At 34.2% G+C, this 144,179-nt stretch overlaps 10 protein-coding genes across 24 annotated transcripts; 4 read left to right on the top strand and 6 right to left on the bottom strand.

Annotated features, from left to right (window-relative positions):
* Positions 1-3,240: 3,240 nt before the first annotated feature.
* On the top strand, positions 3,241-4,213 carry LOC110613077 (calmodulin-like protein 3). The gene has a single exon (XM_021754007.2). The coding sequence runs from the start codon at positions 3,445-3,447 to the stop codon at positions 3,901-3,903; it is 459 nt and encodes a 152-aa protein (XP_021609699.1). The 5' UTR covers positions 3,241-3,444; the 3' UTR covers positions 3,904-4,213.
* Positions 4,214-5,244: 1,031 nt separating this feature from the next.
* LOC110613070 (protein FAR1-RELATED SEQUENCE 5) lies at positions 5,245-8,850 on the bottom strand. 2 transcript variants are annotated; one of them, XM_021753993.2, is made up of 3 exons: positions 8,674-8,850; positions 6,481-7,165; positions 5,245-5,545 (listed from the first exon to the last, which is right to left on the bottom strand). In XM_021753993.2, exons 2-3 carry the CDS (start codon positions 7,096-7,098, stop codon positions 5,360-5,362), a joined length of 804 nt encoding a protein of 267 aa, XP_021609685.1. In that variant the 5' UTR covers positions 7,099-7,165; positions 8,674-8,850; the 3' UTR covers positions 5,245-5,359. The 2 variants fall into 2 exon arrangements, with proteins under 2 accessions (XP_021609685.1, XP_021609684.1); XM_021753992.2 differs by having other exon boundaries at positions 6,481-7,169; positions 8,674-8,849.
* Positions 8,851-13,045: 4,195 nt separating this feature from the next.
* On the bottom strand, positions 13,046-31,704 carry LOC110613568 (protein FAR1-RELATED SEQUENCE 3). 4 transcript variants are annotated; one of them, XM_043955883.1, is made up of 3 exons: positions 31,426-31,703; positions 14,422-14,976; positions 13,046-13,636 (listed from the first exon to the last, which is right to left on the bottom strand). In XM_043955883.1, the coding sequence occupies exons 2-3, from the start codon at positions 14,968-14,970 to the stop codon at positions 13,421-13,423; spliced, it is 765 nt and encodes a 254-aa protein (XP_043811818.1). In that variant the 5' UTR covers positions 14,971-14,976; positions 31,426-31,703; the 3' UTR covers positions 13,046-13,420. The 4 variants fall into 4 exon arrangements, with proteins under 4 accessions (XP_043811818.1, XP_021610461.1, XP_021610462.1 ...); XM_021754769.2 differs by lacking the exon at positions 31,426-31,703 and adding an exon at positions 23,254-23,478 and having other exon boundaries at positions 14,422-15,040; XM_021754770.2 differs by lacking the exon at positions 31,426-31,703 and adding an exon at positions 23,254-23,476.
* A 6,508-nt stretch (positions 31,705-38,212) lies between these two features.
* Positions 38,213-42,374, bottom strand: LOC110613028 (protein FAR1-RELATED SEQUENCE 2). The gene is made up of 3 exons (XM_021753931.2): positions 42,269-42,374; positions 41,184-41,629; positions 38,213-38,636 (listed from the first exon to the last, which is right to left on the bottom strand). Coding segments are annotated over exons 1-3 (651 nt in total). The 5' UTR covers positions 42,270-42,374; the 3' UTR covers positions 38,213-38,432.
* Positions 42,375-56,289: 13,915 nt separating this feature from the next.
* Positions 56,290-60,240, bottom strand: LOC110613148 (probable tRNA N6-adenosine threonylcarbamoyltransferase). Its single transcript, XM_021754129.2, has 5 exons — positions 60,008-60,240; positions 59,000-59,574; positions 57,981-58,136; positions 57,445-57,813; positions 56,290-56,517 (listed from the first exon to the last, which is right to left on the bottom strand). Exons 2-4 carry the CDS (start codon positions 59,552-59,554, stop codon positions 57,475-57,477), a joined length of 1,050 nt encoding a protein of 349 aa, XP_021609821.1. The 5' UTR covers positions 59,555-59,574; positions 60,008-60,240; the 3' UTR covers positions 56,290-56,517; positions 57,445-57,474.
* A 125-nt stretch (positions 60,241-60,365) lies between these two features.
* LOC110613147 (CRM-domain containing factor CFM9, mitochondrial) lies at positions 60,366-72,404 on the top strand. Of its 7 annotated transcripts, XM_021754124.2 has the most exons (6): positions 60,366-60,814; positions 62,960-63,290; positions 63,436-63,766; positions 65,607-66,008; positions 69,759-69,881; positions 71,880-72,404. In XM_021754124.2, the coding sequence occupies exons 2-6, from the start codon at positions 63,217-63,219 to the stop codon at positions 72,351-72,353; spliced, it is 1,404 nt and encodes a 467-aa protein (XP_021609816.1). In that variant the 5' UTR covers positions 60,366-60,814; positions 62,960-63,216; the 3' UTR covers positions 72,354-72,404. The 7 variants fall into 7 exon arrangements, with proteins under 7 accessions (XP_021609816.1, XP_043811770.1, XP_021609817.1 ...); XM_043955835.1 differs by lacking the exon at positions 62,960-63,290 and having other exon boundaries at positions 60,388-60,814; positions 63,478-63,766; XM_021754125.2 differs by lacking the exon at positions 60,366-60,814 and having other exon boundaries at positions 62,714-63,290; positions 63,478-63,766.
* Positions 72,405-86,803: 14,399 nt separating this feature from the next.
* LOC110613770 (probable fructokinase-4) lies at positions 86,804-90,199 on the top strand. Of its 2 annotated transcripts, none has more exons than XM_021755066.2 (4): positions 86,804-87,325; positions 88,134-88,466; positions 89,617-89,733; positions 89,828-90,199. In XM_021755066.2, the coding sequence occupies exons 1-4, from the start codon at positions 86,912-86,914 to the stop codon at positions 89,957-89,959; spliced, it is 996 nt and encodes a 331-aa protein (XP_021610758.1). In that variant the 5' UTR covers positions 86,804-86,911; the 3' UTR covers positions 89,960-90,199. The 2 variants fall into 2 exon arrangements, with proteins under 2 accessions (XP_021610758.1, XP_043811602.1); XM_043955667.1 differs by lacking the exon at positions 86,804-87,325 and adding an exon at positions 87,375-87,475.
* Positions 90,200-90,986: 787 nt separating this feature from the next.
* On the bottom strand, positions 90,987-113,913 carry LOC110613980. 4 transcript variants are annotated; one of them, XM_043955665.1, is made up of 8 exons: positions 113,747-113,913; positions 112,937-113,046; positions 99,747-99,908; positions 99,404-99,645; positions 98,123-98,233; positions 95,130-95,207; positions 94,760-94,804; positions 90,987-91,475 (listed from the first exon to the last, which is right to left on the bottom strand). In XM_043955665.1, exons 1-8 carry the CDS (start codon positions 113,847-113,849, stop codon positions 91,316-91,318), a joined length of 1,011 nt encoding a protein of 336 aa, XP_043811600.1. In that variant the 5' UTR covers positions 113,850-113,913; the 3' UTR covers positions 90,987-91,315. The 4 variants fall into 4 exon arrangements, with proteins under 4 accessions (XP_043811600.1, XP_043811601.1, XP_021611115.1 ...); XM_043955666.1 differs by having other exon boundaries at positions 99,747-99,896; XM_021755423.2 differs by lacking the exon at positions 95,130-95,207.
* Positions 113,914-114,400: 487 nt separating this feature from the next.
* LOC110612884 (protein YIF1B) lies at positions 114,401-118,307 on the top strand. Its single transcript, XM_021753722.2, has 5 exons — positions 114,401-114,560; positions 116,258-116,430; positions 116,797-116,895; positions 116,981-117,132; positions 117,721-118,307. Exons 2-5 carry the CDS (start codon positions 116,260-116,262, stop codon positions 118,106-118,108), a joined length of 810 nt encoding a protein of 269 aa, XP_021609414.1. The 5' UTR covers positions 114,401-114,560; positions 116,258-116,259; the 3' UTR covers positions 118,109-118,307.
* Positions 118,308-120,920: 2,613 nt separating this feature from the next.
* Positions 120,921-122,991, bottom strand: LOC110614198 (B-box zinc finger protein 24). Its single transcript, XM_021755707.2, has 3 exons — positions 122,444-122,991; positions 121,560-121,862; positions 120,921-121,476 (listed from the first exon to the last, which is right to left on the bottom strand). The coding sequence occupies exons 1-3, from the start codon at positions 122,624-122,626 to the stop codon at positions 121,258-121,260; spliced, it is 705 nt and encodes a 234-aa protein (XP_021611399.1). The 5' UTR covers positions 122,627-122,991; the 3' UTR covers positions 120,921-121,257.
* Positions 122,992-144,179: the final 21,188 nt, after the last annotated feature.

Genomic DNA, 144,179 nt, shown 5'->3' with positions numbered 1-144,179 from the left:
AGGAGAAACAAATAATTATTATGTCCGATCAAGAATAACTAATCAGATTATCTTAATTAAAGGAGCATTCAATTAGTTTGGTTTAAAATTAAAATAAACTGAATAAATTAAAGACTGATATTTAAGTATTTATAAAAATTAAATCAAATCGACTTAAAAAAAATCAATTTAAATCGAACTGATATGATTTAATTTAATTTAATAGGTCAATTGAATTTTTTATTCTTTATATATTATTTTCGCATTTGAAATTTAATTAAAATATTTTAATTTTAATTAAAATTTAATTTTCTTATATTATCAAACTATAATATTTATTATAATTAATTGATTTGGTTTTAATAAAATTTTTTTATTAAAACTGAACAAAATAATTAAAATATTTAAAATTTAAAATGAAATTAAATAAAATAAATATAAAAAATAAATTAAAATTTTATTTCGATTTAAATCTAAACACTACCCTCTCTTGATTTTACTTGAAAAGTCGAAATATTTTTCTCTAAATTGTATTGAAGATATTCAGATTCAACTCCTTTAGACTACGACAACAACAAAAGACAATCAAGAGGTAGTGGTGATTTTCTTGTATAATCCAATGATGAGGAAGAAAAAATAATTTATTTAAAATAAAAAATTATTATGTTGATAAAGGGAAATTATTTAACATTTTTTACTGTTACTGTTAATGACTGCTATTAGCATCATCGGTTAGTGGATTCAGTTTTAAATTAAATTAAAATTTTAAATAATTAAATTATATATTTTTAATAATTTAAATAAATCAGTTTAATTTAAATATAATTGATCGGTTCTTTTAAATATATAAATTTTATTCATGCTGCCATTATTACGTGTATGTAATTGATTATGCCATTATTACGTGTATGTAATTGATTATGCCATTAATGGCATAAATGTACACGAATTAAACTGAAATGACGGATTATCTGATTGAATTAAATTTAATATTTTAATTTAATTTAATTTAATTTATTTAATATTTTAATTTAAATCGATTTAATTTAAAATTAAATTCAATAGACTTATAATTAAATCTAATTGTGGCCGGAGTTTATTTCATAACTTAATTATCACTTAAATCTTTTTTTTTTTTGTCAAAATTCACAATAGAAGAGATAATGTATAATACTTGAATCGAGCTTAAGAGGTGTGCTCTTCTACTAATTCAAGCACTTATCCAGGAAAATTGCTTGACTTGCATATAATATAAAATTTACCTAATTTAAATAATAAAAAAAATAAAATCATGATAAATTTATATATTAATTTAAAAAATTTATTTATTTATTTAATTAAAATTAAATTAATTAAATATATCAACTTGGAATTAAATATGTAAATTATTAAATTAAATTGTTCTCAATTTGTAAATTATTTCCAATTGAAGTCATTCAAGAATGAATGTAAATACAAACAATCCATAGGTGATGTCCCAGCGGAAATGGATCCAAACAAAAGGAAAGTTTGGCCACCATAACGCCGAAGGACAAAACAAAACCGGCTCTGTCCTTTAAAGTTTGCCACGTGTCAGCTTCCCATTCATTACGCAGTAAAATAAGAGCCGTTGACACAGTATCTAACGGTCGCTATCATTTCTGCCGTTCTTCTTGGCGCGTTACAATGCCCAACGTCACCTCACTCAGAGATCCGTTATCAACGGTCACATTTCTTAACGACTTTTTGAATTAAATAAAAAAGTGGTCCTTCTTCAATAAATTAATTCAACGATTATTTAATATCTTATTTAAAAATAAAACCTACCATTTATCTTATTTAGTTTTAATAAGTGAAATATTGTATTTATTATAATACAAAAATTTTGTAATACTCTAAATTTTAAAATGACATATGTCATGTCTGAAATTAAAATATATCAAATTTTATTTTTAGGTATAAGAGGATAAAGCTTCCATCTACTTATTTTGAGATATTTAATTTTACAGTAGAAATAGAAGCAATCAGGGAGAATATTTCGTCAATTTATTTAAAATTGAATCGAATTAAATAAATTAAAAATTAAAAATTTTAATATTTATATAATTTGAACCGAATTAATTTTAATTAAAATTGAAAAAATTAACTCGAACCGATTAGTGATAATAGTATATTATTTTTAATAATATAAAGAGATGAGATTATATTAAGATTAAAATATTTTAATTAAATTTTAAAATATTAAAAATAAAAAATAAAAAATAAAAAATTATTAAAAATTTAAATCGATTAAATCGAATCAAATCGAATTAAATCAATTTGAATTAATTTAATTCAGTCAATTTTTTTTATTTGAACCGAATACTGCTCACTCTTAAAGGTAACGGCCTCCATTATGAAGCCTATTAATTATACTTAGGTTTTTTATTAAAAAAAAATTAAAAAATTACTATTTAATCATGTAATATAATAAAATTTATTAATTAATTCTTTAATTTTAAAAAATATATTAAAATATATCATAATTTTTAAAATTTTTATTAATTTTAATTAAAAAAAATCTAAAATGTAATAATATATGATAAACTAATTAGTAAATTTTTTTATAAAACTCAAAATTAACTAATAAATTTTTATATATGAAATTAAACAATAAAATATTTAATGATTAGAAGGTTAAAATTAATGAAATGATTAATTAATAAATTTTTTAAATATTTTAATTAAAAAATCAATTAATACTATAAGAATTAAAAAAAATCATGATTTTCAATTATAATAAAATGGATGTGTGGCATCTTACAATGTGATTAATACGACAAACAATATTTCCTCCTAAGGGCAGAAAATAAATAATATTTGGAGGCGAGATTAAAAATTATAAAAAAATAATTAAAAAATTGAAAAAAATAATTTAAAAATTAAAAAAAAAAAAACTTGGAAGCTCTAATAAAATACTAGTGAGTTGCTCACACAACCAAACAACAATAATGGCAACGCGTTTTTGACAAAACGCAAAGCTTTTTTTTATTAAATGAAAGACTTAGTAAGCAATTAATTAACTATCACACATTACGCGTCAAACAAAAACACTAAGCCCAGCCAAGTAACCAAAAGCATAAAGCAAAAGCCGAAGCCAACGCCAGCTCTAAAGAGTAAAGACACGCAAGCGTTGGCTAAAATTGCCACATAGACACTAATAAAGGTGTTACTGGTTGCACCGAATAATTCCCCATATGGAATCGGTTTGCCTTGCGTTTCCCATCCTTCTCTTTATATATATCCAATGCGTAGAAACGCTCAGATCAATTAGTCTCCAAAATCTTCTCAACGAACAAATCTCTCCACACTGATCCATTCCTTTGAGTCTCAAGTATTTTGCTAACGCAAGAAGCTCAGGATCTCTCTTCTTCCTTCTTCTTAGAACTCCCACAAACCCAGTTCCGTCTTTTAATTCCAAACACCTCCGCCGTCATCAGAACAAGAATGGATTCAATGGAGCTCACTCGCGTCTTCCAGATGTTTGATAGAAATGGTGATGGGCGAATAAGCAAGAAAGAGTTGAATGACTCGTTGGAGAATCTGGGTATCTTTATCCCTGATCCAGAGTTAACCCAGATGATTCAAAATATAGATGTTAATGGAGATGGGTGTGTTGATATCGATGAGTTTGGTGCTTTGTATCGATCGATTATGGATGAGCGAGACGAGGAAGAAGAGGAGGACATGAAGGAAGCCTTCAAGGTGTTTGATCAAAATGGTGATGGGTTTATTACTGTTGATGAATTGAGATCTGTGCTTGCTGCTCTTGGGCTTAAGCAAGGGAGGACTTTAGAGGATTGCAAGACAATGATCATGAAGGTTGATGTTGATGGCGATGGAATGGTGAATTTTAAGGAGTTTAAGCAAATGATGAAAGGATGTGGTTTCAGTGCTTTGGGTTAATTCATTACTGATCGATCCTTCAGATCTTTGATTCAAGGTTTGTAGATATTTTTGAATTTGATCATCAAATTTGAGAGAGAAAAGGAAGAATTGGTGATTTGATGTTGTTGAACATTTGGATGTGCTACAGATACTGGGTTGTTGACACGTGTTGAATTGATGTAATGCCAAATCATCACCAGACTGAAACAATATTTTTTGTCACCAAAAAGGACTATTGATGAAAATTTCGAGGGGTGTGTTTTAGTTTTCATACCTTTGTAGGATTGGCTTGTTTCTAATTATAATTATTCTCAGTATTATTTTTTTTCTATTTTTTCATTTTTCCAATTATTCTTCTTAATTACTCAATTACATAATTATTTTATTTTGTAAAATTAAATTTTTAATCTTTTAATTAAATCTACATATTTAACCTTAGTAAAAGCTAATAGCATAAATAGTTAAAGAAACTAAATAATATACATAAATAAAATTATATGAATTAAATAGTATAATATTTAAGATTAAAATAAATTGATAATTTTCTCTAATAAAAAATAAGAAAATTTAATTTAACAAAATAAAAGATATTTAAATAAAGTGATTAAAAAATATAGACTAAATAATTAATTTTATAAAGTATCTCTTTTTTAATTTAAATTAATTAATTTTTAAATTTATTCTAGTAAAAAAATACTCTGATTTTTTAAAATGTTATAAAAAAAATTAATTAAATAATTTTTTTTAATTGAAATAAGGCTTTAATGATAATTCACCTAAAACTCAAAACTCTCACTAGAAGAAGAAAAAAAAACAAAGAAGAAGAAAACAATGTTAGTGAAAGTCAAAAAGAACATTGCTGGAGTACTGCTGTCTGTGTCTTGTCCTCAACTCTGCGACAGATTGAGATTCCATCATGCTTCATGCAAGTCCATGTTGGCAATTGGCAATTTTTCTCTGACAAAAACAAAAAAGAAGAAAGGCAATTTTTTCCACTATTATGCTTGACTCTTTATTATTTTTATAGGAATTGTTTTCTTATTCTAGCTTTCAGATAATCAAAGAAAACTACCTACAAGTTTAAGTTTAATAATTTTTTATATTTTAAAAATTAAAATTATTTATAATGATAATAAAAAATAATGGATAAAACAAAAAAAAAAACCAAATAATTGGTCTTGCCAAAAGAATTTGAGAGAAACAAAGAATACAGTTGACTCCCTTTTCTAACAAAGTCTGCTCAGCAATTGGTTTGAAGAAGAGATCACTGTTAAGTTTCAGGTGTGAACATTCAGTACTAATATTTTTCTGCACTCAGATTATGTTAAAAGTGGAAACATTCCAGAGAGCTTCACAGGCTAATGAGATAGTGCTCAGACTCTAATAAATCAAGTAAGAGTGAGTTTTGCCATTCTCTAGTTTGGCTTTCATTGATCTATCTAACTAGAATTATATTCTTATCTGTGGTTCACAACTACAGATTGCCAAGTTCAATTTCTTTCAAGTTGTTAATAATGTCTTCAACTCTTATAGACATAAACTCAGCATGTTCTTCAATATCTTTAAGAATCCTGTGTAGCTGATGTTGAATTGTTGCTGATCTTTCTCTTTCACGCTGCAGCTCATCATATAGATCCTGGATTTTCTTATCCTTCTCTTCCTGCAATCATGTCGTTGAAGAATGTTAGTAAACCCAAATGTGGAAGTATGATCATAAACATGGAGAGAATAAAAAGGATTAAGAGAACTGGGAGAATGAATCATGCTGTATTACTATTTTGCCAGCATCATGACAAACAAAGAACTTTAAGATCTTCAGATATATTAAAAGAAAAAAAAAAGAGAGGAATCTTAAGGACGCACATACAAGTGCAAACTAATGGTCTTACACATGTATTGATAGAGAATGGATTTTTTAGACTTTGCCTTTTTGTTAATATGCGTGTAGCAGCCTAGCTCAAATTGAGCGAAATAACTTGTGGACTCATTTTTCACTTGGCTCAAAATAATTAATCCAAGTTATTCATTAGTTTTTGCCATTTATATTATATACAAACTCAAATTTCGGTACATTAGATGTGGGACAAGTTCCCACATCATGAACATGCATTCCTGGTAGCTATGCAAGCTTTTGACAGTACTAATATAAACGGATGAGAGTGTCTAGAACAAGTATCATATGGATTATAGTAACCATAAAAACAGCAACAGACACAGCACTGAAGTTTATATAATATATACTTGTCAAGCATGGATAGCTTGCTGATAAAAACTGCTGGTTAACTCCATATACAATGTTGTGAACAATGTTTCTGTTTTTCATATCTACATATATACATTGAAGACATTACTCAGTTTCAAAATGTTGAATCAGTTCATGAATTGTAGCAGCAGAAGATATGGGTTTTGGACGAGATGGGGTGTACTAGCCAGGTGAAAAACAATGAGTGAGGTTCAAGAACATTGATTCAGTGGCTGTTAGTGTGAAGTTCAAACTCCGAGACCTAAAAAATCCATTCTGTGACTCAATATGCACTATTGCAGCCTAATTATGAATAAAAAAAACAGTTTGACCTAATGCTATCTAAGACATACCTCGCTGAGTATATTTATGGTTGGCAATTCTCCGGGAAAATTACAGTGGTTCATGAGTTTGTGGTTGTGCTCTCGCACAAATTTGGTAACTACCCATACTCCACCATCTCTTGCAGCCAACCTTATCATGGCTTTGCATCCTTCTCTAGTAATAGGCCGAGGAGGAAGAATTCTATCTTTTCTCAGTGCATGCTTTGCAGCACGAAAACCTTCTCTAGAACAAACAAAGTCTCGTCCTATGACTGCCATGTTCTTTAGCGAATGTCTAATCCGATTTGTTCGAATAGTGAAACCTGTCCGCTTGGCATATTCATAATAGAAATCTCTTGCATCATCTAATGACGAGAAAGTCATCCCATTATATGGTTCTACATTGTTAGCACTTATATATTCTATTGATGATTCTGGTGAAGTTTTTGCACCATGTTGCAAATTGCAGTTCAGTAACAGCCCATCTTCCGTGTCTTCATGCTCACAAGTTTCAAGGGTTTCATCATCTAAGCCTCCATCACTATCTAGAAATTCATGTCTGTCAGGAATGCTAGTCATTACGTCCCCTATAAAGGGAACTCTGTCCAATAGGCCTAACAGAATTGATACAATTGCACTCCTAACCATAAGCAATGGTTACAGAAGCCATACACGTAAACACCTTCATCACTGTAGCTAAGAGAACACATGTATTCTGGCTGGTAAACAGGAATAAAAGAATAAGAACATTGAATTGCAGATTTGCAAGAAGGAAATTCAAGAAAACACAGTTTTATACGATACACTTTCTGCCAAATACATATTTAGACCCCTACACTGTTAAAGATTAACCCACTAAAGTAGTAACCTTTCAAACACCTGAACTTATAAAAATTATAATAATTAAATACAAATTAACCATTACCATCAATGAATTTGTTAAAAGAATAAAAAAATACTTTCATTAATTACTAAGACACTATAAATTTTTATAAAATGATAAAATTATTCTCGTCTAACTTTGTTAATTTACAAAAATTTGGAGCAAATTCAGCAAAATCTACAGTGCAGCAAGCAATATGTATGATCAACCTTCATTTCTTTCAATAAATCACTGACAATATGACTAATTTGTGTCTAATTGTTATGATTTTTATAAGTTCAGATGTTCAACAGGTTACAATTTTAGCTCAAGTGTCCAAAGGGTTAATCATAGCTAGCATAGGGGTGTAAGTATATATTCAGCCATAAACTTTCTGTCTTTCTCAGCGAAAATTCAATTCAATGCCATCTCGAATTCTTATATCTTAATACATCAAAGAATGGTCAACTAATCATGAAAGAACTACATTTGGATACTGTTGTTGATTTATTCCCAAGGTATTCAAACTAAGAAAGCAAAAAACATCAAAACTAAAGCCAGAAAAAGATTCCAGCTCTTACAAACAAGAGTATGAATATATTACCTTCACTATCAACATCTCCCACCCCTACTCCTCCACCCAAAGAAAAAGTGGAAAATATTTTCAACCATCCTTTTCAATTACATTCCATTGGATACTAAGTATATGAAGGAAAAGCAAACAAAATAGAACCTGACACTCTCATTTCAAAGTGACAAACAACAAAATCCACAGTTAATGCATTATTCACTTTCCTCAATCCCCATCTATGAATTAATAGGGTGTTTTTATCATTTATTTGCTTCCAGGTAATATAAATACTGCATTTAAAACGAACAACCATGAAAAATTTTGCCTTTAAAAGAGGATTTTTAAAAGTTACTTGTAGATTCACCTAAAGGCATGTGTCTTTTACAGAAGCATATTAGCTACAAATTACAAAACCCTTGTTTGATTTCCCAGATTAAAAATATATGAATCACAAGCATTTAATGTAACTGAAACAACTAATTAACTCGATCAAAGTTTCTCATTTTCTTTAAACCCAAAAAGTCCAAGTCTCAGAGCACCATACAACAAATAAACACACATGTCCATTCAAGCTCTTACTTTCTCAGCAATCAAACAGAGAAAATGAAAGCAAACAAATTGCATCATTTACTCACATTCTCATCAATCCATCAAAAACCCATCCATCAAATCACTCAAATATCCTCTCCCCATGTATTCAGCTTCAAAAAACTACATACCCTTCAAAGATTAACCAAACACACCCTCAAAAACAGAAAAACAAAAAAGTGAAGAGGGAAACTAAGCTTACTTCTCTAGTTGAAGCGAGTTTTGATGGCAGTTTTTTGAGATATTTTTCGCCGCTCAGCAGTTTCAAGTGATCCAGTGTGGTTCGGGTGTGTGCTCCACAGTAGAGGGAGTACGGAAAGATTGTTTATTGAAATGGAGATGAAGAGAGGAATTCGGATATGAGATCTGGATGCAGATATTTAATCTAGCGGCCAATATTTAGCATGTACCAACGACACAGAAGCATCGTCAGATTTAAATTTTCACGAAACCTTCAATTATTATTATTATTATTATTATTATTATTTAAAGCAGATCAAAAAGCTTCAACTCTAATCTTGCTTTATATTTAATTAATAAAAATTTATTATTTTTTTAAAATAGAAATTAAGGATTGGAATTGTAAATTTAAAATTTTTTAAATTTATTAAAATGTACTTTAAAAATTTATTATTTAAAATTAACAGAATATATTTTAAAATTATTTTACAATAACTAAGGATTGAAAATTAATAAAAAAATTAATTAATAAATTTTTTAAAATATTAAAAATATTTTAATTTATTTTTTAACATAAAAATATTAATCAATATATTTTCTTATAATTAATAATATTTTTTCTTTATTTAATTTCAAATGAAAAAACAATTGTAAATTATAATATAGGAGTTAAAAGCTTTATTTTATATTTAAAATAAATATTTTTTTATTTTATAACTTTTGTCAATTTTTTAATTTTCTCAAAATTATTATTTATTTTTTTTTAAACTATAATGTTTCTTATTTCTTATAATTTTTATCCATTTTTTCTTTTTAATTATTTTAAAATTATTGTTCAAATTCTTTTTTAACTATATTTATATATAAATTTACTATTATAATTCTATTTTATTTTATTTTATTTTTAAAAAATTTCTCAAAATATCTCTTGATATTTAATAAAATTTAATACATTTAAGATGAGTATAATTGAAAAATTAATAAAATAAATTATATTTATTAATAAATATGAAAAATAAAATAAATAAAAATTATTCAACAAAACAAATAATACATAAATTGAGTATTATAATTTTATTTTTAAAAAATCTTCTAAAATATCTTTAATATTTAAAAATTTAATATATTTAGAAGGAATATATTTAAAAAATTAACAAAAAATTATATTTTTAATATATATAAAAAAGTAAAATGAATAATTAATTATGGAGGAATAATTATTTTCTATAAAAATACTTTTTTAAAAATTCCTGTAAAAAACTCTTGTAATAATGGATATGGTAGAATAAATATTGATAACTCTAAATCTTCTTGGGTTTCATATCCGATAGATCTGGTTCTTTCTCGTCCCCTGTTATATATATGTATCTGATTCTTTTTTGGGCTCTTTGATGGGTCTGTCAAATGGGTTTCTCCACGTTCTCTTTGAGGAAAGGACCTGCAAAATAAGGGAAAAGGGGTCAGGGGTCCACCGGGATCCTCGGCGGAGACCCTTCGACGCTCAAGTCAGATTAGAGTAGTGTGGATAAGTAAGAGAAAATAAAAATGTAGTTAATGAAGAAGGAGCAGGAGAGAGAGTCCATCTCTTGAAGGAGAAGACCCTCCAGTATATAGTGTTTTCCTGTCCTTTTCACTCAGTCCCGTACGTATGGTTGTGTCAGGCCCCTGCTCCATGCGTAACGGCCATTTAATGCTCTCCAGAGCTCATGCGGGTAGGGCTGGTGAGTGATTGGGCCTACTCCCTTATGGGGCTTGTGCTCATATCTGATCCGGATCACCCTGGGTTGCCGGCCCAGACTCGTGAAGTCGAGCCGCTTCTCGAGCATATGATCTGATGGGCTTTAAACCTGTGACTTTCTTTTGAACTCAACCTTATTCCTGGGGCTAGGAAAGATCTGGAGGTTATCAAATATATTTTATATTTATTATATAATTCTAAAGCATAATATATTATTTCATGTTTTATGTCAAATTCTTTATATTTAAATGCGAGAAAAGAAGCCTACTATTTCTGTTAAGATGTTTGGAAAATATTAAAATTGCTACAGAATTTAATTATATTTATTTTAAGATATAAAATTTAAATTTAAAAATATCAATTGTATTATAATTTACTCTTTGTACAAAAAGTCTTACTTTATTATTTAATATTTAATTTTTTTATATAAATATTTATTAATGCAAATCTTTGAATTTCTTTTATTTAATGGGACCTTTAAAAAAATCTATTTTTTAAGAATTATTTAAGAAAAACTATATTAAATAAAATGAAAAAAAAATCTTTAGCTTTTTTAAATGGGTAAAATTTGCTCCCGGAAAGATCATATTTGATCCATTTTAAAACTTTAAAAGAGTTATTTGACTTATTTTAATTATTAAAGGGTTTGTTTGTAAAAAAAAAATACTAAAATCTTATATTAAGAATTAAAACAGATATTTTTTTTTAATATTATAGTCTCTAAACTTTAATTTATAATATAAAATTAATAAAAAATCGTTTTTAGTCTTTTGTGAAATTTTAAATAATCATTTAAGTTTTAATCAATTATTTTTTGTGGTTTAAACTCTTTTTATTTTAAAAATGTTAAATAAGCTCGAATTTTTTTTTAAAACGATACGTAAAATGAAACTAGACGTATCTTAAAAATTAAGGGAGCACAAATGTTAATTTTCAACTCTCTCTCCTATTCCTTCTCTACCAACTCTAGCTCTCTTTAAAATCTCATTTTCCATTATTTGCAACCACTTCATCATCATTTTCAAATAATTTAATTGAAATAGCAAGATTGTTTAGGATGATAATAAGATATGGACAAGAAAATATAACAAACTGAACATGACTTGATACAATCTAGAAATAAATACAAGTCTTGATCGACCTCTTTAAAATTTGAAATGAACGAATAAATCTCTTCAAAATTTATACTATAATAAAATATTGAATGCAAGTGCGGTCGATTTCAGTGATAAAAAGGAACTCACCTTGTATAGATCGGGTAAGCGAAACATGATATGATATAATCAGGATAGGATAGGGTGCTGACCTCCAACACGACAGTCCTCTCTAACCCTTTTAAAATCTTTAATGTACATACTATATATCCGGTTGATATGACATAAAATGAATGGAGATATCTCCACCCAATCTGACGGGAAGTGAGAGAATATCAAAAAGATAATATAAATATTCCTGAACCAACCATACCATCGGAGACTGGACTTGAATAACTCTTTGGCCCGAATTCTCTCTCTCCCCACTCATGAGGATAGCGCTCTCTCTCACACTCACATGAGAACTCTTGAACTCTTCCTCTTACGGTCACTCTCACAATGCCCTTTATTATCTTTTTCTCTCTATTTTATTTTTTTTACACCATTGAAAAGTCTTATCTCATTAGCTATAAAATGTGAGAAATAATATAATTAAATTTATAGTATGTCTTTTTAATTATATTTTTATTATTATTAACTAATACATAAATAAATAAATATATATGATTTGATTTTAAAATAAATTGACGAGAGATTGAAAAGTGATACAATTAATTTTAAATATTTATGATATATTATATAAATATATTTATAATTTTTAATATATTTATAATTTTATTTCTATATAAAATAATAATTAATATATATAATAAATATGATTTATTATTTTTTAATTATTATTAATGTATAACCTTTTAATTTTTTTTATTATTTTTTAATATAATAAATATTATTTTTATTGTATTAATTGTATTTATTATAATAAATACAATTTATTACAAAAGAGTAACTTGCTTAATATAATTGATATACTAAATTTTACCATTTAAAAAATTAACATATTTGAACGATATTCACTACCACCCACTACCGTTTAATAAATTTTAAAAAATATAATTTTTTGAATAAAATTTATTATTACACATTAATAATATACGATAATAAATATTAAAATTTTTAATTTTTTTTATATATTAATAATATACGATAATAAATATTAAAATCAAAATAAATTTATAAAAAAATATTATTTTATAAAATAATATCATATACCATAGCAATACAAAAAATTTTAATATCCGCACACCGTACGTAATTAAATCCTTCACTTGTTTCATTAAGATACAGCATCACAAATAACATACTATGGTTGGATATCCTCCTAAATGACTAGATTCATCAATAACTAATGTAAACAAATGAGGAGTCAAAAGCAAATTTCAGATGTATAACCAAAATTGAAAACTATACAAATTAAAACTGAGAGACAATGATGGTTCCACTTGGGTAATTAAACCTCCACTCTCCACTTCATAGAAGGTTCCCTCCTCTCAAACAACCAACAAGACAACAGAAGAATGAAAACATCTGTATGCTAGTGCTCATAAAATACATTCCAAACAGAAAAACAAATTCTGTTCTATTATATTTTACAGTGAAACACAATTGAATCTTAAATGGTTCAAACACAATTGTACAAGCTAAAAGAAAGAGCAGTGAACATATGAAAACATCATGCCAAATTTCATGAATAACTTGTGTTACTTTCAGCAAAGATATGTCATTGATTCCATGAAGATTTCTCAATCCAAGACATAATAGAGAGACCATTGATTTTCTCAGGAAAATGTACTTCAGGGATCACAGAGTTGTCCAAATTGACAATCTTACCAAATCAAACTCTTTGTTTATGTGAAAAGTAGATGCCTGGCTAGGATCAATAGCTCATCTTTCACAACAGAGGAAATGAGAGGACATGCGCTGTTTCTATATTGATTTCATCCATCGTCAGAGTCATCAGTTTGTTCCTCCTCAATTTCTCTGATGCTCTGTACAACATCAGCAACTTTCTTAGAAACGTGTTCTGTGTGTTGTTCCAGATCTTTTAGAATCATATTTAACTGTTCTTCATAAGCAGCACAACGTCGTTTACACTTTTGTCTCTCATTGTACAACTCTAGGGATAGTTCACGGATTCTCTTATCCTTCTCATCCTGCAAAAGAGGTGAACATTTTGACTATTAGAAGGACATTGTAATAATGGATATACTATTGTGAAAAAAGGAAAAGAAAACTGAAAGCAAGACCATTTTAACCAGTTAGCAAAATTGCCAATGTGGGAACCCTTCATTTTCACTCCATGATACAGCTTGTCCGGATCACTAAGGCAGAGAAGGAGGGATGTACTTGAGGATACACCCCCATTCCCAATCCTCGCCCACAAGCCTGAGGTTGAATACCCCAATAGACCAGACTATGGCAAATGCCAATTCCAAAGAAAGGACTGTAATGGATCACACATCCTTTGTTTAAGTTTGGATATTTCTTGTTTGAGAGCTTAATTGAAAAAGTATGGTGTGATGTAGTTGAGGAATTTTGGAGGAAAGATGGTGTAGTCATTTGCCTGGGATTTGGATCTGATACCATGTAGAGAATATGTAAAGGGCTTTCCTATATATTTGATATAGGCATGCAACCACATATTTATACATGGAAGTGTATCAAGAAGATCATGATGGTTACAACAACCTATCTAAAAGAGCTAAAGATTACAAATATTCAAAACTTAAACAAATTATTGCTTATCCATTACAAGGACAACTCAGTAAAACCTTTCACGTTTAGGCAGCTGAAAAAGCTAACTCACAGCAGGATCAGGCTTGGAAACCTAGTATCCTGCAATGATTCCTCATAGTGAGAAGGATCAGCTTGTTTGATCCAGTAATCTTTGAAGAATAGTTTTCATATAATATTGTTGGTGAAAAAAAATCAAACATACCTCACTAATTAAGTGCTTTCCGGAACCCCTCCATGGAACTTTATTGGGACTCATTAGTTTATGAGTATGCTCTTTAACAAATTTGGTAACCACCCACTTAACCCCATCCCTCAAAGCAAGCCTTATCATTGCTTGACAGCCCTCCCTGGTGACTGGCGGTGGGGGAAGAACTCTGTCTTTTCTGTATACATACTTCTTGGCACGGAAACCTTCCTTTGAACAAACAAAATCTTGACCAATAACTTGATTGTTAACTCGAGAACGACGATTATGGTGTATACGTACAGTGAAACCAGTACGTCTGCCATAGGAAATATAAAATTCTCTGGCTTCATCCCTTGATTTGAACTCCATGCCTACATATGGCTCTAAACCTTCAGAATTTATAGGTAATCCAACAGATTGTTCCGATATGCTGTCATCTTCGCTTGTGCAGAAATCCAAGTTATTTGGGAGCTCATCGTCTATACTCCCACACTCATAGGCTTCAGCTTGCATATCTAGATCACTTTCATCTGAGCCAAAGCCATGACCAGATTGACTATCCATTTTACTCTACACACAATTGATAAATTAGTTGGTGCATCATTTTTACCCGCCAGCAAGAAAGGAAATGCAACTGGAATTGATTCAAAACAACCCAATTCATCAAAAACTCAGTATATCAAAAGGAAAAGAGGAAGAAAAATTCTATTGTAAATAATTTCTGGATCACAAAATTCTGAGTGTTAAAAAAATTGAACTCATTTATAAGTTTCGTTGCTGCGCTTAAAATGTCTCAAAGCATAGCTCGTTGAGAATTGAGATAAATGCATGGTCAAAAGCTAAATAAAGCAGTGCCTGATGCTTAGGCTACACATTTTCTCATTGCAAAGTGGTTGAAAATGCCACTAAATAGTAACTATATAATTAGGATACAGTAACGGTAACATAAGCATGAAAAGAACTAAATGTAAAGGGAAGGAATCAGCACAAAAAAACAGAGCTTCCTGGCTCATGTTCAAATTAGCAGACATCAGAAACAGTGCATCATTAATCGGTCCATCAGCAAATTGATAAATTAGTTGGTGCATCATTTTTACTCGCCAGCAAGAAAGGAAATGCAACTGGAGCTGATTCAAAACAACCCAATTCATCTAAGTATATCAAAAGGAAAAGAAGAAGAAAAAGTAGACAAGTGACTTTTTACAGTAAATCATTTATTGATCAATATTATAGCGTGAACACAATCTGTACATAATTAAAATAAATTGCAAAATCATAGGGCTAATTGATACTAATCGATGTATAAAGGATTTTTAGAAGAAAGATTTGTTATCTTAATAAGGTCTTGTAATCTGTATATCAACACCATTGTTACATGATATCAGAGCCTTCAATTTTTTTAGGTTTATTTTTTGGGTATCCGTAAGATGTCCAAAGGCTGCGCATGGCTTTTTTGTTGCCTCTACCTTGCAGTTCCAACTCTGTGTGCTGTTTTTTTTTTGCACCTCTTTCTTGGTGGTGCTTTGCAATGTTGTATTCTGTGGAAATTTTTTACTTTGCTGGATTGGGTCTCGTTCCAATTTGATTTTCGGTATATGAGAAATTTAAAAATGGCCATCAATAGTAAGTCAATGATTGCCATAGGAGGATGGAAAATAATAATCAAAGTGGAAATACTGCTGCTTAGTATCAAGACCTACTCAAAAGGTCCACTTTAGTCACAACTATTGTTGAAACAGGTAAAACATGCCTCATTTCCTTATCAAATAAATGGATCATTAATTCTGGTGCCACGAATCATATGATAAGTAATTCCCATACATTCTCTCATTTTCAATTACATAAGGTACCTTCTTCTGTAACCATAGCTAATGGATCGCAATATAATATTGAGGGTTCTGGAACTGTCAAACCTACTCCTTCCATCTCCTTCCATCACTTTATCATCTATGTAAAGTTTACCCAACCTTACCTTTAATTTAATCTCTATGAGTAAACTTATCAAAGACCTAAATTGTTGTGTCTCTTTCTTGATCATTGTCTTTTTCAGGATCTTATGACTAGTGTTATTAAAGCGAGAGATAACATTATAGCGATAGAGCCCTATCACTCTAGGCGAGGGGCTAGATGAGAGGCGACGCCTTTTTAAAAAAGGTAACAAAGTCAAAGAATGTTTATATATATTTTAAATATACATGTATATATGCATAAAATGTATCACTAACTATAGTTTATATATTTTAATCTAACTAAATATTAATTTCATTAGGTATATTAAAATATCTAAAATATAGTATGGTGATAAATTATATCTATATAATATATATAAATAAATTGAATATATATATATATAAAACTATAATTATAAATAAAATATTTATAATTAAATAATAATAAAATTAAATAATTAATTAAATAATAATATTAACTAATAATAAAATAATGTATAAATTTCTAAATTATACAAATTATACATACTATACAATATAATAATTTATATAATAAATAAATTATTGTATTTGATGGTCTCTAAATTTTAGATGCATAGATGCCTCAGTCAATTGCTTGTTCTATTGTAATCTCTCTATTTGAAGCACATAGCCGGTTGGGACATCCTTCTCTACCACTTTTGAAAAAATTATAGCCCCAGTTTCATGGCGTACCTTCACTGGAATGTGAGTCTTGACGTTCTGTAAAATACCATCATATCTCACTTAGTCCCAAATTCAATAAACGGGCTGAATTTGCTTTTGAACTAGTTCATTCAAACATTTGGGGACCCTGTCCTGTTGGGTCTATAACTAGATTAAGGTATTCTGATACTTTTGTAGATGATTTTTCTCGGATGACCTGTATTTACTTTATGAAGAATTGCTCTGAGGTGCTTTCTCACTTTTTTCCTTTTGTGTTGAAGTTAAGAATCAGTTTAATGTTTTTGTGCATATATTGAGGAGTGATAATGACAAAGAATACATGTAAGGATCATTTCAGACTTTTATGACCCAACATGATATCCTTCCCAATCGTCATGTGTTGATACACCTGTTTAAAGGATAAGCATCTCCTTGAGACTGCTCGAGTTCCATTATTTCAAATGCAAGTTCTTAAACAATTCTGGGCTGACGATATCTCTATCACATGTTTTTTCATTAATCGCATGTCGTACTTAATGGTGATACTCCATATAGTATTCTCTTTCCTAATAAGTCATTGTTTCCTTTGGAACCATAGATTTTTTGTAGTACTTGCTATGTTCGGGATATTAGACCTTATGTGATTAAACTTGATCCTAAAACTTTAAAGTGTATCTTCTTGGGATATTCTCGTCTTCAGAAGGGGTATCGGTGCCTTATATGGGCCATGGGCAATAGCTCAAGGGGCCTAGCCCAGATTTAACATAGTATCAGAGCCTCCCATCGATGTTGGGCCTCCCATAAATATGTTACGCTCCAGTGTTATCCTGACGTAAGGGGGGTGTGATGAATTCCACATCAGTTTGAAAAAGAGGGAATATGCTCCTTATATGGGCCATGGGTAATCTTTCCTCTTGAACTAGCTTTTAAGGTGAGTTAGGCTTGGCCTAGATTTAACATGTGTTATCCTCTAGAACTTCACAGGTATTTCGTCTCAATTGATATAGTATTTTTTGAGAAAATTTCATTTTTTCCTGCAACACAGACCTCTACTGCTGAGGGAAAGGAAGATGAGTGGCTCATCTATAAGGTCACATTAGATAGCGAGTCTAATGTGATTTCCTCTAGTGTGTCTTCTCTGGCACAACCTGTTGAAGGTCTTCCTCCTAGTATTTAATCGTCAGCCAAACCACCAGTAGTTCAAGTTTATTCTAGAAGACAAGTAACTAATGATACATGTCCTACACCGAAATTTTCTTTGCCATCAAATCCACCACTGAGTGACCTTGATATCCCCATTAATCTTCATAAAAATAAACGACAGTATAAGTCTATTTATTTTGTTGCTAACTTTTTTTCTTATGATCGCTTGTCTCCCTCTTCTAGCTCCTTAATTGCCTCTCTAGATTCCATTTCCTTACCTAGGACAGTTAAAGAGACTACATCTCATTTTGGGTGGCGTAGTGCAATGCTTGAAGAGATCAAGACTCTAGATGATAATCATACTTAAAAACTAGTTGATTTACCCCAAGACAAGAAGATTGTGGACTGTAAATGGATTTTTACCGTCAAAGTCAATCCAGATGCTTCTGTGGCGAGGTTTAAGGCTCATCTTGTTACTAAAGGATATACACAAACCTATGGAATAGATTATTCTGACATTTTTTCTCCTGTGGCCAAAATGATCTCGGTTCGCTTATTCATTTCCTCAGTTGCTTTTCAGCATTAGCCTTTACACCAGCTAGATATAAAAAATGTCTTTCTGTATATGATCTCCAAGAAGAAGTGTATATGGAGTAACCACCTAGGTTCGTTGCTCAAAGAGAATATGAGAAAATCTGTCGTTTGAAGAAATTTTTTTATGGTTTGAAGTAGAGTCCCGTGCTTGGTTTGGCAAGTTCAGTGATGTTGTTCAAGAGTATGGGTTAAAAAAGAGCAAGTGTGACCACTCGGTCTTCTATAGGCATTCAGATACTGGTATTATTCTCCTTGTTGTGTATGTTGATGATATTGTCATTACAGAGAATGATTATGTAGGGATCTCTTCTTTCAAATTCTTCTTGCATGCGAGTTTTCATACCAAAGATTTGTGTTAGCTTAAGTATTTCCTAGGAGAAGTTTTGAGAAATAAAAAAGAGAATTTTCTTGTCTCAAATGAAATATGTCCTTGACTTGCAGAAACTGAGAAGTTGGGAGCCAAACCTTGCAGCACACTAATGATTCCTAGTGCATGTCTCGTGAAGGATGATGGAAACCCTTATGATGATCCGTTGGTTGGAAAGTTAAACTACCTTACGGTGATGACTCAGCTAGATATTGCTTTTTCATTAAGTGTTGTAAGCCAGTTCATGTCTGTACCTACAATGAAACATTAAGCCGCTCTAGAACAAATTCTATGTTATCTAAAAAGGACCTGTGGATTCAGTATACTCTAATCATGAGCATACTACAATTGAGTGCTTTTGAGATGTCGATTAGGCGGGATTTAAAAGTGATAGAAGATCCACAATAGACTACTCTGTATTTGTTGGAGGAAATCTAGTGTCTTGGAAAAGTAAGAAGTAGAATGCAGTATCCAGATCTAGTGTCGAATCAGAATATAGGGCTACGGGTCAATCCACTTGTGAGATTATGTAGATAAATCATCTATTGAAAGAAGTTATTGTGGATATTGCGTCACCCGTGAAACTTTGGTGTGATAATCAGGCTGCTCTTCACATTACTCTTCACATTGCCTCTAATTTAATATACCATAAACGGACTAAACATATTGAAGTTGATTATCATTTTATTCGAAAGAAAATTCAAGAAAATTTAATTTTCACCAGTTATGTAAAAATATGAGAGCAACTTGGTGATTTATTCACCAAGACATTAAATGGGCCTAAAATAGAATATTTTTGTAACAAGTCGGGTATGATGAACATCTATAGTCCAACTTGAGAAGAGTGTTATATTGTGAACATAATTTGTACATAATTAAAATAGATTGCAAAATCATAGGACTAATTGATATTAATTGATAGATAAAGGAATTTTAAGAAAATGGTTTGTTATCTTCACAAGGGCTTATAAACACCTTGTTCAATAGAGAAAACAACTATTTTCTACAAATCTAGTTTGTTACAATCACCAAATTCGGAGTGTTGAAAAAATTGACCTCATTTATAAGCATTTCATTATTGTGCTTAACATGTCTCAAAGATAGCATAGCTCACCAAGAACTAAGATAAAGGCATGGTCCAAAGCTAAATAAAGCAGTGCCTGATGCTTACGCTACACATTTTCCCATTGCAAAGTGGTTGAAAACACAGCTAAAAGATAACTATATAATTAGGACATAGTGACGGTTACGTAAGCATGAAACGAAAAGGACTAAATGTAACCTTAAATAGGGAAGGATTCCGCACAAAAAAAGGTTTCTTGGCTCATGTTCAAATTAGCAAACATCAGTAACAGTGCAAAATATGCAATGTTTTTGTTCTCAATGAATTAAAAGATAACTGAAGATATTCTATGTCATTAACCTACGTGAACAAGTGAATTTCATAAATTCTAAGGAATTCTTTTGCAATTCCGTAGTGTTATATTTGGAATAGATTTCTCTATTTCAATTGTACTATTCCAATTCCATACAATTCAACTAAACCAAAACAAACTGTTTCACAATAGGTAGAATTTCACATAAATTCCAAAAGACTAAAAAAAATCAAGATATAACCAAAAATTTTCAAGACATACCGATTGCTTTACCTTCCTTTTCCCTTCACAAGAACAAGGAGTAAAATATACTCTCTCTCCCTCTCTCTCTCCCAAAGTGCAATTTCAGAAAGTGTGATTATTATCCCAACAAAAGTAAAAGAGAATATAATTGAATTTTTATATTAATATATGGTATGGCAAACAAGGAAATTAATTCACAAATTAATTCCATATAGAATTGAATACAGAATTCATTTAGAAGTAAAAGGCTTGCTAAACTAGAATTGGTTTTAGATAGTGTGAAGTTTGGAAATTGGACCCAGTATAGGTTTAGAACAGCTTGTGGTTCCCAATAACATAAAGATTTGGGGAACACTGAATCTGAACCACCAGTATTTATGATTTCAAGGCTATTCACAGAACTTCTAACTGTAATTCCCCTCTCCAACCATCAAAATCAATTGTGTACATGCACAGCATATTACTGCCTCAGCAATAAAATAATAAATACCAGTAAATAAATTATTAATCAAGTGAATAACAGATGAAAGGGACTTTACAAATGAAAGGCAATACTAGCATCTGTATTATTTTGACATGTCCATAAAAGTAGAACATTTAAACAGGCAGTTGATGATATAACAACACAAGCAGTGAGCTATTGTTCTCTGAATCTAATCTCTCTTACTCTCTGGCTTGCCCTCTTCCCTGTATAGCAAATTCCTCTCTTGTATAAAATTCCGTGTTCACACTTACTCTTAGTATCAAGGATCAAATATACTTATTTCAAACTTGATGTTTGTGTGACCTAGCTTCAGAAGAGAATCTCAACTTTTGAGTGACTGAACAATTTTTTTTTTTATTTAAAAAATAACGATCTTGAACAAGAATATTCATCACTGTCCTACAAATTAAGAACCCAAGACTGAACCTTCAGTTCTGATATCATTTTCAACAGATTTAAATAATGCTGAGGGGTAATATGAAGAAAGTCAGAAACAAACACATCAACAATAGAAGTACATCATGTAGATCACCGTTTTGAGAATTAACAAGGATTACAAGATAAGAACAATCCAATATAGAGGTAAAGAAAAAAAAAAAAGAGGTTCACATCTGAAGTAAATCCAAACCCATATCATCTCAACCATTAAACTTAATCTTCCCCACGATTAAATACCTTGTTGCATGATCTATACATGCTGAGGACTAAAGACAGGAAAAGTTCATGAAATAACTTTGGGGAGCTCTGACATAAACATTTTTCACGGACAGGATTCACCCATTGAGTATGAAATAACTACTAAGAGTACCAAGCATAAGGGATTGAAAAATAAATTAAAGCTTGACTTTGTCTAGGAAATGAAGCCACAAATAAATATTTAAGTGAAAGAATTTGATCTTAGAATCTAGGTCACTTCCCGTTTAATCTATATTAATAAGCAACAATTCTATTTTCCATAAACTTATACCAATTTATTTTCCCAGTAAGCATACTTAAAAGAGATTATTTCTGAATTACTAAAACTAATCCATTTTGGAGTGTTGCCTAATTCATGGTTCAACATGGCATGCAATATGGGCAAGGATACGAGATATACAATTTTTTATAATTCATGAGATGAGGGTACACTCAATTGGTACGCTATATAGGGTCACCATACACTAAAAAATATTGCTCAACTCGCCTTATATATATATATATATATATATGAAAATCATGCAATACAAAGCAGCTATTTTATAAAATTTGAGGTGAATGTGTACATAAATTCAAGTAATTTGGATGAGGGTCAAATTTATTTTTATGGACAAAATTAAATTATTATATTTACCTATCTCTTCTCACCACTTGAAACATTTTTAATATTTGGAAATTCTTCCATTGATTGCATGCATAAAGGCCTCCCAATCAAGGCTGATATAGACAAATCAAGGTCAATAATATGTCCAAGGACATTAAGGTGACTATACATAAAAATGCCAGGTTTCACATGCCTTGATGGCAAGAATGATATCCAGCTATATCAACAGGAGTATCAAATGTCTTAACTAAAGGCCCCAAGGAGAACTCAAGAAATCATGTCTCCGATGCAAATGAATTTGCCCAAACTAATTCAGGTTATAATTTCCACAATTCAGGTTCTAGCTTTGAAGTGTCAGTCCCCATGAAAACCATTGCCCTTGCTCGTAGCTATGAAATATCAGGAAATCTGATAATTTTGCAGGCAAAAGAAAATTCAGAACACATGTAAGTGAAGAAGGTGAATTCTAAGAATAAGCAAATGGGTTCAGCTCTTAGCTATGAAATTTCAAGCTTTGAAAGCAATCACCAATCTTGGGATGTTTGAGCAAACAGAAAACAAGATCAAAATTCACAGATGAGAGTGTAATTAATTGCCTTCTTCTACCATGACTAACAGAAGTAAAGTGAGAGACTATAAAATAACGAAGAAGATGCTAAGAAAACGTAATTTTCCAGTAGAAAAGAGGGAGAGAAAGATGAACGCACCAGTGAAAGCAACGAATTACATGAAAGAAGAATGTGTTGGCGTTGGAATCGCAGGAAGAAACCCTTTGCAGATTCTTGGGAAAGCAAATGCAGAGTTGGGATCTTAGAGTTGTAGAACTGATTGAGATTTTACAAGGATAAAGTACACGCCTGAATGAAGATGTCATTATACGTGTAGTCACCGGTGACAAGGTAAAGCCCAATGTCAGGGATTGATTTTAGGAGAATATTCACCTGAGAAAACACACCACTTAATTTTTTAATTTTAAAAAATATATTAAAACCTTTTTAAGGTTAAAAATTTTACTACTTAATTTTTTCATAATTTTAATAATTAAGTATTATAAAAAAATTAAAATATTTTTTTATAAATAAATTAATTAATAAATTTTTAAAAATTATAAAAATTAAATAATAAAATATTTAACAATTAAAATTAATAGAAAAATTCATTAATAAATTTTTTAAAATATCAATAATATTTTAATATATTTTTTAAAATTAAAAAATTAATTAATAAGTTTTTCAATATTATAAAAATTAAATAATAATTTTTTTTAATTTTATAATATTTAGACAAAATTACTACTAATTTTTTAATTTTTTAAAAGATTTATTAATTTATCTATTTTTGAAAGTTATATCGGTTCAAAATAACTAAAAAGAAAAATTTTTAATTTTGAATGAAAAAATATATAATTTTCAAATTTTGTTATAATTATAATAATTTTTTAAATTAATTTAATCATATTAAATTAATTTATACATAGCACATCATGTATTATTATCGAAAGTGAATTTGCTTTTTCCACTTCCGAGTGGTTTGTGCATGAATAAGTTCTTCATTTGTACTTTTTGCTAGTAGATTAAGGTTTCATGAGGACCTTCTTTTAGATCTACCTTTTGTTAGGTTTTTTTTTTTGTTTGATTTTTCTTTGCATGCAGAGATTCATCAGATTGGGCTTGAAGGAAATAATTTTAGTTATACTGATGATCAAATCTCCTAGCATGGCTTCAGTACCTTGAATTTTCTTTTGAGAATTGCAAAGAGTTCTTAGGCATTTGTCGATAGATATCTCTGGGGCCTTCATCCACCGTAATTGCAGACTTTTCTTTTCTCCCTCGTATTTTATGGCTAATCCACACCGCATGAATGTCGGTGAACTTTATCCATCGAAACTTTCTGTCTCTCATCCTTCGGAAGTCCATGCTTGTTGACGGAGATGCTGGATTTTTTTGCTGAGATCTTTGCTGTCTTCTTCTCTCCTCAGCATTGGAGCTCTATGTGCCCAATAGATGGATTTCTCCGTGCGATGTTGTCTTCTCTATTTGGTGTGATCTCTTGGCTTGACAATGGCGGTGAATAGTTTTTCATTAAACTTGAAGAGGACCGGCATTTTTTAGAGGATGAACATCGCCCTTTTGAGTTCTTGTGCTTCTCCGCGTCGGGTTTGGAAATCCAGTTAGAACTAGGGTCTTCCTTTTCCTTTGACCCAATGTCTGGTTATGGGTTAGATTGGGGCGAGCTACTATAAAAAATAATTTTAAAATCATGCGTGTCAACCCAGAGTAGCGTGTTCGGCAGTTATACTGCGAATATGTTAGAACCATAGTGTCGAACTTTTGGTGAAGTCAGTTTGTTCGGTACTTATAGTGCCGAACAAGCCGATCCGTGCCACGGGAGCAGTGTCATCTGCTCCCGTGACTGTCAGAGAATGCCGAACACGCACAAAATTCAAGGTTTCGTCAAGAATCTCTGACGAAACCTAGACCAAAAAAAGAGTTTGGTACTATTAGTGTCGAACTTTTTCTTTCCTTATTTCGCATGCAGGTCCGCGAGGCTCTGTATATGCAAAGCCACGCGGACCTACATATACAAATTCGGGGAGACTTTGGCTTTTAAAGCCAAGTCATTCACCATCTCTTTCTTTTTTCCAATTTTCATTCTTCCTCTCCAGCTCTTCATTCTTCCTCCGGTTCTTCTTCTCCTTCTCCAGCTCTTCACTTCTCCCTCTCCGGCTCTACACTTCACTCTCTCCACACTTTGCTCTCCGGTTCTTCTTCTCCTTCTCAAGCTCTTCACTTCTCCCTCTCCAGCTCTTCACTTCACTCTCTCCGCACTTTGCCATAGGCCATCACCTGTACACCTTCACTTTCATCACGCTAAAATACTCTTCTTCATCAAGTATTTCTAATTTTTTTTTTATTATGAAATATATATATAATTTTTTTAAGTTATATATAAAAATGAAATAATAAATTAAAATATTAAATCTTAATTAAAAAAATATAAGATATTTCATATTAAATGATATTATTAATATAATTTTTATGTAATTTTTATAAATTTAGAAATATTATTAAATGAAGTTTAAAATTTATAAAGTAATGTCTGAAGAAACATTTTAAATCATATTTGAAAAATATTTTTTTAAAAGAATAGAATATTTTAAATTCAAATATTATAATAATATATAAATTGATTAGTATTAATTATATTATATATTTAAGTTTTTGTAATTATTTTTTTTATTATAATAAAATTAATTTTTTGAAATTATTTTTTGTATTATAATAAAATTAATACGATTAATAAAATATTTAATTTTTGTATTATAATAAAATTAATAAAATTATAATAAAATATTTAAAATGAATTTTTGTATTATACTGAAATTAATTTTTTGAAAATAATAAAATTATTTTTTTGAAATTATTTTTTGTATGACAATAAAGTTAATAAAATTAATAAAATATTTAATAAAATCTTTAAAATTAATTTTTGTATTATACTGAAATTAATTTTTTGAAAATAATACAATTAATTTTTTGAAATTATTTTTTGTATTACAATAAAATTAATAAAATTATAATAAAATATTTAAAATTAATTTTTTTATTATACTAAAATTAAATTTTTGAAAATAATAAAATTAATTTTTTGAGATTATTTTTTGTATTATAATAAAATTAATACAATTAATACAATATTTAATTTTTGTATTATAATAAAATTAATAAAATTATAATAAAATATTGAAAATTAATTTTTGTATTATACTAATATTAATTATTTGAAAATAATAAAATTAAGTTTTTGAAATTATTTTTTTTGTATTACAATAAAATTACTAAAATTAATAAAATATTTAATATTTGTATTATAAAAAAATAAATAAAATTATAATAATATATTTAAAATTAATTTTTATATTATTGGATAGAATATTTGTTGTGATAGAATATTTGTTGTGATTTTTAATAGAATATTTGGTTGAATTATTGAATAGAATATTTTTGAATTAGTAGTATTTATTGTGATTTATGGATATAATCTTTTTGTAATATGTATGTTATTGTAATGTTAAATTATGTACTGTTATTTAGTAAATAAATGATGTTTGAATATTGTTAGTGATTATGAATATAATAAAGTTTGTGAATATGTATTTGTATAATATATGATATTGTATATTATTTTGTATAATTAGATATGGAGGGAAGACGCAACCGTCGTGATCGCCGTGATTACATTTTATCAGATCTCATTGATCCATCGTTGCTGTATAAACAAGCCGAATATCGATCTGAGGTTATATGACAACAAACTATAAAAAGTAGGGTGATAGGTTGCAGAAGAACAGGTACAATTTTACATTTGGACGATATTACAGATCAATTAATACCTCACCTGCATCGTACAGGTTTCTATGGTGTAATACGGCTTGGTTTTTTTGCTCTGAATTGGTATTTAATTACGGCTCTTGTTGAGCGGTGGCAACCAGAGACGCATATATTTATGTTTCCTGAAGAGTAAATGACCATAACCCTTCAGGATGTAGAGCTAATAACCAGGTTGTCTGTCAATGGTGCAGTTGTTACTGGCCGATCACGCCACCATTGGCCATCAGTTTGTGAGACATTGTTAGGTGTCGTTCCACCTAACAATGCCATAAGAGGGTGTTATCTGAAAATGATCTGGCTAGCTGAGGAATTTAATCAACTTCCAAATGATGCTATCAGGAAGTTGTAGAGCGGTTCGCACAAGCATACATTTTGAGGGTCATTGGATCCTTGTTTAGTGATACTTGAATCAATTTTTGCCACGACAATATTTTAAACCTGACGGATCGGCAGGGCAAACAAGAAGAAAGTAAGGACAAACAAGCCACATGACTCAGATCATGAAAACAACTGTTATCTTTGAATCTAAAGAACCGAAGACCAACTGAGGGATTTCTGGTGCTACATGAGACTCGCCCAAAATAGGCGTGAGCTATCACCATAAGACTAGACCATGTGGAAAGAATCTGATAAACTAATATGCGGTCGCACCCGTAGAAAGGAAGGGTCGAACGACTATGGTGCTCGGATCCAAAAAGAAAAGGAGACCTGAGCGCTTCAGGACAGGTTGGCCTCAAGTCGAACAAGATTCGCCCTTCTAACTTTCGGATGAGACTCCATAAGAAAGTTACCATTAACAGCTACAATCTAGCATATTCTCTTCACACCTTCAATCACGGGATTCTCTACCAAGTAACCGGTGAAGATCCTTTACTAATGAGCTGGCCATTTATCAAGAAATATTACATTTATACTCACATTCTTACAGTATAAAAAATAGAGGCAAAGATACACTATTTTTAAACACTACTCAAGTTCTAAACCATTCATTGCATCCTCTTTATTCTTCAGGATAATGACTTCTTCAGGATATTAACTTAGGCGTTGGAGTAGCTACCCACCACCTCACCTTACAGCTGCATTCCGACCACATCATCAATTTATTTTCTACAACATAACCCTATATAATTTTATCTTATTTTTTTTAAAAAAAATATTTAATAAAATTTAATATTTAATGTATTTAAAAAGGATATAATTGAAAAGTTAATAAAAAAAATTGTATTTCTTAATATGTATAAAAAAAATAAAGTGAACAAAAATTTAAAGAAAAAATCAAATATTTATAAATTTATACACATCTTTATTTTTATTATTATTATTATAGCTAAACAATAAAACTTAGTTTTTTTCGTATATAGCGTCTATCTACAAATTCTTAACCATGAAAATTCATATTTAAGAGTTATAAAATTTAAAATAATGCATAATCATACAATTTAAATTTTCAAGAAGTTAAATTGAAGTGGACCAAAAATTTTGGGAGTCAGTAAAATTTACTAAGAAAAAACTATTGGGAAAAGGCCTAGTGAAGCTAAAAAGGAATACATATCCTTTTATAGAATATGCAATAAAATATTAGCTCACTTACAATTACGGACCAGTATCAATAAATTCACTTCAGTGCAATATGAAAATCTATAAAACCGAATAAACTGAACTGAATGAACAAATTAAAGTTAAAAAAAAAAAAACTAAATTAAATAGAATTGAACTGATTTGATTTGATTCAGATCGTTTCATTGGTTTCCCAAAAAAAATTCCTAACAGCAGAACCAATCCACTCAAAAACTAAAAATTTCAGTATTTCACTGAAAGTCATCAAATTCAAATCATCAATGACAAATAAAAATTCAAAAGATAATCCATAGAATGAAGAGCAACACAAACCCAGACAACAAACAAATTCATGGTGATCTAGTTTTCAATATACGAACTCATAAATATAACCAGTGTAGATTTCAATTTCAAGAATCATAATATATTCTTTATTGAAACAGAAAACGAAAAAGGAAAATCCTAGAAAAAGATCAAGCAAAGGTTAACCAACACAGAGCTAACTATCACTGCTGCTGGTCATAGGGGCAACCTCTTTGACCTTGACGACATGTTTTCTTATGTGGTCTGCCACGGTGTGGAGGTGCGAACTGAATACTGCTCTTAAAATGTTGATTTTTCCGTTTGACATAGTTCATTTTGAAATGTGTTCTGTATTTACAGTTTCAAGTACATGTAAATTGAAAAACAACCATTCAAACACATACAGTGAAATCAAAGTTAATACCATTTTGGACAGAAAAGTAGATGATAGTATTAGTAAATATATAATGTTTAAGCATTACAAATCAAACACGTGTATCCTAATTGTTAATAGCTAATACAAACGTGCAATACTTAATAACCTAATCTACATTCTTCAGCCTCTCAAAAACGGCCTCAAGTAAATTTTCAGTCATGACATTAGGAAGCCATGAGGAATTTGTATGACATTCTTGCATGATTTTAAGCAAAAACCCTATGCACAATAAGAAGAGCAAACTCCAACTTTCAAATTTCGTGGTAGAGGAAAATTTTTAATTAAATCTAGTTAGAATCTGAACTGTCAGGCTCTTCACACTCAAGTTCTCTCACTTTGTTAGATACTGCTTCAATCTTAAGTGATAGCCGTTGTGTATGCTCCTCAATACATTTCAAGACTATCTGTAGCTGCTCCTGATAAGCAGCTGATTTCTTTTTCTCACGATGCAATTCTGTGGATAGCTCGCGGATTTTCAGATCTTTTCCGTCCTGCAAAAAGAGACCTTAAATATATTTGATCCAAGGAGAAAACCATCTTTTAAGAAACATAACAAGAACATTGTATACTTGTGAGCATTTGCTTTCCCTTGAGACAACATGAATAGAAGAGATGCAAATATATGCACTTCCTAGAACTTGATATGCAAAAGACAGTGACCATGATATAGAAGAACTAATCATGAAACACACCTCATTGAATGCAATCCTATGCGATCGACGAGGTGGTATTTTGATAGGATTCAGCTCATGGCTGTGTTCTTTTACGAAACCATATATAATCCATTTTCCTCCATCCTTTGCAGCTATCCTTAACATTGCGTTGCATCCCTCCCTAGTGGCAGGCCGTGAAGAAAAAACTCCATTTTCTCTCTTTGTACTTTTTCCTGCGCGAAACCCTTCTTTCGAGCAAACAAACTCTCGACCAATTATTGAGTTATCTTTAAGTGAGCGACGTGTACGATTGTTCCGTATGGTAAATCCCATACGCCTGCCATACATCTCGTAGAATTCCCTAGCATCCTCTGCCGAGTCAAACTCCATTCCAATAAAGGGTTCCAAAGCTATATGAAAATTTTGAACAGATTGCCGAACAATATTATCATTTCCATCCAAATTATCAGATAGCTCATCTTCTGTTGTTTCTGGACCATCAAAAGTTTCATCTAGCCAACGCCTATAATTTCCATTTGAATGGAATTGATGGCTGGAAGTACTTGCCATCACAAACCTATTAGAAATATGAGACTAGTATCAAGCACAACTGTAAAGCCAAAAACCAAAAGTATAGAAGCAAAAGGAGACAAGACCTTAAGTAGTTTTTTTGCATATCCAAGTTTCAGATTCTTCAAAACAATCCTTAAGGGTCCAACAGGGCAATTCATGGCAGTACAAGTTATCACCAACATGCCCATGTGGTGCACAAGGGTAATAAAATGTAAGAGAGAGATGAAAAGGCAAAAACATGCAGCATAAGAGGCTGCTAGTTTGTAGGGGTTTTCAGCCACATGATGATTCAATTTGCTTATTAGCGCCTATCAATGAGATCGTCCAAGTCAAATTAGCTTTGCATATTTCTTGTGTTCGACTTATCGTTCATGCCTCGCAAGCCAACATATGGTGGAGATAAGTTCAATGACTCAGCAGATGTGAAGTGGCACTAATCTCTTGGAGAGAGGAGCCAAGTACCATGTGCTAAGGACTTAGAAGAAAATTTGGCACTATCATCAGATTACTTAGTTCATTAACAGGCATGCAATGAGAAAAGGTGGTGCATCATAGACATCAACGGATACCCAACGGCATCAAGGTTGGGGAATAAATATTTGGAAGGAGGTAAATCAAGAATCATTGATTTTGAAATGAAATCAATGATTAATTAGACTAACCAAAAGAAAATGAATGCTATATGGCTAGATAGAATCTGCAGATGCCTAATTAGCCCTATTAGCGCTTGAAGATTTGTGAAACCTTACTTCTGGAGGACAAGATCCAATTCTAAACCCCGAACAATAATCATACTAAAGAAAACAAATAGATTGAGTTTATTATGCATCAATCCTTAGAAACACCAAATTCAATATGTAGAAAGCAATCAAAATCTTAAGATTCACACTTGAATTACACACAGGAAAAAAAAACTCCCAATTGCATAAATGAACAAATAAAAGCACAGAAACGGAAATTACTTACTGAAGCAAGATTTAAGAATCAAATGAGCAACATTTGAGCAAAAAGGGTTCTCCACCGAAAGATTTGACTTCCTCAATTCATAGTTAATCAACACAACCCACAAGAACAAACCAATCTTAATTGCAATAGAAAATTGAAGCTAATTTGTGGGTTTATGCATATGGATATGTTGGAAGTGATGGGATGAGGTGAGAGTGATGCTGAAGCCCTAAGCCTCGCCTCGCTGCCTCGGACCTCAGTAAACCCAAAACAGGAGCATAATCCATTACTGACACTGACTTTTTTTTTTTTTTTTTTAAATATCAATTTATAAATTAGTCGAATTCAAATCCAATTTTACTTGATAGCTAAACCCTATTTTTAATTAAGGTAATTCAGCCGATTAATTTAAATTTTTTAAAAAGTTATTAAAATTGTGTATATTTAATTGATATTTTTTAAAAAAATTAAAAAATTTTCTTCCATTATATGAGAGAAACTATTTATTTTTGCTAATTAATTAAATTATTTTTTACAAAATTTATTTTCAGTGAATAATTCATTTAAATTAAAAAAAGTCTAAATTTCACTTGTTATCTTTTAATTTTAAAACTATTTTCAATTTAATCTCTTAATTTTAATTTATTTTTAAAACTCATCTAATTTTAGTTTGAATTGTATTAAATTCACTCTTATTTGTTATCATAAGTTTTTAAATTAATATAAAAAATATTTTTTTTCCTTACGTCTCTCATAAATTTATCTTTACTAATTAAATTTAATAAATTTTTTTATAGATAACTTTCACTTACAATCCTTATTTTAACTGTATTTTTATTTGTCATTAAAATTTTTAATTTTTTTTATAAAATTTCTTTCAATTTTAATTTAAATATTATAAAAAAATTTTTACTGACTATTGTAGATTTTCAAAATTTTTACTGACTATTCAGATAGCCACAGGATTCGGTTGATTTTTTTTTCTCTTTTGCTTCATGCACGAAAACTATGCTCGATGCATGATTTTTGGATGGGTGTTAGAAGGTTCTCCTTGAATCTTTAACAACTATTTACTCGTTTGGAAGGAGGCGGGTGAGACATAAGCTCCTCTGCAATGACCACTTACCCATTCACCATATTGGTACAAATCCATGATTTTAAGCAAAGGATTCATGTCGCAGGAGATGGCAAACCTTTTGGGCAATTTCATCAGGGAATTTCTCGACTATGATTCTAAAGTCTTTCAGGATTCTGATCAGGAGCAGCATATGAGCATTAGGGTTGTGATGGACATTAGAAAACCTTTAAAAGGAGGAAATGGCTAGCTAACGTTGATGGACAAATGTTCTATGTGAAGTTCAAGTATGAGAAGTTAAAAACTTTATGTTATCTATGTGGTAGTGTTGGCCACACAGATACGTTTTGTAAACTGAGATTGCACAGGAAGCTGAAAGAACTTGAGGCGGCATGGGATGAGTCGCTCCAAGCACAGCCGCATCGGAGAAGTAACCAACTAGCAATTGGATTCATAATATGGAAAGTAGTATTGTTGGTGCTAATAGGGGGGTCTCAAATAGGGAAGTCAATGACAGATCACAATTCTTTATGGCTCGAAATCAATTATTTGGAGGGCAATCAGATAGTATCATTTCTAGACCTAGGAGAAGTATGGACTGTGAAGGAGTTGGGCCGGGTTAGGGGCCCCAGTTGGATTTGAGTGAGGAAGCTCCAATTAACAAACCAACTGATTTGAATAAATGACCTCATTTTACTAAAAAACGTAATGCTCATGCAGTTTCCGTGCAAAATAAGGATTCTTCATCGAGCACCAACCCAATTCCACAAACGACTAGGCAACGAGAAACGGCTGATCCTAGGAAATGGGATAGCTGACGACAATGAGTATCATCAACTGGAATTGTTGGGGCTTGGGCAATCCCAGAGCGTTTCGTGTGCTCAAAGAGATTATCTCGAGTTACAGGCCTAATCTAGTTTCTTATGGAATTATTAGTACAGAGAAAATAATGGAGGAGATTCTTCGAAAACTTTTCTATGATAGTTGTTTTACAGTGGATAGTATTGGCAAAAGTGGGGGATTATGTTTGTTGTGGAAGAGTGAAGTTGATGTTTCGATTAGAAGCTTTTCTAGTAATTTTATTGATGCGCATGTTAAGTTTCAAGAAAAGGAATGGAGGTTGACTAGCTACTATGGCTTCCTGAAAGCTCAAGACGTCAAGCTTTCTGGAATTTACTTTGAGACTTATCCATGAGAGACTCTCGGCCTTGGCTTTGCTTAGACGACTTTAATGACTTGTTAACTGAGGATGCTAAACTTGAAGGTGCAGCAATACAAAGGCACTTGATTAATGGTTTTGCAGAGGCTATCTCGAATTGCGAACTGACTGATATTCCATGGTTAGGGTTTCACTACACTTAGGAGATGAAAAGGAATAACGTGGTGGTTAGTCATAAAAAATTAGATAGAGTAATGGCTACAACAAGCTGGTCATCACTATTTTTCAATGCAATTTCACAAACAGTGGTGGCTCCGATTTCAGACCATTCTCCAATATGGGTTCAGACCATTCTCCAATATGGGTTCAATTAAATGGCAAGCAAGCAGGTGGGAATTATAGAAGGTTTGATAACAGTTGGCTTGGAGAAGCTAAATTAGAACAAGAGGTGAAAGCATCATGGGATCAATCTTCTATATATGATTTTATTAGCCGACAGAACCATTGTATCGATGAAATAGAGAAGCGGGGCAGAAATCATAACTCTTAATTTTGGAAAAAAAAATAGAAGCAACTACAAAAAATATTGGAAGAGGTACGAGACAAAATGCAAAATATAAATAGTTACTGCACGGTGACAAAAACTCAAAAAATTTTCATACATCAATCCGAGCTAGACGCAGGAAAGCTGCAATTGAGAAGTTACAAAATGAAGCTACCAGAATAGTTACTGACAGCACTGATTTGGAGGAAGAAATTACTGATTATTTTAATAAAGTTTTTTAGGGTGGTTTATGGAATAGTGTTGAAATTTTGAATTTGGTTCGGTCGAAAGTAGTAGAATTGCAAAATAACATTCTCACAGCACTAGTATCACTTGATGAAGTTAAAACAACAGCATTTGATATGCAGCCAGAAAAATCACCGGGACCGGATGGACTTAATCTGACTTTCTATCAGAAGTATTGGCATGTGGTAGAAGAGGATGTTTAGAGGGCTTGCAAATTATAGCTTGAAACGAGTACTTTCCTGGATTCTTAACTGATATTCAAATTGTTCTTATACCTAAGTGTGAAAATCTGTGAGTCTGAAAAATTATCGCCTTATCTCACTTTGCAATATGCTCTATAAAATTGTGGCTAAGATTTTAGCTAATAGGTTTAAGAAATTGATGCCTTGTTTGATTGATGAGAGTCAGTCGGCTTTTGTGCCTAGGGGATTGATTTCGGATAATGTTGCAATGGCTTTTGAATTATTACATAATATCAAGGGCAAGAAGAGTAATAAGGGTGGGGCTTGTGTTTTAAAAATAGACATCTCTAAAGCCTATGATAGAGTCAACTGGGATTTTCTCACGAACATGATGGTCCGGATGGGTTTTTATAATAAATGGGTAGAATAGATATTATATTTTACTTAAAAGCAAGAAGTGAGTCCTATTATTCCAGGTAGAGGATTAAGGCAAGAGTGTCCTTTATCACCTTATCTGTTTCTATTTTGTGTGGAGGGCCTTTCTCTTTTGTTCCATGAAGCTAGTAGGTTGGGTATTTTGCACAGTGTGAAGGCAACTAGAAGTTGCCTAAGTGTTAGTCATTTCCTTTTTGCGGATGATTTGTTCTTCTTTTTTTAAGGCTCGATGGAGGATACAACTACTGTAAGAGATATTTTAGTAAAATATGAAAATAATTTTGAATAGTCTATCAATTTTACTAAATTTGGGATTTTCTTTAGTCCTAATTTAAGTAGAGAAGTGAAAGATAATATCTCTACTATTCTGAATATTTCTAATCCACTTAGGAATAACAATTACATTGAAATTTCATCTTTGATTGGAAGATCTAAGAAGCAAGTATTTGGGTTTCTTCGGGATCGATTAAAGAAGAGGATTGGTAACTGGTCAAGCAAGTTCCTTTCTATAGCTGGGAAGGACACTTTAATCAAATCAGTGACTCAGGCTATACCCACTTATTGTATGAGCGTGTTTAAACTTCCTTTTTCTGTATGTGACACTTTGCAAACAAGGATAAACAAATATTGGTGGAGTGAGAAAGTGGATGGGAGGAGGAGCATTCATTTGATTGCTTGGGATAGGATGTGTGGGCATAAAAGGATGGGAAGGATGGGTTTTCGTGATCTCCATTATTTTAACATGGCCATGTTGGCAAAGCAGGGTGGCGTCTTATGACGGAACCAAATGCTTTTTTTCAAAAATCTTCAAAGTAAAATATTTTCATAATAGAGATTTCTTAGAGGCATCTCTTGGTAGGTCTCCTAGCTATATTTATTGGAGTATTCATGCTTCTATTGGGATGTTGAAACAAGGAGTGAGGTGGCAAGTGGGTGATGGGGAGCACATTGAAGTTATTAAGCGTCCTGGTTGCCCATTGACCATAGCTTTGGGGTGGAAGATAGTAGGGAATTTATTTCACCAAACATGCAGGCGTGTGAACTTGTTGTGGAGGGGGAGAGGAGGTGGGATGTGAAAAAAGTGATGAGCTTATCTAGTTTGAGGGAGTTTAAAGCAATTCTTAGCATTTCTCTTAGTTTGAATGCTTGCCATGACCGTTTATTATGGTATTGGGATAAAAATGGTAGATATAGTGTGAAGTCGAGGTGCCATGTAGCGTGGCGTTTACTTACGAGTAGCGGTGAGAAAGTTATTGGAGACGGGTGAGAAAAATTATGAAAAATAGAGGTTTTACCAAAAAATAAAGATTTTTTGTGGCAGGCCATACGAAATGTTTTACCTATCAAAGAGAGGATTAGGAGTGGAGTTGAGTTGAGGTTGAATTAGGTTGTCCATGTTGTGGAGAGGATGAGGATTTAAATCATGCTCTAATGTTGTGTTGCAAAGCAAGAGGAGTTTAGAGGCAAGGAGGGTATGAAGTGGAAGATACTAACCACTATTTTTTTAATTTTTTTGTATAGGTATTAAATGGTGGTGACAAATCTAAAATTCAAAGATTTGTTATTTATGCAAGATATATTTGGTTAGCTAGAAATAATATGCTTTGGAACAACAAGAGGACAACATGCTACATAACATATTTGGAGGCTTTACAATTTTGGGGGCTATGGAATCACACAAGGAACCTAAAGACAACCTCTTTATCATCATCAACAAGTACAAGGCAGTAGAATTCACTATATTCCTCGACCGGCAGCAGCAACAACGAATGGCAAACTTTCATTGATAGTGTCAGTTTTGTAAAAAAAGGCATGCTTGGCTTTGGTGCAATTATGGAAAACACTTAAAAGGCGAATTTTTTCATGCTATTTCCAGACACTATATCAGTGGGGCTGATCCTTTTATAGCAGAATCACTGGCACTCTGGCACTCTGGAATATTTTGGTTCATCTTTGGCAGCAGTAATTTGATGGAGGAACTATATTCATAAACTCTCAAATTTTATTTTTTGAAAATTTTATGGGTTTATTACAATTTAGTTAATATAAATAATTTTTTTAATATTTAATTTCGTAAAAAGGTAAATGATAAAGAGAGAAAATTTTTTAATAATATCAAAAAATATAAAAGTTTATATTTAATAATTAAAAATAATAAGAAATTTTATATGTGATGTGGTTAGTATAAATATAATATCATTAATTAATCCGTCTCTTAATCTATTCTCTCTTAATTTTACCTCCTATATATTTTATTTACTATTAGAATTATTTATTTTTAATAAATTTTTATTATTAAATTCTACGAAATATATTTATTGTCTAATTTGATTATCTGATTTTAAATTTAAAATAAAAAAAATTATCATCATAATTTTAAAATTTTATAAATTAGCTATAATTATTCTTTAAACTATAGAATATTGATTTATGAAAGATAATTAACTCCATAATAATAATAATATCACTAACAAGTTCAATTTGCATTAATTAATTTAATAAAATTTAAAATAATAAATCAAATAAATGATTTTTTTAACAAGGGCAACAACTTCCCTTTATAAAATTCATTAAAAACTTTTATTTATTATTAATTTTACATCAATAATATAAAAAATATAAAAAATTCATTAATAAAAGAATTTATCGATAGACTTTTTAAATCTCAAAATATTTTAATATATTTTTCAAAATCAACCAACTAAGTAATTTTTACTCGAAATTTCAGGGCTAACAAGCTTATTTGCAGGCTATACCGATATCCACGCATGACCTAACACATGCCCAAACAGCCTTACCGGCCCCAATGAGGTGACTACCTACATCCCTAAAGAGCTTTAAGAACCAATTGAGCTATGGTAGGAGGAGACATCACAGTGTCACAATCCTAAAAGATTCAATTTTAGGTATTTTGACCTGTTTTTTTACATATATCTTTAGAAAAATGTAATCTAATTTCACAAAAATTGTGAAAATCTTTGAAGCTTATTTAAGGAAAAATTACTATGAAATTAAAAACAGAAGAAGAGGAGAGTTTATCAGACCCGCATCCCACGCTCGCTAAAGTCAATCCTCTGTAACTAGTTTCTATCTGCAAAAAAATTAGCATCTACAGGATTTGACATCAAACGCATTACAGCAGCTCCATCAACTTTTGCACTTGCACATTGATATTACAAACAGCCAACTTGATTCTCATTTTCTTGCTTTGACTGTGTTCATCAATTACAAATCAGCAAACAGGAAACTATCCTGTAATTACATCTATAGTTAGTATGGCTAAATTTCTTCATTCTAAACATGTCTAGCCTAGATGTACGGCAGAAGGGGAATTTGCACAACAAAATAACTCAGGAGTCTAATATTTACGTACTTCAAAAGTGGAAACTATCTATGCTGTAGAAGCTCCTGCTCTATAGACTCGAATTCTTTAAGATTTCCTACAACCTTTTGAACTTTCTTGGTTAGCCGGTCACTATGTTCTTCAACAATTTTTATGAATGCATTTAGCTGTTCTTGATACATGGCGCATAAGCGCTTCTTATTCCGCAGTTCCATGCTTAGCTCTTGAATTTTCTTGTCCTTTTCACTCTACAAAATAACACAACCTTTAGATCACATCTTGTATCTGCAAACTTAACGTTAATGGTTTAACTAAAGCAACTGCGCAATGGTATCAATTGGCAAAGCCAACAGGCAAGGTCCACTACTTTCTACCAATCACAAGACAAAATATTAAGAAAAAGCCAAACGTATGAAAAAAGAAAAAGGAAATGTTAAAAAGAACACGGATGGAATGTCTGCCGGTTTAAATTCCCAACTGATTGTTAACCTCTAACATCGAGGTCCTAAATGGCAGATCTGTTTCCGAATATTTCCCCTTGTCTTAAACTCTAGTAACTGGTAAGAGCATATCATAAAGCTCTGGCACTGGCAGCAGAAGTATGGTTTTTGTGTACATACAAGATTTGGGGTATGCATAATTAATGTTTGAATTGCCATTGAGAAAAGCACCATCTTAAAAATGCTTATCTCAGGGCCTTCGAATTTTTATTTTAATTTAAATATGACATATTTAAGCCACAAAAACTTCAAAAATAGCAAATGGTGAAAAAGGATCCACTTATATAAAGGAACTGAGGCGGTTTGGGACTTTGAGTTGTCAAGTTATATTGTTAAGCTAAAGACTCACAATCAAAAGTTGTTTACTGATCTCATTGGAATATGAAAACTAAAAAGGTAACATTTGAATTTATGCAATTCATGCATATAAGTAAATCTACAATGATTAAACTTGCATTAATAATAAAATGAATGAGATGAGCGATAAGATTGGGGAAAGAAAAGCACTAAACATATCAGCCTTGAAAATAAAGGAGACTGCATATCAAATCCACACACACCCAAAAAAAAAAAAAGAGCAGATATAAGTTGTTGATCCTTCCAAGTTCTTGAATGGAAGATGATTTTGGCTCTTGACTACAAAGGTACAGACAAACTCAAAAGAAAGCATTTAACACAAAATTAGTGAAGGATAAAACTGTCTCCAAACTCTCACTTTCAGGAATCCACATACTAGGGCAATTACATTGTTCACTAGGTTCCTTCAAATAAAATGCATTTTCAACCATTAGAAATTTCTTGATAGCATCAATGAGGGTGAGTATATTTGGTTTAAAAAGAAAAAACTGACTAAACCAATTCAATTTGGAAATTCTGTCTAGTTCTCTCAGTAAATTGGTTTGTTCAATTTTTATTTTAGGAATTACGTTTATTAGGTTTAGTTTCTAGAGAAAAAGAATAATTTACTTTTTCAAAATAATTAATTGTTGTAGGTCTCAGATTAGAATTAAAAATATAAAGATATCTTAAATGAATCCAAAAACCCAAGATGAAGGCCCATACTGACAAACAGAACCAAACCAGTTCAACTTTCTCCCTAATTCAGTTTGGTTTGGTATAGTCTGCTATAAATTTCAGCTTATTTGGTTTTCCAATTTTCCAGACCGAACTGAACTGACCAATGATCACTCTTAGCATCAATCCAGATTGATGAAGATCTTAAGAAGAATCCTCTTATGTCGGGGCAATTCCAATTCTAGTTTTAGTGCAATTCCAGTTCAGTCCCCAACTTATCATATAATTGGACATCCAAGGGATTACCATGTAAGTTTCACAATAATGGACCTGAGTCTTCCAATATTGTTTCACAACTTTGGAAACTTAATAAATTGATTGATAACACATGTAAACCATGCAATCCATAGTATAAGCTACTAGGCCCCAAAACCCCAACAAATAGATTATGAAATGAGAATGGGAAAATATGAGAAAAAAATAGTAATATGTTAATTTTCAAACTGCTGATTTAAATGCTATGTTTAACAACTTGTCCATTAGGCCTTGCCACTTGTTTCACCATCAAGCCCTTGATGTATAAAATAGTGTTAATTGATTTTAATTTGACCATGCTTTATTTGAAAGTTTGATTGGACTTAATCCTTGAATTTTCTATTAAAAACATCTTGTTCCTTTAATTTCTACACTTTTCATTGATGGTAATTTAAGGAAGAAATTTGAAACAATTGAAAAGTAAATTATGTCAAACCGCAAAGGGTTTTACTACTTTACCCCAGTAAACAAAAGGGTTATTTGGTAGCATAAATTTCTAGAGAATATAAGCAAGAGTTGAAGGCAATAAGGAAAAATAGTTTCTAATAAAATTACGCAAAACAAGTCAATTTTAGGGGCTGCTTCTGATGCTGATGCTGTATGAGTAATGAGCTTCTTTTTTTCTTATTTTTTATTTTTTTAATTCATCGAGAGAGTAACAACTTGGGTTTTTCTATGTTAGTTTTTAGAGTTCAAGGGGATGGAATTAATTGCATCATGTTGCTTAGGTCCCAGCCCTATGAGCTAATAAAATCACACAAGACATGCAGTCATCAATCATAAAAAGAATATAAAAAACAAACTTTTCCACAAAGAAATGATCACAAACTCTGTGAAAGTTACTTCATGGGAAGTGTTAAATTAGCCTAAGGTTAGAATGGTAACAAAATTACCTATAAAGTAACATAAACAGAGAATGGCAAGGATGCAGCATGTTAAGATTAAATAACACAAGAAAGAACTCACCATTGTTTGACGAGCTTCACGTGGAGCCACTACAAGAGGATGATTATGGTCCTTGACAAACTTTGTTATCACCCACTTTCCAGATTTATCAAACTTAACATGAATCATTGCCTTACAACCTTCTCTTGTACTAGGACGCGGTTTTCGAACATTTCCAAATTTGCCACGGATGCTAACACAATAACCCTCCTTATTACAACCAAGTCGACGGGCAAGAATTCTTCCATCTCTTTCAGAACGACGGCAAGACATAACACGCATGACAAATCCTACCCGCCGAGCATATTCATCATAAAATATCTTGGCAGCATCTTCGGATTCAAATTCCATACCTTCATATGGTTCTACAATTGAATCATTTCCCTGCACATTAGAATCACTTTCCTGTACAACCAACTCTTGTCCAGCAGAGCTCTCTGCTATTTCAATTCCCTCATCTAAATCCACTGCCACATAGCACCATTCACCATTATATTAAAAAAAAGTTAAAACCATCTAAAATTATTCTTTCTCTTAACAATTGAACTGAAAAACCAATAAGAAAAATCTAACCATCCTTCAAAGGTAATTAAATTCTACTTCCTTGAAAAGCAAAGCAACTTAAAAGAGCAAAATCTTTGTCCTCCTAAGTCCTACCTCCTATCATTTTCCTCTGGTATCTCATTGAACAAATTCAGACCATATGCACAACAAAGAAACAAATTTCAATAGTTTCTTCACCTCATAATTAATTTTTCAAACAGTTAGCGGGTGCTAAAAGCATCATATACACACTAACAAAAAAAACAATGGAACTTGCATCCAAAACCACACAAAAACCAGCAGCACTAACCATAAAAAACATGCAAATTACAGTATCCAATAATAAAAGGATAAAATTCATCATCCCTACAACAGAAGCAAAAAGCAACACAAACGCGAACCCAAATAAACTGTATCCAAGTTTCATCATATGAACCTAAACCTACACTTCCAACCCATATCAGATTGAGCATTGAAGGACCAAAACAAATGTAGGGGTAAACTGCAATAGAGTGAAAAGATAATGGGCAAAAGTTGAATTACGAAAAAGTGTAGTGCCTTACTTGATCCAAGGATCAGAATTGACGGGCGTTACGTTGAGAGAGAGATAGAGAGTGGCTCTGAAAAGTAACTTTGTAGAGGGATGGAGATTGGAGAGGCTACTTCTGGACTCTGGCAAGTGCTGATAAAATCAACGCGAATCAACCGTTAGATGATTGTGAATGTCCACTCGTTACGTGACACGTTTACATTTGTCCGTGACCGATTCAGGAGCCCAAGTAAGCTTGCCCACGGCCTAAATAAGCCCAGTGCGATTAACAGGATTTACACGTGTGCGTGGGTAGGGTTTTTCACTCAAATCTTTATATTTGTATTTTAAAAGGCATCCTTTTTCAAAATTTTTTAATTATTTATTTTTTAAAAATTACTATTTAATTTATTAGTTAATATTTCCTTTTTTTAAAAAATAAATTAAAATATTTTTAATATTTTAAAAAATTTATTAATTTATCATTTTATTAGTTTATCAATTAAATATTTTATTATTTAATTTTTATAATTTTAAAAAAAATATTAATTAATTTTTTATATTTCTAAAAATTTTATTAATTAATTTTTATATATTAATAATATTTTAAATTTTTTTTATAATATTTAACGGTTAAAAGTTAATAAATATATTAATTAATAGTTAATTAATTTTTATGTATTAAAAGTATTTTAATTTTTTTATAATATTTAATAGTTAATAATTAATAAATAAATTAAATGGTAAATTTTTTTAAAACATTAAAAATATTTTAATTTGACATGTATATTATAAAATTTAGAGGGGATGACTATTCGGTTTAAATCGAAAAATCGATCAAATTGAATTAATTTAAAAATTCAGTTCGATTTTTATTCATTTCGGTTCAGTTTTTAATTTTAAAATTTTCGGTTATTTCAATTTAATTTGATTTTAATTAGAAAAAATTAAAAAAATCAAACCAAACTGATTAATAATAATAATAATAATATATTAAAATTTTAAATTATTTCAGTTTGATTTGATTTTAATAAAAAAAATTTTGAAAATTAAATCGAACTGATTAAAAATAATAGTATATTATTTTTAATAACATAGAGAGATTAAATCATATTAAAGTTAAAATATTTTCATTAAATTTTAAAGTATTAAAAATAAAATATAAAAGATAAAAAAATTATTAAAAATGTAAATCGATCAAATCGAACTGAATCAAATCGGTTCAGTTCTGTAACGACCCCAAAATGGACCGTCACCGGCGCTAGGATTCAGGTCGGCTTAAGGCCGCCAGAATCCGTAGCAAGCCTGCTATACTCTCTGTGTACCTGTAAACCTCATACATGATCATACATTTTCTGTGAAAATAAAACTCTTTTCTGAACCAAGGCTTAACCTGTGCATGCACTATCTCTGTACTCTGTACTCATGTACTCTGTACTCTGTATCCCTGACTAGAGCTTGCTCTAGATGGGTTAACTCATACCTGTTAAGCCTGGTTTTCACATACAGGAAAACATATATACATATACAGATCATGTACAAAACATATATCACTAGGTCAAGCAACAACTATTACATCTCTTTAATAGTACATGTCCACTCTAAGCTATTACAGATCTCTTTACTTTTCCTGTACTCTGCTGGACTGTCCCTGTACACTGTACACTGAACCTGCAAAACTGGGGTTAAGGGAGTGGGATGAGCTCTATAGCCCAGTGAGTAGAACAGTAAAACATCTCAGTAAAATATGATCTCATGGAATGCACCATATCACATACAAGTCACATCAAGAGTAAACCTGTCACCACATAGTCCCAGTAACTCTGTGCCAGGGCGTAGAATCGAGCACCTGGTCTTCCTGTCATATATGTATATATGTATATAACACCTCTGTACTTACCATTGCCAGGGCGTAGTCAAATGCTCCTGGACTTTGCTATACCTGCCAGGGTGTAGTCAAAGGCTCCTGGACTTCGCTATACCTGCCAGGGCGTAGTCAAAGGCTCCTGGACTTCCTGTCTGAGACTATTGGATCATTCAGCATTCACTCACATCACCAAATAACGATGCAATGCAACATATTCGTGAATACTAATGCAATCAACCTATGGCATAAACATGATGCATGAGATATGCTAAAAGCAGTTTGTGGTTCACTTAAAAGTCATAAGTTTAGTTCCACTCACCTCTGGCTCTCTGGACTGACTGACTCTGCAGGCTCTGAACCTCTGGAGCAGTACTCACTGCTGCTCTCTCTGGTTCCTCTGGTCTGTATAAACACATAACGACGTAAATGAGGGACCAAACTACCTTAACATAACTCTATTGAACTACCCAAGAATCCCATTAACCTCACTCTAAAACTCATGCATAGCATGTAAAAGAAAAGCTGGACAGAACATTTTCGGCGGCAGGTTCGGCGGCCGAATGTCCTCTCCAGAGACGAAACTCAAGCACCTTCGGCGGCACCTTCGGCGGCCGAATCCCCAAAACAGAGCCGAACATGCAAAACAGGCTGTGGCAGCCAAGCCACCATGCAAGAGGTTCGGCGGCCGAATGAACCTTCGGCTGCCGAACCTGAGTTCATCCAGAACTCAGCTTCAACGGCAAACCATCTTCTCCTTCCCTTCAACACTCAAACCATATATACTCCAACTCCTCAACACACATATACTTACGTATATGATCACAGGGGTCCAAAACTATCTAATAACCCCAAACAACAAAGCAAACATAACACAGAAACATGTATACATGCATAACTCATCAAAACCACTACTTCTCACTACACATGCATCTCTCTCCCTTACCTTCCATAAAACCTTCAGAAAACACATAAACAGGTTCAAGAGCATTACTTACCTCCTGTAACAAGAAGCTGAACACTCTGAACTAAGGAAAACGGACCAACTCTCCTCAAACTCTCAAACTCTCACAAACTTAGCTTTTTGCTTCAAAACATTCAAACCCTTGTGAACAATCAAAACACTCTGCATGAGCTGCTCAAACTCAGCAAATAAACCAGGGGAGACGTGGCCAAGCTTCTAGCAACAAATTGGACATAACACCTGTCCAAAATGCTGACTAAGGATGCCCAAAAGCTAGCTGGCCAACTCAGTTTCGGCTGCCCAATCGCATGCAAAACCATGCAACATTCGGAGGCCGAACTTACCTTCGGAAGCCGAACATTGGGCACTTTCGGCGGCCGAACTTATCTTCGGCGGCCGAACTTGGCTGAAGTCGCCATGAACTATTTTCTCTTCAAAACTCAAAACTATATAACTTACAAACCTTAAAACACATCATAACACGTAGAAAACAAAAATCCTACCCTTTTATCGAAACCCAGCACCCCGGATTCCACCAGACAACAGGCATTCCGGTGCCGGACTCTAGCCGGGTATTACATTCTCCCCTCCTTAAGAACATTCGTCCTCGGATGTTCCTAAAACACACAATGATATGCCATGAGTGTTGTATGTGTATGATTGATATGTGATATTTATGTGCTAAAGTGGTATGTTATATGTTGTGTTTCCAGAGTAAAGATGCGAGGAACTCGTCGATCAGCTCGATTGACTGGAGTCCCACCAGAGAATGAGAGACCAGCTGCTCGTCCTCCTGCATTGCCAAGGGCAAGGTCTCAGAGATCTAGCAGGGAAGGTACGTCAATAGACCCTAGAAGGTCTGTCAACGAGAGCAGAAGAGGAACAGCTAGGGGAGGAAGATCAGAGGAAAGGAGGGAAGCTATGGAGATTGATCAATCTAGAGATGACAGCATGGGTATAGGCAGTTTTGAGGAAGGTATGGGAGAGTCGCAGGGAGGTGCTCAGACCTCAGGTTTTGGCTATCCAGAGTATCCGATGGGAGGTATGTCGGAGTACTCGAGTTTTGTGCCATATCCTCCTTATATGCCTTATATGCCTTATCCTTACTATCCACCATATCCTATGTATCCCTCTTCCCCTACCCATCCAAGTGCAGCACACCTAGAGCCAAATGAACCAATACTACCACCAGAATCAGTCGCCCCTGTTGTTGACAGACATAAACCTAGCTCATCTGGAGGTAAAGTCCAAATGACGGAGTACTTGAAATTGGATGCTCCTAAATACAATACGGGAGATGATCCATTTGATTACCTCAGAGCAGTTAGGATGATAACCAGTGAATTGGGAGCAGATGATAGGAGAGCCATTGAGATGGCAGGGTTCACATTAAAATGCAAGAAAGCCAGAGAATGGTTTAAGAATTATGTGGAGCCTAGAATGGACAGTATGTCATGGGGAGAGTTCGCCAATGAGTTTGCAGGGTGGGCTTTTCCTGACAGTTCGAGGGAGATGAAAGTAATTGAATTTGAACAGTTGAGACAGACAGATGAGATGAGTGTTAATGAATTCACAAATAAGTTCCTGGATCTGCTTCAGTACGTGGGTCAAGCCTATGATACTGATCAGAAGAAAGCAAGGAGATATACTATGAGACTGCATCCCACGTATGCTTCCTTGATTCTTCCAGCAGAAAAGGAGAGTTTCCATACCATAGTAGACGCAGCCAGGAAAATGGAAGCTAGTGCCACTAGTCAGAAACAGTCAAAGGCACAGACTTCGGGATCTAAAGCCCCCACACCAAGCAGTAAAAGATGGGATAGAGCAAAAGGAACAAAGAGTAAGTTCTGGAGTAAAGTCAAGTCAGGTCTGGGAATAGGTAGTGGCTCAAGCTCTGGCACAGCTCCAGTCTGCAGACGATGCGGAAAACCACATGGAGGAATTTGTCGGTTGGGATCTACAGCTTGTTTTCGATGTGGACAGGAAGGGCATATTGCTCGGGATTGTCCGCAGATGACTTTTGCACCATCCCAGCAGATGAGTTCAGGCAGTGTGGTACAGCCAGTTGTACGGCCAGCAGCTCCAGTCATGCCTCAGACTAGTGGCAGAGGTAGAGGGAGAGGGGTAGCCTCTACTTCAGCAGCAGGTTCCCGAGGTGGAAATCCGGTAGCCCCAGCACGGATTTTCACAGTGACACAGGAGGAGGCTAACACGTCGAACACAGTGGTGTCAGGTAATCTCATCATTGGGTGTTCAGATGTGTATGCTTTGATGGACCCCGGTGCTTCTCATTCCTTTATTGCTTCGAGAGCCATAGAGCGATTGGGTTTGATCAGTTCTGAGTTAGAGTATCCTCTCTGGGTCAGTGGACCTAGATGTGACCCATCAGTGGCAGTGTCAGTCTGTCGTTTCAGTCCAGTATTCATAGAGGGTAGATGCCTTCCAGCTGACCTTGTGGTTCTAGACTTGACAGATTTTGATGTCATTCTAGGGATGGATTGGCTATCTGCATATAGTGCTACGTTGGACTGTCGAGAGAAGTTAGTGAGTCTCAGAGACCAGGATGGGTCAGAGTGTGTCTTCAGAGGAGACAGGAGAGGTATACCCAGAGGTATGATTTCAGCCCTTCAGGCTCGTCGTTTGCTTAGGAGGGGTTGTCAGGGGTTTCTAGCTCATGTGAGAGAGCTAGACAGTCAGGTGAGGGAACCAGCCACAGTACCAGTAGTCCGAGAGTTTCTCGATGTGTTCCCAGACGATTTGCCAAGACTACCACCTAATAGGGAGATAGGGTTTGAAATTGAATTACTGCCAGGTACCAGACCTATCTCTATTCCTCCCTACAGGATGGCGCCAGCTGAGTTAACAGAGTTGAAAGAACAGTTGCAGGACTTGGTAGATAAGGGTTTCATCCGCCCTAGTACCTCACCTTGGGGTGCTCCAGTGCTCTTTGTCAGAAAGAATGATGGATCCCTCAGACTTTGTATCGACTACAGACAGTTGAATAAGGTCACTACCAAGAATAGGTATCCTTTACCTAGGATTGATGATCTATTTGACCAGCTAGCTGGAGCAGGTTGTTTCTCGAAAATAGATCTGAGATCTGGGTATCATCAGTTGAGAGTCAGAGAGGCAGATGTGCCTAAGACAGCTTTTCGGACCAGATATGGGCATTATGAGTTCTTAGTGATGCCGTTCGGGTTGACTAACGCCCCTGCAGCATTTATGGATCTCATGAACAGGGTATTCAGTGAGTTTCTGGATCACTTTGTCATTGTGTTTATCGATGATATCTTAGTGTATTCCAGAGATGCAGAGGAGCATGCCCATCATCTGCGGCTAGTTTTGCAGACACTGAGAGAGCATGGTTTATATGCCAAGTTCTCGAAGTGTGAGTTTTGGTTACGGAGCATTGCCTTCTTGGGACATGTGGTATCAGCAGAGGGTATTGAGGTAGACCCCAAGAAGATAGAGGCTGTAGCTAACTGGCCCAGACCCACGACAGTGACTGAGATTAAAAGCTTTCTGGGACTGGCAGGTTACTACAGGAGGTTCGTTCAGAACTTCTCAAAGATAGCAGCTCCTATGACCAAATTGACTCAGAAGAACCAGAAGTTTATCTGGTCAGACCAGTGTGAAGAGAGTTTTGAGGAGCTCAAGAGGAGACTGACTACAGCACCAGTGCTAGCTCTGCCTGTTAGTGACAAGGATTTCACAGTGTTCTGTGATGCGTCTCGAGTGGGATTGGGTTGTGTATTGATGCAGAGTGATAGAGTAATCGCTTATGCTTCTAGACAGTTGAAGAAGCACGAGTTGAATTACCCTACCCATGACCTAGAGATGGCAGCAGTTATCTTTGCCCTTAAGATGTGGCGGCATTACCTCTACGGGGTTAAATGCGAGATCTTCACCGATCACAAGAGTTTACAGTACATCTTAAGTCAGAGAGAGCTGAATTTGCGGCAGAGAAGGTGGGTCGAATTGCTCAGTGATTATGATTGTAAAATCCAGTATCACCCGGGTAAGGCGAATGTTGTCGCAGACGCCCTAAGCCGGAAGTCACTAGGCAGTTTATCCCATATAGCAGCAGAGCGGAGACCAGTTGTGATGGAGCTTTATAAGCTCTTTGACGAGGGATTACAGCTAGAGTTTTCTGGTACAGGTGCGTTGATAGCACAGATGAGAGTGACACCTGTGTTTCTGGAGCAGATAGCTCAGAGACAGCATGAGGACCCTGAGTTGATGAAAATTGCCAGGACTGTTCAGTCAGGCAATAGTGTAGAGTTCAGATTTGACAACAAAGGGATCCTTCGCTATGGAAGTCGACTTTGTGTACCAGATAGGGGTAGTGTGAAGGAAGACATTATGAGGGAAGCTCATAATGCGAGGTATAGTGTTCACCCAGGAGCCACCAAGATGTATCAGGATCTGAAAAGGGTCTATTGGTGGCCAGCCATGAAGAAAGAAGTGGCGCAGTTCGTGACAGCCTGTGAGGTTTGTCAGAGGGTGAAATTAGAACATCAGAAACCAGCCGGAATGCTTAACCCATTACCGATTCCAGAGTGGAAATGGGAGAACATAGCCATGGATTTTGTAGTGGGTTTACTAGTAGCGTCCAACAGGATAGACTCGATATGGGTGATTGTGGACAGACTCACGAAATCTGCTCATTTTCTTCCAGTACGGAGTACCTATTCTGTGGATAAGTTGGCACAGGTCTATCTGGATGAGATAGTGAGATTACATGGAGTTCCAGTGTCTATAGTTTCAGACAGAAGACCTCAGTTTACCTCCCGCTTTTGGCGGAGTCTGCAAAGTGCGATGGGCACGAGATTGGATTTTAGTACTGCTTTCCACCCACAGACTGATGGACAGTCAGAAAGGACCATCCAGACCATAGAAGATATGCTTCGACTATGTGTGTTAGACTTTGGCGGTTCTTGGAGGCAGCATCTACCTTTGGTGGAGTTTGCCTACAATAACAGCCATCATGCGAGCATCGGGATGGCTCCTTATGAAGTTTTGTATGGGAGGAAGTGCAGATCCCCTGTTTGCTGGGAAGAGGTTGGAGAGGAGGCTCTTGCAGGGCCAGAGTTAGTAGACAGTACCAGTAGAATGGTGCCCATGATCAGAGAGAGAATCAGAACAGCTCAAAGTAGACAGAAAAGTTATGCAGACGTTCGCAGAAAGCAGTTAGAGTTTCAAGAGGGTAATTGGGTATTGCTCAAAGTGTCTCCAATGAAAGGAGTGGTTCGTTTTGGAAAGAAAGGTAAATTGGCTCCACGGTACATTGGACCCTTTGAGGTGTTGCAGAGGATCGGAAATGTGTCGTATAAGCTGGATTTACCTGCTTCTATGGAGAGGATTTACCCGGTCTTTCATGTTTCTATGCTACGGCAGTTTGTGTCAGATCCGAATCAGGTTCTGAGTGAGCCTAAGGTGGAGATTCATACGGATCTCACCTATATAGAGCAGCCAGTGCGGGTTCTGGACACGCAGATCAGACAGCTAAGGAACAAGGAGATTCCGATGGTGAAAGTTCTATGGAACCACCATAATCTAGAAGAGTGCACCTGGGAGACGCGGGAGTCTATGCTCCAGCAGTATCCATATTTGTTTTGAGGTTAGTTTTCTCCGTTTCATGTGTTCATTGTGATGCTGACTAAGGATGCCCAAAAGCTAGCTGGCCAACTCAGTTTCGGCTGCCCAATCGCATGCAAAACCATGCAACATTCGGGGGCCGAACTTACCTTCGGAAGCCGAACATTGGGCACTTTCGGCGGCCGAACTTATCTTCGGCGGCCGAACTTGGCTGAAGTCGCCATGAACTATTTTCTCTTCAAAACTCAAAACTATATAACTTACAAACCTTAAAACACATCATAACACGTAGAAAACAAAAATCCTACCCTTTTATCGAAACCCAGCACCCCGGATTCCACCAGACAACAGGCATTCCGGTGCCGGACTCTAGCCGGGTATTACAAGTTCGATTCGATTTTTGATCAAAATCAATTTGATTTAATTTTTATAAATATTAAAATTTCAGTTTTTAGTTTATTCGATTCAGTTCGATTTTAAACTGAACCGACCGAATACTCACCCTAATAAAATATGATTTTGTTATAACTATTTAGAAGTTTCATTTGGAAATATTTTTTTTTATTACGACTTTTATATATGAAAATTTATCTAATTAAAACATTTAACACATTTTAAAATTTCAACTTTTAAAATCTTATCTCATATCAAAATTAATATTTAAATCCCTTTACTTCAAAATATATATATATAACCCCTCCAAATTAATAATAACATTTAAAATAATAAAATTATCTATTAACTCTCTATTCTATAATTTTTATTTAAATTTTTTTATTATTTTAAAATTATTATTTATTTTTTACTATAAAAACATATAAATTGATTATTATAATTTTATTTAATTTTATTTTATTTTAAAAAACCTTCTAAAATATTTTTTAATACTCTCTCTATAGGATAGAAGGAGTATTTAATAAAACTTAATGTATTTAAAATTGGTATAATTAGAAAATGAGAGATTTATTATTTAGTCTCAATTTATACATTTTCAGAAATCTATTAAAACGTTTTTATTTTTTTTATGCGTCAATGAAATAATTATTCTGTTTTTTTTTCATTAAAAATAGATTATAGATGAAAGAGAAAATTTTTAAAATTCAATTTTACTCTCAAATAAAATTTCTTATTTATTTCCTGAGTATTGTCATTATTAACAAGTCAGTTCATGTATTTCAAAAATATATTAAAACGTCTTTATCTTTTCTCTCCATCAACGAAATAGTACTTCTGTCCCATTTTCCATTAAAAATAGATGAGGGATGAAAGAGAAAATTTTTAAAATCTAATTTTGCCCTCAAATAAAACTCTTTATTTAGTTCCTAAATATTACTATTATTAACAAGTCAGTCTCTATATTTTCAGAAATCTATTAAAACTTTTTTTCGGATATATTAAAACGTTCTTATCTTTTTTCAGATCTATTAAAACATCATTCGTTTCTCCCTATCAACGAAATAGTGATAGAAGGTCGACTACAGGTTATTGTGTATTTATTGGAGGAAATCTAGTATCTTGGAAAAGTAAGAAGCAAAATGTGGTATCCAGATCCAATGCTGAGTCAGAATACATGGTCATGACTCAATCCACTTGTGAGATTATGTGGATAAATCATCTGTTGAAGGAAGTTGGTATGGATGTTGTGTCACCCGCGAAACTTTAATGTGATAATCTTTTCACATTATTTCAAATCCAGTATACCATGAACGGACTAACCATATTGAAGAAGATTTAAGAAAATTTAATCTCCACCAGTTATATGAAAACAGGAGAGCAATTGGATGATCTACTCACCAAAATTTTAAATGGGTCTTGAATAAAATATCTTTCTAACAAGATGGACATGATAAATATCTATGATACAACTTGAGAGGGAGTGTTAGAGTGTGAACATAATCTATACATAATTATAGGAGATTATGTAATCATAGGCTAATTGATTGATAGATAATTATTAGGGATTGCCTTAATAAAGTCTTGTAATCTGTATATATACCCACTTACTTGAATAGAAAAATATATTGAAATTATCCAATTATTCATTATCCAATTATTCATTATCTTGTTACGTTGTTAAATTATTATCTTATAATATAATTTTCATATCAACATTTCTGATTGTATTTAAAAATTATCGCTATTTATTAATTGTGTAATAACATATATATTATTTTAATCAAAATTAAATCATAAATTTTAAAATAAAAAATAGATAAAATTATAAAGTTTTTTTTTTACATTTCATTTCTAATTATATTATTGAATATTAAATTAAATTTTAATGTAAACTAAATTAAACTAATGAAAAATATAAATGTTAAAAAAAAACACTCTCAACCTTTACTCTGTCTCCTGAACAAGGGATTAGCAGAGTAAGTATAAGAATTATATTCCATTAAATGACTCATGAATGCAAAATTTAATATGTATCAGAAAAAATAACAAGAAAATTAGGTGACTGTCCAAACTCAATCCCGATAAAGTAGAGAGGCAAGACAGAACCAAATATTGCCGTTTCCACGAAGATCACAGTTATACTATAAAAGAATGCCAACAACTGCAAGATGAGATTTAGAGGTTAATAAGGGATGGCACACTTTGAAAGTTCACCAAGAGGGGTAAGGAAGAGAGGAGACTTGAGCTCGAGGCAACAACTCCCGAAACTATTTCTAAACGAGAGCCTGTGGGGATTATTCATGTAATAGCAAAAGGACCTAGTGATGATTAGAAAAAAATAAGCAAACCCAAATGTAATAGCCGGTTTGGTAAGTTGGGCAAGAACTGAAAATGACCATTTAGGGTCTCGAAGGTTGTGCGTCTAGAGTTCTATAAGATGGTCACATTATTCTTCATCCCTGGAACATTTATGATTTGAGAAAAATTTCATCAGTGACAAGTTAACAAGGTATTTTTCACATGTTGTGTTCTTTAGTAACAAGAAACAATGGGATTGCCTTCCTCAAAAAGTTTGAGACAAGAAAAGGCTATAAGACGGACTCTGACACGCCAGGTCTCAAGGCAGATTTTTCCAGGCCACAATTCGAGCATTTGATCCCACTAAACAAGGCCACAAGGCGGACTCTGTCAGGTCAGGTCATAAGGTAGATTCCGCCAGAATACAATCTGAGCGTTGGTCCCACTAAACAAGGCCATAAGATGGGTTCTGTCAGGTCAGGTCACAAGGCGGGTTCTGCCATATCATAATCTGGGCGTTGGTCCCAATAAACAAGGGCACAAGGTGGGTTTCGTCAAGTCAGATCACGAGGAAGGGTTCCGCCAGACCATAATCCGGGTGTTGGTCCCACTAAATAAGGTTACAATACGGGTTTCGCCAGGCCAAGCCACGAGGTGAGTATAAGCCAGGACAGAAAATCGGGTGTTGGTCTCCCTAATCAAGGCCACAAAATGGCTCCACCAAGCCATGTCACAAGACAGGTATAATCCAGGCTAAAAGATCGGGTGTTGGTCCCACTAATTAAGGCATTCGTGCCAAGCCACAAGGTAGGATTCGCCAGACTATCGAGTGATAACTCTAAGTAAGACTTTCGAGACATTTGAGACCCAAACCACAAGACGGGTGTTCACAGCTAAGCACTAGCCCTTAGATTATAAGAAATCCTATGAGATATTTCAAACCCAAGGCTGGCACCCACTAAACCATATATCCGGGTGTTAACCCACTATTCAAAAGTTTTCAAGTTATTTATCACCATTATGGTGGACAGGTGTTCATCCTTAGTAATTTTTTAAAAATTATTTAAGTCTTGAATAACGGTTATGAATGAGCTTAGAGCATATAGACACTCGGTGAAAATAATGACAATATATGAAAAAAATATTTTCAGTAAGGTCATTAAAGATTACACAGGAGCAGGGATATGTTTAGATTCCTCCACCCGAGTCTCTATTACATCAGTAACTTCTACATCATTTGGTTTAGTATTTTCTACATCTATTATATTATCTGTAGAGACCCGATCGCGGGGACTGCTCTCAGCTTATCCCTCCCCCTCTTCTATCACATCTCTCTCTTCCTCCAGAAAATGTCGTCTATTCAAGTAAAGCCTTCAGAATGAAACCGTTTCACCAGCTTCTTCTTTACCGAGTCTTGACCTTGCATGAATATCTCTCTACCTTGAGCCATAGTCTCCTAAAGTTCTGCCTCAAGCTTAGCAACCTTGGTAGAAGTAGTCTGGGTCTCCTCAGCTTGAGCCTGAAGCTCCAAGACATGGCGATGCAACACAACCATATGATCTTCGACAGTTTTTGTCTGATTCTCAAGGACCAGTTTGAAAGCATTGGCCTTATTCAACTCAACCTGAACCTTATCCACCGACTCTAATGTCTCTTTCATGGTGCCCTTCACTTCATCGACCCGAGTCTTCAATCTTGAATACACCTCGACTAAGAACCTCCTATCTGTCTCTTGAGTGCCAAACTCACCAATCTCCTTCATGATATATTTTTTATTTCTGCTACATCTCCTTGCTAGGATATATTTGATTCAATTCAATTATTAATTAATTATTTCTAGAAAATTCAAATTTTTAATATCAATTTGATTATTCTTTATTTAATAACCAAAATAACCTAAGTAATCAATTTTTTTTATTAATTTATATATTTAATTATAATTTTATTAATAAAATATTGTTTTTAATTATGATTTTTATAATTTTATTAACATGATTAATTTTATAATCATTATTTTATTAAAATAAGTTATATTTATTATTTTTAAATAAAAATTATTTGTATTATATATTTTATTTATATAATTAATTAATTAATAACGTAAAATAAAATAAAATTCAGTTAATAACCAATCAAATATTTCAGTTTCTATTAATATTACAAGTTACAATGTTAATTCATTTAATCAAATGCACCCTTTGGCTATTTATTAATACTGCTAATTCAGTAAATGCCCAACCCTTCGGCGCATCATTAGTATTGCCGATTCAGTCAATCTAACCAATGTACCTCGTACGGGAGATTGTTCAATAGGCGGTTTATTAAAAAAAAAAGAAAAGAAAGGAAATGAAGACAGAGAAAAAAGAAAAGAATAACAATATCAGTTATGAAAAATTTAGAAAGTGTTGTTTCTGAACTTCCTTCTTAGAAAATCTTCGTAGCCATTTAAAAAGCTTCTTCAGCCGGATAAATGAAGCAGCAGAAAAAGGTTTTAGAAGAGTTAATGGTTGATGTTCTTTCTGGAAATGAAAATGTTTACTCAATCTTGTGCTGAGGTTCATTAACTAGATAAATTGATTCAGTGCTCCTTGTCTTTGATAAATATGTATACTGCCCTACTAAAGTAGCCCCAAAACTGCATTGATCTAGATGGAAAGTTTGCACATATTCCTTCACAACTGGTCTCCTTGAGGAAATGGAAGATCTAATAATTCTAAACTATATACCCAAAAGTTCTGTACATATCAGCTGGGAAAGAGAGATTCTTCAATATAAGCATCTTCATGAATATGAAAGATTTCTACTAAATTGTCTACTTTCAAGGCTATGGCTTTTCTACCGAGACAATAAGGGTAAAGAAGAGATTATCTTAACAAGGTCAGAGGCAGTGATGTCGAAGCCATCATTTTCCAATAAGAGAGAAACACCCCCCAAAAAAAAAAAGAAAAGGCATGGATGCATAGATATTGTAAATCATAATACATACTCAGCATGCGATGTGAACTGACCAATTTCTAATTTTGATATAGTAGTTGCAAATATGCCTTGCAATTACAAATCTAGCTAAGCTAAAAGAATACATCAATCTCCACTTCTCCATAGAATCCTTCTTCATTGGTACATACTAAATTTTTCACCAAGATTGTGATACTTCTACCTGTGACTGCAAAAACAATGAATATATGTCAATAGACTAGCAATACAACTTTGCTCGACAAAATGCATAGCTGTAAAAGGCGCGCCTCAGGCTCAAGACACAGGAGGCTTCAGAGTCCTGTGTCTTGCACCAAAGCCTCAACCAGAACCACATTCCTTTTGCATGAGGTGGGCGACTTCAATCAGGTGCACCCAGGCTCAAGGCACGCCTCAGCAAGCCAAATAGAAGGTATATTAGAGAGCCATGTGTAAACTAACCAAGACAGAATAAAAACATAGGATCTAAATTCTATAAAAGGAGATGAGAAGTCCAAAAAATCTGACAGGTGTTTATTCCAATTTGTCTAGTGATGACTTAAAACCCAAAAAATCTGACAGCCAAAACTTGTCCTTCAGAAAAATTCAATTTACCTTGTGATTCAAAAGCATCTAAAAAGCAAGAACAAATCAACCAAATGACTTCATTAGACAAGCATGTTATCTTGAATAAGCTTCAGGGGCTCAATTAATGTGACGATGCACAATCAAGGACTAATTCATATGGTTGCTATGTTAAATACCTTAGTTTAATGTTTTTGTCGGATGATATTAGGATTTCATATTTGGAGTTCTAACTATTTTTTCTTAACCCTTAAAATACAGCTCACAGTAGTAGCATAATCTTCTTTGCTGTTCCCAAATGAAAAATCAGGATACAAGCCTATTGATTAGATTACTCTGACAAATCATTTCCGTAGCGTATACCCTCTATGAGCCAGCCTTTTTTTTTGGGCGAAAGCCCTCTATATGCTTCTCTAGTTAAAAAAAGATGCATAGACATAACCTCATTTTCCAAGTTTTTTTTTTAATCAGTAACAGCATTGGCAGCTTAAGGCATCCTTTCATATTATAATTAAATTGACTTGCAAATGGTGGAATTCATTAGAGATCTTACTCATAGGAACGAGGTTCACTGGTTTAGCCTCTATTCTCCAACAGCATTCATCCTAGACAACTCTTTCTCCCTCCAAATTGCATGCACTTCATCAGTTCGAAACCTCTGGGTGAAAGTTGATTCCTCTAGTGGAGTTGTTATACCATTTGCGAAAGCCAAGAGACCAGTATAAGCAATCATTGCTCCATTGTCAATACAATACCTGTCATCAGTTGCATACAGTGTTCCACCCCTCTCAGAGCACATAGTTTTCATCATCTCTTGCAACCGCTCATTGCACCCCACACCACCAACAATGAGAACATCTTTCTTGTCACAATGTGCCATTGCCCGTTCTGTGATCTCTACAAGCATGGCAAACACAGTTTCCTGCATCATATCATAGTTTTAACACATTGAGTAAATCGTAATAAGATATACACACTGCTGAAGAAAAATTATATACTTGTAAAGATTATAGTTTTGCAATAAAAAAATTGGTTCACATTCCACGCCAGTGATTTCTCTCTTAATAAAAAAGGTTTTTAAAAAATCACCTGTAGGGAGTAGCACAAGTCTGCAGGGGTACATTCATTATTTTTAAGCTTCTCCTCGGCAGTAGCTTCGATAAAGCTCAATATTCCACTAAAAGAAACATCCATTCCTTTGACAACATAAGGAAGGTCTAGAAATTTTTCTCCCTTCTTAGCAAGCTGGTAAGAAGAACACCACCCAAGTGAAGATTAAAAGGTTTTAAAAATAACTGGAGTGAAAGATGCATAGCAGTCGCAATTGCAGAGGAAAAAATAAGTGTTAACAATTAAATTAGAGTATTTAATAGCATGTCAAATCCTAATAGAAAACTAGAGGCTCAAAAAAAATCCTTGTTTCCCTGCAAAAAAGGCATCAGCTTCAGATGGAGAAGTGATATAATTTGGAACAATAAGGAAAACAGATAAAATGCAGAAAACCAGAGATCAAAGAAGAAGTGCAGAATCAATAATTCCTAAACCACAAAGATGATTTCCATTCACATCAACATTCTCTTATAATGCTTTCATCACTTCATATGAAATATATGTACAACTGTCACATATTCTAGAAGGAATAAGAAGGCTGCCAATAAGTGACAGCTACGAGTAGTATTTTGGGGGAAATAAGCTGGTTTAAGTCAAAAAGTTGTTAGAGCAGTTATGCTCAGGATCGGGTATAAAAGGGGGAACAGCTGTATTGTAAAGCATTGAAGAGAGAATAAAACAACTATTCTTTTCCCCCTAAATTCTATTCTCATCTTTCTCTGAATTCTTTTCTCACCTAAATCTATTTTCTCCTCTTCTCACCTCAAATTCTGTCATCACAGATCCAGATCTGTTATAGTAACTCACAAGTTATAGCAGTCAACCAATATTGCTATAGATCAAAACTTATCACAGAAAAAATTAATTGGTCAGAAGACTGATATATAAACAAAAGCTAGCACAAAAATATCTCCAAGCAAGTAATTTTTACATGCATCATACATGTAGAAAAACAAACTTCAGTGAGACCTTACATAATGTACTAACATCAAAGATACCTGCTCAATATTATATCCCGGGGCAGGGTCATTAGAGAGCTGTAAAACCCTGGCAAATCGATCCAAACAATTCCCAACAGCAATATCAATAGTCTCCCCAAAGATTCGATACCGTCCTTCACTATAAGCAATAACCTGCGTGTTCCCACCACTAACATACAACACAACAGGGTCATCTGCCCCAGTAACAATCCTACCCATCTCAATATGTGCAACACAGTGATTAACAGCAACAACAGGCTTCTTCCAGAGCTGTGAAAGGACCCGAACCACAATTGCAGAAACTTGCAGGGGTGCACCCATGCCAGGACCCTTGGTGTAACAAAGACAATCAATTTCATCCGGGGTTACTTGGGCAGCTTCTAAAGCAGATTTAACCAGTGGAAGCACATGTTGCAAATGATGTTGGGCAGTTTCACGAGGTAAGAATCCTTGGCCAGGAGGGGTGATGTAAGTGTGCCTGGGGTTTGATAAAATCGTCCCATCTAAGGTCACAACTCCAACGCCAATCTTGTTAGCCGAACCCTCAAATCCTAAAGCTATCATTTTCTTCATCTTACCCAAAAGCACAGTATCTGTAAGCAAATATACAGAAAATGAGTTCACTAAACAGAGAAAAGAACAAGCACTTCAACAACACAAGACCAGAGTAGCAAAGGTCGAGAAAGAATATGCAGTGAAAAGTGGTTGCTCTGCAGAGTGAGAAGCGAGGGCTCAGTCTCTGTTTCCTTTCCTTAAAAAATTATAATGTAACTATTGTATATGGAAATTCCAATTAAAGATATAATGGAATCCAGAGTTTCTATTTCTAGATTTTTGCAAACAGAGATGAGAAAACTAAGGCTTAATTTTATTAGTAATCATTTCTTTAATATCTTTTTTTTTTCTTAGGTGCTTTTCAACCTTTCAACCAGAAGCTATCTAAAGCAAATCAATTAAAATTGAAAGACTTCACACAATTCAGATTGTGTATAGTAGAAAACCATTAAAGAGAGAATGGTGGCTGACCTGCGGCTGGAGGCGCCGCTGAATGGTGGCTGCGATTTCCTTCCCTCAGCCGAAATTGCTGCTGATTCGAAAGGCTGTCGGCTGGGTACAAAACGGGAGAAGGGCTGTCGGCTGGGGGAGTGGCCGAGAAGGACTGATGGTGGCTGTCGGCGTGATGTGGGGGAGAAGGGGCTGTCTGCCCTGGAGAGTGGGAAGGGGCTGTTATCGGGTTTGAATGGAAAAGACTACGATGTACAGTAAAGTTGATATAAATTAGGGCGGATGGTTTTGTACTTTATTTTATTTAAAAAAATATTTTAAATTTTAAAGATAATAAATTATTTTTTTAAAATTTATTTATCCTCGTGCTTTAATCATCCAGCAAACCACAAGGTCCTCCATCTCCACCCTTCCTCTCCAGCAAATCACCCACCACGACATCATCCTGCCCCTTCTCTTCGAAACCCACTGCCATTGAACCCGACTCCAGCCACCTTTAATCCCCAGTTTCTTCTCTAAGCCCCTCTCACAGCACCTAAAACCAGCTGCTCCCAACAGCCGGTGTCCACCAGCGATCTCAGCAGACAGCGAGCAGCGAATCGGCCACCAGCGAGTCGAGCACTCCAGCTACACATCGGCACCCACTTTTTTCATTACCCAGAAATAGAGCCATTGAAAACCATTCCCAATTTTCTTCTCCATTTCAGCTCATTCACGTTCCTCTCCTTCGACGGCTCTCACCAAATCCATCAACAGCCGACCGCAGGTTCACCGCAACAGATACATTCTCATCCAGCTGCGCGCCAGTCCAGAATCGGGGGTTCAAAGGTTGTTTCTTTTTTACTTTAATTTACAATTTTTTATGTCCTTCACGAATAAATGCAAAAATACCCCATTTTTGGATTCTGATTGTTATTGATTGGGAGAAATATGGACGGTTATTCAATTGGTTATACTGGAAATTTTCATCTCTGTTATTGGCGTGGTCCATTTTGATGCGGTTTGAGAAGTCACCTTCCATTCGGCCAGAATCTATTTACTGTTATTGTTTGTCCTTTGATGATTCGTTTAGTCCTATTACTTCCCCGTGTTACGGTGGTGATTGAAGGGGAATGATATTTGTGATAAGAGTTGCTGCTTGATATTTTTGGGTGGGGAGTGTGTGAAGAATAGTTTGTTTTGGTGTTTCAGTTTCACTGATGTGTTGATATTGTTGTACTGTGTTAATGCCATGGCTTTACTGTTATTTTCGATTCATTGGGATTGCTCAATATGCTGTGACTTTTACTTTGGCTTATGTCACTTGCTTATTTTGTTTCTAAGGAATCAAAAGAAGGTAGCTAATTGTGGAGCCTATTCGGTTCAAAACCGAACCGAACCGAATAAAACGAAAACCGAAATTTTAGTTTTTATGAAAATCGAACCGATTTTGGTCAGAAACTGAATCGAACCGAACCGGTCTGATTCGGTTCGATTCGGTTCGGTTTGATCGATTTCGATTTTTAATATTTTTTTAATTTTTTACACTTTATTTTTAGTATTTTAAAATTTAATTAAAATATTTTAATTTTAATATAATTTAATTTCTCTATATTATTAAAAAAACATATTATTATCCCTAATCGGTTCGGTTTTTTCGGTTTTTTCGGTTTTTTTCTGATCAAAACCGAACCGAAATAACCAAAATTTTTGAAATTTAAAACCGAACCAAACCGAAATGTATAAAAAACCGAACCAAATTTTCAAATCGGTTCGGTTTGGTCGGTTTTTTCGGTTTGAACCGAATTCTGCTCACCCCTACTAGGGACGAGCAAGCCGGAACTCAGTTCAAACCGAAAAAATCAATCCAACTTCTTTAATTTTTCTAATTAGAGCTGGGATGACCATTCGGTCGGTTCGGTTCGGTTTGAGTTAGGAGTGAGCATTCGGTCGGTTCGGTTTAAAATCAAACCGAACCGAATAAACCGAAAACCGAAATTTTAGTGTTTATGAAAACCGAACCGAACCGAGTTTGGTCAGAAACGGAATCGAACCGAACCGGTCTGATTCGGTTCGATTTGATCGGTTTCGATTTTTAATAATTTTTTTATTTTTTACACTTTATTTTTAATATTTTAAAATTTAATTAAAATATTTTAATTTTAATATGATTTAATTTCTCTGTATGATTGAAAAAATATATTATTATCACTAATCTGTTTGATTCGATTTTTTCAGTTTTTTCTGATAAAAACCAAACTGAATCGAAATGACTGAAATTTCTAAAATTAAAAATCGAACCGAATTGAAATATATAAAAAATCGAATTAAATTTTTAAATCGATTCGGTTCGATTAATTTTTTCGATTTGAACTGAATACTGCTCCCTTAATTAGAGTGACGCTTTTTCACTGTCGGCTACAAAATAGAGTTGATATATAAAGATTGAAATGGATATATATGTAATAATATGGGAGATAATAAAAATATATTAATTATAAATTAAAATATATATAATAAATGAAATGGTGAAAACTATAATCAATATGTTTTAAAATTTAATTTTTTTTAATTGTAAATTACTAAAGCTCAAATCAAATTAAAAGAAAGATAATATCTAAAAATATAATAGACTTCAATAGTATGTTTCAATATTGATAATTTTAATATTTAAATTGCAAATAATGTAATTGATTAATAATTTATTTTAAAGATATAATATATAATTGTTAAACAATACTAACAAAGGGGTGTATTTGGTTTAGTGGAAAAGAATAAGGAGAATCTTTTTGGGAGGTTTTAGGGTACTGTGCACCTGCTGCCCGAATAAATAAGCAGGTTTGGATTAGCAGACCCGAACCCATCCCATTAGGTTTTGAGTGGACCGAAAAACCTGCACGAGTATCATCCTCTGATGGAGAGAGAGATTAAGATTTGAAAATTTCTCCACACTTGACAGTTCAACGTAACTAAAGAAGCTTTCTTTTTCCTCAGACTATTGAAAATGGGGAAGAGTTGCTGTTGTGGAGATTGAGGAACTGAGAGTATGACTGAGGCATGAGAGTAATCAATGAAACTTGAGCAGGAGGAAGAGAGCGGGGCTGCCACTGAAGTTCTCTCTCGACAATGATCGCCAATTCATCAGCAATGTTACAGTTTCACTCATGTGGTTTGAATTTTGAATAACCCATTTGTTTTTAGAACTTGGGTAGCCTTTTATTTTCCTTCCTGCCCCTCTTCCTTATATCGGAATGGCGAAAGCTTTGTTTCGTAGCCTAAGAAGGGTTTGTTCACTTGTCAAGCCATCATCATCCATCTTTTCCAGGTATTTTTTTTTGCCCTCTTGCAAAAAGAAAATATATTACCTTCCCAGCTGTTTTAATAAGTTCTAGTTTTAAGAAAACTTGATTTGTGAATGTTGGACGATTGGGTTTTATTTGTTTATTTATTTATTTGTTTCTGCTTAATAGGCCAAATTTTCACTCTCCAGAATCAGTTTTCTTTTCGTCCAGACACACAATTCCACTGAATCTACCAAACCCATCCTGGGTGTTTAGAAACTTGAGTCATGGTACTGTAAACCTGGTGATATCAGAAGGCAAACCCAAGTTTGAAATGCATGAGGTTGATCCTCCAAAGAAGGAGAAATGGCAGACGAAGAAGAGGCTAAAAATGAAGAGAAAGATAGAGAAGCAGAAGCGTAAAGAGGCTAATAAGAGGGACCCACGTAGTCTTACTGTCAAGAGGAAGAAGCAGAAATTTGCTAATGCTGAAGAGAGAATTAAGTACAAGCTTGAAAGGGTAAGCATACTCTTATTTTTTATTTTTATTATTTTTTTAATCTTGGTATTTGCTAGACATTGAAATGCTATACTATTTTCTTGGCTGCATTTTACCCACTATAAGTGCTCTTTAGATGTGGGAGATTATTCAATATCCACCAGAAAATTCTACTTCCTCTCTCACATTCATGTGGTATTCATTTTTCCACAGCTTCAGGTAAACCTCATGGGTTTACGAGTACAAGATACACTAATTTTTAGTTCACCAGGTGCCCCCTATAAAAGATTTGGAATTTTATCATTTGTAATATTAGTTCTCTTTCTTTTTCAATGATGATTAATACAGCTGAATGCTATGTGACAGATGTAAATTTCTTTTGATATTGGTATTGTTGGAAAGCCTTTTTTCCCCAAAAGCTTCATGGTCAATTTTAGTCTTCAATTGATCAGTGCCTTCTAAGAAACATTCTAATTTCTTCAAGCTTGGGAAGTTGAGGATCTCTGTTTATAGTAATTTGTAGTCTCTCCTTCCCTTCAGTCAATTTTGTTAATTGCAGCGAAGTAATTCAAATTATGAAGCTAGGTTTAGTGTTGCAGAGATGGAGGAAGTTGGCCTTTATGGATGGGGCAAAAATGATAATATTAACATAAATTGGGCGCCACGTGCAAGAAGAAACTGGACATGGAACTATAACAAGTGAATATGAGTTACTGTCCAACCTAAAGGAGAAGAATGACGTTTTTTTTTGGTATTATTGCTACCAGTACTGCGGAAAGGATTTGCCTTGAGGGGATTTTCTTGGCAGGATGGTCTTGAAAAGGATGAATGACAGAAAAAAGCAAGAATTTCCAACAAAGTTTCAATTGTGACTAACAAGAACAGTTTGTGAGGGATTTTTATCAAAGTTGTTAGGATATTGTTAACCTGCATTATGTATGGTTTTATATTCCCAAAAATTCTAAACTTAAAGTAATGCATATTTATTATATTGGCCAATTTGTGAGGATTTTGGCTTAAAAGTTCTGCATGGCCCAACCTTGGCAAGATGGATGCTAAGTGCGTTCTCCTTATTTTCCTTCATGTTATCTTAGGTTTGTTTTTTCTAATCTTCTACCATGCATTGCACTTTACCCTTGAAGTACTTTCTAGTCCACAATGCATGCAAAGACCATCTTAACCTCACTTATCTTAAGTTTGCCTTGATAGGTGCCACTTCCACTTCCCTACAATCGCGTCCAAACATCTTTTATCTTTATTTTTGCCATGATGATTTGTTAGGTGGAACCCTAACAGAGAATTATTCTCGGATGAAACAGAGAGTAGGAAGAGAAAAGTGAGGGAGAACTATAGACAGATAGAGAGAGAACAGAGAGAAATAGATTAGATTTAGCAAAGAAGAGATTGAGATTTATCGATGAACATTCTTGAATACAATCTCTGGAGCATTCTGCTGTTATATACAGATTCCCTCCAATTCCTCAACTAACTAACTGCTATTAACAACAACATTTCCCTCTAAAAGTAAAGTTACAACTAACAATTGTTCCTATAATGTCATATATGGAGTTACTAACTAAAGTTACCAATTTGGCCTAAAATATTGTTTAACTAAATGTGGGTGGTTAGTAATTTCTGGAGAATGTGGTCCTACTTTTAGTTGTGAGTGAGTCTCATAAATTGAATGTTAATTTACTATTTTTCTTTGTCTATTAGTTTCAAGATGTGACGAGACCAAAAGAAAAAGAAATAGTTAGGATTGATCCTTCTTTCACTCCCTTGACCAACTGAAAGTTTTTACTGAAGTTTCATTATTATTAGATGTACTCTTTGATATTCAGTACCTTTTCTTAAATTACAGGCCAAAATCAAGGAAGCTTTGTTGATTGAAAGACTTAAGCGGTATGAGGTTCCTAAAGTGCAGGGCCCTGAGGTCAAACCACATGATCTAACAGGTGAGGAACGATTTTTTATGAAAAAGATGGCCCAAAAAAAATCCAATTACGTGCCAATTGGCAGGAGAGGAGTATTTGGAGGCATCATTCTTAATATGCATATGCATTGGAAGAAGCATGAAACGGTAAAGGTCATATGCAAGAATTGCAAACCTGGCCAAGTACAGGAATATGCTCAAGAAATTGCCAGGTTGAGTGGTGGGATCCCCATACATTTTATTGGAGATGACACTGTTGTATTTTATCGGGGGAAGGACTATGTGCAACCAGAAGTCATGTCACCAATAGATACGTTGTCCAAAAAAAGGGTATGTATTCTGTCTTCCAACACTATCGAATAACATTTCCTGTTTTCCATTATTGTGATGTTCAAGCCATTTTCATGTAGGATGAAAATATCATGGAACTTTAAGTTATTTAAATTTGGACGTGTTCCTTGTGCAGAATATGTTTTCATCATTATTAAATAGCCTTTGGTTAAAGGGTCTTATGGAGAATAAGTATGAAGAGAGAGAGGTAATAGGTTAAAGGGAACTGTGGGACTCCTATAAGGAGCATTGCCAACTTCTTCTCTTCTAAGTCATACGTATCACGTGCCTATTAGAGGTCACATGTCTTTCCTTGGTTGATACCCTATTACCCTATGTGCCATGCAACTCGGCTGCACCTTTAACAAATATGTAAAAAAACCATATATCAATTAGTTTATATTAAATAGAATCAAGTAAGTTGAAAAAACTGATGGTGGTGCTCATAAGATAGAAGTGATACCTTTGTTTTGACTTGCAACTAGAAAAAGCTGCATGCTCAGGCAATAAGGAACATGCCTCAGTTCGTGTAGCCTAACTATAATAAAGGTGCTAGACCTAACACTTAAAGGCTTGAGCCTGGCACACCTCTAGGGCCCTAATAATTGTTTGTATTAGTTTGTCCATTCATTCATTGATACATTCACATAGGTCCAAATTGTGTTTTGTTTTACTTATAGGATTGTTTTTGGTGTAAATAACAAATAAAATGGTTGAGTTGGATTCAACTTGGCATCCATCAACATCAAATGATGAGTACGGTGATGGAGCTTTCTCAAGTCAAGACTAGCCTAGTTTAAGGAGCTTAATGGGATGGTCAATGTATTTGAAGCCTAGGAATGGTTGTTGCTTGTTGTGGGTCGAAAAATTGCAGGTTGGATCTCACCATGTGTGACCCTACGATCAAGAAGGAAGGTCAAAGACCGGGTGGAGGGTCCCCCTATCATTGGACCTTTGATGATTGCATTAGTAATTGAATATAAATAAAATACCTAAGTTAGTAATTGCTAGAGGAGTCAGTGGCATGGAGCCTTGTGGCTAAGTTAGTGTTTGACCGAGTAACATGATCGACTCTCTTATGCTTTGTAGTATAAATGGTAACCCTTGGCTCTATGTTGCAGCCAATGACAATGAGAATGATATTTCATATTAGGACTTTGCATGCCTTATTAGACTGTTTGGAGAAGTATATACACATATTTGGAAGCTTGAGATTGAGACAGGTGGTATCCTCCAATTGGTGAAGTATATGTAAGCATTGGAGATGTTGGGTGGTTAGTGTGTTATGGTTTGCTAGGCACCTTTGGCAGTCTTAGTGATTTGTGTCAAATTCCATGTCTGAGATCTCTTCTTACTATGGTGAATGCTTTATTTATTGCAGAGTGCTTTCTCCATTAGTGGTCAGCCTATTGAGAATATCCTACTTGGATATAAGTTGGTCTTTATGGTCCGTAAGTTCTTATGAGCTTGATGTTGGCTTGTCCAGATTGAGTCAATTTCCTTTAAGAATGCAAGAATCAAAGTCAAATGTCCATTGATAGGCATCGAAGCTGCCAAAAATAAATTTCTGTTTTCCAAAATAAATTGCGATAGTGGTGAGGAGAATCGATCCTACAGAGATAGGAAGGAAATTAACTCTTTTAAATAGATAGAAAATAAGAATACAATGGGGGTTTTGATAAATTTATTTAGTGAAAATAAAATAAATTAATAAAGAAACAAGCAATTAAATTTTACTAGAGAAAGTCAATATTAAATGATTTCAATAAGGATTAATCTCAGTTTCAATTTTATGGTTGATCACATATTAAAGTTAATTTCAGTTATTTCTTAATAAATCAATTATAAATTTTGAAGACGCTTCAGATATTCAATTCTTAGTTTTAAACTAGCTAACATATGTTCGTTAACTAGCTCTATCTCTTGGACAATTGTAGGAGATGCTCCTATAATTTAATATAATTACTGCATTAAAAATTAGAAAGATCTTATTCTAACTAACAAACACGTGATTGGTTATATCTTTCGTTAGGAAGGCCTTATTTAGTCTAATTTACCACTTGTTTCAAATTAAATTCAATAAACGGATTTAATCAACCTGAATAACAATGTATTATTCTATTACTTGAGCAATAACGCCTTAATGCAACAACTAACAAGAGTAATAATAATCAATAGGTATAGGAACAATATAAATATCAAGAAATAATAATAAAATAATAAAATTTGTTATAGGTTATAGGAAGTAGATATGTTAATATAGGAAGTAAATATTAATAGATGAATTAGTTGCTTAATCTTAGGATTGTATAATCATAGATTTGATTTTCCTTTTTGTTTAAATACCGTCCCTCATGTATAAGTAAGTTGTAATCTCTATCGTGAAATACAACAAGCAAAATATTATATTTCTACATGGTATCAGAGCCACCCTGGGTCAGACAAATTGTGCGAAGCTAGTGAGTCTGTGAGGAAAGGGCTACCCGTGTGAGAGACGAGGTGGAGCCGCCCAAGGTACTTGCGAACCATAATACCCGAAGGTCCAGTCTTGGTTTAGCAATTGTATTCGATTCAGTCGCAACCAGAATGTTGCAAATTTAGCAGGAGAGAATGTGACGTCCACCTGCTAGCTTGTGGATTCAGTCTAACATTTAGAGACTTAGGGTTCTGTTTATTTGGTTATCCATAAAGGATAATATTTGGAGGCTTAGGACTCTGTTCATTTGGGTTATCCATAAAGGGTAACATTTGGAGACTTAGGGTTCTGTTCATTTTGGTTACCCATAAAGAGTAACATTTGGAGACTTAGGGCTCTGTTCATTTTGATTACCCATATAAAGGGTAGCATTTGGAGACATCCGGCTTCATCAGGCACGGTTTATCGGGTACTGTTCACAAGTATTGTTCACCGGTTCTGTTTTTCTGATCCTTTATTTATTTTGATTGTTTTGGGTTGGTTGTTCTTATGACTGAAATTGATTATATATGTAACAAGTTGGGCATAATTAACATTTATGCTTCAACTTGAGGGGAAGTGTTATAGATTATAGTAAGTAAATATTAATAGATGAATCAGTTGCTTAATCTTAGGATTGTATAATCATAGATTTGATTTTCTTTCCTGTTTAGATATCGTCTCTCATGTATAAATAAGTTGTAGTCCCTTTCGTGAAATACAACAAACAAAATATTATATTTCTATAAAATTAATTAGATCTCACAATAAAAGGGACTGACACTTCGATTAGAATAAGAATGTCTTTAGCCTCTAAAATTAATCTAGAACAAAAGATATATTTGTACATCAAAATACTATCCTTTAAATCCTAACAATAAATTCCTAGTTTCTAAAAGTCCAAATTATTGCAATCACTAAAATTCCTTTTCAGCATGATGGTAATTATCTTCACCAAAAAGAGTTGAACGAGTTGAGCAGATAGGAAAATTCCTTTAAATCTCGTATCTCAACGATTTTTTCCAGGATAGGTCTCTATCTCTTTTTTGGGGATTTCTTGTACCCATAACCTAGTCCATAACATATGCATTTGTTGATCAAAGAGTCAAAGTTTGGGATGAACTCTATATCCTCATATTCTAGGTTATGTCCACAACACTTTCGGCTTTCAGTACCCAAAACAGGCTTGACCTTTTGTCCTCTTTTTCTCCAATCCTTATCCTATTAAAACTCAAAAACTCAAACAAATAAGTCTGTTCAAGTGTTTAAATATTAAAACTATGCAAAATATGCAGATCATCATCGATGGAGTTGGAGTAGAGGACATTAAATCAGGTCAAGTACTTCTCATCCTTTTGTCATGGAACTCTCAAGTAAAACATCATCAAGTGCTGCTGCTTGTATATTGTCATCATCTTGTAAGGCACACATTTTTAGCCCGTACCACTGCTATTACTTTTTCCTTGCATTTCTGTAGGCAATCTAGTGTCTAAAGTGCTTGGGCTGCCTGATTGAAGGGATTGTTGTCATCATCAGATTCAATATTTGTTGATACCGAGTTTGAATGTAACCAACATCAGATTTCTTAACAGCTGCTAGTGCATCATTTCTAGCAATCTAGGATACACATCGGTGTTGGTTTGGTTTCAAACTAGATTCTTTTTTCTGGGCCACACTATGCATAATTAGATGCACATTGTTGCGCTTTTCTTGATGCACTTATAAATGAAGGATGAAGACACACAGTGGCGGAGCCAGGCCCTTCACTTTGGTAGGGCACCACCGCCTCCAGTGCACTCCCCACCTCCACTAGTCCCCTCACCTCCACCACCGGTGCTTTCTCCTTCTCCACCAGTCCAATCTCCTCCCCCACCACCCCCAGTGCGATCCCCACCTCCACCTATCCACTCATCACCGCCGCCGCTGCCTCCAATGCACTCCCCACCTCCACCAGTCCCCTCACCTCCACCACCGGTGCTTTCTCCTCCTCCACCAGTTCAATCTCCTCCCCCACCACCCCCAGTGCAATCCCCACCTCCACCTGTCCACTCACCACCACCACCTCCAGTGAACTCCCCACCTCCACCACCGGTGCTTTCTCCTCCTCCACCAGTTCAATCTCCTCCCCCACCACCCCCAGTGCAATCCCCACCTCCACCTGTCCACTCACCACCACCACCACCTCCAGTGAACTCCCCACCTCCACCAGTCCCCTCACCTCCACCACCGGTGCTTTCTCCTCCTCCACCAGTCCAATCACCTCCCCCACCACCCCCAGTGCAATCCCCACCTCCACCTGTCCACTCACCACCACCACCACCTCCAGTGCACTCCCCACCTCCACCAGTCCCTTCACCTCCACCACCGGTGCTTTCTCCTCCTCCGCTGCGGCACCTTCATCCCCTTCAAAGTATTTTCCGGTCGCCGGTACGGCACGTGCCCCCCCTTGCCGTACCGTCCCTCCGCCCCTGAAGACACAGCCTTACCAGGATGCTTAAAGTGAATTCATCACTTTTATATTCCACAGGTATTGATCCTTTTGTGATGAGAAAATTAAGAAGAATTTGCAGTCATGGTCCAGTACTCAACTCAACTAAGCCTTGCTACCAATTTAGTTGAGGTGGGCTGTATGGATGTCAGACTGTTCGTTCTCCATCCATTTGGTTAAGGTTATATATGCGGAAAGGTGTAGATTTGCTTGGCCTATTTTTACTGTTTCACCTCACATCATCAATTCATCATAGTTTTTGTTTACGCACCAGCTGAAGTAGGCTTAGTAGTAGTTGCAAGATGCATATGCCATATTTGCTAGCTTGACTGGTGGTCTATGATGGAACTTTCAGCTTCTAAGATGAGATCAAAGAATAGTGAGGTAGTATCCCAGGTTCTCATACCCAAAAATCTGCAGGTTCAACCAAATGCCTGTGAGCTTCATCCTTATGTAGAGAAATAACATAAAAATTACCGAGGTGACTGAATATTCTCTCCAAGGATGAGATGTTGTGAAATTTGTTAAAGAAACAACAAAGCACATAATTTATTGAGAATTAGTAGGATTTATTTTTTTTATATAGTATGCTTAAAGAACTCTTCCTTTCCTGAAAATTTAGTGCCTGGATTTTATTTGTAGAAATTAGCTCATCAAATTCTCAGCCTGCCTTCCTTCTCTCGTTTAGCCTTTCTAGCTTCATCACGCAATGATTATGCTCTTATTGTTCACAAGAACATGTTCACTTAGATATGCTTTGAAAGATTTCCTTTTCTCATTCAGTTCTATGGAAGAGGAAAGCAATCCATCAGGCATTTTTTTCCTACTATTCTTATTGTTCTATATCTGATAATGGTGAAGACATTGAAGTAGAATAATTTATTTTCATGTGACAGCTAACTAACCCCACTATTCCTTTTCTTCACAGGCACTGGAAAAATCCAAGTACGAGCAGTCGCTTGAGACCGTGAGGCATTTCATAGCTGTCGCAGAAAAGGAATTAGAGCTTTACTACAGGCACATTGCACTTTATGGTGATCCAAATAATAGGAATCCCCTTTCCATCTTAGACTGTCCAACAAATTACTTGAAGGAATCTCAGAATCCGGAAAAGCAAACCGATGCTTTGTCTTGTGATGAAGTTTCTACAGGTGATTCAGAGACGGAAGTCAATTGGGATACTGAAGAAATTGAAGATGACTACCTCCTATCCACAAGTGAATCAGATTCTTTAGGTAGCTCAACTGATTGGGATACTGAAGAAAGAGAAGAAGGCATATCTTTGATGACAGAAATGAGATCCTCCACAAGATTAGGTGCATCATGTGAGTTTGAGAATAAATTTGAGACTGAAAAGGAAGATTATTCAAGTGAAAGGAATTGTGGGTATAAATCTTTCTAATTCACGAAATCATGGCCTGATTTTATCTTGCCTTATTCTTTTGGTTGTGCCTATGTATCCCATGTTGTTCATTGATGCTTCCTTCCTTGAAAGCATGAAAAATTCCAAGATGAATTAGTAATTTGAAATCATGTTCAGGGCGAGTTGAGCATGATCTTTTATAGTGAAATAATAAAATTCAATGAGGGTAATATAATAGTTTATATTGTAAAATTAATTTATAAGTTTAGTATTTCTAAATATTAAAATAAAAATTTGATAATTTTAATTTATTTTTTAATTTATAAACTAAGACTATAGGATTTCTGTTTTTTATTTTTTTAAAACTAAAAACAGTTATTTGATTTTTGCATCGCTGCAAAATTTCTGTTTTTTATTTTTTTAAACTTAAAAACAGTTTTTTTTTTATTTTTGTTATTTACTTCTCAAAAATGATTTGTTAAAAAATTATTTGTATAAAAATAAATATAAATTTTTATATAAAAGTGAAATAAAATATTAGTTTTAAAATATGATATTTAAAAGTAAAATAAAGATAGAAATAATTTTATAAATGTTTATATAAAAAATAAATAAAAAATTATATTTATGATATTATAATAAAAAATTATTATTTAATTTTTGTAATATAAAAATTTTTATTAATTAATCTCTCAATTTTAAAAAATATATTAAAATATTTTTAAAATTTTTAAAAATTTATTAATAAATTATTTATTAATTTTAACCGTTAAATATTATAAAAATAAAAATTATTATTTACTCAATGTAATATAAAAAATTCATTAATTAATCTTATAAATCATATAAACTATTTTTTAGGACCGTAAATGAATAAAATTATTTGTGAATTATTCGAAATTCGACTCGATAAAAATTCGACCGGACTCAATAAAAACTCGATCGGATTCGATTCGTTTTTTAAATGAGCTGAATTCAAACTTAAATTTTAGGCTCATTAATTTGAGTTTAGTAGTATTCGGCTCGTTAAGGTTCGCGAGCTGACTCATTAAAAGGTTCACAAGTTAGTTCGTTAAGAGACTTGTAAACAGACTAGTGAACAGACTCTTAAACTAGTTCGTTAAGAAACTCGTGAATAAACTCGTTAAGATGCTCATTTAGCAAACTTGTTAAGAGACTCGACTGGATTCCATTACACTCCTATTTCAAATGAATCAATTACATATTTTTTTAACCACTTAATTTATTTACTGTATATATTATTAATTTTTATATTTTTATTCTTAATTATATAATTATATTATTAGTTTATATATTTATTTTTCATTAATTCTTTCTAAATAGACGTTTTTTTAAATTATTAAATTTTTTAATAAATTATTGTTATTATTATTATTTTTATATGTATTTGTATAATTATTTTTCTACTTAATATTATTCATTTAATTTTATAAATTAAAATTTTTATATAATTTAAATATAAATCAATATGATTTTATTGATAAAATTTGAGTATAATGTATATATATAATTATATAATTTAAATGAATTATACTTGTATTAATATATTTATTTTATGTAATATTTTATATTTATATGATATGTAATACTATATAAAATAATTTAATACAAATTATATATTTAAATAAAAATAAATAATGATATATGAATAATCAAAATGATAATATATAAATAATTAATAATAATATATTAATAAATTTTATATAAAAATATTTATTGATATTAATAATAAAATTATATAAATTTAATTAAAATTATATAATTTAAAAAGAAATTTCATCTCTCCCTTATTTGTATAGACAATTTATATATAAATTTATATATTTATTATATATATTTTTTAATTAATTTTTTATATAATATAAATATTTAAATAAATTATTATTAAATTTAGTATTGTATTGTTAATTCTATATTAAATATATTTTATATAATTAATTAAAAATTTTATAATTAGTATTTAAATAATAAATAATATTTGATGTTATAAATAGATAAATAAATATTAAAATATTAAAATTTAAATAATAAAAAATAAGAAAAATGAATCATTTGTTTGATGATGGAATAGAATTTAAAATTTTAGAAAAATAATTTTTTATTAATTATTACACCACAAATTTATTTTTATTAAATTACTGTATGGTATTTTATATATGAGATATTGAAGGTTATTGAAATATTTCCTATACCATATCATAAACTTATAGAGATGTAGGGAAGAAACTCCATTATAAATAAAAATTTTACTTTCGTGATATAAATTTTAATTAAATTATATTTAATTTTATTAAAATATTTTTTAATTTAAAATTTTAATAAAAAATATTTAAAAATTTAAATTAATTAAATTTTATTAATGAGATTTTAATCAAAATCTTAAACTTGAATTAAACTCGTTATTCATTTAAATAAATTTTTTACGAATCAAACTCGATTATAATATTTAATTTTTAAATTGAATTTGAATTAAATTCGATTATAATATTTAATTTTTAAATCGAAATTGAACTAAATATTAGAGTTTGAATTAAATTAAAATTCAAATTCGAATTTATAAAATTTTTTAATAAACGAGTCTCAACTCTATAAAACTCGATTCGATTTAATTCGATTACACACTGTTATTATTAAAATAAATTCTACAATTCCCTTACTTTATTCTTAATAATCTAAATACACGAAAGATAAAACTGAAATACAAATTAAAAACGTAACGAACTTAACCACTCTTTAGTCCTATATAAGTCACACCGGTGCAAACAGTTCCTTACCTTTTTTTTTATTTATTTTCTTTAGATATGATGAGTACTTGTTTTCATTGATTAATTAAAGAGTACATGTGCATCTTCCCTTCAAAGGCAACCTATACATTAATTAATAGATTAAAATTAACATAATAAATCATTAATATAAAATTAAATAAGTTATATATAATTTAAATAAAGAAAAAAAATCTCAAAATTTATTTTTTTCAATCATCGTTAAAAAGTTTAATAAAATTAAATAAATTGAATATAATTTACATTCTTAAATCTTTAAGTTCGGTGATTTTTAAGAGCGAGCAGTATTCGATTTAAATTGAAAAAATCGATTGAACTGAATTAATTTAAAAATTCAGTATGGTTTTTTATTCATTTCAGTTCGATTCGATTTTTAATTTTAAAAATTTTAATTATTTCAGTTCAATTTGATTTTGATGAGAAAAAAATTAAAAAAATCAAACCAAACTGATTAGTGATAATAATGTATTATTTTCAATAACATGGAGAGATTAGATCATATTAAAATTAGAATATTTCAATTAAATTTTAAAATATAAAAAATAAAAAATTTATTAAAAATTTAAATCGATCAAATCAAACCGAATCAAATCAGATTGATTTAGTTCGATTTAATTTCTAACTAAAATCGATTCGATTTATTTTTATAAATACTAAAATTTTAATTTTTAATTTATTCAATTCATTCAATTTTAAACCAAATGAACCGAATGATCACTCTAGTAATTTTATTTAATTTTTTAATAATAATATGAGAATAAATTTAAATTAAAAAGTAAAATTTAATAATTCTATTCTGATTTTATAAATTTTATTCTGATTGTGTATATTTGATTGTTATTTTTTAAAAAAATTTTTGAAGGGTTAAAAATTTTTTTTAATAAAAAAGTTATTTTTTTAATTTAATTAAATTAAAAAAATAACCGATTTAAATCAAATAATAACTTTAAAACTTTTAACCTAACATTAAATAAGAGTTGCTTTCTCATATAACAAGTACACTGTTTACGTCCTTGGAAAAGCTGGTTTTGCTTAGCTGTGTGTTGCAGGTTAATTATCCCTGTCTCAAATAATGTGCTTCTCGTGCTCACCAGTCCCATGGCCCACCTGTTTACCTACCTTTAGATTTTATCTATTAAAATTAAATAAAATTATTATTTAATTTTTATAATATAAAAAAATTTATTAATTAATCTTTTAATTTAAAAAATATTAATTTTATTTTATTAATTTTAATTATTAAATATTTTAGAATATTTTAATAAAAAATTAATTAATAAATTTTTTATAAAATTAAAAAAATAAAAAAACTTACTCTTTTAACATTAATTGTCAAATGTATGGTGTGACTGAATAAACCATTTCATCTTCACTACCTTTATAAAAAAAACTACTTCACAATTCTTTTTTAAATAAATATATGAATTAATTATACCTATTTAAATTTAATGGCTTATTATTAAAAAAAATTAAAGTTTAGAGTGTAATTATAAAAAAAAATTATAAAGTTTGAAATTTTTTTATTATTTATCTTAAAATTGTAATTATAACTTTTGTTCTCTTTATTTTTTTACAAGAAAAATAAATTTATTATTATATTTATTTTTAATTTTCCTCATAAAAATATGAGCATAATAAAGAAAATATTTTTATATTTATCTACCTATTTTTAAAAAGAGAAGTAATTTGTATTTGAATTAAAATTTTATATTAATATCGTTTCTATTTTTTCTCCTTTTTAAAAATAAGAAAAAAATGTATATTCCTCCTTTTCTTCAAGTTATTTTTTAAATATTAAAATATTTTTAATTTTAATTTAAATATAAATTTTTAATATATAAAAAATTTATATTTTTATTCTTAATATTTTCAAGGTATTTATTATTAATTTAAAATTAAAATTTTATTTTATTTAAAAATAAAATAAATAGAAAAATATGGAGAATATTCCTTCTTTTATTATTTTTTTTGATAACTAATAATAATAGATGTGGTGTGCTTAAATATTAAAAAATATATTAAAACGTTTGTTAATGTTTTAAAAAATATACTACTTAGTCCTTCCATTAATTTTATCGTTAACTATTTTATTAATTTTACCGTTAACTATTTTATTATTTAGTCCTTATAATTTTAAAAAATTTATTAGTTAATGTCTCAAATTTTTAAAAAATTTACTAATTAGTCCATCCGTATCAATGGTGATGACTGTTGGGCCTTTGCTACTCGAGCCGCAGTCGAGCCCACATAGGAAAAACTCTATCAGAGCTCAATATGCAAGCATATTTTCTAGCATGCAGCTCAAGTCACACTCGAACAGATTGGGCAAAACAGGGCTCTGATTAATCAGTGGGGAACAAATCCCTCCACATCCAGAATCATGTTAGTACATGTGTCAGAGGAAATTAAATAGTTGGCTGACGATAGAGAAAGGGGCAATACGTCCATACGTACGGCGCTACATGATAGCGATATATGATACTATAGTAGGATGACAGTTACACACGTACTAGAAGATAAAAGAAAAAAAAAATAAAGAAAGAGGGCGTGAACTATACAGACCAAACTTTTACACATACCCTAATCCTACCATCTTCTAGATCTCAAATTATTAAATCACATTTTAGACTTTTTTACAATATTTAACGGGTAAAACTAACGAAAAAATTAATTAATATATTTTTTAAAACATGAGAAACATTTTAATTTATTTTTTAAAATTAAAAAAATTAAATAATAAAATTTTCTGTATCTTAAAAATTAAATAATAAATAAATAGTATTACTGAACATGACCAAACTCGGTATCAAATGGTAATAAATATTATTACCCAACATGACCAAACTCGGTGTCAAATGGTGTTATGTTTGAGCCAATTTGTTGGAATGGTTAGGTGGAATTGGTGGGAACGATTAGCAACCTTCAACCTTCAACCCACTTTGGAAAATCCCTAACAAGATATCGATTAGATTTAAGTGAAAGCTGCCATATACACACCCATGCTTTCTTTTGGAATTTTATATATACATATATATTTAAATTTTACTAAAAATATTTGTCACTTTAAACTTTAAAAATGTAATATGATATACTTAAATTATTAAAAAATATAATTAAAATCAAATTTTAATTTTAGTGATTTTAATTTTAGTATATAAAAGCATAGACTATAAACGCTCTATCATATATTACAAATCTCAAATTGTTGTTTGATTTTAATAATAATAATATACTTATTTTGGAATTGATCTGATCTTATCATTTATATAATAAAAAAATACTTTATTTGAATTAAAATTAATACAAAAATCTTTTTCCATTTTCGGACAGAGTTGAGTTAAATGTTATCCCGATACATTTGAATTTTAATTCTTAAAATTCTTCAAATAAGTTAGGGTTTACCTTTTGATTTTGAAGTTTTACCTTTGGATTTAAAGTTTTAAAAGTTCATCTCTTTTATAACTTTACTTTCTCCATCCCCTCTAATTTGTGGTTGGTATTGTTTTTTTACGAGTTAAGTATTGTGATTGTGAGTTTAAGTTCAAGGTTTGTTTTAATTTTGTTGATACATGTTAATTTTTTCCATTGTTTATATCGGTTTAGACCTTTTATGATGATATGGTTTAATTTTTAGTTATAGTATGTGAGTTTAGTTGCGTTTTGAGAACTATTGACAGAAAATAAAATTATAGAAGAGTTCAGGTTCGACCGCTAAAGACGGCCTTGACCTGCCTTCAAAAGTTTAACTTTTGTTCTCTAAGAGTAAGAGGACTTTAGGCCATCGAATCAAACACTGAAAATTCATGTTCAGTCATTTTTAGCTCGTTTTATATATGTTTTTTTATATGTTTTGAAGGAATTCTTAGGGTAGATTTAAGAGTTATAAAAGTTATATTTGATTTTTTTATTTAAATTCATTTGTGTAGGATCATACGTGAGAAACTGGAAGCTGACCATTCAGATTTTCAGATCATTACAGATAAATTATAAATTATAATCGTAAAACTAATCCACAAATAAAAAAATTACTGTTAAAAATCTAGGCAAACACACACACCATATTTCCAAGCTGAAAATCAACAAAACCAACAAATATTATCAAGATTAAAAAAAAAACTAAAAAATGCACAACAATGGAAATATGCAAGTTGAAATGGGATTATGTAACAATTTCAAATTATAAAGATGTTGTAATTTTTTTCAAAATATATGAATCAAATTATTAATTATGCTAAATTAAATAACTTTTTTTTTTAAATTTATCTATTTCATTTTATTTTTTTTTAAATTAATTAATCACTAAAGGTGTATATTAACTTGTTATATGTAGGCTAAATTATATTTTAGTTCTTAAATTTTAATGTAATTAACGAATTGATCCTTATATTTTTAAAATCGAATACTTAAATTCCTATATAATTATTTCATCCAAATTTGATATCCTTCAAATTATAATTCTGTTAGTCAACTGGTTTAAGGGGAATGAATATTTCAAATACCTAAAATACTTTTATGAACACTTAAATTCTTTTTAATATAAGTGAAAATTTTATATATATAAACTATACTTTGATCCCAAAATTTTAGCGTAGTTAACGGATCAGTCCTTCTATTTTTAAAACTAAATCCTTAAATCTCTCTATATTTAATCTATCTAAAATTATAAATTTTCCATCCATTATAAATATTAGTTCAAAACTATTGGATGATCAGAAATTAAGATTTCTTCCTAAAAGTTTACTAGTTACTTAACTGATACTTGGTACCACTTAAAATTATTTAAAACTGTAAGTATTTTCTGAAAATTTTAAATTTATAAGTATCAAAGTATTTTAATGAATGAAAATTGAAAAATAAAAAAAATTAAAAATTAGTTAATGTGATTTTATTGACAAAAGTTAATAGAAACTTAAGTTTTCTTTTAAATAAAAATAATTAAGGATTAAAATATTTAAATTACAATAGATGAGGACGGACTGATCATAGAAGAATTCAAGTGTACGATTTTAAAAATATAGGGACCGATTCATTAATTATGCTAAAATTCAATTACTCAAATATAGTTTATCCATTTAAAAAGAGTAATAAAAATATTTCTACATTTTTAACAATAAAAATGAATAAAATGACCTGTAATTTGGACGGATTAATTATAGAGGAATTTAAGTATTCGATTTTAAAAATATAAAAATCGATCGTTAATTATGCTAAAATTTAAGGGCTAAAATATAATTTAATCTTATATATACGTACTGTATATTATGAAAAAAAAATAATTGAAGGACTGCATTCTAATTTATCCAATCCATTTTATATTAACTATATGAGAAAAAAATTAATTATAAATTTTTAATGAATCCTCTGTCGTTTACAATTGCTTAATATATGAAGCAAGTTTGGCATTGAGACAAGCAAGATGTTTCCAAATATGTAAAGTTGCAATGTATGAATAAATAATATGTGAATTTTGACATAAACATTTAGAAATGTAGATGGCGTAGTCAATTCTTCTCAATAAATGAATTTGTCACCATATTCCTTTTGATTTTTCATATATATATAATGGTACAAGTTTCAAAATGCTTCTAAATTTTTTTAGTACGTAATTTTAATCACATTGTTATCAATACGATGATATGAAGCCACCTGAAATAATGGTAAACCGTTATATCTAAGTTGCAGTCCTAATTTAGTAAAATTATATATATAATACAGTAAAATTATATTGAAGATATCACAAAATTATAATGAAAAAATTCGAGTCAACTATATAGCTGAAGATAGAGCTGTACTGTAATTAGTTAGACCTGCAAGAAAGAGAATGTAAGGTAGTGGATTTTCACGGCAGTCACTCCGATACTCAATTCAGTATACTGGAGAATAAGACGAATGCAATGAATTGTTCAGAATTTAAGTAGTGTAAGAGTTAGAGTTAAACATAACATTTTTTTATAATTCAAGCATTTTCTGATAATCCAACGATGATGTGATCGTCACATCTCGCCGGGTTAACTGGTCGGTGATTCGTGATGATGATGATGTGACCGTCTGCTTGATAAGAGATTTTCGCTGGGTTAACTAGTTGGTGATTTCTGATATAGGCGTAATGGATATATGCTGGATTGTGTCTATTAACGGTAATTTTATACTGAGACTCGACTTCTTTAGAGAAATATGAGTTATGATGAAGAAATTGATATAATTTGAGTTTTCTTTTTCTTAAACGAGACTGCATACCCACTTATCAAATTTTTAATATGTGATCCTATTTTATAGTAATTAACTCATGACTTTTTTTGAACGATAGTTCCATAATATCAAGATATAATGTTACTTTATATCTAGCAAATAATTTTACTTATATATCAATATGTTCATCTACCTTAATCCTAATGGTCAAATTATCAATAATATTAAAATATCATAATTTGCCATATAATTTCAATGACATGATTATATATTTTAATCATTGACTATTGAATTTTAAAATTTAATTTCAAATTTTATATTTACTAAATATTTGCAATCAATAATTTAAAAGCATAAAAATTAAAGGGAAAATGGTTTTCCATGAATATTGATAAGCAAGTGCACTTTTTTAAAATTAAAAAATTAATTATTAAAATTTTTTTTCATAATATAAAAATTAAATAGTGAATATATAATTGCTAAAGAAAAATTTAATTAAAAATATTTTAAAATTTTAAAAATATTTTAATATATTTTTTAAAATTAGAAAAGTAATGAATTATTTTTTTATTATAAAAATTAAATAATAAATTCCATCATCGTATAATTATTTTTAAAATCTCTTGAAATATTTAAAAAAAGTGAATATGTAATTCTTAATTAAGGTGTTGGATTGACCACTTGCTTATAAAGACGACAAACTTCCATAATATATAAATATAAAAATAAATAAAAATATCATTTAAAAAAATAAAAATAAAAATATGAAAATTAAATAATTAAAAAAAAAAGCATGGAGATTTAGGAAGAGACAGAAATGGAAAGAGAAATGGAGATGTTTCCACGTTGGAATTTATAATAAAAATGGGTTTCTCTCACATTGCTTTAATCATAAGCTTAAGTAATCACTACAAACCCACCAACCAACCAATCGTATTTTATTATTTATTTATTAATTAATATTTATTTTTAAAAAGATTATTTTATTCAATCTTCTTCGTGTCTTTTGTTGTAGGTTGTTGGGATCTTTCCATGCTTCCTTCCGATACAAGACACTGTGTTGGTTTCGAATTTTTTCTAATAATAATAACAATAATACAATGAGAAAATTTGGTGACACTTATATATACTAAATTATTTTTAGGAGAATTACTGTTTGAATTTTTTCTTTTCAAATGAAATTGAATTATGAGATAATAGAATTTAAAACCTTTTAAATTTATTTAAATATATTTATTATCAAATTAAATTTGTGGATTACAGTTTAAATTAAAAAAAATTATTAATTTATTTTTATTTTAAAATTAATTTATTTTTATTTTATCCTTTATAAATAAAATTAAATAATATAAATATTTCAAATTATAAAAATTAAATAATATGTATAAGTGAAATAATAAAAATTAGATGTTAAATTTTAATAAATAATTAAATAATTAAATTTTATAAAATATAAAAATATTTTAATTAAATAATTTTAAATAAAAATATACTCATTAATTTTTTTAAAAACTTAAGGCCTTTATAATTGTTTATTCAATTATTTAGGATGAATTTCTTTATTTTTTAATAGATTTATTTAATTCAAATATAAATTAATAAAAATAATTATTTATAAAAAAATATATTTCTAACTTTGTAAACTAATTGGCTTCCGAGCAGTTGGTTATATTAAAATCACCTCTTCAAATTAAAAAAATTAATCCAATTGAATTAATTTAAAATTTTAATTTAATTTTTTATTTATTTTAATTTAATTTGACTTTAATAAAAAAATCAAACTGAATTAATTAGCGATAATAATATGTTATTTTTATTAATATAGAAAAATTAGATCATAATTAATATTAAAATATTTTAATTTAATTTTAAAATATTAAAAAATAAAAAATTTATTTAAAAATTTAACTGATTAAAATGAACTGAATTAAATTAAATTAAATTAAATTGATTCAATTCGATTTTTATTTAAAATTAATTAAAATTTAATTTTTATAAATATTAAAATTTTAATTTTTAATTTATTCAAGTTATAAAATTAAATCAACCAAATCCTAAACTCTAAATTAGGCCTCTTTCAGGTATGTATTAAAAAGAAGGTAATCCTTGGATTTTGCATATTTTTAAATTTTTTTAATTTATATAAATTAAAATAGGAAATTTATTAACATAAATTAAATCAAAGCAAAAAAATCATATGAGTCATGTTGAATAAATGAAAACATAATAAAAATTTTAAAAATGATTTTTTAATTAGATTAATATCAGTGAATTTTACCATGCTTAGAATTCATACATTATTATTATTTTAATTTATAAAAATGTTTAATTAATTACCCTGTCAGATATTTTTCCTTTGATTGAAAGTTTAGTGTGATCTCAGATCTACACTAGAATTGCCTTGATTGAGTAGTTCAGCCATTCTGTGTCACAGCTGTAAAGCAAGCAATTGATTGGATGGTTGGATGAATCATAAAAAAGGTAATATAATGTTTTGTGTAGTTTAAAGTTTAAACTCTCTAATTTACTGAACTAAATGTATTTATTATATTAATTATTATTTTATTTTTTAATTAAATATTAATTATTATACCCTTCCATCAATAAAATAATAAAAAAATACCCATTACTAATATTTCTCATTTATTTTATTTTATTTTGTAACTTTCTAAGTAATTCCTTTAATTTTTTAAAAATTAAATAATAATACATTTTAATTAAATTTTTTAAAAATAAAAACTAAATAATAAATTTAATAAATTACAGGGCTACAATAGTAATTTACAAATTATAAAACCATGAGCAGAAGTGACCCACCTTAAAAAAAAAAAAAATTGCAGAAACGGTGGGTACCGTACGTGTGTCGTCCATCTCTCTTGTCTGAAAATTCACATGTCTCCAACCCTTTCCCATTCTGCTTTCCAGCATTCCTGAAAAAGTTAAATCTTTTTTAAAATTTAAAAAATAATTATTATTTAGTTTCTATATCATTAAGAAATTAATTAAATAATTTTTTAATTTTAAAAAATATATTAAAATATTAATGTGATTTTAAAAAATTGTTACTGCTATTTTTAATAATAAAAGGAAAAAGAGATTTTTTTAAAAAAAAATTGTCTTTCTAAAATTATTTTTAAAACTAATTCTTTATTTGAAATCAATAATTTTATAATAATTTAATTGATTTTTTTAATAATTTCTTTTATTTAAAATGAAAAAAAAAACTAATTTCTTTTATCCCAACCAAACAAAATTAAATTTATAATTTAGTGAAATTTATATATTATCTCTTATATATAAAAAGAAACTAGATATTTAGTTATTATAATTTAAATATAAAAAAGTCATGATTATTGGAAATTTTATTATAACATATTATTATATTATTTATTTTGAAATTAATTTATTGTACGTATTTAAAAATAAAGATTAATTTGTTGCACAAATTATAAACAAGTAAGGAAATTGCAATTATTTTTTGCACAGTAATGATTAATTTATCAGTTTTTTAAATATTAAAAAATTATTATTTAGCCCTTATAATATAAAAAAAAATTCATTAATTACTCTCTAAATTTAAAAAAATGTTAAAACGTTCTGACATTTTAAAAAATCTACTAATTGATCGATCCGTTAATTTTAACAGTTAAATATTTTATTATTTAATTCTTATAATTTTAAAAAATTTATTAATTGATATTTCAAATTTTTTAAAAAATTATTAATTAGTCTTTTCATAATATTTAATGGTGAAAATTAACAGATAGACCAACTAGTTAAACGTGAAGTATATTTTAATATATTTTTTAAAATTGATAAATTAATTAATAAATTTTTTCATATTATAAAAATTAAATAGTATTTTTTCTTAAATATGCAAAATCTAAAATAATTTACTAATAGAGACAAACTATGAATAAAAAGTATAAAACTTTATACTATGATTTTTTTTCATGAAAATTTAAAATAAATAATTCATATAAAAATAATAATAACAACTATTATAATATAAAAATATTTGATCACTTGGATAAAACAAAAGAAATCATTTTATTCAATCAAAATCTATATTTTTTTCAACTTTAAATTTATTATTTTAATACTATAAAGACAATAATTTAAAATTAATTTAAAATTATTTTTAAAAAATTTACAATATTTTAATATATAATATATTTTAATAAAATAATTTTTTATATTTAATAAAATTATAATTTTAACAATGTAAAATGGAAAATAATTCATTACTTTTTATTGCAACAATAAATACAAATAAGTAATTTTTAAATTATTATCGTTAATTTATGATTATAATTTAAATATATCTAAATAATAAATATGAGAAATAAAGAAAAAATATCTCACAACAAATCCTTATAAGGTATGAAAAAATGTTGAATATCTGCCACTAATAATACATCTGGCTATAATCAAAGATAATTTTAGAAGGGATAATTTAATAAATTAAAAAAATAATACAAAATAAAAAAAAATAAATTAGGAAAATGAAAAGGGCTATTCACGTGGAAGGTGACTATTCAAAAAGAAATGTGAGATAATAACTGAAAATATATGCACTCACCTATATGATTTGGTGATAAGTGTATCTGAATAAATTTAAAATTTTAAGTTTTATTATTTTAATTCTCAATTTTTATTTATAAAAAATAAAAAAATACATTAATAATAAGAATTATTTAATTTTAATAAATTAATGTTCTGATTTGGTATCCAATTTTTTTAGAAAAAGAATTAAATTTTATCAACAGAATCCAATTCATTTCTATTTATAGAAAAATTTATTTATTTAGAATTAATGTAAATGTAATAGAATTCAATTAAAATCTTATATATTAGATAAATTAATAATAAAATTTAAATTGATTTAATTTATTCCTATTTTTATTATTTTTAAATGAAACGGAAATATTTATTCTTATAAATAACAAATATTTTTATCATATTCATTGAAGAAATATTGTTAATATTTTTGTAATATTTAAAATTTGAGTTTTACATAATTTTTTATCATTAAAATATAAAATTATTTTTTTTAAATTAATAAAATAATATAATAAAATTTTAATATTAATTATAAATGTATTAAATATTAATAGTCATTATTAAATTACAATAATTTTTATAACAAGAAATTATTAATTAAAAATAGTTAATAAATTTAAAATTAAAAAAAAAACAAAGGATAAAATAAAAAAAATAAAAATTATTTTCTCTGAATTTTGTTAATCTTGATCAATTTCAAAATAACAATTAATCTAATTTGAGTCATTTATTTTTATTAAATCACTAAAAATATATACATTGTGGAAAATACATGTCCTTTATAAATCATTGGTGGGCCCAATTATATCCATAAAATATATAAAGAAATAAAACCAATTAAAAATTTCGAGTGGTTTTTCATTAATTTAATTTAAATTACTGATTAATATTAAAAATCACTTCTCCCTCTATAAATACAGTCCTCTCTTCCTCCATTTCTCCTCTCTCCGAATCCTATTATCACGCGCTCTCTCTCTCTCTCTCTCTCTCTACACAAAGACTTCATTGTCTCTTCTTCTCTTCCTCTATAGATCTTTCCCAATGGCGTCAGCGCTGTCCAATGGCGGCTCCAATTCTTCACTCATCGTCAGCTTCGGCGAGATGCTGATCGACTTCGTCCCCACTGTCTCCGGCGTCTCCCTCGCTGAAGCCCCTGGTTTCTTGAAAGCACCCGGCGGGGCCCCAGCCAACGTCGCTATAGCCGTTGCTAGGCTTGGTGGGAAAGCTGCTTTCGTCGGAAAGCTCGGAGATGACGAGTTCGGCCACATGCTCGCTGGGATCTTGAAACAAAACGGCGTGATCGGTGATGGTATCAACTTTGACAAAGGAGCAAGGACTGCTTTGGCCTTCGTGACTCTACGCGCTGACGGGGAGCGTGAATTTATGTTCTACCGGAACCCTAGCGCTGATATGCTCTTGAAACCTGAAGAGCTCAATCTTGAACTTATTAGATCTGTAAGCCATTTATCAAATTTTGTTACTTGTGATGTGTGGAATTTTTTATTTCAATGGAGACCGGGAAAGGGGTGAGGGAGTGAGCTCACGCGCCATGGGAGTGGATGGGGAAGTTTCATGGTGTCACCACGTCAGCCCGATAATTATGAGGTGGGGTCCGCTTGAATCCAGATCTCTTAGTGGCGAGAATCCAGCGCCAGATCTCTTGCGTACAATAATCGTAAAATTTCAATTTTAAGCATGCATGCTGGGAGGGAGAAGCTACGGGTGGGCAGACGGACCGGTCTGGGTCGATTCCTAATTAAAACCGATCTCAGGGTTTATCAAATCCATTTTTAAAGAGAAAACAAATCGGTCCGGTTAGAAATGGAACCGGACCGAGGCGGAAAGCTGCTAATTTCACCGACGGTGATTATATTATTGTACTAATATGTCTACTTACGGTCCCACTATTTTCCTTAGTAGATCGCTGATGGTCCAACGTGCACTTCACGGGCCCTACACGTGAATCTCGTATCGTATTAGTCTATTTGAGCTATTTATTTATTTGGGTCCCACTTTGTATTGGTAGGTGGCGTGGTAAGAGTGAAATTTCGATTTGGAACAGAGGGCAAAATAGGATTCTTACAAGTGTAGATCTGTCAATTTGCGTTTTAGACTATTTGGAGAAATTGTAACCACGCTCCTCCTGGTCAGGCGAGTGGGGATCAATTAATCTTGTTGTGTCCAAAAGCATTCGGTTGTTGCGCTTTTATTAAACGGCTGAAAATTGAAGCTTTGCTGACTAATAATTTGTCTTGATACGCAGGCCAAAGTATTCCACTATGGATCCATAAGCTTAATAGTGGAGCCATGCAGATCAGCACATCTAAAGGCAATGGAAGCAGCAAAGGATGCAGGAGCTCTGCTATCCTATGACCCAAATTTGAGACTGCCACTGTGGCCTTCGCCTGAGGAGGCTCGTGAACAGATAATGAGCATTTGGGACAAGGCAGAGGTTATCAAAGTCAGTGATGTTGAGCTTGAGTTCATCACTGGAAGTGACAAAATTGATGATGCTGATGCCATGTCACTTTGGCACCCTAACTTGAAGTTGCTCTTGGTAACCCTTGGTGAGAAGGGTTGCAGATACTATACTAAGGTATTAAAATTTTCATCTCTATTTATTTATTTATTTTTCTAATTGTTGGTAGGTGTAATGCTATTTTTATCAATGGTCTGACTTCTAGCTGAAATGGGTAGGTAGTGAATTTTATGGCTATTTATTATATACTTAACAGGCCGTGCATGCTTTGCTATATGTGGGACCTAATCCTATTTTCAACATATTTAATAAGGAAATGTTTATGCCAACCACTTGATTTATATTTAATACAAGTTGTTCTTTTGTGAATGTCTAATGTCTTGACCCTTAATCTAATCCATTGGACACATTTGGTTGGCTTTCAGAATTTAATTTTTTTTTTTAATTTTGAAATCATGATTTTAATTCCAACTTGTTATTTTATATACATGATATTCTCTTTAATGCGTATTTGTACAGTTATTTTGTGTTTTGATTTTTATGTTTTTTTTTATAAAATAATGCAAAATTGATGTGCATAATTTTTTTTTTCAATTTCATATTACATATAATTATTGTGTGTCTTTTTATTTATAGTAAAAAAATATTTTAATCTCCATTTAAATAAAAAGACCACAACTACCACCATATCTTACTTATGCCATGCTACACATGGTGGTGGGTGGATCTTTGGCCCACCTTGAGTATTAAAAGCTATTGATTATTTCCTACTCCCAAATGCTATGCAAACAGGGTAATGGCCATTATTAGTCACAATCAAAGCAAGGATTTTTTTTAAATATAGTCTGGATTAGAAGGGAAAAATTAGAGGTCATATTAAGGGCCCACTTAAATTTGACTGTTAGATGAAATTGATCTTTTATGGAAAGCTTTGTCTGCTTTTGTACTCGATCATTCATTCTGCTATTATGGCTTGATCTTACATGACCCAGAAACTCTTCAAGTTGATTTATTATAGAACAAACTCCTTTATTTGTCATAAGAGCAAGAGTTTGTTGCATACGTTACAACAATTTTAAGACACTAATAAACTAAAAGTCACTTCAGAGTTGTCTTTGCTGATCTCATGGTACATGCATATTTGTATTTACTCTAATGTTTATAGGTGGGTATAGTATGCCTGGAAATTTGGCTGGTTCTGCCAATAAGTTACTCTATGACAACTGTGTAAATACTGAATTTTGATAATTTTATTGTCAAAATACAGGATTTCCATGGATCAGTGGAAGCTTTCCTTGTGAAAACTGTGGATACAACAGGTGCTGGTGATTCATTTGTAGGAGCTCTATTATGCAAGCTTGTGGATGATAGATCTATACTTGAGGTAAACAGTGAATGCTAGTTTTTCTTAAAAAAAGGGGAGTATTCTTTTATGAATCCAGTCAATCATTGTTTGGTGGTGTTGATATAATATTCAGGATGAAGCAAGGTTAAGAGAAGTACTAAAGTTTGCAAATGCATGTGGAGCCATTACAACTACCAAAAAAGGAGCTATACCTGCCCTTCCTACGGAGCAAGATGCCCTCAATCTAATCAACGCCTCAAAATAGACAAATTCCAAGAAAAAAAAAAGTTGTGCTTTTCTTTGTTTTTAATGATTTTTCATTTGCCTTTTTTTTTTTTTTTTTTTGCTCTTTTTGTTTTGTTTTTCAGTTGTAATCTTGGCTTGGTTAGGAATGGGTTGCCAACTGGAAATGAAGAGAGTTTTTCTCACATTTCTCGTAAATGTAATGATGAAAGACTATTGCTTCAAGATGTGGCTCAATAAAATTTTTTGATGTTTGTCTAAAGAAATATCCAAAATGGTGTTATATGTCTGTTATCCAATCATTTAAGAAAGAAATTGACGGCTAAAATATTGTTTGTAGCAGTCAATCAAACAGCAACCTCCTCTCCAAGCAACATGTAAATTAATGAGAAAGAGCATAGATAACTCCGTCGGCCCTACCAAATATTTAAGACTCTTGGGCTATGATGTTCAAGTGAAGCCCCTTGTCTCCATCTCCCAAGTCCCACCTACCCATCACCACCACCACCACCGCCAACCTTACTTGGTTGGAAGAATGATGGTCATATTTCCAAATTGGAAGTTGGATTTGATGAAATCAAATTTCTAATTACAGTCGAGACTCCTAATTCAGTATTTTCATCCGGAAATAATTAATTCAGTATTCACTATTCAGTATTTTCTAAAGAGAATAATTAATAAAAAAATCAATTAAATTAAATTTTTATGAAATTTTAAATTCTAAATTGATCAAAAGAAAAGTAAATCCGAGGAAAAAAATGCAAAGATATACTTTGTTTAGAATACATGATTAGAAAAGGAATAATTATGAAAACTCAATTGAAGAAAAATAGAAACTCTTGCAGCTTGTTCATCATTTAGAGAACATTATCAATGAGTGATAGAGAAGGTTTATGTAGTTGTTTTACTAAATTTTTTACAAAAGATGATATTTATCTCCATATAGATATATATAATTTTCAAACCAATAGGAAATAACTTTCTACCTTTGAAATTAGAAAATACCTCCTCATGTAGATAGAAAGCTAAAGGTAGGACCCATAAAGCAATTGTAGGAATCAAAGATTCAAATTTAACAATTTCTTGTTACTTTGTCAAATTCAGACAACCAACTCCTCAATGAGTCTAATATAAATCCCTCATTTTTAAGGTTTCCATAGAAAAGAAAGCTAGTCAGCTCAGTGCTAATGTAAAGAGACTCTTTCATGCAATATATACACATTTTAAAGCCAAAAAAAATCTGTGTTAAGCAATTAATCACATCCTAGGAAGTTTGTCCCTCAAACGACAATTGCTGTATAAGAAACAGCACTCTTTCTTGGCGGCCGGGTAAAGGGACTGTAGTGTTTGGTGGCAAACGGCAGGTTAACACTTATCACTACAACACAATTGCTTGTGGATAGTATTCACTAACCTCCATCTGCAGTGGCTTCCAAACGCTTTTGCACTTTTTCCATCTTGATTGCATTTGGGCCAGAAATGCCTCAGCCCATGGTTCCTTGCTTCCTCCCATGCTTAGTTCATAAGGTACTGAGAAACTGCAAAGCATTTAAGAAAATCATGCAACATAATTTATAAACAACAGTGACAAGCTTAGACATTCAGAGAACAAATGCTGAATAATAACAGCAATAATGATGTTTATTATTAAATGTCAAGGATTATCAGTTCAGGAACCAACATAGTGTTCATGTTCTGAAAGTCGTTAAGAGTTCTAAGTTACGATCGTCAGTTTTAGGAGGTACCCGTACAGCCTAAGATGGCAATGAGATCTGCTATCGGTCCCGCCCTACCCCCATCAGATCAGGTAAACAAGAGAGGAAAAGGTGAATTCATGGGAAAGGACAACCAGGGCAGATTAAAGTCCGTGAAAATGATCTCCGGCCTACCTAGATCAAATTTAACATGCATATGAAAATAACCCTACTCTTCGTATATCAATTTCAACCACTGCCAATAAGCTTCTCCTTTCCTCTTCCGGCTGCAATCAGCAAAATCTCAGGTGTTCTACAACCATTTCTCCTCCCATCTTCATCTTCTATTCATAAATCTATACAGATTTTACACTAAATTACTCTAATATCAGAGTGAAGTTCTCATTAAAAAAGCACATTAATCTCAGTGTCTGCAGTGTTGGCTAGTTTAGGTTTGTTGAGCAAGAATTTTATGTAAGGTAATTGTTCATAGCTTCTACATCAACAGTCATTGGCAGGTATACCTACAGGGAGTTACACCGGGAAGATTATGGAGATAAAATCCTGCCCTGACTTCGGTAGTGGAGGGGGAAAACCAATCCGAAGGTGAGGCAGGGCAAAAAAGGCCAACCCACCTCCATCTTAACCTGATGTTAGTCCTATAATATGTCAAGCTCCATCCAATAAGTGATGATATGATAACATAAGAGGCAAAAACATTGGAAAGGATTGTATTTAACTTGAGCAGTTCACACCATATCACTGATGAGCAAAATTACTTGGGTCTGCTTCCTGGTAGCATGTAGTAAATGATTTTACTCCAATAATTACACCCTAAACTTTTCTTTAACAAATGTACCTGCTGTTATCAAATTGATTAACTTCTGTTAAGTTCAATGACTGTTGGTAGCCATAGGGTACAATTAATTCAATGGCCACAGTTTGGGGTATAATTGTTTAATAAAGAAGTTTAGCGTATAATTAACAAAATTAATAAAGTTTAGGGTTTTTTGCAATTATTATCCCTTTGTTTCAAAACTAAATGCACACATTTTAGTTATGGTAATTGTTTTTCTAACAAGAACAAGCTTTAGTACCAAACTGATGTAGAACAAGAAGAAATCAAAGGATAAAAAAAAAAATTTCAATTTTATTAATTCCCAATTATCATCTATAAACAGTATCAAAATAAAAGTCTGTGTAGAAGGATAATATTTGTGTAGAAGGATAATATTTGTTGTTATTGTTTCACAATAGAGATTACAACCTATTTATACATGAGAGACAATATCTAAACAGGAAGGAAAATCAAGTCTATGATTATACAATCCTAAGATTAAGCAACTGATTTATCTATTAATATTTACTTCCTATATTAACATATTTACTTTCTATAACCTATAGCACTCCCCCTCAAGTTGGAGTATAAAAGTTGGAGTATAAATGTTAATCATACCCAACTTGTTACATGTATAATCAATTTCAGCTATAAGGACAACTAACCCAAAACAATCAAAATAAATAAAGAATCAGAAGAACAGAACCCGTGAACAGTAACCTATGAACAATACTGTGAACATTACCCGATGAACCATGCCCGATGAACAGTGCCCGATGTCTCCAAATGTTACTCTTTATGGTAACCCAAATGAACAGAGTCCTAAGCCTCCAAACGTTACCCTTTATGGGTAACCCAAATGAACAGAGCCCTAAGTCTCTAAATGTTACCTTTATGGGTAACTCAAATGAACAGAGCCCTAAGTCTCCAAATATTATCCTTTATGGGTAACCCAAATGAAGAGAGCCTGTGTCTCCAAATGTTATCTTTTATGGGTAACCCAAAATGAACAGAGCCTAAGTCTCCAAATGTTACCCTTTATGGGTAACCCAAATGAATGGAGCTCTAAGTCTTCAAATGTTAACCTCTATGGGTAATCCAAATGAACAGAGTACTAAATCTCCAAATGTTAGCTTTATGGGTAACCCAAATGAATAGTATCAAAAAAAACTCTCCACCCAACACCCAAACGAACCACAAATCTGACAAGGGAGCTGCAAGGCGACTTTGGCATCCTCTTTAGATGAACGGTGAGAGACAAATATTATCCTAGATGGATAACACAAAAGAACATGAGTCCTGAGTCTCAAAAAATTTAAGACTTGACGAGAGAGAAAAAGATAAATCTCTACGAATCTGGCTATGATACCATGTACAATGATAATATTTGTTGTTGTTTCACAATAGAGATTACAACCTATTTATACATAAGAGACGGTGTCTAAACAAGAAGGAAAATCAAGTCTATGATTATACAATCCTAAGATTAAGTAACTTATCTATCTATCAATATTTATTTCCTATATTAACATATTTACTTTCTATAACATATAACAATCTGTAATAAAAATCCTAGATGAAATTTATGTTCTTAGTAAAATAACTAGTCCTATTCCTACAAAGATTAGGAACTCAAAACAACTAAATTTCTAAATAATATACAATACTAATTGCTAAATATAATAGTATTCATAAATAATAGAAATATAGTCCTCTTAAATTTATATAATAAAATAATAAATTAAAAAAAATCCCTAAATCTAGTCTTGTTGGACTGCATCAACATCATTATCTATTTTTTCCCATCCTCATACTCCTTGATCATTACCTCCTCAAGTACCTCCATTACTACCATAACTGCTTCATATGCCCTCTCATATCAAACAAAACTGGCCTCTTTTACAAATTGTTGTGACTACAAACCAATAGTATATCTGTGTATGGATCAAATGAATGAGGAATTCATTTAATTTGCATTCCATTAATAAAATTCATTTGTAAATGAATTCTCATGTTTTGGATCATAATGCTTAATAATGGAATTTATAAGGTAAACTAATTTTACTGTAAGTCAAAGTTAAGCCAAACTTGAGCTTACTAATGTAGGGTTCATTGCAATTTTGGTAGGATTTGGTTCCATAAAATTATTGAATAGAATTGGAAATCAATCTTTTTGCAAACCAAAAATTTGATGGGTATGCTCCGTATGGATTTGCATATTGAGTTCACCTATATACCAAACAAGTTTACAACCTAAAATAATGGTGCCACAATAAAAAATATATATTACCTCATCAATTCTTCTGGCTGTGATCCTTTATTGGGTGAAATATTCCTGCAGAAATCCATAAATTGGCAATGCTAATTAGTTTAGCCTCAACTGATAGCATCCACCATTTCCATGTTTGATAAGAAAACCAATATCCATCAATCACTATTTCACAGATCTCAAACATAAAGTTTACTAGACCCTCAACTGGATTCCAGAGTATAATACCTACAACCTGACTGTAACCCTTTTTTTTATGAGTATCATTCAATAACCTATCGACCTAATTTCCAAAAAATCCCCTGTATTTTGACCTCTCTTTCAAATCTAGCCAAATCCTTTTCTTTTATCAATTAATAATGTGTACTTTAATAAGTGTCACAAATCTAACCTTTGTTCACAATCTGTCACCTTGGGTTTTGGAAGGTTAAATTGCAGAGTTGGCATCAGATCCCAAAAACCTTGGAAACTAATAAAGAAAAGGTGAAAACTTGAAATAATAAACCGAGTCATCCAAAACTCACACAATATTTTTAATTATTATCTGTCCTATAAACATAGATCAAGAGCAGAATTGCCAGAGGTTACTGCTGCAATGCAAGTAGTGATGTGTAGGCACCATCACCACCACAGTCCACAGCTACCCACATTGAGAAGAACAGTGTCGAGGAGGTTGTTAGATGTTTCAGACATCTTTTTGCATCAAGTACAGGTGTGGGCTTCTTTCTTGTTGTTTCACCGCTACTATTGACAATTTGAAACTGACTTAATGATGATAGTTAAGATCTGGAGAAGAAGAGAAACCTAACACCCTTCCCCTCGAGAACCCTCAACCTTTAGGGCCTGCTTTTCATATAGAAAGAAAATTAATAAATAAGAATGACAAGACACTGATATTAGAACCCAAATCTGGTTTTCCTATCAAGAATGACACATCACCCAAAAGGAAACTAACAAAGATGAAATTTTACACAGATTTTTATTTTGGATAGGTCACAATACCCCTTAAACTATGTGGTTATGTCCCAATTTGCCTAAAATCTTTAGTTTGGCACAATTAGGGTAGCCTTTATATTTTAGAGTCAATTTCCATGAGTATATATACACATAGACACACAAAGTACTCTCTCCTTCCCTCCACTTTGTTTTTGCATACCTTACTATTACTGCTACCATATCTCTTCACCAATAAAAGTACCTTTGAGTAAGGCATTGTAAACAAAGCACAGAAGTGGCCAAGCAAAGACACTGCCATAGCCCAGAAGTTAACTATCCCTCTTATCTGCCCACACTTACTTAAGCCAATACCGGCTTCCCTGCTAAACATGATCCATCTCCACCTGCATCTTGTTAATCTGCACCCACCTCAGCCACTTTCCTCAATTGCGACTGAATAAGGTCAGTTTCAAGACCTATATTGATGCCACTGTGGTCTTGTTGCCTTTGTTGCTTGGGTTGTCTTGGTTACTTGGGTTCTTTCAATTATTCAAGCTTATGTTGTCTTAGTTGCTTGTGGAAGCTAGGCCACTAGGAATGCGGTGTCACATACCATCGCAGAAATAAGAAGACATTCTAGAAGAAGTGGCTATTTGCAATGATGAGCTGGACAAAAAGTGGTTTAGTTTTCCCATTAAAGAATATTCTGATTTTTGTTATGCGTTCTGTAATTATAGCGTCAGTATATATTGTAAGAGAAAAGGACAAAAACAGTTTTTATTGAGGAATATACAATCATTCCCTCTCTTCTCTCTCCTTTTCTCTCTTTCTTCTTCTTCTTCCCCAGTTCTCTGTGCATATTCACTGTCTTGATTCATTTCTCATTTTCTACCTAACTGGTATCTTGCACTGCTTTCAAAGCATCGATCCTTGTGATTCATATAGCGGAAGATGAGGTTTTGAAGTTCTTCCGGAAAAGGAGGTTAACATCAGAACAAGCTATCAAGGAGACAAGGTAGTGCCCCAACTTCTAATTAAATGGCAGCAGTACCCATCAGTGGATTCAACTTGGGAGGATGCCTCCTTTATTGCTGAACAGTTTCCAGAATTTTATCATTCTTGGGGACAAGAATGTGCTGAAGGAGAGGGCATTGTCATTTGTCACATGCCATCACAGAAATAAGAAGACATTCTAGAAGAAGTGGCTATTTGGAATGATGAGCTGGACAAAAAGTGGTTTAGTATTCCCATTAAAGAATATTCTGATTTTTGTCATGCATTCTGTAATTATAGCATCGGTATATATTGTAAGAGAAAAGGACAAAAACAGTTTTATTGAGGAATATACAATCATTCCCTCTCTTCTCTCTCCTTTTCTCTCTTTCTTCTTCTTCTTCCCTGCCTCATTCTAGTTCTCTGTGCATATTCACTGTCTTGATTCATTTCTCATTTTCTACCTAACTGGTGTCTTACACTGCTTTCAGAGCATCAATCCTTGTGATCCATATAGCGGAAGATGAGGTTTTGAAGTTCTTCCAGAAAAGGAGGTTAACACCAGAACCAGCTATCAAGGAGACAAGGTAGTGCCCCAACTTCTAATTAAATGGCAGCAGTACCCATCAGTGGATTCAACTTGGGAGGATGCCTCCTTTATTGCTGAACAGTTTCCAGAATTTTATCATTCTTGGGGACAAGAATGTGCTGAAGGAGAGGGCATTGTCACATGCCATCACAGAAATAAGAAGACATTCTAGAAGAAGTGGCTATTTGGAATGATGAGCTGGACAAAAAGTGGTTTAGTATTCCCATTAAAGAATATTCTGATTTTTGTTATGCATTCTGTAATTATAGCGTCAGTATGTATTGTAAGAGAAAAGGACAAAAACAGTTTTTATTGAGGAATATACAATCATTCCCTCTCTTCTCTCTCCTTTTCTCTCTTTCTTCTTCTTCTTATTCTTCCCTGCCTCATTCTAGTTCTCTGTGCATATTCACTGTCTTGATTCATTTCTCATTTTCTACCTAATTGGTATCTTACATGTGGATTGTGGAGCAATGGAGGGAGGAGAAGGTATCGCTCTGACCTATAATTTACACAATCATTGTGTATTTTAATGATTGTTCTGACCTCTATTTTCACATTGAAAACCCTAAATCTATATTTGGACAGGTTCAAGAAGATGACACTACTTTCTTTCCATTAGTTTGGTTTAAGAAAAGGTCAACTTTGTGCATTTTGTTCCAAAAATTACAAGATTCCATTAATTAATTTTTCTAAAACAAAAGCTTTCATAGAAGAATTGCCGGACAACCAAGAAGCCAGCATGTTTTCAGAGAAGTTTTCTTAATACTAAACCATAATTTATTACCATTAGAGATCATCCTTCAAATTGTGTATGACCTGTGTAGTGTTTAACATAATCCAGACAAGAATGAGGAAAAACAAACCTGCTGACTGAAATTCTGAAGATATGAAGATACTTGGTGGAAAGATTATAAATGGCATCTGCAATGTGCTCCTTGCTGAACAGGTAAATGACCGGATAACCAAGAAGCCAACTGAAATAAATTAAAATACAAAATTAGTGTATCATAACAAGATGATACTAAAACAATACTGTGCTAATTTAATCACAATCTGAAAACAAATAAGCTACCCAATTACAATCGAGTCAAAGTTACAAGCATGATGGATATAAGTTTATATGGTCAATCATGATCTACTAGGAAATGGAGAAAAAAGATGCTACTAGTTAAAGATGCAATACGCTTTTTGCAACAACCTTTCAATCTGGAAACTCTATTCATTGTTCACTTTTTAACAGCCAGGGACGAGAAACCTTTCAGACCCATATATACATAATAATGCCAGAAAGGGACATGGTTTGACAAGACATAACTAGATCAGGATATAAGGATAAGTATGTTCTATACAATGAAGTAAAGCATATTGTGATAATAACATACCAGTGAAATACATATAGATCATGGTTTTAAATTGCAATCATGGTTGTAGCCGCAATTGTGGCCACGGTCAAGAGCAACGGAAATAGACCTATAACGGCTGTAATGTAATGGTAACGGGCATGCTACTTTTAAAATGAATTTGCAAAGTTCATGAAATAAGTAGATACAAGCAGAACTAAGATATACAACTATATAATAAACATAAATACATTAATTCTATTATTCTTAAAAATCATTAGCATTAAGCCATTAATGAATATATATTCAAAATAATTATGTACACAGTAAATAACTAACTATATTACTGCCATAACAAATTAATCTTTTAAATGTTAAAAACAGATTTCTATTAGAAAAATTACGAAATATTGTTTTTTCAATTTTTTTTCAACTTACTATTCAAAAAAATATGGTACTATACTTAAGATAAATATTAAATTTACAATTAAGTTTTAAACTTACTATTACTTCAAAACTTCAAAACTTATTATTAATTTAATTTTCCCAAGTCTAGAATTATAATTAGAATAAGAATCCTATTATTAATTGTAAATCCTATTACTTTAAAACTTTAAAACTTATAATTGAAAAGCTAGAATCCTATATACTAGTGTATTGCCAATTGAGTACTGTCTCAAAGATGCTAGTATCTTGGTTCTATCATTGATATTGTACCATTATCTTTTGAATCACCTTTAGTATAAGCATTGTGCACATTAGTAATCCAAGCACATAGAACCATTACTTAGAATAAGAATATACCCATTTAAAGTTGGCACTGTGACCTGAGAGTCCTGCAGGCAACTACTGAGATCAATAAATTCAGAGGACCAAGAAGTTATGGGTTTATTGGTGGATGATTCAGTGTTATCTGCAGTATCCTTCATGTGACAAGATGACAAGAGATCATTGTCCAATCCGTTAAGAGGAAAAAACAAAGAGAATAAGTTCTGCACTCTCAGAAGTTCTGCTACTAATGAGCTTTCTTCTGCTTGCGTCACCATCTGGATGGAAAACAAAATTCAGGTCTTGATGAAAGAGTGCAAAATGAACATCAACAGTGATGGCAAAAACAGCCTCAAGTAAAAGTAAAAGTGGCGAAAACCTTTGGAGGATCTTGTTCCAGGTTCACAAAGAGCAATTCTACTTTGGAGTTCAAGCTTGACTTGACATACTCTGCAAGCGCTCTTACATGTATCAAATATATCATATCTTCAATAACCATCACCCTCAAACGCTCAAAAATAGCCGACTCCTGGAACAAGTGCTAATCATGGTATTAAAGGACATTTTGGAGTATGCATCTAAAACTAACTTTTGCGGATAAAACTGAGAAATGAATTCAATGTCAGGCATCAACTAAAGTTATAATGTTATCCTTGTAAAACTTCTACTAAACATGACAATATACTATTAAATTCTAACAAAAGACTAACAACGTAAGTCCTAATCATTGCCCAATGACAAACTAGCGGGTAATTTTTACTCATAGTCCCTCCACTTTAAAGTTTGTTACATTTCAATCCCTCATCTTAATTTGTTATCATAAAATCCCTCATTTTCAAAAATGTTACATAAAAATCCTTCATCTTTAAAAACATTACATAAAAATAGCTCATCTTTACAAATGTTACATAAAAATCCCTCGAACCAATTTTCATTATCTATCAGACAAACTTGATAGGTAAAAATATTATAGTGTAAAAAATAAAAATTAAAAATATGCAAGGGGAGATAATGCTATTAATATTTTAAGTGGCACTTTGATTTTCATTTTCATTTTTTTTATTTTTATATTGCAACATTACTATGCTTAAGTTTTGTGAGATAAATAAATGAAAAATGACTTGAAGAAATTGTGGGCCGTTTTGATGCTTAGGAAAATGAAAGAAACAAGAATTGCATGGACAATAGATAGCCAAGGGATGATACTAGCCCTACAAATAGAAGATCAAACACAATGTCACTAACTATTCTATACCAGGTGCGCAACTAAAAACAAAATTTTTGATGCTATTATTGATAGTGGAAGTTGTGAAAATACTGTAAGAGGGGAGACCGTGAAAAGTTTGATACTACCAATAGAAAATCATCCCAATCCATGCAATTTGAAATAGATTAAAACAGCAGCTAATTCCATTAAAGTGAATGAAAGATGCAAAGTACCTCTTTCCATAGGCTAATACAAAGACGAGGTCTATTGTGATGTAGTGGACATAGATGTATGTCACTTATTGTTTGAAAGGTCATGGCAATATAATGTTAATGCACAACACTTTGAGAGAACCAATACTTATTGCATTGAGAAAGAGGAGTGAAATATGCCTTGCTATTATAAAAGAGCAAGACGTAAAAGAAGGAAGCTCGTACTTTCTTGACAATCACCAAAGAATTTAAAATGGAAGTCAAAGAGACAAAGCAAGTCCATGTGTTGATGGTGAAACAAGTACTATTGAAGGAGTCTCACGAGCTTGTTTGATCATTGTTGAAAGAATTTGAGGAGTTTATGTCAGAAGACATACCGGATGAACTACCTCCAATGCAAGATATTCAACATTAAATTGACCTTATTTCCGGTGCAAGTTTGCCAAACTTGCCACATTATCACATAGTTCGAAGAAGAGTGAGATACTCAAAGAGAAAGTGGAGGAGCTCTTGTGGAAGGGACTGATCAAAAAGAGCACGAGTCCATGTGTTGTCCTTGTATTAACACCTAAGGATGGGAGTTGAAGGATGTGTATAGATAGTTGCGCCATCAACAAGATCACAGTGAGCTATAAATTTCCAATTTCTAGATTGGACATGTTGGGACTTGGTGCTAAATGGTTTACAAAGTTTGACTTGAAGAATGGTTATCATCAAATCCAAATAAAGCCTAGAAATAAGTGGAAAATAACATTTAAAACGAAGGATGGGTTCTATGAATGGCTTGTCATACCATTTGGATTGCCCAATGCACTAAGTACTTCCATGAGATTGATGAATCAGGTATTAAGACCCTTCATTGGCAGTTTATAGTTGTATATTTTGATGATATCCTAATTTATAGCAACTCAAAAGATAAACATTTAATGCATTTAAGAAAGATCTTGATAGCCTTGCAGGAAAATAAATTATACCTCAACTTCAAGAAGTGTAGTTTCCTAACCAACAAACTACTATTCTTGGAGTATGTTGTAAGTGTATAAGGCATTCATATTGATGATGAAGCAAAAATAAAAGCAATAAAAGAGTGGCCAATCCCAACTAATGTGTTGGCTGTTCAGAGTTTCCATGGGTTAGCCACTTTCTACTGATACTTCATCATAGACTTTAGTACCATTGCAATACCAATAACTGAATGCTTGAAGAAAGGGATATTTTTATGTTTTTAGAAGATGATTATGTCTCTCACTTGTATTTAAGAGCAGCAACTCAATAAAAGAATTATAAGAAAAATTTTCAAAGTTTTCAAGTGCTTCAAGTCAATAGATTTTCAAATTCTCTCTAAAGAGTTTGTTCCATTGCAACCATAGATCACAAAAAGAAAATTTTGTCCACAAAAAATTCTAGCAACAAACCCATAACTTGATCCATTTCTATTGACCGTAATAGGGATACATCTCAAGCAGGTTAGTAATGTTCTTAGGTTTGCATAAGTTTGTAGTCAAGAAGAAGAATGTTTTAAAGAGCATTCCTCTCATGTGAACTGCCAATTGAATTTCAAGAAAGCATAAAAACAAAATAATTTCTTCCACACAGACTTAGTCTATGCATAGGGGCATAACTACCAAATTCCAAATTGGGACTATCATAACAAGGGAAAAAAAAAGTTTGCACAATTATTGTAAATAAATCCTCCCAAGGAATTGGTTATGAACAAAATTTCTACTTTTGTAATACCCGGCTAGACTCCGGTATCGGAATTCCTACCGTCCGGTGGAATTTGGGTGTCGGAAACCTCTAGAAGGGTAAAAGCATGTTTTTATAAAATGTTTTCATGTATTTTAATGTTTTAAGTATGATTTTAAATAAGTTTTTGCATGAAAATTCTTTAAGGAAAAACCCAGGTTCGGCCGCCGAAACTCACTTTCGGCCGCCGAACATGCATGGACTTTGGGAGGCACGTTAGGCCCCCGAAAGTCTAAGTGAGGGAAGTGCAGGTTCGGCCGCCGAACCTTATGTTCGGCCGCCGAACATTGCATGGATGCGGAGGCACATTCGGCCCCCGAATGTGGCCTGGCCAGCCACTATAAAAGGGTCCCCTTGGTCCGCATGGGCGAGCTTTTTCTCTCCCATTGTCGGCCAAGGTGAGTCTCCACCGTTCCTCCCTCGATCTTGAGTGTTTCCTCTAGATCTTTCATGGTTTTAACAAGTTTATAACTTTGTTTTGAAGATTTGTGAGCTTTGAGCAAGTTTTGAGTGCTTGGAGGTTCAAAGAGCTTAATCTCTCCATCTCCAAGCTAGGATCGCTTTCCTCTCGTTTCTTCAAGAGGTAAGGGTCGATCTTGAACCCTTTTTATGTTTTAAACAAGTTTTAAGTAAGATCTATGGGTAGAAATGCATGTTAGGACATATGTTGAGTCTATGGGTTTTGATGATGTTTGAGCAATGTAGCTTGATTGTGTGTGAATGAAGTGTTGTAGATGGGGTATATGCATGTTTGAGACCCCTAGGAACTTGTATGTGTGTTTTGGTTGAGAAATATGCATGATCTATGGTTTTGGGAGGCAGGAGGTTCATTTGAACCAAGTTTCTGCCGTTTGGCAGAAACCAGGTTCGGCAGCCGAAGGGAGTTTCGGCCGCCGAACCCCTCTTGTGAAGGCAGCTTTCGGCTGCCGAAGGTGCCCCCGAAAAGAGACTTTCGTCTCTGTCTGGCACTTTCGGCCGCCGAAGGTGCCACCGAACCTAGCTGAGTTTCGTCTCTGTCTGGGGCTTTCGGCCGCCGAAGGTGCCGCCGAAGGTGCCCTGTTCAGCCATTTCATGCATATTTTCTGTGATGTTTTCATGATGTTTTAGGGGGTTTTTGGGGGATATATTAGAGTTGTGTTTATATATGTTTGGTCCCTCATTGGAGTCCACCTGTGTAGGTTCGGACCCGAGGAACCGAGGACCCCAGCAGTGAGTGAGCTGCTTCAGTGTCTGGTCAGAGCTAGCCAGAGGTGAGTGGAAACAAGCTTAATGTTTTAAATCAAGCAATTAAATGTTTTGAGCATGTTTCATGCATCATGATGACATGTAATAGGCTGATTGCATTAGTTCACGAATATGTCGCATTGCATTTTATTTTGTGGTTGTGGGTGAATGCTGTATGATCCAATTAGTCCACGAGACTTTATATATGATATGACAGGAAGACCAGGACCCCATGCTACGGCCTGGCACGAGACTTAATATGTGTTATGACAGGAAGACCAGGACCCCATGCTACGGCCTGGCACGAGGCTTTATATACGATATGACAGGAAGACCAGGACCCCATGCTACGGCCTGGCACGAGGCTTTATATGTGTTATGACAGGAAGACCAGGACCCCATGCTACGGCCTGGCACGAGACTATGTTGGGACTAATTGGTGACGGGTTCACCCTTGATGTGGATTGTCTGTGATATGATGCATTCCATGAAAGCATGACTTTTAATATAATGTTTTTAGTTTCTGCTCACTGGGCTTTTAGCTCACCCCTCTCCCCTAACCCCCAGGTTTGCAGGTACGGGAGTGATAGAGAAGAAAAGAAGGGAAAAGTCACATGTATGTAATAGCTAGAGTATGTGGACATGAAAAAAAAAAAAAAAAAAAAAAAAAAATGATAAGAATGTAATGTAAAGTTTATGTGATTATGTTATTGAGGATAGAGTTGTGCTTGACCATAGTATATGTTAATCCCTTGGTATGTACATGATCTTATTTTATGATGTATATGTGAACCAACTCAACACAGGATATATATTGCCCATTGAGGCTTTGATGAAATCCCACAGAGGGATTAATGTTTATGTATATGATGAATATAGTGCATGCACAGGTTGAGTTTGGTGAATGAAGAAAAAGAAAAGTTTTTAATTCTTATATATGTTTGTTGATCATGTATGGGATTAAACAGGTAAACAGGATGTATGTAGGCTTGCTACGGGTTCCGGCGGCCTTAAGCCGACCTGAATCCTAGCGCCGGTAGCGGTCCGGATTTTCGGGGCGTTACAGAGTGGTATCAGAGCCCTAGGTTCATATGGTCGGACCTAGAGTGTCGGGCTCATAGATGTTATAGAAGGTCAAGCACAATAGGCAAAAATCATGTCCATTAGGATAGGATGTAGAGTCCTGTCTTGCTATGATTGTATGATATGCCATGATGATATGCTATGTGTGTAATGTAGCTGTGAGGTTCATGCTTGCCGACATGAACCATTTAATGCTAATGTTTATGTGATGTTTACTGTTTCTCAGAAAACAGGATGAGAGGAACCCGTCGATCTGCACGATTGACTGGAATACCACCTCAGGACGAGGGCATTGATGCCCGTCCTTCAACATTGCCTAGGGCAATGTCAAGTAGGTCCAACAGGGACCGAGCAGTGAGAGACCCTAGAAGGTCTTTAGATCTGGGAAGAAGCAGATCAGTCAGAGGAACAGTGCAGGGAGGTATGTCAGAGGATATGGGGGATCAGATGGATGTTGATCAAAGGAGGGATGGCAGTTTGGGCGTCAGTATGTCAGAAGAGGGTATGGGAGAATCCCAAGGAGGCACTCAGGCCTCGGGATTTGTTCAGTCACCTCACTATCCGCCTTACACCCAAAATCCCGGGTATTCGATGGGAGGTACATCGGATTACCCTAGTTTTAACTCCTACCCCACACAGATGCCATACCCACCATACTACCCACCATATCCACAGTACCCAGTGTACCCACCTCCACCATACTATCCAAATCCAGCAAACCCCACTCCGGGGGATGCTGTACCTCCACCACCACCAGCACCTACATGCCCAGATACCCAGATACCTCAGCCTAGCTCATCTGGGGGAAGTAAGGCTAAAATGACAGATTACATGAAGTTGGGTGCTCCCCAGTTTGAGTCAGGTGATGACCCGTTCGTATATTTGGAGAAGGTCAAGACGATCACAGAGGAGATTGGGGCTGATGATAGTAGAGCCATTCAGATGGCTGGTTTCACTTTGAAATGCAAAAAGGCCCGTGAGTGGTTCAAAAACTATGTGAAGCCGAGGGTGGATAGCCTATCGTGGGAGGAGTTCGCTAATGAATTTGCAGGATGGGCTTTCCCTGATAGTTCAAGGGAATTGAAGATGATAGAATTCGAGCAGTTGAGGCAAACCGATGACATGAGTGTAGACGAATATACTGACAGGTTTATGGAATTGCTGCCTTTTGCTGGGCAAGACCTTAGCACAGACCAGAAGAAGTCGAGGAGGTATATCATGAAGCTCCATCCCAGGTATTCCTCCTTGGTACAGTCAGCAGATAGAGAGAGTTTTCACGCCATAGTAGACATGGCTAGGAGAATGGAGGCTAGTGCCATCGTTCAGGGGACAGTCAAACAGACAGTGGCACAAGCTTCTGGTTCTAAAACTCCGGGAGGGGGAAGGTTAGATCCCTCTACCTTGAGTGCAGCAGCTTCAGGCAGTAAGAGATGGGGTAAGCCCAAGGGTAAGAAGAATAAGTTCTGGAACAAGGTCAAGTCTAGTCTGGGGTTTGGCAGTGGTTCTAGTTCTGGGGCAGATAATGCAGCTTGTGCGAAGTGTGGTAGGCCACACAGGGGTTTATGCCGGTATGGGACGACGACCTGCTACAGATGTGGGCAAGAGGGGCATATGTCATGGCAATGTCCTAAAGCAGTTCCTATGGCACAGACACAGCAGACAGCTTCAGGAAGTGTGGCACAGCCAGTAGCTCCAGCTGCTACACAGGCCAGTGGCAGAGGCAGAGGGAGAGGGTCAGCCTCTTCTTCAGCAGGGTTCAGAGGTGAGGGTCCGTCAGCTCCAGCCAGGATCTTCACCATGACGCAGCAGGAGGCTAACACATCCAACACCGTGGTGTCAGGTAATCTCATCATTGGGTGTTCTGATGTGTATGCATTAATGGACCCGGGTGCATCTCACTCTTTTATTGCACCGAGAGCCGTTCAGAGGTTAGGATTGATGGTCTCTGAGTTAGAGTGTCCCCTATGGGTCAGTGGACCCAAGTGTGACCCGTCAGTTGCAGAGTCAGTCTGCCAGTGTAGTCCAGTTTTTATAGAGGGAAGATGCTTGTCCGCCGACCTTGTGGTTCTAGATTTGACAGACTTTGACGTCATTCTAGGGATGGATTGGCTATCTACCCATGGTGCTACCTTGGACTGCAGGGACAAAGTAGTTAAGTTCAGATGTCAGGATGGGTCAGAGGTCGTCTTCAGAGGAGACAAGAGGGGTACACCTAGAGGTCTAATTTCAGCTCTTTAGGCTCGTAGGTTGCTTAGGAGGGGATGTCAGGGGTTTCTAGCTCATGTGAGGGAGTTGGATAGTCATGTTAGAGAGCCCGCCTCAGTGCCTGTGGTGAGTGAGTTCTTAGATGTTTTCCCAGACGAGCTGCCAGGGTTACCACCTGCTAGGGAGATAGAGTTCGAAATTGAGTTAATGCCTAGTACCAGACCGATCTCTATCCCTCCCTACAGGATGGCACCAGCCGAAATGAAAGAGTTGAAGGAACAGTTGCAAGAACTGGTGGACAAGGGTTTCATCCGACCGAGTACCTCACCTTGGGGTGCTCCAGTACTCTTCGTGAAGAAAAAGGATGGATCCCTCAGGCTTTGTATCGACTACAGGCAGTTGAACAAAGTCACCATCAAGAATAAGTACCCATTGCCAAGGATCGACGATCTATTCGACCAGCTAGCAGGAGCGGGTTGTTTCTCCAAAATAGATCTGAGATCGGGGTACCATCAGTTGCGGATCAGGGAAGAGGATGTACCAAAGACGGCCTTCAGGACCAGATATGGGCACTATGAGTTCCTTGTAATGCCGTTTGGGTTAACCAACGCCCCTGCAGCATTCATGGACCTCATGAACAGAATATTCAGATCATACCTGGATCACTTCGTTATTGTCTTCATAGATGATATCCTAGTGTATTCCAGGAATGCAGAGGAGCATGCCCATCATCTGAGGATTGTTTTACAGACCTTGAGGGAACATGGCTTGTATGCCAAGTTCTCCAAGTGTGAGTTCTGGTTAAGGAGCATATCATTCTTGGGGCATATAGTGTCAGAGAATGGAATAGAGGTAGACCCCAAGAAAGTAGAGGCTGTGACTAACTGGCCCAGACCCACCTCAGTGACAGAGATCAGAAGTTTCTTGGGTTTGGCTGGTTATTACAGGAGGTTCGTACAGGACTTCTCCAAAATTGCAGCTCCTTTAACCAGATTGACCAGAAAGAATCAGAGGTTCGAGTGGACCGATCGATGTGAAGAAAGCTTTGAGGGGCTCAAGAAGAGGTTGACTTCAGCACCAGTGTTAGCTCTGCCAACCAGCAATGAGGACTTCACAGTATTCTGTGACGCATCCAGAGTAGGCTTGGGTTGTGTGTTGATGCAGAATGGTAGGGTGATCGCTTATGCTTCAAGACAGCTAAAGAGGCATGAGATGAATTACCCCACACACGATCTGGAGATGGCAGCGGTTATCTTTGCCCTCAAGATGTGGAGGCATTACCTCTATGGGGTAAAATGTGAGATCTTCACAGATCATAAGAGCCTGCAGCACATCTTGAGTCAGAGAGATTTGAACTTGAGGCAGAGGAGATGGGTAGAACTGCTCAGTGACTATGATTGTAAGATACAGTACCATCCGGGTAAGGCTAATGTAGTAGCTGATGCCTTAAGCCGGAAATCACTTGGCAGTCTATCCCACATCACGGCAGAGAGGAGACCGGTGGTGAAGGAATTTTATAAGCTCATTGAGGAGGGTCTACAGATGGAGTTGTCTGGTACAGGTGCTTTGATTGCACAGATGAAAGTAACACCCGTGTTTCTGGAGCAGGTGGCTCAGAAACAGCACGAGGACCCAGAGTTAGTGAAGATTGCCAGGACTGTTCAGTCAGGCAAAGATAGTGAGTTCAGATTCGACAGTAAGGGGATCCTCCGCTATGGGAATAGACTATGTGTACCAGATGACATCGGGCTTAAAGGAGACATTATGAGAGAGGCTCATAATGCAAGATACAGCATTCACCCTGGAGCCACCAAGATGTATCAAGATCTAAAGAAGGTTTATTGGTGGCCAGCTATGAAGAGGGAAGTGGCACAATTCGTGTCAGCCTGCGAAATATGTCAGAGGGTGAAGCTGGAACATCAGAAGCCGGCTGGAATGCTTAACCCGCTACCTATTCCAGAATGGAAATGGGAGAACATAGCTATGGACTTTGTAGTGGGGTTACCGGCAACATCCAACAGACTAGACTCCATATGGGTGATTGTGGACAGACTCACCAAATCTGCTCACTTCATTCCAGTTAGGAGCAACTACTCTGTGGATAAGTTAGCGCAGGTTTATATGAATGAAGTCGTCAGACTACATGGGGTCCCGGTATCTATAGTGTCAGATAGAGGGCCCCAGTTTACCTCCAGGTTTTGGCGGAGTCTGCAGAGTGCTATGGGTACTAGGTTGGATTTTAGCACTGCCTTCCATCCACAGACAGACGGACAGTCAGAGAGGACCATCCAGACCATAGAAGATATGCTCAGAATGTGTGTGCTAGATTTTGGCGGTTCTTGGAAGCAACATCTACCTTTGGTGGAGTTTGCCTACAATAACAGCTATCATGCTAGCATAGGGATGGCTCCATATGAAGCTTTTGTATGGGAGGAAGTGCAGGTCACCCGTTTGCTGGGAAGAGGTTGGAGAGAGGTCCTTAGCAGGGCCTGAGCTTGTTGAGATCACCAGCAGGGTGGTGCCCATTATCAGAGAAAGGATAAAGACTGCCACCAGCAGGCAGAAAAGTTATGCAGACATCCGCAGGAAACAGGTAGAGTTTCAGGAGGGGGATCTAGTATTGCTCAAGGTGTCTCCGATGAAAGGGGTGGTTCGATTTGGTAAGAAGGGTAAGCTAGCTCCGCGGTACATTGGACCCTTTGAAGTCCTGCAAAGGATTGGGAATGTATCGTACAAGCTGGACTTGCCTGCTTCTATGGAGAGAATCCATCCGGTTTTCCATGTTTCCATGTTGAGGAAGTTCGTGTCAGATCCGGGCAAGGTTCTTAGCGAGCCTGATGTGGAGATCCAAGAGGATCTCACTTATGTTGAACAGCCAGTGCGGATTCTTGACACTCAGATCAGAAAGTTGAGGAACAAGGAAATCCCGATGGTGAAAGTCCTTTGGAACCACCACAATTTGGAAGAATGCACTTGGGAGACCCGGGAGTCCATGCTCCAGCAGTACCCCCACCTCTTCTAAGGTTAGTTGAGATGTGTTCCATGTGCTATATGTGTGTATGTTATGTTTGTTTCGCTATGCATGTACTAGTTGAGGAACATTCGGGGACGAATGTTCTTAAGGGGGGAAGAATGTAATACCCGGCTAGACTCCGGTATCGGAATTCCTACCGTCCGGTGGAATTTGGGTGTCGGAAACCTCTAGAAGGGTAAAAGCATGTTTTTATAAAATGTTTTCATGTATTTTAATGTTTTAAGTATGATTTTAAATAAGTTTTTGCATGAAAATTCTTTAAGGAAAAACCCAGGTTCGGCCGCCGAAACTCACTTTCGGCCGCCGAACATGCATGGACTTTGGGAGGCACGTTAGGCCCCCGAAAGTCTAAGTGAGGGAAGTGCAGGTTCGGCCGCCGAACCTTATGTTCGGCCGCCGAACATTGCATGGATGCGGAGGCACATTCGGCCCCCGAACGTGGCCTGGCCAGCCACTATAAAAGGGTCCCCTTGGTCCGCATGGGCGAGCTTTTTCTCTCCCATTGTCGGCCAAGGTGAGTCTCCACCGTTCCTCCCTCGATCTTGAGTGTTTCCTCTAGATCTTTCATGGTTTTAACAAGTTTATAACTTTGTTTTGAAGATTTGTGAGCTTTGAGCAAGTTTTGAGTGCTTGGAGGTTCAAAGAGCTTAATCTCTCCATCTCCAAGCTAGGATCGCTTTCCTCTCGTTTCTTCAAGAGGTAAGGGTCGATCTTGAACCCTTTTTATGTTTTAAACAAGTTTTAAGTAAGATCTATGGGTAGAAATGCATGTTAGGACATATGTTGAGTCTATGGGTTTTGATGATGTTTGAGCAATGTAGCTTGATTGTGTGTGAATGAAGTGTTGTAGATGGGGTATATGCATGTTTGAGACCCCTAGGAACTTGTATGTGTGTTTTGGTTGAGAAATATGCATGATCTATGGTTTTGGGAGGCAGGAGGTTCATTTGAACCAAGTTTCTGCCGTTTGGCAGAAACCAGGTTCGGCAGCCGAAGGGAGTTTCGGCCGCCGAACCCCTCTTGTGAAGGCAGCTTTCGGCTGCCGAAGGTGCCCCCGAAAAGAGACTTTCGTCTCTGTCTGGCACTTTCGGCCGCCGAAGGTGCCGCCGAACCTAGCTGAGTTTCGTCTCTGTCTGGGGCTTTCGGCCGCCGAAGGTGCCGCCGAAGGTGCCCTGTTCAGCCATTTCATGCATATTTTCTGTGATGTTTTCATGATGTTTTAGGGGGTTTTTGGGGGATATATTAGAGTTGTGTTTATATATGTTTGGTCCCTCATTGGAGTCCACCTGTGTAGGTTCGGACCCGAGGAACCGAGGACCCCAGCAGTGAGTGAGCTGCTTCAGTGTCTGGTCAGAGCTAGCCAGAGGTGAGTGGAAACAAGCTTAATGTTTTAAATCAAGCAATTAAATGTTTTGAGCATGTTTCATGCATCATGATGACATGTAATAGGCTGATTGCATTAGTTCACGAATATGTCGCATTGCATTTTATTTTGTGGTTGTGGGTGAATGCTGTATGATCCAATTAGTCCACGAGACTTTATATATGATATGACAGGAAGACCAGGACCCCATGCTACGGCCTGGCACGAGACTTAATATGTGTTATGACAGGAAGACCAGGACCCCATGCTACGGCCTGGCACGAGGCTTTATATACGATATGACAGGAAGACCAGGACCCCATGCTACGGCCTGGCACGAGGCTTTATATGTGTTATGACAGGAAGACCAGGACCCCATGCTACGGCCTGGCACGAGACTATGTTGGGACTAATTGGTGACGGGTTCACCCTTGATGTGGATTGTCTGTGATATGATGCATTCCATGAAAGCATGACTTTTAATATAATGTTTTTAGTTTCTGCTCACTGGGCTTTTAGCTCACCCCTCTCCCCTAACCCCCAGGTTTGCAGGTACGGGAGTGATAGAGAAGAAAAGAAGGGAAAAGTCACATGTATGTAATAGCTAGAGTATGTGGACATGAAAAAAAAAAAAAAAAAAAAAAAAAAATGATAAGAATGTAATGTAAAGTTTATGTGATTATGTTATTGAGGATAGAGTTGTGCTTGACCATAGTATATGTTAATCCCTTGGTATGTACATGATCTTATTTTATGATGTATATGTGAACCAACTCAACACAGGATATATATTGCCCATTGAGGCTTTGATGAAATCCCACAGAGGGATTAATGTTTATGTATATGATGAATATAGTGCATGCACAGGTTGAGTTTGGTGAATGAAGAAAAAGAAAAGTTTTTAATTCTTATATATGTTTGTTGATCATGTATGGGATTAAACAGGTAAACAGGATGTATGTAGGCTTGCTACGGGTTCCGGCGGCCTTAAGCCGACCTGAATCCTAGCGCCGGTAGCGGTCCGGATTTTCGGGGCGTTACAACTTTTCTTTTTCATTTATTTTTGGAAATTTCAAAAATCAGCCAATAGCTGCAGTTCCAATTTCATGTGCTAAATGTAGGACTCTAAAATTATTATTATCACATAATATAAGATTCTTGCTTTCCTAATTTATTTATTTATGTACTTTTTACTGTTTTTCCCTATTGGCAAAACATAATTGGGTGTCTTTGAATGAAAGACGTAAGGTTATGGAAAAATCACACAAACTGTTCTTAAATCTAATTTAGCAGATAACAAAATCACAAGCTTCCCGATATAATTCCAGAGAATTTGTAGAACCGTATCACCATGTGTAAATGCTATATTGCCCTGAGTATATGGAAGAGTAAATTGCACCACACTCAAATGTAATGCTTCCACAATAAGGCAGCATCATGTAGATATAGTGTGATTGAGTGTCTTCTAATCTAGTGAAACATTAAGAAGTCACACCTGCTGGCAAAGTTTAAGAAGCGCACACAGATGCTCCTGCAGTTCAGGCATCTTTCCACCGTAGTCAACCATTATAACTGGCCTCATCTCCGTGCACAATGCCAGAACATCTGCCAAGGGAAGTACAATATATTAAGAGTGTCATAAATATGAAAAGATCCAAATCCATAATTAAACACCATTTATTACCACAACCAAAATCTCTGTTAATAATATTAACATGAACGTTCACAATTGAGCCAGTCAATTAACAAATCATACAAGAAAACAATGAAAGAGCCATTGTCTTATTAAACCTAGCTCTCTAGGTATCACATGAAAGCCATTGATAGAAAAAAAAGGAAAGAAAATGTTCAACTAAATCACACAATAAGTAAATGAAAACTACTTGAAAAAGAAAAAATAAAGATAGAACTGAAAAATTTCAAGGCCACAAAGATGTTTGTTTGGATGCTGAGGAATACAGAAAACGAAAGAAATCAGAATCTTATCACTTCCACTACTGGAACCGGGATAAAAACGACTGAATAATATATTTTCTAATAGTTAGTAAAATGAGTAACTATTTTGAAGAACGAAATTTCTTCGCCTGAACTGCATCTGACTGAATTCCTTACCTCGTACATCACAAAGACTCTAATTTTTCATTTCATACTTTCTCATCAACCAAACGAGGAAACTATGACAAATTATCCACTAATCATAATAAATACTACAAAATCCAGTAATGAAATCCAATGTCGAAATTGAAACCTACCTTGGTAACCAGATAATGAAAAGGAATCAATCAAAGTAATGCCAAGAAAATACCTAATTGGAGTCGACGCTTGGCTGGAGATTTGAGGCGCCATTTGATGTTGGAAAGAGAAGAATCCAACACCCTCAGTACTTCCTCCACCTCTGTAACCTCCATTTCTCGTCTCTTCCTCGTTCGAATGCTTGCACAAGAAAGGCACGTGACGCGTTAAATTTCAGCATGGAACATTTACTAATTATTCTCCATATTATATAACAACTTATTAGTCACTTACTTTCAAAAAAATATATTAAAATATTTTTAAAAAATTACTAATTAATTATTATATTAATTGTAATTTTTAAATATTTTACTATTTAATTTTTATCATTATAATAAATTTATTAATTAATTAATTTCTTATTTTTAAAAAAATTTACTTATTTTTTTATATTGAGAGTGATTTAAATTTTTTTTATAATATATAACTATTAAAATTAATTAATAAATTTTTTAAAATTTAAATATGTTTTAATATATTTTTTCAAATTAAAAACTATTTAATAAATTTTTTATTAATATAAAAATGAAATAGTAATTTTACCTTTTAATATTAGAATTTTACTGGAATATGATTCGTAGAGTGATGCAAAGAAGCAAAGGGCGATACGCGTGCACATCACGTGCCAACATTACTTTCAAAGTTATAATATCTTAGCTCTGATTCTTCCTGCCCCTTATTGGCATCCTCGAACCGAGTCGAACCGACCGGTTACTTGTATTTCCAGTTTTCAACTGTGCCCTTCTTTGCACGCGCATCGCTTGAACGTCGCCGGAACTCAGATCTGCTCATCGGAAATCCGCCACAGCTCATATCATCAATTCAAGGTCCTACTTTCAGATCCTATCTCTCTCGCTCCTGCTTTCTCAGAGTAAATTTATTTGTTCGCATCCATATGTATGATACATATTAACATGTAAATTAGAGGGATCAGAATGTTCTTCTGCATGAAGTTAGTGTTATCTCGATGTGAATTTGGATTTATGTTAGATTGGTATGAAGTACTGTAGGTATCAAATGATGGCTTTCTCGAATTCTTTACGTTTCTTCAATTTTCGATCCGTTGCGCATAGATACCTTCTTATTCTTCTTTTCTTTCTTTCTTTCTTTTGGGGCATTTAAAGTTTAGAGTTATATGAATTCTTTGATTTTTTTTGTTTTGGTTAAACAAGCTATGAAACTACAAGATCGATTCTTAAGCGGAATTGTGGGTTGTGTTTTACTGTTAATGTAGCTGGACAACTTTGTTAGACAGATCTCTATGGTTTATGGAATATGGCTTTTTCTGTAGGCTAACAGGACAGTATCAATTGTGAATCAATGTGTGATTTGGGTGATTTCTGTAACTGAAAGACGTTTGTAAGTTTGAATTAATGGTTTTCGAGTTATAACAATTTTAAAAGAAAGAAAAAAAATTTTCGTGTTTAGGCCTTTATGCCTAGAATTATTAGTGGCGTAATGATCGCGATGGTAGATGTAGATGTAGGTGAGGCCATATGTTCTTGCAAGTTGTACTTGGAAAACACTAAACTTTCTTGCAAGTTGTACTTAGAAAACACTAAACTTACTGCAATGCTTTTTTCCCCTGCCCTTCTATGAGTTGCATAATTGGAGATGTGCAATTACCAGTAGTTTTTATAGAGATTTCAGTTGGTCTTTTAGGTGGACCAGTGGTATTGGTTGTAGGATTGAATCCTTGAAATTTTGGGGAACTGTGTTGCATGCACAGAGAGAGGGAGTATTACTTATTTTGTTAGTACTTAGTCATGATGTGAGAGACGGAATTGGAGTCTTGAAGGAGAGGACTTCGTATGTAGATTTTGATATGTTGGAGGTAAACATGAAAGTGCCTCTTTTACAAGCTGATGTTACTGCTTATTGCTGTAGCTGAGAGAAAACCCAGATTTAGAGGGTGTTGTGATTAAATTCTTAATTATGGAAATTCATATTCCTTGTAAAATAGAAAATTTTTAGGGTTTAATTTTTTTTATTTGCATTATATTTTCTATTTAGAAAGTTTGCTTCCATTTAATATTGATTCATGTTCTTCCTGCTTTGGGATTACTAACCTTCTCAGGATTAGAAACAGTTACCGAGTCTTTCCAGATGCCCATGTACCTTAGTTATTTTCGTTGGTTTTTTATAAGTAACTTTCAACATTTTGATTTAGTTTCTTAGGATTTTTTTTTAAAAAAGAAAAAATTTCTTCTCTATTTTCTCTTTGTTCCCTTCTTTATTTTCTAATGCCCTAACATTTAGTACTTTTTACTGTGTCAATAATAGCCTTAATTTCCTCTTTTTTTTTAAAAAAAAAAAAAAAATTCGATCATTTTACTGTGCTCTAATCTAAACTCCTCTTAACCATAATCTCCCTTTAAATCTTGAACATAAATCTTATTTATTGCTTAAATTTGCCCATATTAGAAGTTTTTGAATGCTAGTTGCTTAACCTTTTTTGCTAATTGGTAATTCTAGAAGCAAAATTATTCTAATTCTTTTACTGCTTTTTATTTCTCCACTTCAGAAATGTACAACAATGTTGGAGCCCAGCCTGGGGTACCTAGGCCACCAACAAATCCTCAGCCTAATCCATTTGGAAATGCATTCTATGGAGCTGGTTCAGGGCTTATCAAAGGTGGACTTGGTGCATATGGAGAGAAAATTCTAGGATCAAGCTCTGAATATGTACAAAGCAATGTAAGCAGCATGCTGAGGCAATGATTTAAAGAACCATTGAGCTTTGGTGTTAGCTGAATGCTGTAACTGTAGGTTAAAAGTTAAATCATGTAGTTTGTATGTGAAGTTCTTGGTTAGTTCAATCTAAATGCTTGTTAAGAATAACAGGTACATACTAATTTCTACTTAGAACTTGTTGAAATGATCTATTATGATTTTGAAGTTTGATAGGCAAAAGATTTAATCCCCTTTTTGCTGTATTCTTTCAGTGATTGAAATAGTTCAAATGTTTCCTGTTTATGGATGTGCAATGGCTTCATTTACTATTATTATAATTTGAAGATATGTGAATTTATTTAATCTTTTCCTCTTTTTTTAAATGAACAGATAAGTAGATACTTCTCTGATCCCCAATATTATTTCCAAGTGAATGACCAATATGTGAGAAATAAAGTGAAAATTGTTCTATTTCCTTTCCTGCACAGGGTAAGCCTTACTGCGGTTATGTTTTTCTGGTTGTCCCAACTTTTCTTCATTGAAGTGATATTTATTCCTTTTCCCTTTCCTTTAGGGACACTGGACACGGATAACTGAGCCGGTAGGAGGCAGGCTTTCCTACAAACCCCCAATTTATGATATAAATGCGCCAGACCTATACATCCCCTTCATGGCATTTGGCACATACGTTGTACTTGCTGGCTTGTCTTTAGGACTTAATGGAAAGTAAGTGTATTGTGTTCTCTAATCAGCTAGTCCATGTGTCAACACTTATCACATGAAGTTGCAAGTTTGTCATTCCTCTTGTAAATATTGTGTATGGACATCTCTTAACACATTTCTGGTCTTGCTCTCAGTTCTGTGCTGATATTTGCTTATTTACAATTGTAATCAACCATAGGACATGTTTAGATGGCATGTCTTTATTGTTCTTCTCACTTCACTAGTTGTTTTGGGACTTCCTAAGTAGAATGGCTGATAAGAGAATTAGAGAACAACATTTAGGTATGAAGTTACTGGCTATTTTAGCTAGTAGCATTGGCAATTACGGCAATGTTGTTGACAATCGGGTCACTGTTATTACCACCCTCGTTCTGTTTTCTTCTTCCATTTCTTCTTTTTTCGTGTATGCTCATTCATTTTTGTGATTGTTTGTTTTAATTCCTCTCTCTCTCTATATATATATATATGTTTGTGTGTATGCACACAAGCTCCTTTCTGCTGTCTCTTTTTTTTTTTTTCTCCGTCCAGTTGTTCTCTAAACATTTTGTTTTATTAACCTCCATTCCATGTTTGATTTTCTATTCAATGCAGGTTTAGCCCAGAAGCACTCAATTGGCTGTTTGTGAAGGGATTACTTGGCTGGTTTCTGCAAGTTTCATTGCTCAAAGTAACACTACTTTCGCTAGGTAGCGGAGAGGCACCCTTGTTGGACATTGTTGCATATGCTGGTTATACTTTCACAGGGATGTGCATTGCTGTCCTCGGAAAGATTTTATTCAAATACTCGTACTACTTTTTGATGCCATGGACATGCTTATGTATGGGAGTTTTCTTGGTGAAGACCATGAAGAGGGTCCTTTTCGCAGAGGTGAGGAGTTATGATTCGAGCCGGCATCATTATCTGTTACTATTCATAGCTTTGGCTCAGTTCCCACTATTCATATGGCTGGGCAACATTACCGTGAATTGGCTTTTCTAAATTGAATTTCTTGACGTTGTAAGAAGCAATTAGGGGTTTGTAGAGCTTTTGAAATTTCATAGAAAAAGTTTATGCTTTTGTTAATTTCTTTTATAGGTGATTATTTTTGCAGTATGAATCACGTTGGTCCACTTGCCCTGTTCAACCACATTTTGATTTTGGTGGGTTTACGGTGAATGATAACTTTTTGACAGGGAAATCTATTTCTAGCGTAGATTGGTGTGGTCACATTTCACATCTCAGGAGTGTTCTTTGACAGCTTTATCTTTTCCAGACTAAAGTTCTTTGTTTCGTAAAACTTTTTTAGAATTAGTAAATATATTTTTTTTAATTAAAAATTCGCTACATTCCATTTATTTGAATCTACTTTTAAGATTATATTTTATTGATGAAATTTGATGCAATATTTATAAAATAGTTTTAATTTATATTTTCTAAATCTTGAAAAGATTATAAATTTATCACCACTTTTCCCCTGATCGTTGAGCTCCTTCAGCTTTTTCTCTTGTATAAATGCATTAGACTAAATCTTGGGAGATTTCATGAGTTTTAGTGTGGATTGACAATTCGATGTGCTCAGTGCTCCCAATCTAGCTTAACCCAACTTCTCCTCTTCTGCTGTTCGTCATCACCAGCCTTTATTTCCTTCTCTATTGTTCGCCATTATTTTCTTCAATCAAATGGGCTTCCTTAATCATTGCGACTCGATCTTTAGCTATCTGACAGCGACGGTAGTACAGTGATCTTCATTAGTCTCCTCGGCAGCCTACGGTACGCCTCATTTCATCATTGCTCTTGAATTCAAGCGGAGTTCTCTTTAATTCCATCAGGTTTCATTTGAATTTGAACTTTTTTTCCTTAATTGTTAGGTGTCTCATACTTCAATTATTAATAAATTCCTTGACGGTTAACTTTGCTTGTTTGATTATGGTTGCTGTGATTTTCAGTGTGAGAAATATATACTTTTTGGGGTGAATTTATTTTTGTGTCTATTTATTAGCAAAGACTAGCATAGTTTGTTTTGTAAACAATTTTGAATAGGGTAAAATATAATTTAATCTTTGAAGTATAATGAAATCTCTGCTTTAGTTCTTATATTTTTAAAATTCATCTATTGAGTTCTTAACATTTAATAAACCTACACATTAATTCCTAATGTTAAATTTACTGTTAAAATTACTATTTCTTTTTTAAATCAAATATCAACTTTGATATTATTAACATCGTAAATCAAAGTATCAATTAAAATAGGTGGTAAATTAATATCTCAAACTATCTTGTCAAATATAAAGACAATAGTTGGAACTAAGATATGAATAACTTGATTCGTTGATCTACAAGCCAAACAAATAGATAGCTAACATTATTAAGCTCCGCTAAAAGAGCTGTACAATGAGAGATTAGAGTACCAAAGTAGGTAAAATCTTGTGAAGAACTCCTTACTGCCTGCACAATACTCAAGCAATCTGTTTCAATTAAAATTGAATGCAAACCTTGTTGCTTGAACCAACTTAACCCCTCCACAACCCCCATTAACACCACTGTACTAGGTTCATAAGCTATGAATAAAGGACATGTGATGGCATGTAGAAAAGCCCCATCATTGTTTTGAAGAACACAAGTATAACCAGCTCTTCCAGTAGACAAATCAATACTACCATCAACATTACACTTTAAAAAACCCAGCTCAGGTAGTCTCCATCTATTCTCAGCAAGCGGTACAACTGTACTTGCCCTTCGCACTTGCTGAATTTGAGCTTCCTTCCATTCTGTCTACTTTGTAACTGCCATATGCGCTACTTCACCTGCAGCCCTCCTTTTTCCTTTCCACACAACCAAGTTTCTATACTGCCATTTCATATAAAATCGAAGCTGCCAGTGCAACTTCACACGATTGCAGTAGCAAGATACACCAGCCCCACAATGTATTCTCAGTGGAAGTGAACCTCAACCCAGTTGCTAGCCATACTTCACGCGCAAAACTACAAGATAGCAAAATATGATCAATCGTCTCTGCCACTTACTCACAAATTGGACAAGTTTCCAATACCTGAACTTGCTTCTTCCTCAAATTTACACAAGTCGGTAGAACATTGTGCAAAACTCGCCAGAGAAAATTTTTAATCTTCGGAGGAATTACCATTTTCCAGACGCCTTTCCAAACAGCCTGTAGATTTGTTACAACTATGGGCAAGTTACTAGTGAGCAAGAAGCAAGTTCTACCGTTAATTTAAGTAAAATGGCTAAAATATCTTTTATTATATTTTCAATATGGCCTAAATCCTTGAAGCTTAGCAAGTCCTGTAATTTATTTTTTTTTACAATTCACTTTAATAATTTTCCAAAATGATTCTTCCAAAACTTTTTGCTCTTCCCATCAAATTCCTCATGAACAATCTATCTGCAATCCATCTTCACTTTTCTTGGAGGAATTCATGGCACCCTCAGACCAAAGCTCAATATCTCCTCTACCACAAAAGACTTGAGTCTTGTGAGCTTCAATCTTGCACCCAATCTTCTTTCTTGACATTTAGCATTTTCCTCTTATCGCCTAATCAACCGAGGATTACTATCTGTATCACCCAACTCTCAGACCTTAGATCTCACAGTTTCACATTTTCCAATATACACCAGAGGGTCCACTATGAGAACCAGAAGCCATTACCACATTGTAACTCTCTATCCACTTCAATTTCTTTCACAACCCTTTTCAAGATCAAGCATTTGCATTCTCGAGAAATCAATGGTTCCCATGGCTGCTAGAGTTGGCAAAATTGCCAAGAAAATTCAATATACTTGATTTAATTTTAAATTGAACCGATGAAATGCGAGCAAATGTTATAAATTAATTTAATTGGTCACAAAATCAAGCCAGTTGTCCAGAAGAAAACAATCCAAACAAGCTAAATATAATCCCTAAACATAAATAAGCAACAAAAAGCCACTGATCGTCTGATCCACTATATCATAATCACTGCCATCAAAGTGAATGGCTTGAAAGTTACACCCTAAAGCAGTGGCTGATACAATAAATTCCCTAATCTAAACTTTATGTTTCTCTTAACATAATAACAAAATACGTATACAGATACGTACATTTCACGTATGCGTAGTTTATAAGATGAAGCCATAGAGTTTATGAGCAGAGTTCAGCCAAGATCAGGTACTGTGAAGTACTCATCATCTTCATCACAAATCCTAATCCTAGGCTTCTTATTAGGCATGTTGGATTTGGTGGGTCTGCATGAACTCACATTCACTGATGGTGGAACTGTTAATTCAGGAACTTCAGCTGCTGCTAATGCCTCCTCACCAAATAATCCCACATCAGCTAGCCACTGAAACTCTCCAAATTCAAGCTGCTCTTTCTGCAGATGCAAGAAACATGAATGTTTAGTCATTGAATAGACAATAAAGCAGGAATTAAAAAGTTGAGTGTTCATTTCAATACCTTGTCAGTGGATGATTCAAACTCTGAGAATTGCATGAAATCGTCGACTGCCCATGAAGAGTTGAAGCTTGGTGATTGCTGTGCAGGCAATTTCATAGAAGTTTGTTGCGCACTCTGATTAGGTGGCTCTAAACAATTCTCCTTAGTATCCTTGGTGCAGCTAGATCCTAAAGCCACTTGTATTCCGGTGGCCAGAAACCGCTGATGATTTGCAGAGAGGCTACCGGCTGAATGGATTGGTTCATCACAATCCTGGCAGAAAAGTGCTCTGTCTTCAACACAGAAAATGAAAGCTGCCTTTTCCTGTGCATCAAATCAGAGAGAAAATGAACAATCTGAGATTCAAAGTTCATAGATTTCTCCGCAAATCTTTTTTCTGGAAACCTTTCCTTTTCTCTCTCTAAGATTCCTTATTCTAATGAATTCTTTCAAAATCATACACGATTTATACTCTTTTAAAATAAAAATTTTTTAATTAAAAAAATTGAATCCTTTCATTCTAAGAAAAAAAATTGTAAAAAAAAAAATTAATTGAACTGAATTATTGTGAAATTCTCTATTTCAAATTGAGGGATTTATATACATGTCTGAGACTTACAGCCTTGATCTGGGGATCAAAGTGAATGAATCACCTAATGATTAAGCTATTCTTTCAAAGACAGCATTTGTTCTAGTTTATTATTATTATTATTATTATTAACTAGGTTGTCCTGCATTTGGATAAAAATTTCCCACTAAGGAAAGTGATTTTTTTTTTTTTTTTTTTTGGTAAACACCAAATCAATGAATTAATTAAACAGATCAACAAAACCCTTAAATAATATTAAAAAAATAATAGTAAAAGAAAATCAAAACTTGAATAGAACTTTTATAAATAAACTCACTTGGCAAATATCACAACGAGGCAGCTTGCTAGAGAGGCATTGAAGAAGAAGCCTCTGATGCTTACTTGCAAGCTTGTTAGCAGCATGCACTTCTACGTCACATCTCCCACAAAGTGCTGCTTCATCTGCACAACAAATCACAGTTGCTGGAGCTTTCTCGCACACATCACACTGAATCTTCATCTTCCTTAACAATTAATCCCTTAATTTTTCCCTACTTTTAACAGCTACCCACTTCGTTAATTTTCTCGCCTACTGCAGTGCCTTTCTTCTCAGGGAGATTCAAAGCATGGCCGCCATGAAAATGAAACGACCATGAGAAAATTTTCTGAAATGCAAACAAATATTCCAGGAAAGTAGAGGCCAAAAAGAGAGATTCTTGGGGAAGAAAATACTTGATTCTTGAACAGAAAGCTAAGCCAAGAATTTGCTAAGAAAGAAAAGAAAGGAGAAGGAAAGAAGAGAAAAGGTGGGAAAATGTGAGAAAATATAAGAAAAAGAAGATAGTGTAGAAATGTAAGGAGTGATTGGTGGAGAATCCAAGAAGCTGAGGGAGTTGAAGATAAGGGTTTGGATTTTGAAGAATCAAAATGAAGAAATGTGGAAGAGACAGCTGAGCTTTGTGGGGTCAAAGCTAATGTGTGGTTGTTGTAAGCTTTGAGCTACCACCTTAACTGCAAATTAATAAATGATCTTTCCATGTGAAAAGTTTGGAGCTGTTTTTTTTTTTTTTTTTTTTTTTTTAATATCTACTTTAATTTTTTTATAAATAAAAAAAGTCTAAATAAAATTCTCCAACGCTTTATAAAATCTAAATAAATTTAATTTAATTCTTTTAACTAAATAAAATTTTAGAACTTATAGTTAAATTTAGAGCAATTTACGGTATAATAGTTGAAATTTAATAAAATTTATAATTTAGTTTTTATTTTTTTAAGTAATTTTTTTTAATTTTTATTTGACTAATAAAATAATTCTTTTTTTTAAATTTAATGTTAATTAGTTATTAATTTAATAAATTAACTCAAAGAATTAAATTATTATAAACATTAAAATTAAAAAAATTAAATTATTATATATTAAAATTAAATAAATTAAATTATTAAAAAAATAAAATTTAAAAAATTAAAATATTATAAATAAATTATATTTTAATCTGAGTTTTAGCTTCAAATCGATTTTTATATTTTTAAAATCTAATATTTAAATTTTTTTATAATCACCCATTTAAATTAGAGATCTTTTCATTTAATTTTGGTATGAAAAAAATTAAAATACTTTTATAATATTTTTAAATAGATAAACTATATTTAAATTCTTGAATTTTAGTATAATTAGTAAATCAGTTTCTATATTTTTAAAATTATATATTTAAGTCCCTTTCTCAATTATTATAATTTAAATATTTTGATCTTTTATTTTTTATTTATAGTATTTTATTCAACTAATTTCTAATTTTTTTATTTTTTAATTTCTATTTATTAAAATATTTTAATATTTATAATTTTAAAATTTTTAAAAATTTTTATAATTTTAACTATTTTTAAGTGTATTAAGTAATATTTAACTAAATTGTAAACTTTTATAAAACATTTTAAAAAGAAATTATATTTTTTAGAAGAAATTTGATTATTCACTAATTTTGAACTAATATCTATAATATGTGGAAAAACTATAATTTTAGATGAATTAAATATAGAAAAATTTAAAATTTTAATTTTAAAAATATAAAAATTAATTTATCAATTACTCTAAAACTTAAAAATTAAAATATAATTTACATAATATAAAATTTTCATTAAGTGTTTATTAAAGTATTTTAAATATTTGAAATATTTATTATCTCTTTAATTGTAACTAATAAAATTATAAATGGAAAGGGATTTAATTTGAATGGATTGATTATATAGAGATTCAATTTATTAATTATATTAAAATTTAAAAATTAAAATATAATTTATTCAAATATTATATTTTAATAAAAAACTATTTTATTGATCCAATAAAATCGTTGAAATTAAATTATTTTGCCCTAAAATAGTAGGGAGTAAGTTATAAATTTAGTTAAATCTTAATTACTAAATTATATATTACCATAAAATAAATTATAATATAATAAAATATAGTTTTTAATAACAAATTACCTGTTTCTAAATCCTTAGAATATTTTTTTATTTCATTGATTAAAAATTACGTGCACTTTATGCTTCACTGTAATATAATATAATAATTAATAAATTTTAGTATTAATTGCAAGATTTTATTGTGTTTATCAAAAAAATAATATTGATTATAAAAACAGACTTTATTTTAAGTGGTACATCTCTTCATAATTCCAGTTTTTTTTTTTTTTTAAATAAACTATGATTTAAAAAAAGAATTAAACTGAATTTATCATATTTTCTGTTTTTAAAAAAATGAAAAAGAAGTGAAAATACGTAATCACGTTGGTTTTTCTTATTTTCTTAATGCAGCTTAAATATATATTAAAATTTCAATTTCCTTCATGATATTATTATTATTATTATTATTATTATTATTAGAAATCACAGATTTTCTTTGATCTTATGAAAAAACACACGAAATTATTTTTTTAATTTCACTTAATAGTATAATTTTAATTTATTCAATGATCATCGGATTTATTGCATTCAGACTGAGGTCAAGTTTCAGAAAAACAGAGAGATTCAAAATTCATTAAAACTCACTAAGGAGGCTGACTTATCAACACACCATCCAATCTACGACTAAAGCAGACTGGACTTACCGATGCTCTGGATCGGTTAGAGAAGAGTGTAGATCGTTTGATGTGATGGAGAATAGGAGATCATACCCAATTACACCACGATCCTATCAACACAAGCGCCGGAGGGAAATTAAATGACCGTCTGACTAAAATGGACAAGCAGATACACCCGTACTTACGGCTCTGCGTGATAAAAATATGTGATACTGTAGTAGAATGACGGTTATGTGTCACTAGAGAATAAATAAAAAAAAAAGAAAACGTAACCCCTCTAAATTAAGTTTTTGTACACACAAAAACTCTATTCTCTCTTTTTGATATCACAACATCATATTTTATTGATAATTTCTAATAAAACTTAATTTATATGAAATTAGAAATTTTCTAAACTCGAATGAATTGTAAAATTGAGATTTTAATTGAATGATAATTCCTTTTCCGATCATTAACTAACAAAAAGTAATTTTCCAAAGAGAAAATTTAACATTTGATATGGAATTATGCATAATTCATAATTTGGCATAATTAGAGTATTTTTCCTAAATTTAACGATAAATTACAAAAGTATCCAAATTAAAAATTATATTTTATCGTTTATTAATCAAATAAAATTTCAAAAATTATTTTATAATTGTTTTTCTAAATTTCATTTAATATTCTAACTAAAATTATAAATTATTAAAATTTTAATTTCACCTTTCATTTATTCTTTTTTCTTTTTGTAAAATCATTAAATAGTATTCCCTTTGTTCTCTATTTTAAATTATTATATATATTTTTTAGATATTAATTTATTTATTAATTTCTTGATACACCCATGTTTAATAAATATTAAAAATGTAAAATTTATTAGTTTCAATATAATTTTATAATAGAATAATATAAGTCGAGGAATATAAGTAGAGGATATATAAAAAAAATAATATAAATTTATTGCTCTTAATTATTATTAATTATATTTTTTTTAATTTATATATTTATATATATAGAGAGAGTATTAGAATTCAAGAGAGGGTTCAATTTTTCCATTTTAATTATTAGTTTAACTAAAGCTTGGTTTAGCATCTATCAATCGGGGTGAGCATTCGGTCAGATCGGTTCAAAATCGAATTGAACCAAATAAATCGAAAACTAAAATTTTAGTATTTATGAAAATCGAATCAAACTGATTTTGATCAGAAATTAAAATCGAACCGAACCGGTCTAATTTAGTTCGATTCAGTTCGGTTTGATCGGTTTTGATTTTTAATAATTTTTTTTATTTTTTACACTTTATTTTTAGTATTTTAAAATTTAATTAAAATATTTTAATCTAAATATAATTTAATTTCTCTATATTATTGAAAAAATATATTATTATCACTAATCGATTCGGTTCGATTTTTTCGATTTTTTTCTGATTAAAATCGAACCAAATCAAAATAACTGAAATTTTTAAAATTAAAAATCGAACCGAACTAAAATATATAAAAAATTGAACTAAATTTTTAATTCAGTTCAATTCGATCGATTTTTTCGGTTTGAACCGAATATTGCTCACTATCTATGAAGTTTTTTTCCTTGAAATGTTAAAATTTATTTCATTTTCTTAATTTATTATGATTAATTTGTTATACTATTTTTTATTTATTAAAATATCAAATATTTTATTTTTAAATATATAATTATTTATATAGCAAACTATTTTGAGAGTATTTAGCTTAATTTATAAAAAATTAACTTATAAGTATTTAAAGCTAAGCATTTAAAATTTTAAATAATTATTATTTAGTTAAAATATTTGTAAATAGTTGTAATTAATTTATAAGTATATTTATTATTAAAATTAAAAAAAATATTAAATAAGATATGTGGTGAATTTTTAAAATTAAATGAAGAAAATATGATAATTTATTAAGTCAAATCAGCTTATAAATAGAAAATTAACCTAATTTATAAGTTGATTTGATTAAAAGTTCTAAAATTTAAATGATCCATTGTCGGAGCCAGCAGGGAACAAGGAGACGTAGACCTATGAAAATTTCAAAATTATTTAGGGGTACTAGAAAATTTGGTCATTGGCGGAGCTAGCAGAAGGAAGGGCTACGAGCTATTGAAAATTTTCAAATTATTTAGGGATGTAAACGCAGGGGTGAGCATTCGGTCGATTCGGTTCAAAACCGAACCGAACTGAATAAATCGAAAATTGAAATTTTAGTGTTTATAAAAATCGAACCGAATTGATTTTGGTCAAAAACCGAATCGAACCGAATCGGTCTGATTCGATTTGATTCGATTCGATTTGATCGGTTTCGAATTTTAATAATTTTTTTATTTTTTACTAAAGTATTTTAAAATTTAATTAAAATATTTTAATTTTAATATGATTTAATTTCTCTATATTATTGAAAAAACATATTATTATTACTAATCGGTTCGGTTCGGTTTTTTCGATTTTTTTCTGATCAAAACCGAACCGAACCGAAATCACCGAAATTTTTGAAATTAAAAACCGAACCGAACCGAAATATATAAAAAATCGAACTAAATTTTTAAATCGGTTCAGTTCGGTCGGTTTTTTCGATTTGAATCGAATGCTGCTCACCCCGGATATTAGGATTTTTTTTTTAAAAACATAAAAAATTAACATTATGTTTAAAACTTATTAATTTATTTTTATTTCAAAATTACTCTATTAAAATATTATTGTATTTTATAAAATAAAATTATTTAATTTATTTGTTGAAGAAAGCTTTATTATTAAGTCTCCTTCCCCATTTTTTTCAATTTTAAAAATTTATTTTTTATTTTCAAGATTTCAACTTAAGACTGCATCAAAATTTTTTTAAAATTATTCGCTTATTATTTAATTTAATTTTATACATTATTTTTATCATTAAAAGTTTTTTTTTTATTTATCTTACTTAATTATTAATTTATTTATGCAATTGAAATTACATGTTAAAATATTTAAATTTAGAAATAAATAAATTTTAAATTTAAAAAAAAAAAACTTTTACGAGTAAACATTGGATTATTTAATGCTCTTTATCCACCGTTTAAATTTGATAAAAATAAAGTTTAAATCTAAAAATATGAGTTTAATAGGTAATAAGTTAGATAATTTAATGCTAAAAAATCTTAAATATAAATTCAGTATTTTTTATTGGGTTAAAGTATTTAAATTTAGGAAAAAGAAAAAGAAAAATATTATTTTATGGATAATGGATTAGAATATTTAATTTTTCTATTAAAAATTAAATTTTAATAGTAAATTATATATTAAACTATTAATTTATTTTAAGAGTTAAAATTTTTTTTATAAGTTGATATGTTATTGATATAGCTCAAATTAGATTGATTATATGGTCGGAATGTGATTATATTATAATTCACTAAAGCATGTAAGAAAGAAAATATGATGTGGTGGTGGGTGCCCACAATCCGACGTTCAAGTAAATATCGTGATAAGGGGAGAATGCAACAAATTGTTTAGAGTTTTGGTGTTAGAAAATAGCGTACATTTGCCTCTGAATTCGTTTTTCTTTTATATTGTAAGAGAATAGAGCTAAATATAGTGTTTCCTGAAAATCTGGCAGTGATGTGGCCGGCTGCTCAATAATCTCAGCCAATTAGGTTAGTAATCCTGTGATCTCTAGCGAAATGAGAATGTGCCGACAACATTAATTTTGTACCAAGACTTAGCTTATCTGGGGAGGGCGAGTCTTGACGATAATTGGGGTGTCAAAGTGTCCAGGTCTCCTTTTCCTATAGTGAGACCACGTTTTCGACTTGTCAGATCTTTGCAACGTGACCTTATCTTGTGGTGATAGCTCATAATTTTCTTTAGACAGATCCTTACCACGTACCCTTATCTTTTGGTGACATCAGAGGTCCCCCTACTAGTCTTTATTTCTTCAGATTCAAAAGGGGTATCTCTTATTGAGATCTTGACGTGCTGTCGGACGGGCTTCCCCCATCTCTTAGGATCGACTAACCCATGTGCAAGTGACGTTCACATGGAACCTTTCTCCTCTTCGGCCTTCAAAGTTCTCATTTGAATATTTTCTACTACCACCAAGATGTGCACCGACGGCCGCTCCGCCGGGCTCGCGCCCCAGGTTTTGCAGCGACCGCCGCGCCCTCCTACTCATCGGGGCCTGGCTCTTGCCCTAACGGCCGAGTATAGGTCGCGCGCTTAAGCGCCATCCATTTTCGGGGCTAGTTGATTCGGCAGGTGAGTTGTTACACACTCCTTAGCGGATTTCGACTTCTACGACCACCGTCCTGCTGTCTTAATCGACCAACACCCTTTGTGGGTTCTAGGTTAGCGCGCAGTTAGGCATCGTAATCCGGCTTCCGATTCATCCTACATCGCCAGTTCTGCTTACAAAAAATGGCCCACTTGGAGCTCTCGATTCCATGGCGCGGCTCAACGAAGCAGCCACACTGTCCTATCTATTTAAAGTTTGAGAATAGGTTGAGGGCGTTGCACCCTCGATGCCTCTAATCATTGGCTTTACTCAATAGAACTCGTCCCGAGCTCCAGCTATCCTGAGGGAAACTTCGGAGGGAACCAGCTACTAGACGGTTCGATTAGTCTTTCGCCCCTATACCCAAGTCAGACGAACGATTTGCACGTCAGTATTGCTGCGGGCCTCCACCAGAGTTTCCTCTGGCTTCGCCCCGCTCAGGCATAGTTCACCATCTTTCGGGTCCCAACAGGCATGCTCTCACTCGAACCTTTCTCAGAAGATCGAGGTCGGTCGATGGTGCAACCCTCGAGGGGATCCCGCCAGTCAGCTTCCTTGCGCCTTACGGGTTTACTCGCCCGTTGACTCGCACACATGTCAGACTCCTTGGTCCATGTTTCAAGACGGGCTGAATGGAGAGCCCGCTGGCCGACGCCTGGAGTGCACGGGTGCCGAGGCATGCCTTGACGATGCGCGCTGTGGTCCACAATCGCTGCGACAGCGTCTCCGTGAGCATTTCTAAGGCACGGGCTTGGGCCGCCGCTGCGATCCGCGTTAGTCCGCGCCCCGAGCCAATCGGCGGACCAGCTAGTCGCCGTTCCACATCTGACCGGGGCGCATCATCGGCCCCCATCTACTTCCCTCCCGACAATTTCAAGCACTCTTTGACTCTCTTTTCAAAGTCCTTTTCATCTTTCCCTCGTGGTACTTGTTCGCTATCGGTCTCTCACCCGTATTTAGCCTTGGACGGAATTTACCGCCCGATTGGGGATGCATTCCCAAACAACCCAACTCGCAGACAGTGCCTCGTGGTGCGACAGGGTCCAGGCACGAGGGAGCTCTCACCCTCTCTGGTGCCTCCTTCCAGGGGACTTGGGCCCGGTCCGCCGCTGAGGACGCTTCTCCAGACTACAATTCGGATGCCGAAGGCGCTCGATTCTCAAGCTGGGCTCTTCCCGGTTCGCTCACCGTTACTAGGGGAATCCTGGTAAGTTTCTTTTCCTCCGCTTATTGATATGCTTGACGTCGGCGGGGGCCTCGAGAAGAGTTATCTTTTCTGTTTAACAGCCCGCCCACCCTGGAAACGACTCAGTCGGAGGTAGGGTCCAGCGGCTGGAAGAGCACCGCACGTCGCGCGGTGTCCGGTGCGCCCCCGGCGGCCCATGAAAATCCGGAGGACCGAGTGCCTCCCACGCCCGGTTGTACTCATAACTGCATCAGGTCTCCAAGGTGAATAGCCTCTGGCCAATGGAACAATGTAGGCAAGGGAAGTCGGCAAATGACTCTTCAAGATTGGTTTCTTGCTACTCACGTCGTTTCGCTTACTGATCCTTTCTGCACTGTTTTCGTGCCATTTGGGACCAACACCCGAGTGATTTGACAAGAATCGCCTTGTGACTTGCCCTTGCAAAAATTTATCTTATGGCCTTGACCCTTGAAACCAACACCCGAATGGTCTGATGGAAACCACCTAAGAACATACCGTGTAAAAATACTTTGTTGACTTTATTATTAAAAGAATATCATTCATTTACATATGAGGATAAAACTAAATTACTTGTCAAATTGTGAACAATACCGGAATGGATACTTTGGCCAGACGACTCTTATAGGCGAATGTTCTCCCCACCTTTCTGGTAACTAAGATGTAATCTTGTCTATACTTCATTGGGTCCTTTTGTTATTACATGTGTAACAGCCCGCTTACCGGACCATCACCGGCACTAGGATCCAGATCGGCTTAAGGCCGCCGGGACCCGTAGTAAGCCACCTGTAAACTCTGTGTACCTGATAAATCCCATACATGACTTACTCTTCTCGATTATTTTCTTTTTTCTTTCTTTGCTTGACTATCTTTTCTTTTCTTGAAACTTTTCTCATCAACTAAGCCTGGACTATGCATGCTCTGTCTGTATGCACTCGAAGAGTGATACCTGCTATGGTACCATACAGTAACTACAGAGATAGAAATACTACCATGCACCAAGCCTAGCTCATCATACATTATCTCAATCATAAAAGGATCATGTACAAAGGGATAACAAGCACTAGGGCCAAGCACAATGCTATAACTCAGTACATCACTTACTATTACATCGTTTCTATACATTACATAAACTCTGTACTGTACATCATTATCATGTCCACTATTCTATACTATTACATATGCCTTTACCCTTGCTTTCTCTTTCTCTTTCTCTTCTCTGAGGCCCTGAAAAATGGGGTTAGGGAGAGGGATGAGCTACTAAAGCCCAGTGAGCGGAAACCATAAAAACATTTAAAATATGCTATAATGAAATGCATCACTGCACAAACATTTCACATCTCAGATTGGACATGACCCCAAAACTCCCTCTGTCGGTGCCCGGCCCCCAAAGGAGCTCACACAGGTCTTTCACTAACTACTCATGGTGCCCGACCCTATAAGGGCTCTCACAGGACTCATCCAAGTTAAATGCCCGGCCCCAAAGGAGCTCACACAGGACATACAATAATGACAGACTTATGGGCTATTGGAGTCGCCTCGGTCCAATCCACATAAACAAATAATAATGCAATGCCTCAACTTGGTGAATACTAATGCAAAGCATCCTACATAAACATGGCAGTAATGATGCATGAATCATGCTAAAACATTCATTAACTTAAAACAAAGTTCTGTTCCACTCACCTCTGTCAACTGCTGGGCAGTCTCTGTAACTCTAACTCTGTGGGCCTCCTTGGTCTCTCGGGTCCGCACCTACACAGGTGGACTCAAATGAGGACCAAACTTACTTAAACATAACTCTTAATATCTCCCCAAAACCCCTCGAAAACATCATAAGCATGCATGACAAAATGGGCAAAGGAAGGCTGGTCAGGGCACTTTCGGCGGCTGGTTCGGCGGCCGAAACCTCCCTCCAGAGACGAAACTCATGCATGTTCGGCGGCACCTTCGGCGGCCGAAAGTCTCGTCCAGAGACGAAACTCATGCACTTTCGGCGGCCGAACTCCCTCTTTCGGCGGCCGAAAGTCTCTTTCTCACCCAAAAGCCTAGCTTTCGGGGGCAAGGTTTGGCAGCCGAAACTGCCTCCACAAGGGGTTCGGCGGCCGAACCTTGCTTCGGCGGCCGAACCTGGATTCTCCAGAAAGGCAGAATCCCGACCCAACTCAGGGTTCCAGCCTCCAAAAACCTATAAAACACCCATAACATGCATACCAACACTTCTCAACTAGCACATAACATATCTCATGCATATAGGGGTCTATAAACTAACTCAAACCCCTAAAACAACATCAAATAGCATATGCTCAACATATGCTCAACTCAAAGCTCCACCAACAACTAACCCATAAAACTCTCTAAAAACTCTTAAAACTTACTGTAAACATAAGGGGAGGTGAGGATCCATGCTTACCTCTTGAAGAACGAGAGGATTGCTGGTCCAAACTTGGAGATGTGGTGGAAAACTACTCAAAGTCTCCAAGTTGCTCAACTTTGCTTCCTTTTGCTCAAAACTCTAAAACATAGCTCAAATCAAGTTAAAACATGCAAGATTTGAGAAAAACATGAGAAATCACACCAAGGAGAGCTTGAACCTACCTTTGACCCAAAAACAGAGTGTTTCACGCTCAAGTCTCGGGAAAAAGGGCTTTTGTAGTGGCCAACCGACTCTTCCTTCGGCGGCCTAACGTGCATGCGAAACCATGCAACTTTCGGCGGCCGAACTTCACCTTCGGCGGCCGAACCTGGCTTTTGTCCCCTTGGCCTTTTCATTTCAAAACTCAATGTTCTTAACTCAAAACATACAAACATGATAAAAACACTTAAAAACATCTTAAAAACCTTTCTTATACCCTTAGGGCAAGCTCCGACATCCTCGAATCCCGACTTCCAACGGAAAATCCGCCGGAACGTAGGAATTCCGATACCGGGGTCTAGCCGGGTATTACATTCTCCCCCCCTTAAGAACATTCGTCCCCGAATGTTCCTCTCTAACGCAAAACAGAAGAAAAACATAACATAAAGCACATAAAGAACAAAAGAAGCTAACACTAACCTCAAAAGAGATGGGGGTACTGTTGGAGCATAGACTCCCGTGTCTCCCAGGTGCACTCTTCTATGTTATGGTGGTTCCAGAGGACTTTCACCATCGGAATCTCCTTGTTCCTTAGCTTTCTGATCTGGGTGTCAATGATCCGCACTGGTTGTTCTACATACGTGAGATCACCTAGGATCTCCACATCTGGTTCGCTAAGAACCTTACTCGGATCTGACACAAACTTCCTTAGCATCGAAACATGGAAGACTGGATGGATTCTTTCCATAGACATAGGCAAATCAAGCTTATACGACACATTTCCGACCTTCTGCACAATCTCAAAAGGTCCAATGTACCGCGGAGCCAACTTACCTTTCCTCCCAAAACGAACCACCCCTTTTATTGGAGACACCTTTAATAAGATCAGATCCCCCTCCTCAAACTCTATGTGCTTTCTGCGAACGTCTGCATAGCTCTTCTGCCGACTAACAGCAGTCTTGAGCCTCTCTCTGATAATGGGCACCACCCTGTTCGTGATCTCTACTAACTCAGGCCCGGCTAGGGACCTTTCTCCAACTTCTTCCCAACAAACTGGTGACCTGCACTTCCTCCCATACAGAGCTTCATATGGGGCCATCCCTATGCTAGCATGATGGCTATTGTTGTAGGCAAACTCCACTAAGGGTAGATGCTGCCTCCAAGAACCGCCAAAATCTAGCACACACATTCTGAGCATGTCTTCTATGGTCTGGATGGTCCTCTCTGACTGGCCGTCAGTCTGTGGATGGAAAGCAGTGCTGAAGTCTAGTCTTGTGCCCATAGCCTCTTGCAGACTTCGCCAAAACCTGGAGGTAAACTGGGGTCCTCTGTCAGACACTATAGAAACAGGAGCCCCATGCAACCTCACAACTTCCTCAAGATACACCTGCGCTAGCTTGTCCACAGAGTAGCCACTCCTGACAGGAATGAAGTGAGCAGATTTAGTTAGTCTATCCACAATCACCCATATGGAGTCTAGTCTGTTGGACGTCGCCGGTAATCCCACTACAAAATCCATGGCTATGTTCTCCCATTTCCATTCTGGAATCGGCAGTGGGTTAAGCATTCCAGCCGGCTTCTGGTGCTCTAGCTTCACCCTTTGACATATCTCGCAGGCTGACACAAACTGTGCCACTTCTCTCTTCATTGCTGGCCACCAATACACTTTCTTCAGATCTTGATACATCTTGGTGGCTCCAGGGTGAATGCTATATCTCGCATTATGAGCTTCCCTCATAATGTCTCCTTTTAAACTGATGTCATCTGGTACACATAGTCTATGCCCGTAGCGGAGAATCCCTTGGTTGTCGAATCTGAACTCTTCGCTCTTGCCTGACTGAACAGTCCTGGCAATCTTGACCAACTCTGGATCCTCATGTTGTTTCTGAGCCACCTGCTCCAGAAACACGGGTGTAACTTTCATCTGTGCAATCAAAGCACCTGTACCAGTTACCTCTAGCTGTAGCCCTTCCTCAACTAACCTGTAGAAGTCCTTCACCACCGGCCTCCTCTCTGCTGTAATGTGAGCTAAACTGCCTAGTGATTTCCGGCTTAAGGCATCGGCTACAACATTTGCCTTTCCCGGATGATACTGGATTCTGCAATCATAATCACTAAGCAATTCCACCCACCGTCTCTGCCTCAAATTTAACTCTCTCTGACTCAGGATGTGCTGTAGGCTCTTATGATCTGTAAAGATCTCACATTTCACCCCATAGAGGTAATGCCTCCACATCTTGAGTGCAAAGATAACAGCTGCCATCTCAAGATCGTGTGTCGGATAGTTCAGCTCGTGCTTCTTCAGCTGTCTAGAAGCATAAGCGATTACTCTGTCATTCTGCATTAACACACAACCTAATCCCACTCGGGATGCATCACAGAACACTGTGAAGTCCTCATCACTAGTAGGCAGAGCTAACACCGGTGCTGAAGTTAATCTTCTCTTTAGCTCTTCGAAACTCTCTTCACATTGGTCAGACCATGTGAATCTCTGGTTCTTTCTGGTTAATCTGGTCATAGGAGCCGCTATCTTGGAGAAGTCCTGAACGAACCTCCTGTAGTAGCCTGCCAAACCCAAGAAACTCTTGACCTCTGTCACTGTGGTGGGTCTAGGCCAATTGGCTACAGCTTCTATCTTCTTGGGGTCCACTGCTATACCTTGATCTGACACTACATGCCCCAAGAATGAAATGCTCCTTAGCCAGAACTCACACTTGGAGAACTTGGCATATAAACCATGCTCTCTCAAGGTCTGCAGGACTATCCTCAGATGATGGGCATGCTCCTCTGCATTCCTGGAATACACCAAGATATCATCTATGAAGACAATAACAAAGTGATCCAGGTACTCTCTGAAAACTCGGTTCATGAGATCCATGAATGCTGCAGGGGCGTTAGTTAACCCGAACGGCATCACTAAGAACTCATAATGCCCATATCTGGTCCTGAAAGCTGTCTTAGGTACATCCTCTTCCCTGATTCTCAGCTGATGATAGCCCGATCTCAGATCTATCTTAGAAAAACAACCTGCTCCTGCTAGCTGGTCGAATAGATCATCGATCCTGGGTAGAGGATACTTATTCTTGGTAGTGACTTTGTTCAACTGCCTGTAGTCGATACAAAGTCTAAGGGATCCATCCTTTTTCTTGACAAACAACACTGGAGCACCCCAGGGTGAGGTACTTGGACGGATAAAACCCTTATCTACCAACTCCTGTAGCTGCTCTTTCAACTCCTTAAGCTCTGCTGGTGCCATCCTGTAGGGAGGAATAGAGATCGGTCTGGTACCAGGCACTAACTCAATCTCGAACTCTATTTCCCTATCAGGTGGTAGTCCTGGAAGCTCATCTGGAAACACATCTGGGAACTCTCTGACAACGGGCACTGAACTGGGGTCCCTAAACTGACTGTCTAGCTCTCTCACATGAGCTAGATACCCCTGACATCCCCTCCTGAGCAACCTACGAGCCTGTAGGGCTGATATCAGACCTCTAGGCGTGCCCCTCCTGTCTCCTCTGAAGACAAACTCAGATCCATCCTCATCTCTGAACTTAACTACCTTGTCTCTACAGTCCAAGGTAGCTCTATAGGCAGATAGCCAATCCATCCCTAGAATGACGTCAAAATCTGTCAACTCTAGAACCACAAGGTCAGCTGGAAGGCATCTACCATCTATAAACACTGGACTATGTCGACAGACTGTCTCTGCCAACGATGGATCACACTTAGGGCCACTAACCCATAGGGGACACTCTAACCCAGACGTCATCAAACCCACTCTCTCTATGGCTCTGGGAGCAACAAAGGAATGTGAAGCACCAGGGTCTAACAAAGCATACACCTCAGAACACCCAATGAGAAGGTTACCTGACACCACGGTGTTAGAAGTGTTTGCCTCCTGCTGTGTCATCGTGAAAATCCGCGCCGGAGCTGACGGACCTCCACCTCTGGGACCTGCAGATGAAGAGGCTGACCCTCTCCCTCTGCCTCTGCCCTGCGTCATAACTGAAACTGGTGGCTGTGGCATGCTAGCTGGAGCTGTCTGCTGGGATGGTGCCGTGAAAGCTGCTTGAGGGCACTCACGAGCCATGTGTCCCTTCTGGCCGCACCTGTAACATCCTGTAATCCCAAAGCGACAAACTCCTCTGTGCGCTTTACCGCACCTATTACACACTGGAACCTCTGAGCCTGAACTCATGCCACTGCCTAATCCCAGACCTGCTTTAATCTTGTTCCAGAACTTATTCTTCCTCGACTTCTGAGTGGAACCACTCCACTTCTTCCCACTGGAAGTTGCTGCACCCTGTGAAGAGGGATCTGACTTACCCCTACCTGGGGTCTTAGAACCTGAAGACTGTGCCGGCTGCTGTTTCACTGTACCCTGTATAATGGCACTAGCCTCCATCCTCCGTGCTAAATCCACCACGGTGTGGAAACTCTCCCTCTCGGCTGCATGGATCAAAGAGGAATACCTGGAATGCAATTTCATAGCATACCTCCTAGCCTTTTTCTGTTCCGTATCATAGGCCTGTCCTGCATACCGCAGCAACTCCAGAAACCTGTCAGTAAACTCATCAATACTCATATCCTCAGTCTGCTTGAGCTGCTCAAACTCTATCAGCTTTAGCTCTTTCGAACTATCTGGGAATGCCCATCCGGCAAACTCATTAGCAAACTCCTCCCAAGACATGTTATCCAACCTAGGGTCCACATAGACGCCAAACCATTCCTTCGCCTTCTTACATTTTAAAGTGAACCCTGCCATCTGAATGGCTCTGGTATCATCTGCCCCTAGCTCATCTGCTATCATCTTGACTGCTTTAATGTACTCAAACGGATCATCTCCTGATTGGTACTTAGGAGCATCTAACTTTAGGTAATCAGTCATCTTTACCTTGCTCCTCACAGATGGGCCAGGTTGAGGTGTTTGGATAACTGGGGCTTCTGGTTGTACCACTGGTGGTGGTGGGGGAGGTGCAGAACTTACTGGTGTCGAGTATGCTGGACTGGGGTAAAAAGGCGAGGGTGGATACATGGGATATGGTGGATATGGGGGGTAATACGGTGGATAAGGCATATATGTGGGATATGGGTGAAAACTAGGATAATCCGATGTACCTCCCATCGAATATCCTGGGCCCTGTGGATAGGGCTGATAGTGGGGTGAATAACCATACCCCGAGGCCTGTCCGCCTCCCTGTGATGATCCCACATCCTCCTCTGTAGTGCCAACACCTAACCCTCCATCCCTTCTTGGATCCACATCCATCTCTTCCCTTGTATCACGAGATCTTCTTCTCTGTTCTGTCTCCCTCCTGCTTTCATCAAAAGACCTTCTAGGGTCCCTTGATGATCTTTCTCTGCCTGCCCTTTGGGACATAGCTCTTGGCAAAGCAGGGGGACGCCCTTCCATACCCTCATTCTCGGGCGGAGCTCCAGTCAATCTAGCTGATCGACGGGTTCCTCTCATTTTCGCTTCTGAAAACATAACATACACTTTAGCATATGATCCATGTAAAAACATGAACCCTCAACTCATAGCATAGCATATCATAGCAAGCATTAAATGCACATGTATAACATCATGGCATTACACAGCAAGACAGGACTCAACATCCTATCCTAGTGGACATGATCTTCCTCTTGTGCTTGCCCTCTAAAACAACCTCTTTCCGATGTGAGATATCTCTAATCCCTGAGCATCTTAGCTCAGCACACCGTACTCTAGAGGCCCTATGCTCTGATACCAATCTGTAACAGCCCGCTTACCGGACCATCACCGGCACTAGGATCCAGATCGGCTTAAGGCCGCCGGGACCCGTAGTAAGCCACCTGTAAACTCTGTGTACCTGATAAATCCCATACATGATCACACTTAAACTTAAAACTGTTACTTACTCTTCTCGATTATTTTCTTTTTTCTTTCTTTGCTTGACTATCTTTTCTTTTCTTGAAACTTTTCTCATCAACTAAGCCTGGACTATGCATGCTCTGTCTGTATGCACTCGAAGAGTGATACCTGCTATGGTACCATACAGTAACTACAGAGATAGAAATACTACCATGCACCAAGCCTAGCTCATCATACATTATCTCAATCATAAAAGGATCATGTACAAAGGGATAACAAGCACTAGGGCCAAGCACAATGCTATAACTCAGTACATCACTTACTATTACATCGTTTCTATACATTACATAAACTCTGTACTGTACATCATTATCATGTCCACTATTCTATACTATTACATATGCCTTTACCCTTGCTTTCTCTTTCTCTTTCTCTTCTCTGAGGCCCTGAAAAATGGGGTTAGGGAGAGGGATGAGCTACTAAAGCCCAGTGAGCGGAAACCATAAAAACATTTAAAATATGCTATAATGAAATGCATCACTGCACAAACATTTCACATCTCAGATTGGACATGACCCCAAAACTCCCTCTGTCGGTGCCCGGCCCCCAAAGGAGCTCACACAGGTCTTTCACTAACTACTCATGGTGCCCGACCCTATAAGGGCTCTCACAGGACTCATCCAAGTTAAATGCCCGGCCCCAAAGGAGCTCACACAGGACATACAATAATGACAGACTTATGGGCTATTGGAGTCGCCTCGGTCCAATCCACATAAACAAATAATAATGCAATGCCTCAACTTGGTGAATACTAATGCAAAGCATCCTACATAAACATGGCAGTAATGATGCATGAATCATGCTAAAACATTCATTAACTTAAAACAAAGTTCTGTTCCACTCACCTCTGTCAACTGCTGGGCAGTCTCTGTAACTCTAACTCTGTGGGCCTCCTTGGTCTCTCGGGTCCGCACCTACACAGGTGGACTCAAATGAGGACCAAACTTACTTAAACATAACTCTTAATATCTCCCCAAAACCCCTCGAAAACATCATAAGCATGCATGACAAAATGGGCAAAGGAAGGCTGGTCAGGGCACTTTCGGCGGCTGGTTCGGCGGCCGAAACCTCCCTCCAGAGACGAAACTCATGCATGTTCGGCGGCACCTTCGGCGGCCGAAAGTCTCGTCCAGAGACGAAACTCATGCACTTTCGGCGGCCGAACTCCCTCTTTCGGCGGCCGAAAGTCTCTTTCTCACCCAAAAGCCTAGCTTTCGGGGGCAAGGTTTGGCAGCCGAAACTGCCTCCACAAGGGGTTCGGCGGCCGAACCTTGCTTCGGCGGCCGAACCTGGATTCTCCAGAAAGGCAGAATCCCGACCCAACTCAGGGTTCCAGCCTCCAAAAACCTATAAAACACCCATAACATGCATACCAACACTTCTCAACTAGCACATAACATATCTCATGCATATAGGGGTCTATAAACTAACTCAAACCCCTAAAACAACATCAAATAGCATATGCTCAACATATGCTCAACTCAAAGCTCCACCAACAACTAACCCATAAAACTCTCTAAAAACTCTTAAAACTTACTGTAAACATAAGGGGAGGTGAGGATCCATGCTTACCTCTTGAAGAACGAGAGGATTGCTGGTCCAAACTTGGAGATGTGGTGGAAAACTACTCAAAGTCTCCAAGTTGCTCAACTTTGCTTCCTTTTGCTCAAAACTCTAAAACATAGCTCAAATCAAGTTAAAACATGCAAGATTTGAGAAAAACATGAGAAATCACACCAAGGAGAGCTTGAACCTACCTTTGACCCAAAAACAGAGTGTTTCACGCTCAAGTCTCGGGAAAAAGGGCTTTTGTAGTGGCCAACCGACTCTTCCTTCGGCGGCCTAACGTGCATGCGAAACCATGCAACTTTCGGCGGCCGAACTTCACCTTCGGCGGCCGAACCTGGCTTTTGTCCCCTTGGCCTTTTCATTTCAAAACTCAATGTTCTTAACTCAAAACATACAAACATGATAAAAACACTTAAAAACATCTTAAAAACCTTTCTTATACCCTTAGGGCAAGCTCCGACATCCTCGAATCCCGACTTCCAACGGAAAATCCGCCGGAACGTAGGAATTCCGATACCGGGGTCTAGCCGGGTATTACAACATGTATGACTCCCACAAGTTCTCGATCAGGAGTCGTCTCAGGGGTTATTTCCTCAGGCTTAGACTTTTGCCCTTCTTTTTCTTTTATTGTGAATTTTTGGAGGGTGTCATCCCTTATGAGCCTTTTGATCTTGTCCTTTAGTTGTCGACATTCTTCCATTGTGTGGCCATGATCTTCGTGCAAACGACAATATTTGGTTCTGTCTCGTTTGTCCACCTTCTCGGGATTAAGCTTGGGCGGCCACTTGATCTCTTTATTATTCTTCCTGATTCACATTAAAATATGAGTTCGTGAGTCACTTAGCGGGGTGTAATTCTTATACTTACTCTGTTTGTCCTTCTTTCTCAAGATGGGATAGCTCCTATGATTCCCTTCAAGGGCTCATCTTTCTGACTTTTGACTTATCTTTTGACTCGCTTTCTTATCTTCTTATAGTGTATGGATTTTATCATCCAACCTGATATACTTCTGGGCTTTATATATCAGCTGTTGATATGTTGTCGCTGGATTTTTTATTAAGGAATCCATGAACTTAATGTTACGGGTCCCTTTCTTTAATGCCTCACATGCTATCTCATTATTCAACTTTTCCACCTGTATGGCTTTAACATTGAAATGGAAAATAAAGCTCCTTAAAGACTCGCCCTCTACCTGGCGGATCTTTCGTAAGTCTGAGAAAAACTTTTTTGGAGGTATGCAAGTGATAAATTTGGATTTGAATATCATAGCAATGTAACAGCCCGAAAATCGGACCGCTACCGGCGCTAGGATCCAGATCGGCATAAGGCCGCCGGGAACCGTAGCAAGCCTGACATAACCTGTAATCCTGTTTAATCCCATACATGATCAACAATACTCATAAACCTGTAAACCTTCTCATATAACAACCAAGCTCAACCTGTACATAAACATAAACATAACATAAACCTTCACTGGAGCCCTCATCAAAATGCTCCAATGGGGTATCCCTTCATACATAAGCTTGGCTGAAACATAACCTCATATCTCATATCATAAAGACCATGTACATACAAGTGGGATTAACAATCTGTATTGGTCAAGCACAACTCTATCCTCAATATTCAAATTACATATCATAACTTAAAACACTTTTACATTACATCATAATACAATTGTCATGTCCACAATCTAACTATTACATAAACATATCTTCCATACTCTAGCTAACCTCCTGATCTACCCTGCACCTGCACATCTGGGGTTAGGGGAGAGGGATGAGCTATAAAGCCCAGTGAGCAGAATAGAGAAAACATATATTAAATATTTCATGCTTCCATGAATGCAACACATCACAAACATATCACATAAGGATGGTATTGTCACCTATAGTCCTCAACATAGTCCAATCGTGCCAGGGGCGTAGAATGGGCCTCACTGGTCTTTCTCTTACATACATAACCTAACATAACATTCCAATATGCCAGGGGCGTAGAATGGGCCTCACTGGTCTTTCTCTTAACATAGTCCAGGGGCGTAGAATGGGCCTCACTGGCAATCCATACCGTATCATCATCATCATATCATACCATAGGAGGACTAGAGGATCATCCAATAGCCAATCCGCATCCACATCATATTATGCAATGCAACATATTCGTGAATACTAATGCAACAACCTAAAATATCACATGGCATATATGATGCATGAACATGCTCCAAAAAGTTATATTTCATTTATTTAAAAGCTTAAGGTTCATTCCACTCACCTCTGGCTGAAGCTCTACAGACTCCGAAGCAGCTATCTCACTGCTGAGGTCCTCGGTTCCTCGGGTCCGAACCTACACAGGTGGACTCCAATGAGGGACCAATCATACATAAACATAACTCTAATAAACTCCCCAAAAACCCCCTAAAACATCAGGAAAACATCACATAGAAATATGCATGAAATGGCTGAACAGGGCACTTTCGGCGGCACCTTCGGCGGCCGAAAGTCCTGGACAGATCCGAAAGTCAGGCACTTTCGGCGGCACCTTCGGCGGCTGAAAGTCCCAGACAGAGACGAAAGTCTCTTTTCGGGGGCAACTTCGGCAGCCGAATGCTGCCTCCACAAAGGGGGTTCGGCGGCCGAAACTCCCTTCGGCTGCCGAACCTGGTTTCTGCCAAAGGGCAGAAACTTGGTTCAAACGAACCTCTTGCCTCCCAAAACCTCTAATCATGCATAATCTTGCTCTACAACATGCATACTTCACATACATTACGCCTAGGGGTCTCAAACTATCATATACCCCATCTACAACACTTCCAACAACACATAAACAAGCTACATTGTTCATCAAAGCATCAAAACCCATAAACTCAACATATAACCTAACATGCATTTCTACCCATAGATCTTGCATAAAACTTAGTTAAAACACATAAGGAGCTTATGATCGGCTCTTACCTCTTGAAGATCGAGAGAGAGACGACCTAAACTTGGAGATCCACAAAAATGAGCTCCTGAGTTCCCAAAGCTCCAAAACTTATTTCAAAAGCTCAAAACTTGCAATGTGAGTTTAAAACTCAAGAAAAATGGAAGAGATTTGGAGGAAGAACACAAGATTTGCAAAGGGAAGGTCGGAAGCTCACTGTGGCCGAAAATGGGAGAAAGCTCGCCCATTTCGGCTAAGTGCCCCTTTTATAGGTGGCTGGCCAGGCCACGTTCGGGGGCCGAATGTGCCTCCGCATCCATGCAATGTTCGGCGGCCGAACTTGACTTTCGGCGGCCGAACCTGGATTTTCCTCCTAAGACTTTTCATGCAAAAACTCATTTAATTTCATACTTAAAACCATTAAAAACATGAAAACATTTTATAAAAACCTGGTTTTCCCCTTCTAGAGGTTTCCGACATCCGAGATTCCACCGGACGGTTGGAATTCCGATACCGGAGTCTAGCCGGGTATTACATTCTCCCCCCCTTAAGAACATTCGTCCCCGAATGTTCCTCAACTAGT

Source organism: Manihot esculenta, chromosome 4, assembly GCF_001659605.2.
Source record: "Manihot esculenta cultivar AM560-2 chromosome 4, M.esculenta_v8, whole genome shotgun sequence".
Taxonomy (NCBI): Eukaryota; Viridiplantae; Streptophyta; class Magnoliopsida; order Malpighiales; family Euphorbiaceae; genus Manihot; species Manihot esculenta.
The sequence above is the reverse complement of the archived record's forward strand: the minus strand, read 5'-3'. Positions and strand labels throughout refer to the sequence as shown.

Bases quoted from the DNA above. Each gene is read 5' to 3' on its own strand.
- LOC110613077 (XM_021754007.2), top strand. From the start codon at position 3,445: ATGGATTCAATGGAGCTCACTCGCGTCTTCCAGATGTTTGATAGAAAT.
- LOC110613070 (XM_021753993.2), bottom strand. From the start codon at position 7,098: ATGGTTAGGAGTGCAATTGTATCAATTCTGTTAGGCCTATTGGACAGA. The intron at 5,546-6,480 runs GTATGTCTTAGA...ACATGATTGCAG, and splicing joins CCATAAATATACTCAGCGAG to GAAGAGAAGGATAAGAAAAT.
- LOC110613568 (XM_043955883.1), bottom strand. From the start codon at position 14,970: ATGGATAGTCAATCTGGTCATGGCTTTGGCTCAGATGAAAGTGATCTA. The intron at 13,637-14,421 runs GTATGTTTGATT...CCTCTTTTGCAG, and splicing joins GAAAGCACTTAATTAGTGAG to GATGAGAAGGATAAGAGAAT.
- LOC110613028 (XM_021753931.2), bottom strand. The intron at 38,637-41,183 runs GTGAGTTCTTTC...GTTATTTTGTAG, and splicing joins GTGAAGCTCGTCAAACAATG to AGTGAAAAGGACAAGAAAAT.
- LOC110613148 (XM_021754129.2), bottom strand. From the start codon at position 59,554: ATGAAGAAAATGATAGCTTTAGGATTTGAGGGTTCGGCTAACAAGATT. The intron at 58,137-58,999 runs GTATCTTTGATG...TCTTCTTACCAG, and splicing joins CGGGATATAATATTGAGCAG to CTTGCTAAGAAGGGAGAAAA. The intron at 57,814-57,980 runs GTGATTTTTTAA...GATATGATGCAG, and splicing joins ACTTGTGCTACTCCCTACAG to GAAACTGTGTTTGCCATGCT.
- LOC110613147 (XM_021754124.2), top strand. From the start codon at position 63,217: ATGGCGAAAGCTTTGTTTCGTAGCCTAAGAAGGGTTTGTTCACTTGTC. The intron at 66,009-69,758 runs GTATGTATTCTG...CAAAATATGCAG, and splicing joins ATACGTTGTCCAAAAAAAGG to ATCATCATCGATGGAGTTGG. The intron at 69,882-71,879 runs GTAAGGCACACA...TTTTCTTCACAG, and splicing joins TTGTATATTGTCATCATCTT to GCACTGGAAAAATCCAAGTA.
- LOC110613770 (XM_021755066.2), top strand. From the start codon at position 86,912: ATGGCGTCAGCGCTGTCCAATGGCGGCTCCAATTCTTCACTCATCGTC. The intron at 88,467-89,616 runs GTATTAAAATTT...GTCAAAATACAG, and splicing joins GTTGCAGATACTATACTAAG to GATTTCCATGGATCAGTGGA. The intron at 89,734-89,827 runs GTAAACAGTGAA...TATAATATTCAG, and splicing joins ATGATAGATCTATACTTGAG to GATGAAGCAAGGTTAAGAGA.
- LOC110613980 (XM_043955665.1), bottom strand. From the start codon at position 113,849: ATGGAGGTTACAGAGGTGGAGGAAGTACTGAGGGTGTTGGATTCTTCT. The intron at 99,909-112,936 runs GTGTGACTTCTT...TACCATGATTAG, and splicing joins TTCTTAAACTTTGCCAGCAG to CACTTGTTCCAGGAGTCGGC. The intron at 94,805-95,129 runs GTTAGATTTGTG...GGATTTCTGCAG, and splicing joins GTGACAGATTGTGAACAAAG to GAATATTTCACCCAATAAAG.
- LOC110612884 (XM_021753722.2), top strand. From the start codon at position 116,260: ATGTACAACAATGTTGGAGCCCAGCCTGGGGTACCTAGGCCACCAACA. The intron at 116,431-116,796 runs GTAAGCAGCATG...TTAAATGAACAG, and splicing joins CTGAATATGTACAAAGCAAT to ATAAGTAGATACTTCTCTGA. The intron at 116,896-116,980 runs GTAAGCCTTACT...CCTTTCCTTTAG, and splicing joins TATTTCCTTTCCTGCACAGG to GGACACTGGACACGGATAAC.
- LOC110614198 (XM_021755707.2), bottom strand. From the start codon at position 122,626: ATGAAGATTCAGTGTGATGTGTGCGAGAAAGCTCCAGCAACTGTGATT. The intron at 121,863-122,443 runs GTGAGTTTATTT...TTTGATGCACAG, and splicing joins CTCGTTGTGATATTTGCCAA to GAAAAGGCAGCTTTCATTTT. The intron at 121,477-121,559 runs GTATTGAAATGA...TTGCATCTGCAG, and splicing joins TTGAATCATCCACTGACAAG to AAAGAGCAGCTTGAATTTGG.